The sequence below is a fragment of the Loxodonta africana genome, chromosome 18 (genome assembly GCF_030014295.1).
Source record: "Loxodonta africana isolate mLoxAfr1 chromosome 18, mLoxAfr1.hap2, whole genome shotgun sequence".
NCBI classification, from domain to species: Eukaryota; Metazoa; Chordata; class Mammalia; order Proboscidea; family Elephantidae; genus Loxodonta; species Loxodonta africana.
Window position 1 is genome coordinate 32,224,585 of NC_087359.1, and position 116,584 is coordinate 32,341,168.

At 38.1% G+C, this 116,584-nt stretch overlaps 1 protein-coding gene across 5 annotated transcripts; it reads left to right on the forward strand.

Annotated features, from left to right (window-relative positions):
* Window positions 1–3,359: 3,359 nt before the first annotated feature.
* Window positions 3,360–114,935, forward strand: GPATCH8 (G-patch domain containing 8). 5 transcript variants are annotated; one of them, XM_064271033.1, is made up of 9 exons: window positions 38,533–38,613; window positions 44,889–44,906; window positions 47,095–47,167; window positions 69,555–69,599; window positions 71,612–71,679; window positions 72,352–72,438; window positions 92,082–92,225; window positions 105,561–105,691; window positions 108,689–114,935. In XM_064271033.1, exons 5-9 carry the CDS (start codon window positions 71,653–71,655, stop codon window positions 112,560–112,562), a joined length of 4,263 nt encoding a protein of 1,420 aa, XP_064127103.1. In that variant the 5' UTR covers window positions 38,533–38,613; window positions 44,889–44,906; window positions 47,095–47,167; window positions 69,555–69,599; window positions 71,612–71,652; the 3' UTR covers window positions 112,563–114,935. The 5 variants fall into 5 exon arrangements, with proteins under 5 accessions (XP_010592817.2, XP_064127105.1, XP_064127103.1 ...); XM_010594515.3 differs by lacking the exons at window positions 44,889–44,906; window positions 69,555–69,599 and adding an exon at window positions 3,360–3,532 and having other exon boundaries at window positions 38,539–38,613; XM_064271032.1 differs by lacking the exon at window positions 69,555–69,599.
* Window positions 114,936–116,584: the final 1,649 nt, after the last annotated feature.

A 116,584-nucleotide genomic window follows, 5' to 3' on the forward strand; every position in this document is an offset into this window, starting at 1 on the left:
TTCCAAATATTTTTTCTTTTTTGGCATCCTATCCTTGTTCCCTACTACGATCTCTATCTCTGTGGATATTGATTATAACTCTCTTGATGTTTCTTTCTGTTCCTTTCATCATCTCTGTTGTTGGTAGGTGCCACTGAATCAATTTCGACTCTCAGTGACGCTATGTGACAGGGTAGAACTGCCCTATAGGATTTTCTGGGCTGTAATTTTTATGAGAGCAGATTGCCAGGTCTTTCTCCCTGGATGGATTCCACCTGCCAACCTTTTGGTTGGCAGCCAAGTGCTTAACCATTGAGCAACCAGGGCTCCTTCATTATCTCTGGTGCCTCTGAATTCCTTTTTGCTGTTTTCGTGTGTGTTTTGAGGGAGGGTATCTATGTCTTTCCTGTTACAGATTTCCCCTCAAATGTCTGGTAATCCTTGGCTATCCATTTATACTTAAGAAACGCATTGCCATCAAGTCGATTCCGACTCACAGAGACTCTACAGGACAGAGTAGAACTGCCCCACAGGGTTTCCAAGGAGCAGCTGGTGGATTTGAACTCCTGAACTTTTGATTTAAAGCTGAGTTTTTAACCACTGTGTCACCAGGGCTCTTTAATACTTAAGAGTGAGGCATTAAAAAGCTGAGTCAAAGCTCTGTGTAGATGGGGCTTGCTGTATTATGGGCTTCTTTTTATGGTATTTGGGCAGGAACTGACATTTTTGTTGACAAATCTCCTCCTTCCCATTGTTGGTGCTTGTACATTTTTTTTTTTTTTCTCCCTAAACAAGTCAGTTTCCCCAGGGAGAGATTCCCTTGGTCTCTCGCTGGAATGCTGGCTTTTACTGTATCCTCCTGTTTTCAGCTTGGCACCCCCTACCTCAGAACCCAGTCTTCTTGGTTCCACCTTTCTAGAGGGTAACCTCCAGCTTGCTCCCCTAGAGAAGGAATGGAATTTAGGGTCTAATTGCTCTTAAACTGCCTTGTAACCAACCAATCCTCCTGTTTTCAGCCTCATCCACACTCTCACCTTAAGAGTTACCTAGCAATGACTCCAATTCCCAAGATTTTCTGGTGTTCTTCACGAAAATCAGCTTGTTTCCTGGCTTCCCCTACTCCAGGACTGTCTCTACTCTCTCAAAGCCATTTCCACTTATCTATGCTCTCTACCTTCTAAAATTTTGTTGACATCTCTTGTCTGTTGTTGTCCCCCTCCTGCTCTCTTTGTCCATGTGAGTTTATACCCTTCTCATCCCTTTGTCATTTTAGTGGGGTTTGGAGAGAAAGAAGTAAATTTATGATGTGTACCTACGTGATTCAATCTGCTACTTAACCCTCAAGTCACTTTACGAAGTATGAATTCAATGTGTTCTGCCTCCGCTTAGATGGGGATGTCTTTTCACTGCTTAGAGCTGTTTCATAATTGGCCTGGGGGTCAGGTAGGACAGACGGTAACAAAGGAATAGAAGATCAAAGGAATAGAAGATAACCACACTTCCTCCAAACAATTACATTCCATTTTATTTTCTCAGGGCCAGGGTAAGGGCTGCTTTTCCATTGTGTGATTTCTGTGCTGTTGCTATTTTCAAAAACAGTCCCAGGTTCTGCTCAGTGCGACTCTTCTCAGCCAAACGAGAGACCAGAGGTGGGAGAGTAGAAAGGCGCCTCATTTGGTTGTATAAAGAAAGGAGACAGTTAGGGCTGCTGCCAAGACTGCTCAGGGAGGGCAAGGGGGAAGGTTACTTTTAAGGGGTTTACAAGTAGGAAGTTCATGCAAGTTACATCAGCAACTCTTAATCATACTACACAGGCATCATGTGTTCAGAAAATGGTTAAACTCTACCCAGAGGCGGGGAAGTTACTATGTATGAGGTCCAAAAGGTTATCCTGAATATCAGCATGGCGCCTAAATTGGTTTCTGCCAATTTTCTCCAGTTTGGGGGAAGCAGTTAAGGAGAGGGGAACCAGGATTTAAATGTAAAGCTGGCGGGAGGAGGCTTGTCAAGCAAAGGAACCAGGATTCTAATGTAAAGCTATGGGTGTGCCAAGCAAGCTGCTTGAAAAGGTGGAATTTTCTGCAGCCTGGGGACCACTGTCTTAGTCATTGGACTGCTACCCTAAAGGATGGCAGTTCGAATGCACCCAGAGGTGCCTCAGAAGTAAGACCTGGCAATCTGCTTCTGAAAGGTCACAGCCTTGAAAAACCCAATGGAGCAGTTCTATTCTGCACATGGAATTGACTCAAAGGTACTACTACCACCAACAGCTCTTTTCAAAAGCAGTGAAGTCCTGCCACACCTGTGTGTTTTATGTACTTTAGCTAAGGGTACTAGAGGGCTGGGTGGGATCCTCAGGAAGGTCAAAGGATTGATAAGTCTGATTTATGACCCACACAGTCAGTGCAGAGCTGGAGGGTTTAAAAAAAAAAAAAAAAAACCAACCCAAGCCAGCTGCCCTTGAGTCATTCAACTCACAGGAATCCTACAGGACAGAGTAGAACCCCATAGGGTTTCCAAGGAGTGGCTGGTGGATTCAAACTGCTGAGCTTTTGGTTAGCAGCCAAGCTCTTAAGCTTTTCACCACCAGGTCTGGAGAATACAGATTACCAAACTCAATTTCTTTATTTTAGAAAATGGAAACAGGCCTAGAGAGCTTTAGCTGAATTGGATCAACTGTTCAGACCTCTGAGAAATAATACTTCTTTCAAACGATTGCTTGTAAATGCCAAACTCTTTCCATTCATAAGGCTTTTTGGTCTAATATTCCTTCTGCCTCAAGACCTTACAAGGCTGCAGGCCCCCTTCCGCTTCTCAGGTCAAAGGCCATTTCAGAGGTCATCCTTCTCATCATGGCACCCAGTTTTTTTTTAAATATACTTATTAATAGCTGAAGTTGTGTAACTGTCAGTTATCTGACTTCCCCCATGGAACGTAAGCCCTTTGAGAGAAGGCATCTTTTCTGGTTAGTTCACCGTTTGTCCTCAGGGCAAACCAGGATTTGAAACAAAGTAGAACGGCTCTAAAGCCCGTGCTTTCCGCCGCACTATATTACATTGTTATTTGATTAATTAAGTAGACGATGGACCTCCGCATACACAGGGAGCCAGGAGGGTAAGAAAAGGGCTGTAAACCGTCAAGTGAGCAGCTGGAAAAACAGCCCGACTCATCCCCACCGTGTCTCCTCTGACCTTTCCCTCCGGAAGCGCTAAGCGCCCCCGGGCGCGAGTCCGCACGCGTAGCCGCTGGGGTTGCTCCGGGCAGCGCGCTGAGCGGTGACGCGAGGGAAGGTTCCGCCTCCGAGGCTGGAAGGCGCCTGCGCCGGCGGGGTTTCCGTCAGGACGCGCGTTCTGGCTCACTCCCTCCTTCCCTCCCTCCCTCGCCTGCGCGCGTCCGGTGGGCGTCGGAGGAGGCGGGGAACGGGGGAGGGAAAGTAGAGGGGGCGGGTGTCGCGGTAGGGAAGGAGCGAACCGGAGAGCGTCGTTCTGAGAGGAGTGAAGGCGGCAAGATGGCGGACCGCTTCTCCCGCTTCAACGAGGACCGAGACTTTCAGGTAAACACCGGCGCAGCCGAGGACCCGGGGAAGGCGCCGGCCGAGTCTGGAACCTTCTTCATCCTTGGCTCCCAGATCTGTTTCCTTCCAGGCTCTGCTTCGGCTTCCGAACCCGCTAGCCCTCCTCCCACCTCCGTTTTCTCAAGGGGCCTCCCAGCTTGAGGCGAGGCCGCATCTTCTCCCACCCGCATTCTCTGACTTTAACTCAGGCCGCTGGATCTGCGGCTTCGACCTGTTTGGGCTTCGGCTGTCGGAACCCCAGCCTGGGGGCAGTGGGGGACGTGCGCCCTGCGGGGCGGCCGGGCCTGTGGAGGTGCAGGGCTGACTCCCAGGGGGAAAGAGGGTTGCGCTGGGAGGATGGGGCGAGAGTTGCTGAGGCCAGGGCTTCGGAACCCCTGGATTTCGCTCATTCGAATCTTCTTGGGGCCCTTCTCCCGTCTCCCCTCACTATAATAATCCTTTTCATTGCCCATTTTTCCATTTCTTCGCCTGCAAAAAGGGTGCCTTAGTTATCAGACGCGTTCTTGGTTAATCAGACATTGAGATTTCACTGGCCATGAATGTTGCTGTTGTTAGGCCGTTCATTGGTCTTGGACAGCAGTTTAAGTTATAGGACTGTGGTCGATGTAAGCTCAGTCAGTCCCAAATCCTACCTAGAAAGATTTGGGGGGACGTAATGACAAATGGGCTTTCTGAGCATGTGAAAACTAGTGCCAAAAACTCGATTTTTTTTCTCCAGTTGCAGATGTTGGTGTGGAAAAATGGCAAGCATTATTGGGGAAAAACTAAGGCCAGTTTAGAATAACTTGTCCTCTGACTGTTTAAAATACCTTACTGTCGAGTATTGTTAGTGTGGAAATCTCCGAAACTAAGAAAGATTTAGTAGAGGTTGACTGTTTCTAGGGTAAAATACATTCTGAGTGTCAAAGAAACCACTGCATTACTACCGCATACCCTGGCAACAGCAATTTGGGTCAGGGGATGAACATCAGAACTCAAGTTTTTTATCCCGCTGCGGATCTTCCTTAAAGCAACATGAGAACTACTCTAAATGTGGTTCAGAAGGCCGTTTGAAGGATTTGAATTCCCTGAGGTGAATGGATTAGTAAACAGGTAAAGCTGTTTAGCAGTTTTAAACGGACTCTGTTAACAGTCTAGTACATAAAAGGGTTGCGAGAAGTTTTGCAGCGGTAAGAAGGGGGGGCGGCTGTTGAAAAGCCCTGTGATCATGCGCCTGCTGTACAGCTGCAGTACACAATACAGGATCTCAAGGTGTTTTAAGGATATGATACAGGCCCAGGGAAGTTGGAAACAGTTTATATGGGCCATTTGATTTCTGAAGACGATTACTTCTTTACAAACACCATAAAACATGAATAGGCTGCAAAGTATGTGGACTTCATTGGTAATTTTTAAAGAGACAAATCGATAACACCCTGAAATACTTTTTAGACGTGAGAATTTCAAGGTGACCTGATAAAGCTGAAAATAGATAAGTATGGACAATTTTTAGAGGAAAAATGGCTCTCAACCACAGAATTACAACAGACTTAAAAAAAAGAACCCAGAGTTTGCAGGGGCTTGAAAGAAGGTTTTGAAAACCATGGGTAGCAGAGTGTGAATGCTGTCACTTGAAAAAATTGAGGCTGGCCTCTAGTTTTTCAATACCTAGTTTCTAAGAAGGATGATCCTCTGCTGTTTTAGTTGGGTTTATGTAAAATCTCCTTTTGGTTGCTTGGTAGTCCTTTGAAGATACTACATGTATTTTAAGCTTATTTCCTGCTTTTATGTTGAAATAACCAACTCCTGTATTGGGTCAGGAGCCCTGGTGGCGCAGTGGTTAAGCGCTTCGGCTGCTAACCAAAAGGTCAGCAGTTTGAATCCACCAGCTGCTCCTTGGAAACCCTCTGGGGCAGTTCTACTGTGTCCTATAGGGTCACTATGAGTTGGAAAGGACTCGACAGCAAGGGGTTTGGTTTTTTCGGTTTGTATTGGGTCAACCAGGGAAATGTTTTTTTTTTTTATTTAGATGTCCTAGCGTTTTGGTTTAATAGGCTATTGGGAGTGGAAATCTTTTAGACAGTTAGGAGATGTTAAAATTTTTGTAAACTATTGTGCTAACATTTCTCAAGAGAATTCATTTAAAAATACATAAAGTAGCATTTTCTCTGTTTTAATAAAAGGAAAACAGATTGACTTTCATGAAGAATGTCCTTTGATTTAAAGTTCTTGGGGAGGAGAATGTAATGTAATAGAACACCCTTGTGTATGGCGTATCTGAAACATTTTTCAAGTTCAGGTTATTTGAAATTAAATCTAGATTATAGCCTACCCCCCCAGAAAAGAAAAACTGTGGCCTCCTTTTCAGGTTTTTAAGTGATAAATGAGGCGAAGTCACTGAATATTGTGGCTACTTAGTGATAATAGGCTTGAAAAATACTTAGTAGGTTTTCAGACACAGTATATAGGTCCTGTTCTTTAAACATCTTCTGATAGCACTGGAAATTTCCTTGTGCCATCTTCTCTGGAAAGTTCTAAATGACTTACTGTTTTATTTGCCTTTATTTTGGCAAGATAATTTAGAATTGTAAAATTTCACTCTTTGGCAATTTACCATCAAGTGTAAAATGTTGGTGAGTTTGTTGTCTCTTGTATGGAGTCAGAGAGATGGGCTTATGGATTTTGTGGCACTAATTTCAAAGGTGTTTCGTATAATATAGCAAGAAATGGAAGCATTTACGAATAGAGAGAGTAGTTATAAGGGCATACATTTTTTAAAATTTTTGTTTTTTAATAATAAACAGGCATCATTTTACAGGCTTTACATATATCATCTCATAATTTTCGGAATAACCTCGAGAGATAGGTACTATTATCACTCTAGTTTTCAAAAGAGGCAGCTGAGACACAGAGAGTTAAGTAACTAGGCCAAGTACACACATCTGGCAAAAGGCAGAGCCTGGATTCAGACCTGGGATTTTTGACTGCTGAACCATTAAGCTACACAGTCTCTGTTGGCAATTATGTATTTTATATAACTGTAATTGAGTCATCAAATGTGGAGGATAAATTTATAGGTCGCAAAGAGTAAGTGAGCTTTAGAGAGGTGATAAAATTACAGTTGTTACTCTATTCTGTTTTGTTCAGGTACGTTTCTTCTTGGTCTCCCAAGGGTTCTAAGGAGGCTGTTGATAGTGATACACTGTGTCATAGAGGATGTATTGTTTACCTTTGTTTTATTTTAAACATAATTTTGTTTAGCCTTTTTAAATGGTATTCTTTGGAAATCTTTGTGATCTAGGCTGATGTGTTTATTAAAAACAAAAAATGTTTTAAGAGTTTTAACTACTCCTTTAAGAGTCTGACCTCATTTTCAGAATGAGACATGACTTCTGCCTACATTTACTAGATTAAGGCTTACCTATTTAGAGATTGAAATGTCACACAAACTAATGGAAAATAGTAATATAATTTAAGATAAAAGTGCGTTTACACTGTGAATTGTAGGTTCATTAACGGAAGTTTAATTTGTATAGTGCCTTACAGCTATAAGGTATTATTCAGACACGGTGCTTAGCATTTTGGGGTTGCGCAGCTATTAATGGTGATGTAGCTGTGTACTAGTGAGGACATATTCTTCAGTTTGTATACCTGCAGAAGACTGATGATTTAGAGTAGCCTCTCAGTCCTTCTTGATCGGAATATTGCTTTCTTCTTTGTATTAGATTTCTAATTAAAGGAGCTCTGATAATGGTTAAATAAGTGAGAAGAAGGTAGTGAGAGAAACAAGAAATATTATCTTAAAAGTCATAATAAAAATATAAAAATTGCCCAAGAACTTTCTGTAATCTGTATAAGTAATCATAATGGCAAATACCAATAAGCAAGTCATGTATTACTTTTATGTAGTATGTTTGTAGGATTCTTCTTCGTTTTCATGTATGATATCAGGATGTGACCTCAGGAAATTTTAGTTGAAACTATTAAGTGAGGAGCTTTGTAGTTTTAAAATACTTAGATCATGGAAGCATATTAGTGTGTATTCTATGTGGTACTATGTAAAAGAGTTGGCATTCTAGTGCAGGCATGCCAGAGATGACACATGGACAAGTCTTTTAATCGCTGTTGCCTGGGTCTTACTCGCTATCATCTGGAAGAGCTGCCACAAGCTATGAAAATCACTATCAGCTTTGCTTGGGATACTGACATGCAAAATCATCACTACTTCCTTTCTCATGCTGTGATAGGTGGAAAGGATTAGAACCCTTGTTGTACCAATTTCAAAATTGTTGTTAGTTGCTGTCGAGTCAGTTCCAGCTCATGGTGTTCCCGTGTGTGACAGAGTAGAACTGCCCCATAGGGTTTTCTTTTTTCTTGACTTTTACCTTAATGGAAGCAGATCACCAGGTCTTTTCTTCTGCAATACAGCTGGGGGGCTTGAACCACCAACCTTTAGGTTAGCAGTCAAGCTTCAACTGTCTGCACCACTTAGGGACCATAATTTCAAAATACTGATGATTTGACATGATTAGTAGCAAATGCAAATGATATCGTTATTGGTTAGTACATTCTCAGAGGATCAAGAGCGACGAAGTAAGGTCAGCATAAGAGAAGGCTTCCTGCAGGTGATGTGAAGGGTAAAGGGTATATACTTGAGGCAAAAAGCATTTAAAAATGTGGGGAATATCAAGGAATAACATCACAGAGAAAGGCATTTTAATTTGACTTGTGGGAAGAATGGGGTTGGTAAGAATTGTGATCATAGGGCTTCATATAATGGTGTACCTATTTATTTTGTGTTCAAAGGGGGTCTGGAAAACCAAGAAGAAACAGATCTGGGCAAATATACTGCTTTTAGGCTGATTATTTCAGGATTGTTCTAGTGCAGTGAAAATTTTTGTAGAAACAGGTATCCCTGTTGTCTTCTTTCCTTTTCTTTTATACATGCCACACAATTCTCATTAGAGTATACCAGAGGGATTCGTCTATCACATTTTCTCACGTCTTTATAAGTTTTTTATTTTATAAGTTATGTAACTAAAAGTAAAATTTGTGACTTAAAAAGAAAATTAAACAGATATGTAATCAGTTATCCTGATTGTGCCGCTTCACAGCTGAGATACATTTCCATGTGATGGCCTATTGGGTTCATGATAAAGAGAAAAAAAGAACAGTCTGTTTTCCTAATTTGGTCAGGATTACGATTTTCTGAAAAGGTATAGCAGAAGTTCATGAGATCTTAAATTATGCATCTGAAACCTGTATAAACGGTTCATCTTTGTTCTTGTGACTTAATAAGTTTTTAATAATTTATTCATGAAAATTGATTTCAGCTTATGGGTAGATATCCAGTTCTTGAATTCTATAAAAATTTCTTCCTTGAAACAAGTTGGTACTTTTTGCCTCTTCGTCTGGCATTGTCTTTTCGTATTGGCATTGCCATTTAGTATTAAGTGAAAGCTAATTCATGGTAATTACCAAAGGAGTTACAAAGGACCACCACAAATGCTAAAAGAAGTCATTGATTTGATATTTCATTGAATACCAGAAGATGTTGTAATGATTTTCCAGTTATAAAAAGTGAATTGTTCATTTAACTGAAAGTCTAACCAAATGTGCTGAATGCATATTGTATTAGTAAATGAAAAAAGTTTAATATGCCCAGGCTGAAAGAAGGAGTATACTGTATAGTCATGCTTTTACTAAATGATTTCTTTGGGAATTAAATAAGTTGATTTAGTATTTTATACCTAATTTAGGAATGTATGGGAAGAAAAAGTAGCTAAAGTTACTCTGGCATTGTACATAGATGATGATGTTGCTGGGTGCTGTCAAGTCAATTCTAACTCAAAACAAACCGCATGAGACAGAGTAGAACTATCCCAGAAGGTTTCCTTGGCTGTAATCTTTATACAAAAGCACATTGCCAGGTCTTTCTCCCCCAGAGATGCTGGGTGGGTTCAAACTGCCAACCTTTTGGTTAGCAGCCGAGTGCTTAACCATTGTGCCACCAGGGCTCTTTGTTACATATATAGTAGCACATAATGTCTTAGTAAGTTCTGTAGATAAAACTGGAGTCCGTGGCTGGTGCAGATGGTGATTAGCTTGGCTGCTAACCAAAAGGTTGGCATTTCAAGTCTGCTCAGAGGTGCCTCGGAAGAAGGGTCTGGTGATTCACTTCTCAATAATCACCTACTGAAAATCCTTTGGAGCACAGTTTTACTCTGACACACATGGGGTCACCATGTTGTAATCAACTTGATATCAGCTTTTTTTTTTTTTTAATTCTGGGAATGAATAAATGCTAAAAAATGAAAAATATCAGTTCTGAATGTCTGTATTAAATCAACCTGGTTCTTCAGGATTTTTTCCAATGGCCTTTTTAAAGTAGCACCTGCCTCTTGACTTTTTAACTTTTACTGCAATATCTAAGAGTATAGTTGAAAGTTAATTAAAAGTGTTAATTCCAAAGTACTTCTAAACTCCTAGATAATAAACATCCAAATACTTAGATTAACTCAAACCTCACAGTATTACAGAACACCAGTATGCAGCCAGATCTTACGATTTTACCTGTCTTGCCCTGTACAGCTCAATATCATTTAGTGGTAAAAGAGTAATCTCATCCTGAGAGAGAGACCCGATCCATTGCCGTCAAGTCAATTCTGACTCATGGCGACCTTACAGGACAGAGTAGAACTGCCCCATAGGGTTTCCAAGGCTGTAATCTTTGCGGAAGCAGACTTCCACGTGTTCCTCCCTCAGAGGAGCAGGTGGGTTGGAACCGCTAGACCTTTCGCTTAGCAACTGAGCACACTTTAACGACTGTGCCATCAAAAAAAAACAAGGCTCCTTAATTTCATCTGACTAACAATAGTTGTATACTACTTTTAAAGTAATTAGACCTTTAGAGTACTTACTTTGAATGATTGTGACAATTTTAAATAAAAGGAGAATTGCCCCCAAATTTATCATTATCAAAGATGATATAATAAAAGCAGAAAACAGATACTATTAGAGAACCAGTTGCCATTGAGTTATTTCTGACTCATGGCGACCCCGTGTGTGTCACAGTAAAACTGTTCTTCGTAGAGTTTTTAATGGCTGACTTTTCTGAAATAGATCACTAGGCCTTTCTTCCAAGGTACCTCTGTCAGGGCTGGAAACGACAGCCTTTCAGTTAGCAGCCAAGCATGTTAACCATTTGCACCAACCACTTAGGGGTTCTACATGCTATAAATAGTAAGAAAAAGTTGTTAGAGTGCAAACATGGAGTTTCCTGTTATTTGCCTTAATTCTTCTTTTATTGACAATTTTGATGAAAGTAAATCCTGTGTTGTGTGTCACTCAAGCAACCAGAAGGTATCTTTGTAATATTATTGAACTTGATCTTATCTCATGAAGTTCCAAACTGTTATTTGTGGTTATCCTTATTTCTTTTTTGCAGTTACATTGATATGAAATGGCTCCCAGGTATAAGGTTGTAACAGGAAAGTCATTGGTCATTTTTTAAAATATTTGTTTTTGGTGTCAATATATATATACAACCAAATGTACATTCATTCGCAATTTCTACACTAACAGTTCAGTAACGTTGGTTAAACTTCATGTTGTGTCACCATACTATCTCTACCTATATAGTGATCATCTTTTGTGGCTGACATTTTAAGTAATGATTGTTGGAAAAATCAGTAGTTACATCTTATAGTTCATGTAACATTATTTTCCATAGTTAATGAGGACAGAGAAGCTTTATTTTTCATCTTTTTTGAATGCCAAAAAAGCCCCAAACCCATTGTTGTCAAGTTGATTCCGACTCATGGTGACTTTATATGCTGCAAAGTAGAACTGCTCCATAGGGTTTTTTTGGCTGTAATCTTAACAGAAGCAGATCACCAGGTCTTCCGTTCATGGTACTGCTGGGTGTGTTTGAATCTCAAATCTTTAGATTTGTAGTCGAGTGCAAACCGTTTGCGCCACCTAGAGACCTTTTTGAAGGCAATGTTGATCAAAATAAAAAAATTAATTTGATACTCAAGGTTTTGACTATAAAACACTAAAGCAAACCTGTTGCTGCTGAGCCAATTCCAACTCATAGCGACTCTGTAGGACAGTAGAACTGCCCCATGGGGTTTCCAAGACTATAGTCTTTATGGAAGCAGACTGCCACATTTTTCTCCCACAAGTGGTTGGTGGGTTCAAACCGCCAAACCTTTGATTAGCAGACAAGTGCTTAACCACTGTACTACTAGGGTTCCTTGTAGGTCTTGACTATAGAAGATGCTAAAGCTGATGCTGGTGAATTATATCTTTTAGTGTCAGTAATTTCCTTTGTTGTTATGAGTAACATTATGAGATACTGTATTTCAAAAAAAGGGCAAAAGAGGTTGAAAATTTAATTGGTTTAATATTAGAGTATCAACAACGTAAGAGATACTGAGGGGTATATTTACCTTGAGAATAGTTTATAGAATATAGACTCATTTTTGAAAAGATGGCTAAGTAAACCAGTAGTCGAATGGTGATTGTACTAAGGAGTATGTTAAGTATGTGTGTGGGGAGATGGTTAAGAGATGAGTTTTTTTTCCAGGAACTTTTGTTTTAGATGGAGAGATGACAAAAGTAACAGGATAATATTTGTTTACCATATAAGGCCAGGTTAATTATCAGTCAGATTAATAGTATAATCAATAAATGCCCAACTCTATGGAAAAGAGAACTCTTAAGGTGAGATGATTGGGCAGGCCTTTAAACTGAATATTGGAGGATAGGATTGCACCCTTGGAAAGGAAAAAAATAGCAGAATAATCAGTTGTAGACAGTAGCCAAGGCAAAAGTATAGAAGTGGGCATAAGTAGAATTTTTTTTTTTTGGGCAGTGAATAAACTGTGGGGTACAAGGAATAAATGAAAGCTAAGGCTGCAAAGATAAATTTTATTTTAATCCTTAAAGTAGGAATTTACCAGCTATTTAAGGTATTTAAGCAGGAGGATAGATACCAAAGCAATCTTTCTTACAGGAAGATTAATTCAGAGTTGTGTTGTCGTTGTTAGGTGCGGTTGACTCAGTTCCAACACTTAACAACCCTGTGCACAACAGAACGAAACACTGCCCAGTCCTGCGCCATCCTTACAATCCTTACATTTGAGCCCATTGTTGCAGCCACTGTGTCAGTCCACCTTGTTGAGGGTCTTCCTCTTTTTGCTGACCCTGTACTTCACCAAGTATGATGTCCTTCTCCAGGGACTGATCCCTTCTGACCACACGTCCAAAGTTTGTAAGACGCAGTCTTGCCATCCTTGCTTCTAAGGAGCAGTCTGGTTGTACTTCTTCCGAGACAGATTTGTTCGTTCTCTTGGCAGTCCATGGTATATTCAACATTCTTCGCCAGCACCACAATTCAAAGGCGTCAATTCTTCTTTGGTTATCCTTATTCATTGTCCAACTTTCGCATGCATATTATGCGATTGAAAATGCCTTGGCTTGGGTCAGGCACACCTTAGTCTTCAAGGCCACATCTTTGCTCTTCAACACTTTAAAGAGATCCTTTGCAGCAGGTTTGCCCAATGCAATCCATCTTTTGATTTCTTGGCTGCTGCTTCCATGGGTGTTCATTGTGGATCCAAGTAAAATGAAATCCTTGACAACTTCAACCTTTTTTCCGTTTATCATGATGTTTCTTATTGGTCCAGTTGTGAGGATTTTTGTTTTCTTTATGTTGAGGTGTAATCCATACTGAAGGCTGTGGTCTTTGATCTTCATTAGTAAGTGCAAGTCCTCTTCACTTTCACAAGCAAGATTGTGTTACCTGTATAATGAGGTTAATTAGTCTTCCTCGAATCCTGATGGCCTGTTCTTCTTCATATAGTCCACCTTCTTGTATTATTTGCTCAGCACACAGATTGAATAGGTATGGTGAAAGGATACAATCCTGACGCATACCTTTCCTGACTTTAAACCACTCAATATTCCCTTGTTCTGTCTGAACAACTGCTTCTTGATCTATGTAAAGTTTCCTCATGAGCACAATTAACTGTTCTAGAATTCCCATTCTTCGCAATGTTGTCCATAATTTGTTACGATCTGCATAGTCGAAAGCCTTTGCTCAGTTAATAAAGCAGAGGTAAACATCTTTCTGGTATTCTCTGCTTTCAGCCAGGATCCATCTGACATCACCAGTGACATACCTGGTTCCACGTCCTCTTCTGAATCCAGCCTGAATTTCTGGCAGTTCCCTGTCGATACACTGTTGCAGCCGATTTTGAATGATGCTCAGCAAAATTTTGCTTGCGTGTGATATTCACGATATTTTTCTATAATTTCCGCATTCGGTTAGATCACCTTTCTTGGGAGTAGGCATAAATATGGATCTCTTCCAGTCAGTTGGCCAGGAAGCTGTCTTCCTTATTTCTTGGTATAGATGAGTGAGCACTTCAGCACTGCATCCATTTGTTGAAACATCTCAAATAATATTCCGTCAATTCCTGGAGCCTTGTTTTTCACCAGTGCCCTCAGTACAGCTTGGGCTTCTTCCATCAGTACCATCGGTTCCTGATCATATGCTACCTCTTGAAATGGTTGAATGTTGACTAATTGTTTTTGGTATAATGACTGTGTATTCCTTCCATCTTCTTTTGATGCTTCCTGTGCCATTTAATGTTTTCCCCGTAGAATCCTTCACTATTGCAACTTGAGGCTTGAATTTTTTCTTCAGTTCTTTAAGCTTCAGAAATGCCAAGCATGTTGTTCCCTTTTGGTTTTCTATTTCCAGCTCTTTGCACATGTCATTGTAATACTTTATTTTGTCTTCTCTAGCCGCCCTTTGAAATCTTCTGTTCAGTTCTTTTACTTTGTCATTTCTTTCTTTTGCTTTAGCTGCTCAACATTGGAGAGCAAGTTTCAGAGCCTCCTCTGACATCCGTCTTGGTCTTTTGTTTCTTTCCTGTCTTTTCAGTGACCTCTTGCTTTCTTCATGTATGATGTCCTTGATGTCATTCCACAGCTTATCTGGTCTTTGGTCATTAGTGTTCAACGCATCAAATCTATTCTTGAGATGGTCTCTAAATTCAGATGGGATATACTCAAGATCATATTTTGGCTCTTGTGGACTTGCTCTGGTTTTCTGCAGTTGCAGCTTGAACTTGCATATGAGCAATTGATGGCCTGTTCCACAGTTGGCCCCTGGCCTTGTTCCAACTGAGCTTTTCCGTGGTCTCTTTCCTCACTTGTCAGTTTGATTCCTGTTTATTCCATCTGGTGAGGTCCATGTGTATAGTTGCCGTTTATGTTGGTGAAGAAAGATACTTGCAATGAAGAAGTCGTTGGTTTTGCAAGATTCTATCATTCAGTCTCCAGCATTGTTTCTGTCACTAAGGCCATATTTTCCAACTACTGATCCTTCTTTGTTTCCAGCTTTTGCATTCCAGTCACCAGTAATTATCAATGCATCCTGCTTGCATGTTCGATTAATTTCAGACTGCAGAAGCTGGTAAAGGTCTTCAGTTTCTTCATCTTTTGCCTTAGTGGTTGGTGGGTAAATTTGAGTAATAGTCGTATGAACTGGTCTTCCGTAAGTGTATGGATATTATCCTATCACTGACAGTGTTTTATTTCAGGATGGATCTTGAAATGTTTTTTTTTGACCATGAATGCGGCACCATTTCCTTTCAAGTTGTCATTCCTGGCATAGCAGACTATATGGTTGTCCAATTCAGAATGGCCAGTACGAGTCCATTTCAGCTCACTAATGCCTAGGATATTAATGTTTATGCGTTACATTTTATTTTTGATGATTTCAAATTTTCCTAGATTCATGCTTTGTACATTCCAGGTTCTGATTATTAATGGATGTTTGCAGCTCTTTTTTCTCATTTTGAGTTGAATCCATCCATATCGTTAAGGTCGACTCTGCTTTGAGGAGGCAGCTCTTCCCCAGTTGTCTTTTGAGTGCCTTCCAACCTGGGAGGCTCATCTTCAGGCACTACATCAGACAGCGTTCCGCTGCTATTCGTAAGATTTTCACTGCCTAATTCTTTTCAGAAGCAGATTGCTGGGCCCGACTTCCTAGTCTGTCTTAATCCGGAAGCTCAGCTGAAACCTGTCCTCCGTGGGTGACTCTGCTGGTATCTGAATACTGGTGGCATAGCTTCCAGCATCACAGCAACACACAAGCCCCCAGAGTACCACAAACTGACAGACACTTGGGGAAGTTTTGTTAGGTGTGCTGTATCCATATAGTTGAAGCTCTGGTAATCAGTCTCCATTAACCAGAATTAATGTGAGTAGGGGCAAGGGGGTCCTGGTGGCACAGTGGTTAAAATGTTCAGTTGTTAAGCAAAAGGTCAGCAGTTAAAACCCACCAGCCTCTTGGTGGAAAAAGGTGTGGCAGCCTGCTTCTGTAAAGATTACAGCCTTGGAAACCCTATGGGGCACTTCTTCTCTGTCCTGTAGGGTCTCTGTGAGTCGGAGTTGACTCCGTGATGGTGGGTTTTGTTTTGTTTTGTTTTGGTAGGGGCAAGGGAGTAGAGGTTGTATACAAGAGTGATTATAATGATGGAAAAGTGAGGATTCGGGGGAAAGAGGAGATGAGAGACATTGAATAGTTGGTAAGATTGTAGGTTCTGATGGGGTTTAAGAATTATTGGAGTGAGAGTACTGGAGGGAATGAGCTAGAAAGATAGGTGGTGATTGGAAAGCACAGTGTTTGAATTTGAGATTATGGAAGGGTTGAGATTATTTAACAGTAATGTCCGTGAGAGTGAATGGCTAAGGTATGATGGAGGACAAGACCATTGTAGGAAAAGAAGTCAAGGAACCTAAGGTACCAGGATGTCGTAAGATCCATCTAACATGGATATGAGAATGGTAATTCTGCATAGTTATATGCTGTCATAGTTTAATAAACCAAAAAACCAAACCCGTTGCTGTCAAGTCGATTTGACTCATAGTGAACCTATGGGATGGAATAGAATTGCCCCATAAAGTTTCCAAGGAGCGCCTGGTGGATTTCAACTGCTGACGTTTTGGTTAGCAGCCATAACTCTTAACCACTGTGCAACCAGGGTTTCCAATAAATACCCTTATATACATTTTTTAAAGGCTTTTAAAAAAAATTATATTTTAGGTGAAGGTTTATAGAGCAAACAACTTTCTCATTGAACAATTAATATACATATTATTTTGTGACATTGGTTGCCAACCCCCCTACATATCAACACTCTTCCCTTCTCGACCTTGGATTCCCCTTTACCAGCCTTCCTGTCCCCTCCTGTCTTCTCATCCTTGTGCCTGGGCTGGTATGCCCATTTAGTCTCTTTTTATTTTATGGACCTGTCTAATCTTTAGCTGAAGGGTGAACCTCAGGAGTGACTTCATTACTGAGCTATAAGGGTGTCCAGGGGCTGTACTCTGGGGGTTTCTCCAGTCTCTGTCAAACCAGTAAGTCTGTTTTTTTTTTTTTTGTAAGTCAGAATTTTGTTCTACATTTTTCTCCAGCTCTGTCCAAAATCGTCTATTGCGATGCCTGTCACAGCAGTCTGTAGTAGTAGGGCACCATCTACTTGTGCTGGACTCAGTCTGGTGGAGGCTGTGGTACTTGTGGCCCATTAGTCCTTTGGCCTAATCTTTCCCTTGTGTGTTTGGTTTTCTTCATTCTCTCTTGCTCCAGGTGGGATGAGACCAGTGGAGTATCTTAGATGGCCACTCACGAGCTTTTAAGACCCCAGTGAGTACTCACCAAAGTAGAATGTAGAACGTTTTCTTCTTAAACTATGGTATGCCAGTTGAGGTAGATGTTCCCAGACCTCTTCGTGTCAGATTCTTGAAGTAACTTGGTGGAGCAAATAAAGCAGGTACTAACCCTGTTTTGTAGATGAAGAGAGGAGTGAGGCCCAGATAAATTAAGTGTTTTGTCTAGTTCAGAGCTGGGTTTTGAACTTTAACCCGATTCTTTTGTTGTGTTTTTTCACTGTGGTATATAGTTTGGCCTCTTATCAAGAAAATGAACCTGTTGCCATCAAGTTGATTCCGACTCATAGCCACCTTATAGGACAGGGTAGAACTGCCCCATATGGTTTCCAGAGAGCAGCTGGTAGATTCAAACTGCTGACCTTTTGGTTAGCAGCCAGACTCTTAACCACTGTGCCACCAGGGCTTTTCAAGGAGATGACTGTGGGTGCTATCTACAGTATGCAAAGCATTGTTTTTCTTTAATACATGGTAGAGCACCCCCCACCCCAACCCCGGGGCCTATACGTTTATTGGCTGCGAATTTGCAGACCCTGAACTATCCTGTGAATACTTTTTAGTTATGAAAATGAATGAAGAGAACTATATGTACTGACATAGAAAAAAGCCTTTCATAAAAATGGCAAATTTCAGAACGGTATTATGATAACGATCTTATTTTTATATATGTTTATAGATGTATTAAAAAGTTTTTGGAAGGTTGTACTTCTAATTTTTTTTTATAGTGCTTTAAGGGAAAGTTTCTTTTCCCTGCTTTTTCTGTTTTGATTTCTACTTTTATGGCCTTATGGTCAGAGAAGATGCTTTGTAGTATTTAGATGTTTTGGATTCTGCTAAGGCTTGCTTTATGACCTAATATTTGGTCTATTCTAGAGAATGTTCCATGTGTATTGGAAAAGAAAGTATACTTGACTGCTGTTGGGTGGAGTGTTCTGTATATGTCTATGAAGTCAAGTTGGTTGATTGTGACATTTGTATCTTCCGTGTCTTTATTGAGCTTCTTTCTGGATGTTCTGTCCTTCACCAAAAGTGGTGTGTTGAAGTCTCCTACTATGATTGTGGCACTGTTTATTTCAGTTTTCCGTGCCGTTAGAGTTTGTTTTAACCATCTTGCAGCCGTGTCATTGGGTGCATAAATATTTAATATGGTTCTATCCTCCAGGTATATTGTCCCTTTAATCATTATATTGTATCCTTCCTTATCCTTTGTGGTGGATTTAACTCTAAAGTCTTATTTTGTCAGAAATTACATGTTGCCACTCCTCTTTTTTGATTATTTGCTTGATATATTTTTTTCCATTTTTTTTTTTTCTAAAGTGTGTCTCTTGTAGGCAGCATATAGATGGATCACGTTTTTTTAATCCATCCTGCCACTCCCTGTTTCTTTACTGGCGTATTTAGTCCATTTACATTCAGCGTAATCTTGGATAGATATGAGTTCAGTGCTTTCATTTTGATGTCTTTTTTTGTGTGTTATTGACAGTTTCTATTTCCCACCTAATTTTTTGTGCTGAGTAGCTTATCTTTATATATTGTCTTTTCCTCTTATTTGTCATAGTTGATTTTGTTTCTGCTGAGTCTCTATTTTTTTCTTGTATTTTATTTTGATGAGTAAGATTGTTAGTCTCCTTTGTAGTTACCTTAATATTTACTCCTATTTATCTAAGTTTAAACCTAACATATATTTCTTTATATTGCCTTGTCTTCCTCTCCATATGGAAGATGTGTGACTGCATTTCTTAGTCCCTCTTTATTGTTTTAATGTTGTCCTCTTTTACAGAATGACATCGCTGTTGCCCTGTTTTGAGTTTTTTTTAATCTTGATTTATTTTTGTGATGTCCCTATCTGGGTTGACATCTGATTACTCTGTCTAGTGTTCTAGTCTTAGGTTGATATCTGATATTATTGATTTTCTAACCCGAGAACTCCCTTTAGTATTTAGTATTTCTTTAGAATTCCCAAAACTTCTTTTCATCTGGAAATGTCCTCATTTCACCTTCATATTTGAGAGACACTTTTGCTGGATATACGATTCTTGGCTGGCAGTTTTTTTCCTTCAGCCTTCCCCCACTGCCTTGTTGCCTGCGTGGTTTCTGCTGAGTAGTCCAAGTTTATTCTTGACTCTCCTTTGTAGGTGACTTTTTGTTTATCCTTAACTGCGCTTAAAATTCTGTATTTTTGGTTTTGGCAAGTTTGTTTATAATATGTCTTGGTGACTTTCTTTTAAAATCTGCCTTATGTGGAGTTTGATGAGCATCTCGGATAGATATCGTTTCATCTTTCACGATATCAGGGAAGTTTTCTGCCAGCAGTCTTCAACAATTCTCTCTGTATTTTCTGCTATCCCCCCGTGTTCTGGTACTCCAATCACTCGTAGGTTATTTCTCTTGATAGAGTCCCACATGATTCTTACGGTTTCTTCATTTTTAAAAATTCTTTTATCTGATTTTTCTTCAAGTATATTGGTGGCAAGTGCTTTACCTTCAAGATTACCAATTCTGCCCTTGGCTTCCTTGATTCTGCTCCTCTCACTTTCTGTTGAGTTGTCTAATTCTGTAATTTTGTTGTTAATCTCCTGAATTTCTGATTGCTGTCTCTCTATGGATTCTTGCAGCTTATTAAATTTTTCATTAGGTACTTGAATAACCTTTTTAATTTCTTCAACTGCGTTATCTGTGTGTTCCTTGGCTTGTTCTGCGTATTGCCTGATCTCCTTCCTGATGTCTTGAAACGTTCTGTACATTAATCTTTTGTATTCTGCGTCCGGTAATTCCAGGAAGGCACCTTCATCCAGAAGATCCTTGATTCTTTGTTTAAAGAGCTTGTTGAAGTGATTGTGTCCCCTGCTTTATGTGATTTGATATTGACTGTTGTCTCTGAGCCATCTATAAGTTATTGTATTTATTTTTTATTTGCTTACTGTATCCTAGCGTCTTGCTTTGTTTTGTTTTGATATGCTCAGATAGGTTGCTTGAGTGAGCTAGCTTGATTATTTTCATCTTTGAAGCTCCAGCGTCCTGTCAGCATATGGCTAGAGCTGTTACCAGGAGCCTACGAGTCCGTCCATTCACTTTTCTTGTTTGGATTCAGCTCAGGTGTCCAGGTAGTTGGTCATCAAGTGTGTGGTACAGGCTCTGTACTACAGTCTTGGGGGGCAGGGGTGATTGGTGTAGGTACCGGTATCTGATTGCAGCAGGGGGTCACACTCTGAACAAGGCAGGGATCTGACAACAATCCCCTGAGTATCTGTGAGGAAAGCTCGTCCCTTGTTCCCTAGAGCGTACAGGTGAGTGGGTTTTGCAGATGGACCTTGGGCACTCAGTGCTTTTGGTTGTAAGGACTGGGAGGTACCAGTTATCCTTGGACCCCAGTCACGGGTGGCTGGGTGACCAGTCCTTAGGCCTCTGATATGGGTAGGTGAGGACCCTCTTTAAGAGGCAAAGCGGTGTCACACATCAAACACCCACCTCTCCACCACATAGCTGAAACAGTTGCAGTCTGCCAGCAAAGGTCTATTCTCCTGAAATAGGCCTGCATAGGTCCATGCAAGGGGGAAAGGTATTCAAAGTCCATGGACCATTTATGCCTGTCCTGAGCTCCCCAGGTTAGTGGAGCTAACAGATTATTTTTTCCCCAATTGTGAATTTATTCCTTCTCCAAGGTGGGGAGAATGGCTTGGGGTGCGCAGCAGGACCTATCTCAGGCCCAGGGAAATCGACAGCCACTGAAGCCAGCTTTGGGACGGGGGGGGCGGAGGGAGGGCAGTAAAATATATGCAAGTATTTAGCTTTTGCCAAGAGTGCTGTTTTTCTCTGGTTCTGGAGGTGTGAGTAGGCTGTGTGGCTGGATGTTTCTCCCTGAGGAAACTGCAGCCTAATGCTACCACCAGCCCGCGGCAGCTGCTCCTGGGAATGGTGCCTCAGGGCTCCTGGCTATACAGGCCCAGCAGTTCCTCTCTGCTTCTGAACCATGTCTCTCTCCCCCTGCTGCTCAGTTCATTTTCTGATTTTGCCTTTGATGTTCAGGGCTTCTAGCTTGTGATAAATGTAATGTTTTCACTGTTTTTTTCAGACCTTTGTTGTAAGAGGGTTCACCGGAAACGTCTGACTACTCCGCCATCTTTGCCCCACCCCCCTGTACTTCTAATTTTTAAAATAATATTTTATTGTATTTTTGTGACAGTTTACATAGCAAATTAGGTTCTTGTTTAACAGTTTCTGTACATATTGTTCGAAAGGAGCCCTGGTGGCACAGTGGTTAAAGTGCTCATTGACCCAAAAGATTGGTGGTTCAAACCCACTAGCCACTTCGTGGGAGAAAGATGTGGCAGTTTGCTTCCGTAAAGACTTTCAGCCTTGGAAACCGTATAGTTCTGCCCTCTCCTATAGGGTTGTTATGAGTTGGAATTGACGGGACGGCAGTGGATGGGTATACCTATTGTTCAGTGAAACTGCTTACATTTTTCACAGTGTGTCAGCATTCTCATTATTTTCATTCTGGTTGTTTTGTTTCCTATGTGGTAGAGTTTGCAGGTTTTCTACCTGTTAAACTTTTAGAAAATACGTGGTATTCTTGTTATTAAAAAGGGTACTTTTGTTTCAGAAACATCTCATTGTCATAAGCTTAATTATATATGAATAGATTATGATTTTTTCTGAGACTAATTATTGAATGTGTTGGTTGTTTGATTTCTTGTTGGTCATTTCACTGTATGTAGGCCTCCCATACAATCCCATCCTATTTCTTAAACATATATAGAGTGCGTATTTGTTAGCTTGGTATTGTGAAAGGATAAGAAAAGGAGGCAAAATCAATTCATTTTGTTTATTTGTTAAGTAAAAGAATAGGTGGGAAAGGAGAATGGTACTACTACTGGATGTCATCAAGTTCTGAACCAAACCAAATGCAGTGCTGTCGAGTCAATTCCGACTCAGAGTGACCCTATAGGACAGAGTAGAACTGCCCCATTGACTTTCCAAGGAGCACCTGGCAGATTCGAACTGCTCACCCTTATGGTTAGCAGCCTCAGCACTTAACCACTACACCACCAGGGTTTCCAGTCTTCAAGGTAGGGTACTATAAATTTATTCTTTTTGTTTTTTAAAAATAATTTTTATTGTGCTTTAAGTGAAAGTTTACAAATCAAGCCAGTCTCTCACACAATAACCCATAGACACATTGCTACGCACTCCCAGTTACTCTCCCCCTAATGAGACAGCCTGCTGTCTCCCTCCACTCTCTCTTTTCATGTCCATTTCGCCAGCTTGTAACCCCCTCCACCCTCTCATCTCCCCTCCAGGCAGGAGATGCCAACATAGTCTCAAGTGTCCACCTGATCCAAGAAGCTCACTCTTCACCAGAATCCCTCTCCAATCCATTGTCCAGTCCAATCCATGTCTGAAGAGTTGGCTTCGGGAATGGTTCCTGTCCTGGGGCAACAGAAGGTCTGGGGGCTGTGACCACTGGGGTCCTTCCAGTCTCATTCAGGCCATTAAGTCTGGTCATATGAGAATTTGGGGTCTGCATCCCACTGTTCTCCTGCTCCCTCAGGGGTTCTCTGTTGTGTTCCCTGTCAGGGCAGTCATTGGTTGTAGCCAGGCACCATCTAGTTCTTCTGGTCTCAGGATGACGTGGTCTCTGGTTCATGTGGCCCTTTCTGTCTCGGGTTCGTAATTGCCTTGTGTCCTTGGTGTTCCTCATTCTCCTTTGGTCCAGGTGGGTTGAGACCACTTGATGCATCTTAGATGGCTGCTTGCTACCCACTCTTCAAAGTGGGATGCAGAATGTTTTCTTAATAGATTTTATTATGCCAGTTGACTTAGATGCCCCCGAAACCATGGTCCTCAGACCTGTGCCCCTGCTATGCTGCCCTTCAAAGCATTCAGTTTATTCAGGAAACTTCTTTGTTTTTGGTTTAGTCCAGTTATGCTGACCTCCCCTGTATTGTGTGCTGCCTTTTTCTTCACCTAAAGTAATTCTTATCTATTATCTAATTAGTGAATGCCCCTCTCCCACCCTCCCTCCCTCCCCCCTCTTGGATACACAAAAGAATGTTTTCTTTCAGTTTAAACTATTTCTCAAGTTCTTATAATAGTGGTCTTATACAATATTTGTCCTTTTGCAACTGACTAATATAAGTTTATTCTTGACAATTACATCAACCATTGACTCCTGTGATGTCTCTCATGGTACTGTTATCTACTGCATGTTACATTCTAGGCCCCATGCCAAGATATTTTAGAGATATTTACTTAATCCAAGTAACCCTGTAAACCAGCTGGTGGTATCCCCCATTTAATAGTTGAGAAAATTTGAGGCTCAGAGAAATTGAGGCCACACAGTTAGCAAATAAAACTCAGATTTGAGCTTTGATCTCACTTAAGATGTGAGAATGGTTCTTGATAGCCTCAAGTATAAGATCCAGACTCATTAACTTGGCTTATAAGATTCTTAACCATCTGGTGCCATTGTAGCAGCTGTATGTTATTTTCTTTTCCCTTCATTTCCCTGCCATGCTGCAGTTTCTGTTGTTACTGGAACATGTCAGGTTCTTCCATTATTCTTATTTTTGCATATGCTCTTACTTGTCTGGAGTGAGCTTCTTCCTATCAAATTCCTACTCATTCTTTAAGATGCAGTTTGATGTCACCTCAGACGTCTTCCTTAGGCTGAGTTAGTTGCTTTGTTTTTAGCACCCCCATATCACTTTGGTCGTGTCTCAGTAATAGCACATAATTGTTACTGTTGTTAGTTGCTTTCAAATCAGCTCTGACTCATGGCAACCTGCGCGTAACAGAATGAAATGTTGCCTGGTTCTGCACCATCTTCATAATCATTGATATGTTTGAGTGCATTGTTGGAGCTGTTGTGTCAGTCCGTCTCATTAGGGATTTCCCTTGTTTTCGTTGGCCTTTGTTATGGATTGAATTGTGTTCCCCAAAATGTTTGTAAACTTGGCTCGGCCATGATTCCCAGTATTATGTGATTGTCCACCATTTTGTCATCTGATGTGATTTTCCTATGTGTTGTAAATCCTACCTCTATGTTGTTAATGAGGCAGGATTCAACCTGCAAGATTAGATTGTATCTTGAGTCAATCTTTTTTGAGATATAAAAGAGAGAAGCAGAGACACAGAGGGACCTTCTATCATCAAGAAAGAAGAGCTCGGAGCAAGTGCATCCTTTGGATCCAGGGTCCCTGTTCTAAGAAGCTCCTAGACCAGGGGAAGATTGATGACAAGGACCTTCCCCCAGAGTGGATAGAGAGAGACGCCTTCCCCTGGAGCTGGTGCCCTGAGTTCAGACTTCTAGCCTCCTAGACTATGAGATAATAAATTTCTCTTTGTTAAAGCCACCCACTTGTGGTATTTCTGTTACAGCAGCACTAGATAATGAAGACAGCCCTCTACATTGCCAAACACAATGTCCTTTTCTAGCACTTGGTCTTTCTTGAATGACGTGTTCAAAGTAGGCAGGTCAAAGTCTCAAGTCTTCACTTCTAAGGAACATTCTGGTTGTATTTCTTCTAAGACTGATTTTTTTTTTTTTTGGCAGTTCATGGTATGTTCAGTATTCTTCACCAACACTACAGTTTGGAAATATCAATTCTTCTATATTCCTTTTTCATTTTCCAACTTTTGCATGCATATGAGGTGATTGAGAAGACCATGGCTTGGGTCAGATGCACATTGGTCATTCAAGTGACATCTTTGCTTTTTATTTTCGTAACGTGGTTTAGGTGAAAGTTTACAGAGCCAAATTAGTTTCTCACTCAAAAATTTGTACACAAGTTGTTTCATGACATTGGTTGTAACCTCCACAATGTGTCAGGACTTCCCATTTTGTCTAGTTTTCCTGTCCCTTCTGCCTTCTCATTTTTTTGTTTTTTGGGCAGATGTTGACCCTTGGTCTTTTATACTTGATTGATCTAAGAAGTACTTTCCTCACATGTGTTATTGTTTGTTTTTATGGACCTGCCTAATCTTTGTCTGAAAGGTCAACTTCAGGAGTGGCTTCAGTTCTGAGTTAGAAGGGTGTCCGGGAATCATAGTCTCATCTTTGCTTTTTAAACTCTTTAAGTAGCCTTTGGGAGCAGATTTTCCCAATGCAGTATGTCATTTGATTTCTTGACTGCAGCTTCCATGGAAATTGATTGTTGATGCAAATAGAATGAAATTGTTGACGACTTCAGTTTCTTCTTCATTTACCATGATGATGTTTATTGGTCCAGTTGTGAGGGTTTTTTTTTTTCTTCTTCTTCATGTTTAGGTGTAATGTATACTGAAGGCTATAGAATTTGTATCTTTATCAGTAAATGCTTCAAACAGCTTTTGTTTTCAGCAAGCAAAGTTGTGTCATCTGCACATCACAGGTTTTTAATGAGTCTTCCTTCAATCCTGATCCTGTGTTCTTTACATAGTCTGGCTTTTCCAATTACTTGTTCAGCATACAAATCGAATAAGATGAAAGGATACACCCTGCCACATAAACCTTTTTGAATTTGAACCATGTGGTATCCTCCTGGGCGGAATTGTGCTTGACTGTTAACCTAAAGGTTGGTGGTTTGAACCCGCCCAGTGGTGTCATGAAAGAAAGGCCTGGTGATCTGCTTCTGTAGGGTTACAGCCCAGAAGACCCTTTGGAGCAGTTTTGCTTTGTAACACTTGGGGTCGCCTTGAGTTGGAATCGACTTGACAGCGGCAGCGGGTTTTGGGTATCCCTTTGTTCTGTTCGAATGGCTGCCTCTTGATCCATGTACAGGCTGTGCATGAGCACAATTAAGTGTTCCAAAGTTCCCATTCTTTGCAGTGTTGTCCATAATTTGGTATGATCCACACAGTTGAAGGCTTTCATGTAGTTCATAAAACACAGGTAATCATCTTTCTGGTATTTTCTGCTTTTGGCCGAAAGCCATCTGATAACAGCAATGATATCCCTCGTTCCATGTCCTCATCTGATTCTAGCTTGATGTACATCTCTGTCAGTGTACAGCTGCAGTCATTTTTGAGTTCAGCATAATTTTGGTAGCATTTTAATGATATTTGATGATTTCTGTGTTCCATTTGATCACCTTTCCTTGGAATCAGCATCTCTTTGAAATAGGAATCTCTTCTAGTCAGTTGGCCAGTAGCTGTTACTAGTAATAATTGTAGCTAACAGAGCAGAGTGCTTAGGCATTTTGTTATGCACTATTACTGCAGATAATCTTAAAATGGAGGTTCTGTTATTATCCCCATTTTACAAATGAAAAATTTACCCAAGGTCACACAGCTAACAAGTTGAAGAGCCAGTTTTCAGACAGTTCAGTCCAGTCTCAGCCATTAGCTCTGCCTCTCCTATTGTATTCTTCCTCCTTATAATTTGTCTTATCTCATTGGATTTAAAACTTCTTGAATGCAGGGTCTATCCTGTTTTATTCATTTTTCTGGTATTGAGTCAGGGACTGGCACCTAGAAGTTGCTCAGATGTTTGAATTAATGATTAAATTAATGCAGATGTGTAGAAAAGAAAGGCTTAGTAGGGTTGGAAGAGAATGTCCAGGCTTGAAGACTCACTTTCCTGCTGTGCTGTGGATTATCTAGATTGAATTATAAATTTCTGTAATATCTAATAAAGCCAATTGGAAGATATTTGATGAATGAAGGTTGTGTTGTAGATAGTTATAATCTCGCTTTATTATTGTAGCAATTTATTTTTTAGTTTTAAGTTTCTTTTTGTGTGACACATTGGACTTACACTTGGTTATTGATATATATTATTATTGCATATGCATATCTGTGTACTAGTATCACATTTTTGTTAAAATGTCTGAATAGACAGATCTACCATACTAGCCAACGGTAAAAGAAATAACATATCGTTACTCTGGAAATTCTTTTTTTTTTTTCCCTTGTGCTTTAAGTGAAAGTTTACAAATTAAGTCAGTCTCTTATACAAAAACTTATACACACCTTGCTATGTACTCCTAGCTGCTCTCCCCCTAACGAGACAGCACACTCCTCTCCACACTGGGGGAGTTCTTCCCTATATTATCTCGCTACCTTTCTGAATGCCCTAAGAAGCGTTTGCTGTATTTTGCATGCATTTCTGAAAAAAAGTTTTATTTCCCATGCGGTTTTTAAAAGCTGTTGGTTTTTCAGTGTAGTGATTTTTTTTTTTAAACCAGTCTTTTCTTGCCCTAGTCAAATTATCCAGAAAATCTGATATGTCAAACAGGTGTGCATGTATTTTTAGACAGCGTGTGATATGCTCATAACCTTGACCTAGTGTAGTGTTTTTTCGAGTTCTTGTTATTTGCTGAGATTGCTAGCCAATTATGTTTCCTATCAATTTACATAGAATGAAACTTATTTAATAAATATATTCCTTTGGGTTATTGCCTGGTTTCAGCAGTGCTTTAAAATAAATTTACTACTTTGAACCTCTTAAAGCCTCCCAACCTGTGCAGCAATACCGTAGTGTGAGCATCCAGACTTCACAGCTTGGGAAACAGGCAGAGAAAGAGGTTTGGTAAATTGCCCAAGGTTATACAGCTAGCAAATGGTAGAGTGGTAATTTAATTTCTGGTTCTCCGACTTCAGAGAGCTTTAGTTTTTACAGTAATAGACTGAAAATCATTGTAAATCAAACTGTCTAATTACGGAAACTACAGTGAAGGATCGAGGTTTATGAGGAATTAACCACAATAGTGTTTCTGTCCTTTCTAAATTGAAATAAATTTTGATTAAGTAATATTAATGAAGTAACATCAGTAATCCCCCAGAAAGTCCATTTCTTTTTGGAATGGGTTTCTCATCCTGGCACATTTCCTTTTTAAATTCCATTGCTTAGGCTAATACTAGAATTAGTTCAATTAGAGTGTGTAGGAGAGAGGGGAATAGAGATAAAGTCAGGTATTTATTTGATGTCAGAGGAGGACTAGCTATGTTCATAGATGGAATATAAAGCTATCCAATATGGTTCTATCTGCTAAGCATATCATTTTTTTGTTCATGACAGGTGAAATCTGCATGATTATGTTTTGAATTTGGTAACTTCAAATTATAAACAAGTATGTTACTTGAGTGGTGGAGTAGTACTTCGATTACTATATCTACTCAGTGGCATTAGTCTCTAAGGGAATAATGGTACATAGTGTACAAAAGATAAATTTTGGTTGGGGAGATTTGGAGCAGGGAGAGAACAGCAGTGTCTAGCATATGGAGCTTATAACCAGAGTCAAGTGCTAAAAGGTAAAGCTAACCAACATAAATGTGGTACAGTCTACTGTCAGAGATAAAACTACTTTAAACTTGGCCCAGTCCTAGTCTAAATGAGAAAAATCGGACAGGAATTAAAATGCTCTGGGTAGTCTACATGTTAATAATTTATTTGACTATTCATCAGAAACTTCAGCTCCACCAACTTTGACTATGAACTATATTTTTCTTTTTTTTAGAAATCACGTTAAATTTTAATAGTCATAGGAAAAGGGAGGAAAATAAGGCCAGCTTCTTAGGAGTCTTAGTGTTGGGTTTTGCTACTTAAGATTATGGGCTATTGGTTGTGATTTTTGAAAAAGTTGTCCTGATAATCCCCTCTTCTCCAGTACTAATTTCTCCCTGCTAATTACCATGTAGTTAATCACGGGAAAGCATACAGCTGTGGGACTGTGTGGATGCCAACATCACCACCGGTTAGCAAATAACAGGATTCTACTTCTGTGGATAAATTTAGGGCAACCCCTGTCTGTTTATACTTAAATAATCACCATGGCTCAATTCGTAATAGAGAAGTTGCCATATTTGTTCTCTGTTTGGAAGCAGAATCCTTGACCTGTTAGGGACCAGAGCTACTGTATATATATTTTAATGACGTGCAACTCAGCCAGGTTCTGTTCTTTTGTAAGTAGACCTGCCACAAAGTGAAGCTTTTTTTTTGGGAGGCGGGGGAGAGGGCAATTGAAGGAAAGTCACCTGGGTGTGTGTGCATTTTTAAATCTTGTAACATTTTTTTTTTTTTAAGTGAAATTGCTTCCAGTCTGATCCTTCTGAACTTTGATTTCTGATCAGCATAAACGAATAGCTATATTTCAGCTCTGAAAGCAGGTAGTATTTAGAAAGGAAGAGTAGATTTAGACGCAAGAATAAATGTTCCAAGCGCTCATCATTAAAACTAAAGTTTAAGAATGCTCTAACATAGGGTCTGTGAATTTTTACTAGAATGTATGTTTTAGTCTATGCCTTTTGTCCTAGCATAATTACTGATAAAACCCAAAAACCAAACCCATTGCTGTCAAGTTGATTCTAACTCGTAGCTACCCAATAGGACACAGTAGAACGTTCCATAGGGTTTCCAAGGAGTGGCTGGTGGGTTCGAACTAGTGACCTTTTGGTTAGCAGCCGAGCTCTTAACCACTGTGTCACCAGGGCTCCATAATATTACTAATAGTACTCCCCTTTACTCTATCAAAAGTGCCCTAGTTTGAATGATACATAACCTAAAGAGATGTGAGAGATCTAAGTGAGGGTTTTTTTTGAAAGCGGGGTAAAAAAATAAATAAATAAATAAATTTTTATTTTAACTGCAAAAAATACTTCTCTTCAAGTCCTGTTGAGGCTCTCGGATCATCAGAATGAGTTAAATATTGTTTTCTTGGTGGGGGGGGCAAGAAATTATTTATTATCATCATCCTCATTATGATAATAGGCTTTGAAAATCATATTTTTATAGTAACATTCAGAAGGTACAGAGTGAAAAGTAAACCACTTAGTAACCTTCTCAGAAACAACCTTTTATATGTAGGTTCTTTCATAGATGGTGTTAGTAGCCAGTGACTCGTGGCAACCCCACGTACTGTATTTTACATATACATTCTTCATCCTGCCTCCTCAAAGGGTACCACGCAAGCTCATTTTTCAGCACTTTGATCTTTTTTCTCTTAAGAATATGTTTTGGAGATTAGTCTATAACTAGGTGTTTTTTGTTTTTATTTTAAACTAATTTTAGACTTCTAGAATAAAATAGTACAGAGAATGCTGGTATACCACTCACCCGGCTTCCCCTGGTAGAACAATTGTAATACCGTGATCAAAACCAGGAAATTAACATTGGTATAAAACTGTAAACTAAACTACAGACCTTTTTTGAATTTTACTAGCTTTTCTGTTCCAGAATCCCATCCAAGATTCCACATGGATTGCATTTAGTTATTTTTCCTTTGTCTCCTCCAGTCTGTAACAGTTCCTCAGTCTTTCCTTGTCTTTTATGATAATTTAATATTAATTTATAACTGTCATTAATTTTAGTCTGATTTAATAAATATTTCAGTTTATCATAAGTCAGTTTATCATAAGTGCTTTATATATACTTGGCAGCATAGTGGGACCCTGTGTCTAATGTTTATATTTGTTTGCTATTTTAAAACAAGCACTTTGACTTGTACTTTTTTATTTGTAACATCGTTACATACACTTATCATTTACTTGCAGTAAGAGCCTGCAGTTCAGAGCATGGCTCTGACATTTAACATTGTTCCCATAGGGAAAAAAAGATTTGTTTTAGAATGATCTGATTTCCACAGATGCCTTGTGCCAAACCTGCTTCTTTTGGATAAAAGAAAGAGGCAGAGTTTTGTATATCTTCCTTGATTACCTTAATGGTCAACAAATATACCCATTCTTACCTCCTCTTTCTTGGAGAAAGGAGTTTTCTAATCTTTAAGGCAGTTCTCTCCAGATCTACACTGCTTTTAATCTTCTCTAACAACTTTCCCATTTGTTTTCCTTGTCCTCCCTGTTTTTGAAATCCCAATATACAGTTTAAAAAGCAGATCTTACCATAACACTGTACTGTCTGCTAGCTGCACATAGATCAGAGTAAATCCCATGGCCTTCATAGCCGTACCACTTCCTCAGTAGGTTGTCTCTCCCAGTCCTCATTATCCACCCTTCACCCCCCTCCCCCACCCAGCTAAGAATCCAGTTCACCACTTTGAAGTCTTGCCTGACACTCCTAGTCTGTGCTCCTCCAGCTTTGTATTTATACCTCTGTTATGGCATTTATCATATTGAAATTCTGTGTTTACCTGTCTCCTTAAGTCCAGGCACTCCTTCTTCATCTGTATGCCCTGTGCCAGAACAGTTCTATTAGATGGCAGAAAATTAATAAATGTTGTGTTGGGTTAAAAGAAAACATCTTTTTATGTAAATAAAAAGAAGAGATCGGTTCATACATAACTTTTTTTTTTTTAATAAGTTAACCATTGTAAAGAGTCAGTACTTCCACGTCCTTGCCTCTGCCCCCAATTTTTTCCAGTCTGCTTAAGGTGATTTGCACTGTTTGAATTAAGCCCCTTAAGGATTTTTTTTTTTTTTTTTTTTGTAAAATGCTTTTCTCCAGACATTTCGTTAGATGGAACTTATAGGTAGAACTTTAATCTTAGACCTAGATATGTCACCTAGTTCAACAGCTTCATGTCACGGATGAGAAAACTTCGTGCTAGCTATGTCATTAACTTTTTAGAGCATTATTGACCCCCTTATTAAAATGTGTTATTAAAAACCAGTGGTACAAATTTAAAAGTGGCTATTATTACAAGTTCACACTACATCGTAACAAAGTAAAAAGTGAAAGTCCTCCTTTCGCTGTGTCTTTCTTAGAGGTAACCATTGTTCTCAATTTTGTAGTAATGTTTAAAAATTAATATGCTGTTTAGAAGAATTAAAATATTTTAATTGTGTTTAAGGGAAAGTTTACACAGCAAGTTAAGTTCCCATTTAACAATTTCTATGCAAATTTTTCAGTAATATTGGTACTTTTTTTTTAGTGTGCCGTCATTCTCATTCATTCCATTCTGGTATTTCCAGTACTTTAGTTTCCCTGCCCCCTTACCTTTTCATCTTTGCTTTAGAGTATTTTTTTGCCATTTGGTCTCATATAAATGATTTTTTTTTTTAATTAATTTTGTTGAGAATATACACAGCAAAACGTAAATTCAGTAGTTTCTACATGTACAGATCAATAGCATCGATTATATTCTTTTGAGTTGTGCAGCCATATTCACTCTCCTTTTCTGACTTGCTCCTCCACCACTAACAAACTCACTGCCCCCTAAGGTTCCTATCTGATTTTTCTAGTTGCTGATGTCGATGTGATCCCATATAGTGGACAAAAGAGTTGCTGTTAACAGTTTGATCCCATATAGTGGAAGAAATGCTTTTAAAGTATTGAATATGGGTTTATTGTAATCATTAGCTTTTCTTTCCTTGTTTCTTTCTGCCTTTCTCTCTCTCCCTCTCTCCCTCCTTTTTTTCTGTTTACATTTACTTGATTCCCATGTCCTTGTGATGAGGTTACATTTATTTTAGTAAAAACAAGCCCACTATCCTCGAGTAGGTGAAAATTTTTTAAAGGATAAGTTTTAAAACTGATTTCTTTTTACATTTTTCAAATGTTGGTTTATTTATTAGGGTGAACCAAAGAGATACCCATGTAAATGTTAAGAATTAATCTCTTTATTCACTAAATTAGTTATGGTTATTTATAGAATATTTCTTTACCAGTAAAGTCAGCTGCCATCACTGAAATCAGCAGATATTTAATATTTTTTAAAAAATTGAACTTTAGGTGTTTGTCAGACATTTTTCCTTAGGAATATATACTGCTTAGTTAAACATTGGTTTTTTCGTCTTAAGCTCCAATGCTAATTTTCAATAATAGAAAAATATTTTGTAATTCTACTACCCTAATACAGCTTTTGTCACGTTTGCAGAATGCTGATGGGTTCTTGTTTAGATAAAATAGTCTTGTACAGTTGCAATCAGTGAACTACTTTTTTGGTGTCCCCCCTCCTTTAACTTATGATTAACATATTTCTATATAATTTTTAAAAACTTTCATGATGACTCCCTGGTAGTTCCATTAATAAAGCAGTATTAAACTATTGGACATTTGTTTCCAATTTTTATTTTTTAGTGTTAAAGAAATGCTCAGGGATTACTGTCTGCATTTTATTTATTATTATTTTTTCTTTTTTATTGTGCTCTAAGTGAAAGTTTACAATCAAGCCAGTTTCTCATACAAAAACCCACACACACACATTGTTATGTGACCCTAGTTGTCTCCCTACGGTGTGACAGCATACTTCTTCTCTGTTTACATTTTAAATTTGTAATAGTTACAGAAAATGTGATACTGCTCTCACTTTTATTCTGCCTTTCCCCCCTAGAGAAGTAGAAAAGTAGCGTAACAGAAGGAGCATGAACTTTGAAGTTCTAGAGGCTTGGCTTTGGAATTTGGGCTTCTTCAATTACTGTTTAAGTAACTTTGAGCAAATTTCTTAACACTCTCTGAGTTCTACATCTGAAAATGGGAACAGTGAGTGATACCTACCTGTTGCTGGGTCATTGAAGGGATTAATTAAGATAGTGTCTGTATAGTACCTTTGATAAAATGCCTGAATATCTATTTGCTCTCGAAAGGTAGCTGTTACAAATATACGGTCGAGCAATATCACAGGAGTAAACTGGTAATATTGAGCTCATCTCATTTTAAAACAACCCCTAATTTAGACTGAAAACGTTTGCTTATATATATATATATATATATATATATATAGATTTCATTGAAGAAATCATTGGGTTAAAAAAATTTAATTTCTCAATCCAGATGGTTTGATGTTTTTCACTTTTTTTTCATATCTCAACTGATTAATTTTAAAAAACAGTAATTTACTACAGTTGGGATTACAGTATGGTGATTGGTAGATGCTCTTTTTTTTATAGTCATCTAAGCAGGACAAGGGTGACTCTAGTGTCTATTATTGAGAAGACTGGCAAGAAAATGAGCTGTAGTTTGTGACCTGTTATGGCTAAAATATATATATATATATATATAATGCTTCAAATAACCTAGTAGAAATCATGATCTCCTTTTTGTATGTATCTTTGAGCTTTTAAAAGAAAACTTCTTTTTAGATTGTGCTTTAAGTGAAAGTTTACAGTTCAAGTTAGTTTGTCATAAAAAAATTCATACACACATTTTATGTGACCCTAGTTGCTCTCCCTATAATGTGACAGCACACTCCTCTTTTCCACTCCGGATTTCTCACTTCCATTCAGCGAGCTCCTGTCCCTTTCTTTCTGCCTTCTCATCTCGTCTCTGGACAGGAGCTACCCAGTTAGTCTCATGTATCTTCTTGAGCTAAGAAGCACGCTGTTGATGAGTGTCATTTATAATGTCTTATAGTCCAGCCTAATCTTTGAATAGTTGGCTTCAGGAATAGTTTTCAAAGCTATATGTATTTTTGAATAAACACCATTTAAAATGAAGTTTTGATGAAATAGTTTATAGTTTTAAAATAAATTCATTAAGTATGAAATTCAATAGGAAAAAAGATAAGCAGTTAAAAATAGGGTTTCCATTTCACCTCTCAAGTACCCAGTTCTCTTCTCCAAAGTTAACCTGTAGTACCAACTTCTTATGTTCCGTGTATGCTTTTTTGTTTGTTTTACTTTTATTCTTTTAGTTATTATACAGTAACAGTGGCTTCTTTTTCGGTGTATAGTTCTATGAATTTTAACACGTGTGTAGATTTGTGTAACTACCACCACAATCAACTTAACAGAACAGGATTTAAAATTTTTTTAATGTTTATATTTTTTAAGGGGGAGGTGGTACAAATATCACCATTTCTCCCATTTTTTCATTTTAAAAAAGTATTAAGATATAGTAAAATCCATCCTGGTTAATGTATGGTTCTTTGAGTTTTGACAGAATGCTTACTAGCACAGCCACCATCACAATCAGTATATAGCCCCCTAGCAACCACTGATCTGTTTTCTTCTATGTTTTGCTTTTTCCAGAATGTCATGTGATGAAATCATATAATATGTAGCCTTTCGATTATGACTTCTTTGACTTAGCAGAATTCATTTGAGATTGATTTTGAGTTGTTGCTTGTATTCGTAGGCTGAGTAGTGTCCCATTGTATAGGTGTACCAATTCTTTAAAATTCATTCCTCAGTTGAGGGACATTTAGGACTTTCCAGTGCACAAATATAACTGTTGTGAACATTCACAGTCAGATTTTTGTGTGAACATAAGTTTTTCCTTCCACTTGGGTAAATACCTAGGAAGAGGATTGTTGGTTTGTATGGTAAGTGTATGCTTAGCTTTACAAGAAGCTGCCAAACTATTTTCCAAAGTGGCTGTACCACTTTGCTTCCTACCAACAATTTATGAGAGTTCCTGTTGCTCTGCAGTTTCACCAGCACTTGGTATTGTAAGTTGTTTGTTTTTTAAACCTATTCTAATAGACGTGTAGTGGTATCTCTTTGTGGTTTTACTTGCATTTCCCTAATGACTGTGATGTTGAACATCTTTTCATGTACTTATTTCCCATGTGTATGTCTTCAGGAGTCCCCAGGTGGTGCAAACAGTTAAGCACTGGACTACTCACCAAAAGGTCGATGGTTCGAATCCATCCAGAAGCACCTTTGAAGACAGGCCTGGCAGCCTGCTTCTGAAGGGTCTTGGCCTCAAGAGCCCTATGGAGCAGTTCTACTCTGTGCACATGGGGTCGCCGCGAGTCAGAATCGACTTGGTGGCAACTAGCAACAACAACATGTCTTTGGTGAAGTGTTTGTTCACGTTTTGTCTACTTTAAAAATTGAGCTGTTTTCTCGTTGTGTTTTGAGAGTTCTTTATATATTCTGGATATAAGTCCTTTATCAGATATGAGATTTATAAATATTTTCTTCTAGCCCAGTTTATCAGTATTTTCTTTTATGGATTGTGCTTTTGGTGTTGTATCTAAGAAACCTTTGTCTAACCTGAGGTCACAAATACTTTATACTGTATATTCTTGTAGAAGTTTTATAGTTTAGGTTTTACATTTGGATCTGTGATTCATTTAAGCTAATTTTTTATTATGGTGCCAGGTTCTTTTTTTTTTTGCATATAGATACCTAGTTCCACCATCATTTATTAAAAAGACTCTTTCTATTGAATTGTCTTTGTTGAAAACCAGTTATCGTAAATATGTCTTTTTCTAGACTCAAGCTATGTATTGTGTTTGATCCAGATTGATTAAAAAACTTAAATAGCCAGTGTTGTTTAGAAATTTGTTGAGTTTCATTTGAAAACTGGTGTTTGCTGACAGTAGTTTGTAATATATGCAGTGTTGTTAGTTGCCATCAAGTCGGTTCCGACTCACAGCAACCCCAAGTGTAGAGTAGAACTGTGCTACACAGGGTTTTCAAGGTTGTAACCTTTCTGAAGCAGGTTGCCAGGCCTGTCTTCCGAGGTGCCTCTGAGTGGGTTTGAACTGCCAGCCTTTTGGTTGGTAGTCCAGTGCTTAACCATTTGCGCCACTCAGGGACTCTTATTAACCTATGGTATGATTTTTTAAAATGATTTTTCAGTCTACAGATTAAAAGGAGATTTTGCTAATGATTCAATTATATTTTGGAAAAACTTGAGTTATTTTTACAGAATAGCTCAATTTTGCCTCAGGACAACCCCATGTGTGTCAGAGTAGACCTGTGCTATGTAGGGTTTTCGTTTCTTGTTTTTCCGAAGTATATCACCAGGCTTTCCTTCCAGCGTTCCTCTCGGTGGATTGAACTGCCAGCCTTTCAATTAGCAGACAAGTGCATTAACCATTTGCACCACCCAGGGACTTCAAGGGAGCAGAGATAACTTCCTGGAGTACCTATTCCCAAATCTTATCCTATTTTTAAGTTTTGATTTTTTGTCTTTGGAAAACCTATTCCTGTCCCCATTATTCCTTTCTTCTTTTGGGTAAATTTTGCCACACAATTTTATTTTTTTACTATGGTAAAATACACATAACAAAATTTATCATTTTCAAGTATGTAGTTCATGGCATTAAGTACATTCAGTGTTGTGTAACCATAACCACTGTCTAGTTCCAAAACTGTTAATACCGCCACACGATTGTAGCGCTTAATTGTTCTCTGATGTTTCGTGTGTATTTGCCACCTTATTAAGTGGTAGAGTTATAAGAGTTAAACAACGCTCAGTTCTTGTCCTTAAAGACTTCAGAGTCTGGTGAGGGAAACAAGTAACCTAATATTTATGATAAGCCCCAAACCCATTGCCATCGAGTCGATTCTGGCTCGTAGCCACCCCATAGGACAGAGTAGAACTGCTAATAAGGTTTCCAAGGCTCTATGTATTCTATACAGGAGCAGATTGCCACATCTTTCTCCTGCGGAGCCCCTAGTGTAGGTGTGAACCGCAGACCTTTTGGTTAGCAGTGCATTGCCTAACCACTGTGCCACCGGGGCTCCTTAATATTTATGATACAATGTAGCAGATTATATTAGAGCTTCCTATCAGTGAAGTTTTATTTACTCAACTAGAATTTTAATTATGCTTTGAAGAGCAAAGTAACTTTTTGTTAGGTTAATATTCGAGTTATCATTCCACATGGTTAATTGAGGTTTTTAGTCTTTTGACTTAGGTGTGTTTAGGGCTCATAAGTCCCCATCCCCTGTATTTTGTAACAAGAGGGGAACCAGAAAATTGATATTCTGATTTAAAGGCAAATTATGAGCTCTTCCTTCCTATTGGAGCAGAGAGATCAGAGAAAAATGATCATTAGAAAGAACTTGTCAGTTATCCACACCTACTGTCACTTGAACTGTTTTGACTTATTCTAGTCACTGTAACAGCTAGCTTGATTATTGTCAAATGTGGCATTATAAAGGCATGTTTATCTCTCCTGGCAGATCATTTGGGAAACTGTGTTAAGAGATTGTTTTTGAGTTCCTTTAAACCTGGAAGGTAGCAGTTGATTTAAAGTTGAATGTTTTAGCAGTTTTAATCAAAAGCAGTAAGTTATTAGCATTGAACGGTATGATAATACAGATTTTACTTTCAGTCTTCTGTTAGTATGACTTATTTTCTTTAGCATTAAAAATCCAATACTAGATTGTTATTAAAAGCAAAACATAGCATGGATCTATGTTTTTAGGGTTCTTCAGTCTTCCTAATATAGTTGGTATAAGAAAGAGTTGATGTTTAGTGTGTTTTAGTTAGTAATTTTGATGCCTGTTAGGGGAAGAAGAGTTCGAATTACTACGGCTAGACTCCTAGTATGTTATTTTTATAGATTTCAACATATCTCAATTTGTTGCCCTGTTTTGGTTACCTACTAGAAAGGAATGTAAAATTAAAAATAACCCCTAGTTTAGGTGTTAATAATTTTGGCAGGTATTGCTTTTGAAAAATAACTGTAGTCTTCTTTTTTCAGGGTAATCACTTTGATCAGTATGAAGAAGGACACTTGGAAATTGAACAAGCGTCACTTGATAAACCTATAGAATCGGTAAGATGATCAGTGCTTAATTTTGGGTCATAGCCAGTTAGTTAGGTAGTGTTCGTGTGACACTTGATGTGAGTGAAGTTAAACTTACTAATAACCAATAGAAGAGTTTAAAACTTTTTACTTGCATGCCCTACAGTAATCTAATAGAGTTTGGGATGTAGTATAATATTTAATATGTTGGGAAATTAGTCAAAAAAAAATCTAAAAACAAATAAGAATTTTGACAGAAAAATATCATTTTGGCCCATACTAATATTCTATTAAAGATAGCAAGTTAAAGTTTATAGTGTTTCTGTAAATTGAATAAAGGAGTAAAATGTATTTTGATCCTTTAATAGCTTCACTTTTCCTGGAAAATGCAGTTGTGTGTGAAATGCTGCATTAGAAACAGTTAAGGATCAGTACATTTTATTTACCACACGGTTTCTGTGGCTTAAGAGATGCCTGGCGTTTGTCAAAAGCCGATTTCTGTATCTTTTCACACAGCTTAGTTTTGAAGATTAATAATGCCAATAAATGGAACAAGGAGATTTATTTTCCCCTTTCTTAAAAAAAAAAAAAAAAACTTAAATTATTTTTTCAACTTTATTTTCATTAAAAAAACCTATTCTTAAATTACAGTCTATTGTTAAATTGTCTAAACTTGTCAGTATGTCAGCATTTAATATTTGTGCTTAAGTATACATACTTAATAAGAATTTTAGTGAGCTATTGGTAAGATTTGAGTGAAAAAAGTAAATCAAAGAGGGAATCTTAATTTTTATAGTTGTCAGGGCAAGCTCCTGCCCCCTGTAAGAAATAGTAGCTTCTCCTCTTCCCTCAGGAAAGTAAGAAGGCAATTTAGAGAGTACAGATATTTTAATCTTAGCTTTTATTTTCAAAACTGTAATGTGGTAAAGGATCAACATATATTTGTGTTCCTAATTAGGTTGGTGTTGTGTGTGTTTGTGTGTGTGTTTAGATGTTTACAGATATTTACACAACTTGGGGTGTTCGACATTTTTCTTCCACAGCAGTTGGCCCATATTAGCTAAGCAGCCATGATCTGGTTTGTATTGCACGGTCTGCCTTTTTTTAATTTCTTCTCTAGGGTTTCTTTCTCCCCCACCTCCCCTTCTTATTTCTGTTCTTCTGGTCCAGTGAACACTGCATATAGTACTTTCTGTCTCAATGTGCTGGCATGGTGCTAGACTTAGGCATGGCAGTAATTGATGACGCATGTGATAATGCTGCAGAGGGAGAATTCACATCTGATGCACTGAAAGCCCAGTCATAAGGATGAAATGCCAAGCCCACCTTGCTAAATTAAAAATCATTGAAATTTGTGCCTTGTTCCGTATCATTTTGGGAATTAGTGTAAGGTGGAATTTTATAATGTAACCTGCAGGCTAGATTAGTATTTTGCACTTCAAAAATAACTTAATTTTTCCATTTTAATTTAAATGTTTCTTTGGGTCAAAGTTTAAGAACAGATCTGTCAGAAGCAAGTCCCCAGTACCGTATTTTACGTGGTATATGGTTTGTTAATATTCTTACAGAAGCTGTAATTTTGGGGGTGCTTTGACTTGACAGCAGCAGGAAATCTAATTAGAGTAAATTTACAACCTAGTGTTTCTTATTACTATTCTCAACAAAGATTTTAGGGAACCACTAAATTAAATTATTTTTAACATTTCCTAAGCCTTCTTTGAGGACCTCTGGTGGTACAGTGGTTAAAGTACTCAACTGCAAACCAAAAGGTTGGTGGTTTAAGGCCAGCAGCCACTTTGCAGGAGAAAGATGTGGCAGTCTGCTTCTGTAAAAATTTACAGCTTTGGAAACCCTATGGGGCAGTTCTCCCCTGTCCTGTAGGGTTCCTGTGAGTTGGAATTGACTTCGAGGGCAGTGGGTTAAACCTGCCTTGAGGGCTATACTTTTAAAGGTTTCTGAAGAATTCATTCCTGTGTCGGGTGAGGCTAATGGTGTTTCACCTCTCACACTTGTTTTATAGAAAGTTGAGGATTTTTCTAGCACATGTTGTAAATTCCAGCATGTGTCAAAGTGAGAAAACTATCAGAAGACAGTCTGACTAATTATTGATGAGTAACTTCAGTGAGTAGGAGTGGAATTATTATGCCTTATTTATTAAATAGAATTATCTTTTCCATTTAAGATATCAAATAGTATAGTACTTAACCAAAAAAACAAACCCGTTGCCGTCCAGTAAATTCCAACTCATAGTGACCCTATAGGACAGAGTAGAACTGCCCCCATAGAGTTTCCAAGAAGCACCTTGTGGATTCGAATTGCCGGCCTTTTGGTTAGCAGCCATAGCTCTTAACCACTGCGCCACCAGGGTTTCCAGTATAGTACTTAGGCAGAATTTTTTTTTTGTAGATTAGTATATGTCCAGAGATACACATTATATTAATTTATACTTCTAATGGAAATTTACTCCCGAGACACATAAATACATGCATTATGTGAGATACGGTAGTTCAGGTATAACAGCAGGAGCTTCATAGCCTACTTTTTATTAGATAGAAGTGGGGCATACAAGATAGGTGGGATCTTAATTTCTGCTACCACATCATTTGGGAATCAAATTTAAAGTGTTTAAAGAAACTCATAATATGATTGGCACCAAAGTAGGTAGTGTTTCCTCCCTCCTTCCCTTAAACATAGTAAATCTCCTATCACCTAAGAAATTCCTACCAGATGATAGTATATATTGAGTTATATGGCTGGCTGGCTATATTGAACTGTCTTGTTCTTAGAGGGAAATGGTGTGGCTTTTTCTATGCTGAATTAAAATCTTTCTCTGCAGCAATATCTATTGAGAGGTGCTGACTGTTTTGCTACAGCATGCAACTCAAAAGTGGCTGGAAATACGCAGCTTTGGGAGTCTACAGATCATTGCAGGAGCTAAAGGTCTAGTCATTTTTTTTTTTTAACAAAGGTAATCTGCAGCAGCTGGTAACCGTGGAAGTCTCTGCACAGGTTTGTGCCAAGAATATGCCTGTGTGAAGGGTTATTGTGAGTATAGGATTAAGGTCTTTTTGTTTTGTAATAGGGTAAATCTAATGCAAACTGGCAAGATGGGAAGTGAGCTACAGACATGCAATACTGCATTTTGCTTTTAGTGAACTTTTAAAACCTAGATTTGTTAGTGAGATGATAAAAGTGTTTCAGTTTAAATAGGCAAATGTCGAAAACACATCAAAATCCAGCATTTGCAAAGAATTTCATAAATTTTATTATAAAGTCTTATTTCTCCCTCTTTATTTTAACCAATCAAATGGCTTTCAATGAAATTTCTTACACATTTCTAAGAAAATTATGTAAGAATTGCCAGATAATTATCCAAATTTAAAGTAGAAAGTAGTAGTATTTGACTCTATTATTACAAATGATGTTTCTGGAATTTGAATTTTAAAAGTTGTTATTGCTTCAAGTTTTTTAGGGCTCAGCCATTGTAACAGTCATTATAATTATTTCCTTCAAATACTTAAAGATAGAGAACAAATCAAACTTGATCTGAAGCGATAACCCAGTCTATAGTTCCAAGAATTGGTTAGTATGATTTAGAATGTATTATCTTTTAGAACCTTTATTATAGAAAGAAGATGAGAAATTAAATGGGAGAATTCTTTTAAGCTGTACAGAAGGCAAAATGCTAGCATCATAGGCTTAAAATATGTTGTCATTGTTGTAGATGGAAGTAAAACTACCCATTAGCCCATTAGTTGGTCTTTGCTCTGCCTGACTAATTAAATTCTGTCTTAACAGTTGTCAGGTTTTAGAAATTAATGTAAGTTTTCAAACTTCAGTTCCTGATGTTTAGTTTGCTCATCTAGAGATTTAGAAGTATATGTATAATTGGGTTTTGTCATGTTGCATATCTGTTTAGATCTGTGGACTCCACTAGTTCCAAACTGTAACTCTATAAGACTGCTGATTTGACATTTAGCAGTGACCATATGTGGACTGCACTATAAATACTGTGCTTCTTGAAGCTGAATGGTGTAGCATTACTATATGGCTTTTCTCTCCAGTCTTCATTGTGTCATCTGTAGTGAGCTAGAGATTTTTTTGTTTTGGGAATTTTTACAACTTGTTGTTTGCATGGGTTCACCTATTAGCACTTGATTCTTGCTTATAGATTATTTAATACACAATCAGCAAAGCTTACAATCCACTCAAGAGACCCACCATTTTTGTCACTGTTGAAAATGAGCTAAATGGCATAAATTGAATGTGGCTGTCAACTAAAAGAAAATTGAGCATGGAGTTAATATTCATCCAGTCACTAACACACCTGTAGTGTAGTTTCCTCTTGAGATGTGACATTCTATTTCCTACTATAGAAACTTGGAATCAGCTATATACAATAAAGTAAATTTTTGTGTTTTGGCAGGCTACCATTACACAGATTGGTGGTGCTGTTGCCAAAATCATCGTTATGTGGTGGTATATAGCTTCTTGGAGCAGAGAGACATTCCTAGGAAACTTTTCTGCTTGGTAGTTAATTAATAAAAATGTTGAGGAATGACTGAAACAATGAATAATGACATGTTTTTTATTAATGATGCTGTGTTTTCAGCATATTGGTAGTTGTTAATAACACATTTGTTGTTTTCAAAGATCTTCCCATTTAAAAATTATATCCCTTTTTTTTAATTCATATACTGTCTTACACATATAATAGAGGAGAACAAAGGATAAGAGTGTAGCATTTTAATTTAGAAATAGAAAAAAAGGTAAAGGAGAACTGAGGCTTAAGTGAAAAAAATTTGGGTTTTCAGCTCAGCTTCACAGTTTAACCAGAATTAGAAGAACTTCATGTCCAACCAAGGATGCCGCCACACTGCTACTATTTGGGGCTTTTGAGCACAGAGAGTAACAAATAGGTGGTTTGTGGGAACTCTTTATGAATTATGTAGAAAACCAGGTTTTTGCCTACCAGCGTTCAGTTGTTTTATTGGTCTAAAATTAGGATTTTCTTGCCATTCTTCCATGTGCATTGAAATTATAAACAGCCTACCACTGTCATGTCTTTTTGGTAGTCGTAAACCAGGCTGTGTTAGAAAAGAAGAAAATGTTCTTTTATGTATTTTTGGTTCTATGAGATTATGATTAAACCCCAAACTAAACATTTTATTTAAAAACAACTGAAAGATTTTCTAGTCATTGTAGGGTCACTGTGAGTCAGAGTCGACTCCAAGGCAACGGTTTTGGTTTTTGTTTTGGATTATTATGACTAAAATAGTAACTACTTAATCTTTTACTATTTTAGGTAAATGTAGTGCTCATGGCCCTCATCTGTTTGGACTAGAGATTAGTTAAGTTTACTGTTGTAAATATCATCCATGGGAATAATTGGCAAAATCACAACCCTAAACAGAGAAACTAGATTAGTAGTTATTTTCCCAGGCTGGTGGTTGAGTCCTTTGTTTTTTCACAGTGATTTCAGTGAACCTTTGAACTTTTCAGTGAGAGACACATCTGCTTTGTTCTACGCTGTTATAAGGTGTTTTGGTGTGCCTTCCTTGTGTTATCCATCATTCTTAAGCCTATTTGGATTTTCGAGTAGTGTTTATGAAATGTTTTCTTCTCTCATGGTAGAAAAGGGGACCATACTGAACACTAGCCCTTTCAGCAGAGTCACAGAGCTGCCTTTTTCCCTCAAAAAGCAGGTAGTCTGGAATGATAGAAAGGCCCAGTTTTTCCGTATTAGTCATTCACTCTAATCTATGAGGTTAGAGATTGTCATGAGAGAAGGAGGTTCTGGGAGATATGTCTATTGTTTCTTCTGCCTTTGTTGTAATCAGAAGGACTAAGAGTGGCATGTTAATAATTTTAATATAGCCTCCAATGTTTTATTCCCTAATCATATTTGGGAAGGTAGATTTAATTAAAGAACAATTTTCACCTAAAGTTTTAGAGAGAAGTCGCACTGCCGTTTTTTATCAGTAGCTTTTCTTTGAGAAGGTGACGGTTATCCTCTTGAGTGGTTTGGTAAAAGTGGTGCTAATGTGTATAACTTGAAATTTCCCTTTTGTCCTTCCTCTCTCCCTGTAACATCTGCTTTTCCTTCACTGTTGTCGGTCACAACGCGCTGCTCTTGACTCTCTCCGCTGCTCCCGACTCGTGGATTTACCTACGCTTTCACTCTCTGTAATAAATACATTACTTGCAAGCAGTGAATTGAAAACAAGACAAAAAATAAAATAAAACGACCATTAGTGATTGGACAGTTTCTTACTTTGTGTTACATTTAACTGTTCTTTTGACAGCCCAGTTTTTAAAGCCAGGTTCGTATGGAAATGCTTTCACTCCACTTGCACTGCTTTTGGAAATAGCATACTGCTTCATCTGTCTGTTTATTTTAGTGCATTCATAATATAACACAGTCAGCATAATGTCTCATCTCTACTTAAGCAAAGATTGAGTTTTGTTAAATAAAAAAAGGAAAAGAAGCAACAATTTTTGTCAGCATTGTTTAGTACCCGAAATCTTTGTGCTAAGTATAGTTACAACCTTAGCCTATGAAAAGATTAAACATTAATCGAAATCAGCCACATAATCTTAGAGTTGTTCTGCTGTCCTTGTCCTTTCTGGGGTTACTCAGTTGTAGGAATTATGTTACGAAAGAAGAATTTTATATACAGGTAAGTTTGTTTTCATAGTAGTAAAACAAGAACCTCTTTACCTTTTCATTTTCTGCTAGTATTTCTTATGTTAAGACTTTTAATATTTTTTGATAATGAAATTATTTATAAATAGACAATACTAATTAAGGGGATACTTTTCCTGGCATTTCAGTTGAGAAGGGAGAAAGGTAGAAGGAGGGGTAGCAGTGTTAGATTTAAGTTTTTGTGATGTCTAATGTGGAAGTCATCTCCTGGGATTACACATGACATAGAGTTTTCTAGTAGTTCTTTTTCCTAGCAAAAGTAATTTCTAGAGACTTTTTGAAGACCATCATGCTTTTGTAAATATGTATATTTAAAACAATAGTATCTTTTGTTTTAGAAACAGGTTTTAATTGGCATTTGCCTGTAGGTTTTGTTTTTTAAAAAGTATCTTGAGTTTTTTACACCTGATCAGTGAGATAGCTACTCAGTCCAGTTTTCCAGTTCCCATGCTATCAGAAATTTGTAGAAGGAAGTTGTCTTTTTTTTTTAAACAGAGCACTGAGGAGACTTAATCTCTTAACTTCCTGTCAGAAAAGATTAACAGTAAAGTAATTGTTTTATTTCTTCTGTGACTCCAAAGAACATTTTATCATTGAATTATAGAACTTAGAAGTAATGTTTATGGATGTTTGTTTTTAATTAAAAGATTTGGGATTTTGTTAATTTTATAAATTAATTTCAGGAAATAGAGGTTATTTTCAAATGGTGATACCAGATTAATACTATAAATTCCGTTTTTATGCATAAAGAACACTTTGTGCTTATGATTTTTAGAAGTTTCCCATTGGTCGAGTAGCATAATTTTATTCGATACAGTCAGTGGTTATTTTAGCTTTGTCTTGCGACTGCATACTAACTGTAAAGATCAAAGAATTGGACAAAGGCCTGCAGAGATTTCTGAGACCTTGACCCCTTACACAAAAGCTGACATTTACTTGTTGTTTCTGATGTCTTTTCATGCAATTTACATTGAAATACCTTGTCCAGTGTTTTCCTAGGAAGATGAGACATTATGTATGTTGGTTTTTTTCCCCTACATGCACTAATGGTTCTTTACTGTTAACTTACTGCTAGGCCTGTTTCATTCTAACATTTTAGCAATTTTGTTAGATTACATGTTGAAATGCATCACTCAGTCTGTGCTTGAGCTCATTTTATTTTTCTGTTTAATCAATTTAATTTCTTGTTTTACTAACCTCACTGTTTTTTCAGTTTAATATTGGCTGCATGCTAGTTAAATATTTATATATATATATATATATACATTAAAAAAAAAAAAAACCAATCAAGTCTAGCCTGGATTTTGCTCTGATTGTGTTTTCATTTCTAGTGGTGGGGCAGTCTTACACTTATAACTTTGTATCATGAAAGCCTGACACATCAGCAAAAAACTAAACACAATACAGATTTTCTTTAAAAAGAAATCTTGAAGTGGTGCTTGTCTAGGTGGTGGATATGATTGTACCTTGATTTTATGCTTTTTAATGTTAGTTTTAAACTTCATAAATGTATTCCTCCCTTTCCCTTTCCCCTTTTTTCTCCTTTTTAGTGTCATGTACAAAAGTTGCCCAGCACACCATCAGAAAGGACCCTTCCCCCGTATGTTCTTCCCATATAAAATACTAGCTAGCATTTCTTTTTACATAATGTCCCTTCTGTTGGGCACATTTACCCTATTATTAGCACTTTTTTGCATGCATATATGTAGAATTATCTCTTGCTCATCACCTGTTTAAATGTCACTAGGAAGGGAAGAATATATTATTGGAATATTTTTGGTTTGTCTCTCTGTTCTGTCTGTCAGGATAATATTGGACACCGCTTACTCCAGAAACATGGGTGGAAGCTGGGCCAGGGATTGGGAAAATCTCTTCAGGGTAAGTTTTTTAAAATTTATGGAAAAAAAAAAGAAAAAGAAAACAATTTGATGCAGATCTTGTGCCTGATTGTGCTTGTTGTCTTTTTAAAAAAGTGTTCGGGTTTTTCCCCCTCTGCTTCCCCGTGCCCCCTCTAGAATAGTCTATTTTTCCTGTGACTGTATTTAGCAGATCACTCCATGTTTGCTGATAATTTGCAAGAGAAGCTGCTTTGTCATTAAAACTTTCAGGTCAGACTTGTGTGTGGCTCAACCTTGTCAATTTTTTTTTGGTAGGGGTGATGGGTGGATGGAGTAAAAGGAATACATGGTATCAGAGTGTGCTTTCTTTGTGTCACTTAGTGACTTTGTATTGTGGTCTTCTGTATTATAAAGAGAACTGTTCAACAGCAGAGTTTAAATTTTATCCTCCCAAATTTTCCCTGATGCGTGTGATTGTCCTGGCTGTTTTGCTGTGTAATCAGAAGCCATGTAGTGGTGGAGAGAAAAATTGACCCACATGAAACTTAAAATGGGAGCAGAGGTTTCCAAGGGTGCAGAGGGAAGCCATTTCTCAGGTTCAGATCAGGTTCTGGAAAATGGATGATGTAAAATTTCCATTGCACTTATTTTTCCCTTTAACTGTACTAATCATTTGGGTAAAAAAAAATAATAATATTTCTGCGTCAGAGTTCTTGCTAGTTGGAAACGAGCCAACTCTATTTACTTTTTAGCTCTCAGATTTAAGAACTACCGTTTGTTCTTAGCAGATGTGAATACTACCTCAGAAATGATGGGAATCATTGTGCTTTTACATCTTGTCTTGGAAGGGCTCATTGTATAAAGGGCTCTTTGGAGGCAGAGGTGTTAACTAATTTTTTGAATTTTGGAAAAAAGGATTTCTGCAGTTTTAATGTGGAAGCATGTAATGAATTCAAGTGTGTTTGTGAAGGGAACTAGAGGGCAGAGCATGAAATAGGACATTTCAGCCATTATAACTTCTGCTTTTTAAATTCTGCTTCTACAAATTCTGTTCAGTGATAACACGTAGGAAATGCTTACTAAATATATTTTGAATGACTAATACTAAGCATCAACCTGTTCTTTTGGGAGAGATACAAAGATTTGATTACCATAAAACCTGTTTCCAAGTGTTATAAGAACTCATTGTGAACAATACAAGGAATACTCTATGATTAAGACAATTTGTATGGCATAGACCACAGATTTTTAAGAGCCCGGAAGAGATAATCAGGAATGAAGTAAAAAAGGATTCTTGATAGAATTTGTCTAGTGATTTGCATACTTGTGTTAGGTTGAATTGAATGGAGGTGATTACTGAGACAAACGTCCCAAGATGGAATTTGATTTTCCCTGCCTATTTGAAATAGTTCTTTCTATATAGGGATACCCAGGAGCATTGTTACTTTCCTTGGTCAGGCACACAGGGAGTAGAATTTTAGGATATTTCATAGTGGCTAGAAAATCTGTTTGAATCCCAGAATTTTTTATTGTAAGCATCAGAGATCAGAGACTTTAAAGTACAATTAGAGCCTGCAGTATTTTTTTTTTTTTTAAAGAAAGGAGATATAAATCGATACCTGCCTATCTTTGGATGAGACACAATTTTTTATTTTGTTTTCATTTCATTTTTAAGTACACTTTAGAACTTTTGTTCTCTTTTAAACTTTGAGCTCCTTGAAAAGCGGAATTAGATTTTATTCATATTTTACCTCCATCTCCTCCCATGGTAATAGGCATATAATAAGCACTCAGTAACTCATAAATCTATTATTCATTTAAAATAAAAGGGAAATCTCAAAGCTATCTGCTTTGAATGGTATGTACAGTATCTTTACCCTTCAAAAAGAATGGAACCTTATTCTGAGGCCAGCATTGAGAGCTGAGTTTAATAGTCTCATAAATGGCTCTTTATCTTCTAGCATGAGATTCAACAGTATGCAGGCATTGTGCTGATTTTTTTCACATGCTTTTCCTTTTTGTAATACCCACATATTTGACCTAGAATATAACCACATTTATGGTATATTGAGGCAGTTTATGACAGATTGTTCACTGTACTGAACTTTTGCCGTAAATAATCACTGAAGAAAGCCCTTGTTTCTCTAGTGAAAATAATAATGCCTCCTCAATATTGTATGTATTTATCACTGCATGTAATTTCTAGGCGCATGGCCTCTAAGGGTTCTTTGCATTTATTAGTTTACTGTCAACTTTCTGTTCCTCTTTTTATTTGAATTTAGAACTCTGAGTAACATGTAGCGTACCACTAAAATTTAGACCTAATCTCTTTGGGCTTTTTAAAAAAAAAAAAAAAGGTTTAAAGATTATTTTGACCCATGCAAGGTTTTTACAAACAGTGCCAGACCTTGGGGCTAGTGTGCAGGTATCTCAAATCATTGGAGAGATTCCATGCTGTCTCTGGAACAAAGTTATATATGGCAGGATAGAAAATTGTACTTTGTAAGCTGGGTCTGATTTTATATTTGAATTTTCTTATTATTCACCTTTTCTCCTATCGTATTTACCAAAATATTTCAAAAGTTAAAAAAATACTATTATTCTATGTAGCAGATAAGCTATTGTTAAGATTAAAAAATAAAAGACCTGTTGACAAGATGCTAGAAGGAAACAACACAAAGAAAGACCTGTTACAAGAAATATTATGGACAGTTGCTTGTTGTAGAAGCAAGAGATGTGTTTAATTTGGAATGAAGCGACAGTGAATTATAATTATATTTTGTGGCAGTTGGACTGGATTCAGTTCTGGAGATTGTTATATGACCTTCTGGCAGCTTTGAAAAGTAAGGGAATAATATAGCTCAGAATCTTTATTTTGCTATGAGATATGTTTAGTCAGTAGGTACAGCCCACAGTGGTGTCTAAACTTCCTTTGCTACATAGTGTAAGAGATGTTTGATGATTTGGCTGGCTCTTTGGTCTCAAACAAAAGTTCAGTCCCTGGGAAATACGAATCAAGTCAGGTATTTCATATCTCACCCTGTCTAAAAGGTTCAATCGACAACAGGCAGCCAACAAATATTTTCTGAACTGCTAATAATATATTCTAGTCATGCAGACCATACAAAATAGCATAAGACATGGACAAAGTAGATAAGGCATCGTTTCTGCTCTTCAGGTTTACTTTCTACTCCTCTAAGTCTTGCTTTTTTAACTACTATAGACCTTTGAAGGTTTTTTGAGACTAGGGACCATGTTTTATACTTGTATGTATTCCTTCTGTACTTTGAATAAAGTATGTGATTAGTCATAATATTTAATTGGCAAATTGTTTAGTCTTCTTCAGGATAGAAATTCTCATTTATTTTTATGTAAAAGTACTTGGTGCAGGGTATGAAGGCAGTAAGTATGTTAACAGCATTTGGAAACATAAGATCTGGGCTTGAGTCAGGCGCTGCCATTTCATTTAAGCAAAGGGACAAGTTACCATCACTAAAATATTCTCAGCAATTAATAGGAATTAAAATATTTGCTCATTTTCTCACAGTGTGGTTATGAGGATATGAAGTAAATGTAAGTGAAGTCACTTTATAAAACCTGTAAGATGCTATATAAATACTTAACATTAATAACATCTCTATTGTATAGTGCGAGAGCCGTAGTGGAGCAGTAGTTAAGAGCTCTGCTGCTAACCAAAAGGTTGGCAGTTCGAATCCACCAGCTGCCCCTTGGAAACCCAATGGGGCAGTTCTACTCTGTCCTGTAGGGCCGCTTTGAGTTGGAATCCACTTGATGGCAATGGGTTATTGTATAGTGCATATTTAGTTATTTTAATTGTATAAGAGATAATCCACTTTTAGATCTTAATCAGAAACAAACTTCATAAAAATCATAAGTAGGGAAGCCCCCATCTTTCTGCTACTCAGTCTTCCAAAATTAACAACAGTAGTAACTGATACGCTTAATATATGTTTGGTATCTGGCTCCAGGACCTGTGCTTTTAATGCTATATGCTTTTTAGGATCCCTAAACCCCTAATATTGGTGCTATATCACTTATTCTGAGCTTGGCAGTCACCTCTACTTGTGAGCCTAACTTAAAACATCTAAAAAGAGATTCCAGTCATTCAACAGTGCTATTGGGACAACTGGGTAGCAACCCAGAAAGAAACATAAAGTTGGATCCCCACTGTTACACCTTGCCCCAAATATATTCTAAATGAATCAAAGATTTAAGTATAAAAAATGAATCATAAAATTATTAGAATAAATAATGGGAGGATTATTTTTAATACTCTTGGAATGCGGAAAACCTTTCTAAATTTAACTCAAACCCCAGAAGCCATTAAATAAAGGATAACTTTGGTTACATTTCATCATAAATAAAATGGAAACAACAAATAACAAACTGGGGAGAATATCTCATAGACAAAGAACACATTCCTTTCATGTATTTATCAATATGAAAAAGACCTAAATAGAAAAAGGTGAAATGATGTGAACACAGTTTACAGAAAAGTGATGCAGATGGCCTTTAAACATATGAAACATATTCTCAAACCATCTCATAATAAGAGATTGGCATATTAAACCACAACGAGATACCACTTTTCACTTTTTGCATTGGAAAAGGTAAAATAATTAACCTGGCTAGAATATGGGAAAAAAGGCATCACACCATAAATAACCAGACCATTTACAGTTGAGACAGTTCCGACTGATGGTGACCTCGTATGTGTCAAAGTAGAGCTGTGCTCCACTATGTTTTCAGTGGCTGATTTTTCGGAAGTAGATCTCTGGGTCTTTCTTCTGAGGTGCCTTTGGGTAGACCTGAACATCCAACCTTCCGGGCAGCCAAGCTTATTAACCATTTGCAACCATTTGCACCAAACAGGGACTCCACTTACATCATAAAAGGTGAGAATATAAATTGGTAACGCCACGACAGGGAACAATTTGTATGTATTACTTAAAGGTCAAAATGCATATACCGTGGATCCAGCAATTCTCCTTCTGTGTATTTGCCCTGCACTTGTTCATGAAAAGCATAAAATAATGTATGATTGGAATTATTCATTATAGCACTGTTTATAATAATAAAAAATTGGAAAAAGCCTACTATATTTCATTAATTCTTTGCCTTTTTTCATATTTTAATAAATATAAAATCAAGTGCGACTTCTCAGTGGCATTATAGTTAAAATTGACAGTCCCTCCCTCCACTTTCTTAGTGGCAATAAAGTAATAGTGTGTTTTATGGTTCATGACATTTTAGATGTGAATAAATAAATATTAAAGTGGTATAAAGAAAAACCATGTGGCCTTAAAAGGATTGAGGTAGTTTAGTACGTACTCACTATTTGTGGAACAATTTCTAAGATACACTAAGCGAAAAAGCAACGTGCAAAACAGTTTATATGGTAAACTATGATTTGTATTAAGTAACATACATGTGTGTATGTGTGTGTGTGTGTATACAGTAAAACCTGTGAAACCTGGAACCTGTGTAAGGGAAGAAACTTGTTGGAGAAGGAAAACTCAAACATTTTCCACTATGTAGAACGCGATAGAAAAGTGGTGACTGCATCCTGTCAGAAGCAGAAAACTTGTGAGACCTGGAAAAACAAGGCAGTCCTCTTTGAGTTCTGGCTCTTACACGTTTCACCGTTCATATACCTCTTGCTTAAAATCAGTACTTTGTTCCTGAAAAATCATAATATTCTGTGTGAAAACTCTACCTCAGAGCATATTTCAAATGAGTTACATGTCAACCCTAGCCCCTAGCCAATTTCCAAAACATAATTGAAACACAGAAAACTGCCTATTTATAAATTAAAATAAATTGTTAGGCAGCAAAATGCTGAAACATTTCTCCTTGATTACCCATTGATAAATATACTTGTTAACAAACACTTTCTGTGTAGTAACATATACATTCTTTGTTGATACTGCTTTGATAGCTGTTCCAAAGATCTGCTAGTTTAATCTGGAATGTGTCTCCAGACTTCTCACACATCTTTTTCTTTAAAATGTTGCATAAAAGTTTTGAGATTGAAACGTAAATATTTTGCTTTATAAAAACATTGGCTGAAAAATGTTACGTCAGACATTCCTTATAGTTTGGGCATTAAACTGATGCAGTCTACTGTGAAAACATTAAAAGGGTATGCCTCTATATTTATGTTTGTATTTGCTTGGCTATGCAGAGAAAAATCTTTGTAAAGACTCTATGAAAGGAAACTGAGTTACTTTTTACTATATACTTTTAAAATTTGGTATCATGTGCTTGCATTGCTATTCAAAAATATAGAAAACAATTGTTTTTAAAAAGTAAATTCAGAGTAGACAGAGGCAAGGCAGAGCAGGGTTCGGAGTGTTTCTTTGGTTTTATGTATGTTCCCCCCCACCCCCCACCCCCCACCCCCCCACCCCCTTTCTAGTTTCAATTAGGAAATAAATGGTGAATGTAGTAGGGTAAAGTTTTTATTAGATAAGCCCCAATTATATTTATACTGCATTTTATTACTGAACGAAAATCAAACTTGAATAGACTAGAAATATGTAGTTAAAATTTATACTTTATTGTTAAAATACAATGTTGGATTTTAAAACTTCACTAATTTCTTAAGAAAAATCACTGTTTGAGAAAAAATAGCTTTCCCTTGATATTAAACTATTGTGGTGTTGAGTTGATTCTGACTCATGATGACCCCATGTGTTAGAGAGTAGGACTGCTTCATAGGGTTTTCTTGGCTGTAATCTTTACAGAAGCAGATCGCCAGGCCCTTCTTCCACAGTACTGTTGGGTGGGTTCAGACAGCCAACCTTTTGGTTAGTAGTTGAGCACAAACTATTCGCACCACCCAGAGACCCTTCCTTAATATTACAGTGACATAAATACATTTTCTGAATAGGGACCTCACAAAAGCTAAGTTGTTGTCCTTCTACTTTAATTTCCCTTCAAAGTTTATGTTTTCCTTTGGGAACAGGAAATAATGCTTAATGAGTACATATTATTTGCCAGATATTGATCTAGAATCTAGATGTTTTGCATTGACCCATTTAATAAGATACAGGTATTAGTTACTGAGTCTCTGCTGTTCAAAGCCTGACTTTGAAGTCAGTGTTTCTACCTTTATACATCTTCCCTTCTTAGAAAAAGCAGATACTGAAAATAGGAGTGGGTTGGGGAAGACAGCAGACTTATAGGGCCCCAAATCACAAAGCAAGGTATGGATTGTCAGAAAGACTTAGTTAATACACAGAGCTGGTCTAGCTGAAGGACTTTGTAGTTGTAATGGACCCTATTCCCAGCTAATAGGCCTTGGAGTCTTTATGCAGTTGCCCAAAGCAAGCCTAATTTTAGTAAGTCGTGTATCAGACTTAATACAAAACTGGTTCTTTTGCGCCTTTGACCTTCTTAGTGGAATTTAGTTAATATAAATGAAAAAAATGAAGCCCAGATAGTAAATAAAATAAGTCAGAATTTTGGCAGTCGACATTAAGAGGTCTAATTTTTAGGGCTAAAGTAGAAAGGGGAAGAGATTTTGAGGGGAGGGAAGAATGGTGAGTTCAGTTGCTGTACAAAGACTATTTGTTTCTCAGCACAGAGATCATCACATTGCAAGGATACATCAGAAGACATCAAGTATATTTTAAGTTCATGGCAAAATCTGCCAGGTCTTTCTCCTGTGGAGCCACTGAGTGGGTTCAACCTGCCAACCTTTTGGTTAGCAGCTGAATGCTTAACTCTTTGTGCCCGCAGAGCTCCTTTTATTAAGATTACAACCAAGAAAACCCTATGGAGCAGTTCTACTCTGTAACACATGGGGTTGCCATGAGTTAGAATTGACTCAGTGGCAGCTAGTAACAACAAAAAGCATTTAGCATATATTATCTCATTCAGTTCCTCTAAGAAGTCTGTGAGGTAAATATCGTTATTCCCATTTTTCAGAAGAAACTGAGGCTTAGAGAAGGTTTGTAAGTTGTCCAAGGATAAACAAGTAAACTATGTAATCAGGATTCACTTCTTGGTATTTCTGGCTCCAAAACCCATGCTTTTAAATACCACACTGAATATGGATGGCTTTAATGCTGCTCTAAGAATTTGAAACTTCATTTTGTAAGCCAAAGACAATTTTTGAGCAGAGGTGAGGCAAAGGCTTTCATAGCAAGACGAGACATTAAAGATAATTTAATCTAAAGGTCATTTTAGAGATGAAGAAATTTAGGTTTAGGGTTCCAAAATGTGTTAGTGATATTGCTGAAACCAGAACTACGGTTCTCTGATTCGCAATCTTTTGCTCTTTTATAATACCAGCCAGATACTTGTAGTGGAAGTACAAATACTAGTTTGCTCAAAGTATATTTGAAGGTTGTCTGGGTATGAGTTGATAAGGGCTTGGAATAGAGTGATAGCAGTGGAAATGAAAAGGAAGGTAAAGATATGAATGATGGTGAAAGTACGGTGTACACTCAGTTCATGCAAGTGTGTGACTAGGAAGCCGTTGTTCACTGGGTTTAGTGTTAATCCCTTGTAGTAATAATTGGTAGCATTTATTATTAAGAGTTTACCGAGTGCTTGCACGTGGACCATCTAATTTAAAAAAAAAAAAAATTTTTTTTTTTTTTGGAGATAGATATGATTCTCATTTTACAGGTGAGGAAATTGATGTTCTGAGCAATAATTTGTCCAAGGTCTAGCAAATAAGTGGTAGAATCATGGTGCTGAAACCTGTGCTTTTCATCAGTATGCCATAATGTGCCTGAACTGTGGGCGTGGCTCCCTTCTGTCTCCTGGAGAAATAGAATTATAGTGAGAAATACAAGTCCTACAGAATTGAAATAGTAGATATTCCGGCCAAAGTTAAATGGAGATAGGTCTGAATGTGACATTTTTGTCTCAGAACACTTGAAGAAGTCATATATATTATTTGTGATTAATATAAATTTGTGTAAATTCACTAGGAACTTGAGGCTAGATTGAGTAATAATAACCCTGGCCAAATTTTTAAGGATGGTAGTTGGTCTCCAGGGAAAAAGGAAATATTGTAATTCATTTTACGCTGTAATTTCCTGTCTGATCTCTTCTTGCATTTTATATTCCTCTCCTGTGACATTTTTAATGTTATATCTTGCATAATCTGTGTCTATTTATGTGTCGTCTTTACCCTCATTAGACTATAAGATCTTAAGAGAAAGTAATTGCTGTGCATTTACATGTTCTCTATTGCTGCTTTTCAAATATTTTTTATTCAGTGTACATTTATTGAATCCTTATTGTGCCAGGTCTGTACGAAGTCTTAAAAGTTCAAGGATAAGAAATTGCCTCTGCCCTCCAAGGCTCATGTCTAATAGGGAGACAAATATAACGAATAAATGTATTGTGGTATAATGATTATCATAACTGTGAAGTTATAGGTATTGTGAGGATTTAATAGAGAATTGAACAACTTAATTTAGGATTTCAATTAACTTCTCAAATGATTTAACAAGTGAAAAATCTCAGGTTGTGAAAATAAGGAAGCAAGCGACTATCACATCTGCCTAGTATATACATAGAGCACAGATGTCTTGGTTAGCGGAATCTCGTCATTCTTTTTTTTTTTTTTGTAATATTTTGTTGTTTTAGGTGAAAGTTTATACAACAAGTTAGGTTTCCAGTTAACAATTTTTATACAAATTGTTTCATGACATTGTTTATAATTTTCATAATGTGTCAGCATTCTCATTTATTTCCATTCCGTTTGGTCTGTTTTCGTTGATCTAGCTTCTCTCCCCTCCTTTCCTTCTTATCTTTGCTTTTGGGTAAATGTTGACCATTTGATCTTATATAGTTAGTTGTTTAAGGGAGCACTTTACCCATGGGTGTAATAAGCTGATCTATTATTTGGCTGAAAGGTGATCTCTAGAAATAGCTTCAGTTCCAAGTTCAAAGGGTGTCTTAGGATAGTAGTCTCAGGGTTCCTCTAGTCTCTACCGGTCCAGTAGCTCTGGCCTTTTTTAGGAATTTGGATTGTGTACTACGTTTTTCTCCCATTCTTTCTGGACCTTCTATTGTGTCCCTGGTCAGAACAGTCACTAGTGGGAGCTGGGCACCATCTAGTTCTTCTGGCCTCAGTTTAGAAGAGGCTGTGTGGTTCTTGTGTGGTTGTATGGGCTGTTAGTCCTGTGGGCTAGTTTCTTCTTTGGGAATCTCTTCATTCTTCAGTGAGCAGAACTGGTATTTTAAAGTAGGACCAGATGTAAAAATGATAAGAACACAAAGTAAAAAGTATGTTTTGTAAGAAATCTATTATATTAAGAAAAAAGCTAAAAAAAAAAAAATTTTTTTTCATTAAAAAATTACTACCAAAATTTGAGACTTACACATTTAGAAGAGGGAAGAAAATGCTATATTTTATGTATAACTGTGGTTAATTAAATTACTTTTAAATCCAGTCTTTCCTCAATCTTCCAAAGCTGTCCTGTGAGGTAGATAGCTACCAAATGAGTTACAGATAAATTCCAGTGCAGGCCCAGGGGAAGAGAGCAAAGAACATAGGCTTTGGAGTAGGAATTGCAAACTCAAGATGCCTGTAGGGTCCAGGAGGTAACAAACGGTTGAAGCTGACTGAGATAATACGAAGTGGTGTGAGCTCTGGCCGTGTCCAGAGAGGAATAACTGCCACTCATCTGTTGACTGTTGGCCATGTAGGAATGTAGTCTCAGTGTTGCCGGATTCTGAATTTTTTTAAAAAAGGAAGCGAGAAATCCAGGTTTTTCTGCAAAATTTCCTAACTGATAAATGTTGGCTCAAAATCTAAAGTAGTATGGGATAAAAATATACACAAATTTGATGCACAGGTTACCGGTTTGTGACCTGATCTGGAATTTGACCTGGGTTTAAATCCCATCTCTGCAACTAGTTAGCATTGTGACCTTGGTCTGTACCGTCAGTATGTATTTTAAAAAGATTTGAGGGTTGATTTGGAATTAAACATGATAGCATATATGTTTTATGCACCTGTATATTACCTTATTTTCCTCTCGAATATGTAGAATAGGAGATATTGCACTTAAGAGCTTGAGATTGTTTTAGTCAAGCCTCTAAGGCTGGGAGTTATGTTCATGGCACAGTTCTTCAGACCTCTACTCCAGTGCGTTTTCCAGTAGACTTATGGTTCTCAAACTTTAGTGAGCAACAGAATCACCTTGGATGCAGATCCAGGGTGGAGTTCAGGAAGTTGTATTTTTAGCAAGCCCCCTCAGATAATGTTCTGATGCAAGTGTAATGGACCGCAGCTGGGAAAACATCGCTTTAGACTGTATAAATAAAATAGGCTTCTAAGAAAATTACCTTAGTGTAGCAAAGTAGGCTACATAGCTCTTCCTCATCCAAAATGTATTAGTGATTTTTGGTCTGAAGTAGTATAATGCTGTTTATTTTTATTCATAGTCTGATCCTTAGCCTGACTTAATGTTATTTCCTGTCTTGTTACTTACAGACTTCTTGCCCTGAATTAATTTGCGTGAAACTCTTATGTGTTGTTGTTGTTGTTAGGTGCCGTTGAGTCAGTTCTGACTCATAGCAACTCTCTGTCCAGCAGAACAAAACACTGCCTGGTCCTGTACCATCCTCACAATCGTTGCTGTGTTTGAGCTCATTGTTGCAGCTACTGTCAGTCCATCTCACTGAAGGTCTTTCTCTTTTTCACAGACCCTCTACTTTACTAAGCATGATGTCCTTCTCCAGGGACTGGTCCCTCCTGATAACATGTCTAAAGTACACATCCAAATCCTTATGTAGCATGCTTATTTAGGCAAGAAAGTGGAGCGTCGAAGAATCTTTTTAAGCAATATAGAGCATTTAGTGATAGTGGTGTTTTTATAAGAATAGTCTAATCTGGTGGAAATAGTTGAAAATGTAAAAATTCACTAATTAACCAGTGTCCAGTAAACAAGACAAAAAATGCTTTCAAAGTTTATAGAGTCATAGAATTACTAGAGCTGGAAAAGAAAATCCCCAGGAACCTAAGACCTCTGTGCTCTTAAAGGAAATAAGTGATTCATGAGTAATTTTCATATACTTGACTTTCTGAACTTTTAGATTCTACATGGACTTCATCTATTACAAATTTGATATACTGTGGATTAATACCTTTTGCCACCTAGTATGTGAAAACAAAAAAATATGTGCTGTTGTCTCCCAAGTGAGGTGATAGTGAAATAGCAAGCATTTTAGTAATGCTTTATTCTATTTTGCTTAGACTAATTTTCTTAGGTGACCTGTACTGCACATTTAATTTGGAGGAGGAAAACAAACAAACAAAAAAAACCCTTTGCTCTCAAGTTGATTCTGACTCATAACGACTCTATCGAATAGAGTAAAACTGCCCCATAGGGTTTCCAAGGCGCAGCTGGTGGATTCATACTGCTGACCTTTTGGTTAGCAGCCAAGCTCTTAACCAGTGTACCACCAGGGCTCCTAATTTGGAGAAAGTCTTGCTAAATTATGCTTCTCTGAATTCATTCTTCTGGCTTGTACCTAATATTTGTGTACTGTTGCTTTTCAAACTCGTGGTCACTCATTTTGTTAATGGAATGATATCTGAGAATGACTGTTAGGTTATATTTTGATTTTCGATCCTGGATAATAATTTTTCTTTATCTGTAAGTAAACAAATGAACAAGATCGAAGCCTGTTGCCATCAAGTCTGTTCCAACTCATAGCAACCCTATGGAGCTGCCCCACAGGGTTTCCAAGGCAGTAATCTTTACAGAAGCAGACCGCCACATCTTTTTCCCCCAGAGCAGCTGGTGGGTTTGAACCACCATACTTTCGGTTAGCAGCTGAGTGCTTAACCACTGCCGTTTAATTACCACCAGATTGTATGTAAAACATTAGAATATATCACAGTTCCTGTATTGGAATATCTTTCATTTTAAGCTGTTTTTCAAAAATGTCAAATTAGGGGGGGAAAAAAAGGAAGACTTTTTTATTTTCTGAAGACTTGAGGAAGTGACTGAGTTAGAGCTTAACAGCATTCTATCTAGTGATTTATAGTTTACAAAGCATCTTCCATTTTTTATCTCTTTGGCCAGTCTTGAAAGTGAGGAAAGCTGCTCAGTTTTGCAGGGGAGGATACTGAGACTCAGACTCTGTCACACAAGTGTTTAGATATATCTCTTATTGGAGAATTGAGATTTTGCAGCCCAGCTTTTTTTAGGGACTACTTAGAAAAAATATGGGAAGAATAAAGATGAAATGGGGGTGCTGTGGACAGTACAGGAGGAGCAGTTTAAGGGAAGCTGAAGTTACAGAGTGGGCTACAGAGTGGTCCTGGAATAGTAAAAAAATTCTCAGTGCAGTTAAGGAAAACATATCCAGTAGCTAGAGAATACAACTCCGTGAAGGAAGGCATTGTTTTATTACAGTACTGCAGGACTGACCCCCATCTACTTAACTCCCCTATTTTCTACTCACATATTTTCCACTCTTCAGACTTCAGAGTTTAAGTGAACCTTAGAGACCATTAACCCCTTCGTGCCCAGCTGCACATACAGCAACCGGGAACTTTTTCAGCCCCTGGGGTTTATTGGGAAGCTGTTGTACTGCTGACAGTACGTGCTGCAGCAAGGCAAGGGCCTTTATGACTGTTTGAAACTGAAGAATCTGGTGTGTGCTGCAGATTACTGTTTTTACAGGGTATTAGGTGTCTGAATTTTGGTAGGAAAAATAGAAATTTGAAATTTTTTGTTACACATATATACCAATAGACCCAGTGGGGACTCTGGGGTATAATTAACGGTACTTTGTATATACCACTAAAAACTTAGGGTAGACTTGTGGGAGGCAGCAAAGAAAAAAAAAAAAAAAAAACACGTACAAAAAACCAAGGGGGAAAAAAAAACACGTGCTACCTACCCAAAATTCAGACACACACAGTGATTCAGCGTGCTTCCATTAATGAAAACACATGGTATCAACAATAAATTCAAAGCAGAAAATAATCGGATCACCAAAGGGTTACGTCTGACTCCTGTGTTTTTAAATAATGAACCTAACCCAGGTAATAAGCCACATGTCCAATTTGTGTAGTTCAGATGCCCTGAGTTCCAGGTCGCTACTGTTTACAAAAGCACATTCTTTTGGAACTCTTTAATTAAAAGTTATCCACTTTAAAAATAATAATAATAAAAAGTACATCCATATAGATTGGAGTTCAAAAGTAATTTTGGTCCACCTACATGTGCATAGGAGTGTACTAGATACTTGAGTTCAGACAATTACTTTTTGCTAGGAGCTGCTTTTTAAAAAGAGGAAAAAAGGTTTTCAGAATTTCTAATAGACCACTTGCCCTAAACTAATTCCCTGGAAAACAACATTATTATGAGGGCTAAATTGAGGTTTTTCAGCCCTGAGATCAGTTACAACAACTTTCTAACTTAGATTTTTTTTTTTTAATTGTCAATATTTTCCTAAGCCTGAGTTCTTACTCCAGTAATTTTTTCTTAAACATTTATGCTGCTTCCCTGTAACCGCTAATTAGTGATGACAGAAAACTAATTGAACAAGCTTCTAATGAACAGAAATACAAAACTCAAAACCATTTTAGGAGGTAGCATATGCGATAAAAAACCGATGGTATTTAAGGAAGAAGTCCAAACTGCACTGAAGACATTGGTGAAAAACAAGGCTCCAGGAGTTGAAAGGATTAAGATGTTTCAACAAACAGATGCAGCGCTGGAGGTGCTCATTTGTCTATGCAAAGAAATTTGGAAGACTGCTACCTGGCCAACCGACTGGAAGAGATCCATATTTGTGCCCATTCCAGAAAAGGGTTATTGTTGTTGTTAGGTGCCGTCGAGTTGGTTCCAACTCATAGCGACCCTACGCACAACAGAACGAAACGCTGCCCAGTCCTGAGCCATCCTTACGATTGTTGTTATGCTTGAGCTCATTGTTGCAGCCACTGTGTCGGTCCACCTCGTTGAGGGTCTTCCTCTTTTCCACTGACCCTATACTCTGCCAAGCATGATGTCCTTCTCCAGGGACTGATCCCTCCTGACAACACGTCAAAAGTATGTAAGACGCAGTCTCGCCATCCGTGCTTCTAAGGAGCATTCTGGTTGTACTTCTTCCAAGACAGATTTGTTTGTTCTTTTGGCAGTCCATGGTATATTCAATATTCTTCGCCAACACCACAATTCAGAGGTGTCAGTTCTTCTTCGGTCTTCCTTATTCATTGTCCAGCTTTCACATGCATATGATGGAATTGAAAATACCATGGCTTGGGTCACGCACACCTTAATCTTCAAGGCGACATCTTTGCTCTTCAACACTTTGAAGAGGTCCTTTGCAGCAGATTTACCCAATGCAATGAGTCTTTTGATTTCTTGACTCCTGCTTCCATGGGTCTTGATTGTGGATCCAAGTAAAATGAAATCGTTGACAACTTCAATCTTTTCTCCGTTTATCATGATGTTTCTTATTGGTCCAGTTGTGAGAATTTTTTGTTTTCTTTATGTTGAGGTGCAATCCATACTGAAGGCTGTAGTCTTTGATCTTCATTAGTAAGTGCTTCAAGTCCTCTTCACTTTCAGCAAGTAAGGTTGTGTCGTCTGCATAACGCAGGTTGTTAAATGAATCTTCCTCCAATCCTCATGCCCCGCTCTTCTTCATATAGTCCAGCTTTTCGTATTATTTGCTCAGCATACAGATTGAATAGGTATGGTGAAAGAATACAACCCTGACGCACACCTTTCCTGACTTTAAACCAATCAGTATCCCTTTGTTCTGTCCGAACAACTGCCTCTTGATCTATGTAAAGGTTCCTCATGAGTAGAATTAAGTGTCTTGGAATTCCCATTCTTCCAATGCTATCCATAATTTGTTATGATCCACACAGTCAAATGCCTTTGCATAGTCAGTAAAGCACAGGTAAACATCCTTCTGGTATTCTCTGCTTTCAGCCAGGATCCATCTGACATCAGCAATGATATCCCTGGTTCCACATCCTCTTCTGAAACCGGCCTGAATTTCTGGCAGTTCCCTGTTGATATACTGCTGCAGCCGTTTTTGAATGATCTTCAGCAAAATTTTGCTTGCGTGTGATATTAATGATATTGTTCTATAATTTCCGCATTCGGTTAGATCACCTGTCTTGGGAGTAGGCATAAATATGGATCTCTTTTTTTTTCCAGTCAGTTGGCCAGGAAGCTGTCTTCCATATTTCTTGGCATAGACGAGTGAGCACCTCCACGTGTCTGTCAGTTTGTCGTTCTTTGGGGGCTTGCGTGTTGCTGTAATGCTGGAAGCTGTGCCACCGGTATTCAGATACCAGGAGGGTCACACATGGAGGACAGGTTTCAGCTGAGCTTCCAGACTAAGACAGACTAGGAAGAAGGACCTGGCAGTCTACTTCTGAAAAGCATTAGCCAGTGAAAACCTTATGAATAGCAGCAGAACATTGTCTGATAATAGTGCTGGAAGATGAGCCCCCCAGGTTGGAAGGCACTCAAAAGATGACTGGGAAAGAGCTGCCTCCTCAAAGTAGAGTCGACCTTAATGACGTGGATGGAGTAGAGCTTTCGGGACCTTTATTCACTAATGTGGCATGACCCAAAATGAGAAGAAACAGCTGCAGACATCTGTTAATAATAGGAACCTGGAATGTATGAAATATGAATCTAGAAAAATTGGAAATCGTAAAAAATGAAATGAAACGCATAAACATCGATTGCCTAGGCATTAGTGAGCTGAAATGGACTGGTATTGGCCATTTTGAGTCGGACAGTCATATAGTCTGCTATGCTGGGAATGACAGCTTGAAAAGGAATGGTGTTGCATTCATGGTCAAAAAGAACATTTCAAGATCTATCCTGAAGTACAGTGCTGTTAGTGATAGGATGTTATCCATATGCCTACAAGGAAGACCAGTTAATATGACTATTATTCAGATATACTCACCAACCACTGGGGCCAAAGATGAAGAAATAGAAGATTTTTATCAGCTGCTGCAGTCTGAAAGAGAAGGGTTATCCAAGAGAATGTGGAAATCATCAAACATTATCATTAATATCACACGCAAGTAAAACTTTGCTGAAGATAATTCAAAACTGGTTGTGACATTACGTTGATGGGGACCTGCCAGAAATTCAAGCCAGATTCAGAAAAGGATATGGAACGAGGGCTATCATTGCTGATGTCAGATGGATCTTGGCTGAAAGCAGAAAAGGATGTTTACTTGTGTTTTATTGACTGTGCAAAGGCATTAGATTGTTTGGATCATAACAAATTATGGATAAAATTGTGAAGAATGGGAGTTCTGGAACACTTAATTGTACTCATGAGGAACCTGTACATAGACCAAGAGGCATTCATTTGAACAGAGCAAGGGGATACTGCGTGGTTTAAAATCAGGGAAGGTGTGTGTCCAGGTTGTATCCTTTCACCTTATTTATTATTCAGTCTGTATGCTGAGCATATAATCTGAGAAGCTGGACTATGTAAAGAAGAATGCTGCATCAGTGTTGGAGGAAGGCTCATTAACAGCTTGGGATATGCAGATGACACAACCTTGCTTGCTGAACGTGAAGAGGACTTGAAGCCCTTACAGATGAAGATCAAAGACTACAACCTTCAGTATAGATTACAGCTCAGCATAAAGAAAACAAAAATCCTTAATAACTGGGCCAAGATTGATGTTGTCAAGGGTTTCATTTTACCTGGATCCACAATCAAGACCCATGGAAGCAGCATTCAAGAAATCAAATGATGCATTGCATTAGGAAAATCTGCAAAAGACCTGTGTAAGGTGTTCAAAAGCAAAAATGTCATTTTGAGGACCAAGGTGCGTCTGACCCAAGCTTGATGTTTTCAGTCACCCTATATGCATGCAAAAGTTGGGCAGTGAACAAGGAGGACCAGAGAAGAATTGATTGATGCCTTTGAATTATGATGTTGGTTATTGAATGCACCATGGACTTCCAGAAGAGCCAGTAAATTTGTGTGGGAAGAAGTACAGCCAGAATGCTGCTTGGAAGCGAAAATGGCGAGAGTTCGTCTCACATACTTAAGACATGTTATGAGGAGGGTTCTGGAGAAAAGGACATCATGCTTGGTAAAGTAGAGGGTCAGTGAAAGAGAGGAAGACCCTCAAAGAGATGGGTTGACACAGTGGCTGCAGCAGTGGCCTGAAGCGTTAACAATGTGAAGATGGTGCAGGATGAGGCAGTTTCATCCTGTTGTGCATAGGGTCGGTATGAGCTGGAACTGAGACAACACCTAGCAGCAACAACAGCATAACAGCTTGCATACGTTTTGAGATATGGACCTGTATGTTCTACTTGGTAAAATAATTTCTTGATTATAAGAGAGTTAAATTATTAGAATCTTACGGTGTTAGCGAAAAGCACCATGATGACTAAATATTTATATTTGAGAAGGTTTGAGATGCCGTATAAACATATTCATTCTTTGACTCAACAAATACTTTTTAATTAAATGCTGTTCGGTGCCAGATACTGTGTCTCAGATATCCAGGATACAAACTAAATAAAACTCAGGACTCAAAAGTGTTGCCCAACTTTTTTTTTAAACTAAGGACCTTTTATTGGGTTTTTTTCCCCAAGCCCCATGTTTTGGATTATTTTACCCCAAAATTGTATTAAATTAGTTTTCCCATTTGAAAAATACATTTGTCTTATGTTAGCATTGTGGTTTGAATGTGATAGCCTTTAGCACATCAGTATAATTTTTGCTGAAATAGTCTTAAGTGAAAGTATGATTTCTTTTAGGGTTTTTTTTTTTTTAATTGGAAATAACTCACGAATTCACTTTATTACCTCTCGTAAGGGCTTGAGGATCTCATATCATCCCTGGATGAAGTAATCCTTTCTATGATTAATATTCTGATTCCATAACAGTTTGACTAAAGCCTTTTTGCCCATCTTTGCCCCTGTTTATTAATATATTAGGTTATGTTGATTAAAATAGAACTATTTTATCCTAGGAAGCCAGCTTTGATACTCTGGAAAGTTAGAAGGATGGAGTTTCTTTTAGGTCACAGCAAACATCTATTCCCGTTAGAAGACAACCATATTTGAAAATCAAATAAATCTAATTATTGCATCGGTCACTAAACAGGCCATGGTAAGAATAAATTATAGTTCGTTTGTGTAGTACTGGATAACTTGGAGTTTGTTTTGAGTAAGGTTTTTTTTTTTTAATCTTATAAACTCTGTAGGGAATAATAAATACGCTTAATATTTCTAGGTAGTGTTTCCTGACTGGTGGCATATGTTACATTATTATAGTTACTAAGAAAAATATCTAAATGATACTGAAAGTAATCATAATTTTCATGCCACTGAAGACTGTCATTTTCAGGGGATATCTGTAAAAGTGAAGCTTTACTTTGGAAATAGATGTACCTTTTTTTATACAATAAGTGTTTCTGAGATGTTGTAATGTAGTCACTGTTTTAATAAATAAAATTATATTTAAATGAACTAACATGGTTTATTTTAGAGTCCTGTTTTAATACTTCTGTAAATCAGTGAATAGTCACCTTCCTAATTTATCATTCTTGATTTTCACATATGTATTTGAGTTGCTTAAAGCAAGAAATAAATTTAAGTATATCAGATTCTTTGCCTTTGTCAGTTTAATGGCCTTTTGAAAGTGGATTTTGTGGCTTTTTGATGGTTTTGACATTGCTGCTTTACTAGAGTCAGTCTTTAAATACAGCTTTAGGCATTTTAAAACTTCTTAAACTGTTTTTGAGTTGACTCCACAAATAACTCTGTTTTTATACTCCCTTATGCTCGAAGTTCAGATTGGTAAGATTTTATTATTTTGCCTACTTACAGGTAATTTATTAGGTATAGGACCTTGTTTTACTCACTGCTCTATGTCCAGTGCCTGGAATAGTGCCTAGTATGTAGTAGGAACTCAATAAGTATTGGTAATAAGTATTTGTTATTGAATGACGCACTGTAAGGAGAAAGACTAGTTGCTGTTGAGGTGATTGTGACTCGTGGTGACCCTGTGTATGTCAGCGTAGAACTTTGCCCCATAGAGTTTTCAGTGGCTGATTTTTTGGATCACCAGACCATTCTTCTGAGGCACCTCTGGTTAGACTCAAACCTCTAATCTTTCAGTTAGCAGCTGTTCGCACTATCTAGAGACTCCAAGGGGAAAGGCAGCAGAGATAAATTGTAGTGTTCTTAAATCTGTTGACAATCTAACTAGTGTTTTATTCACTTTGGAAGCTTATTCTTAAATTTCTAATTTATTTCTATAGAGAAGTCATGTGTCTCATGTTTCTGAAGTGTGGTTGATTACTAGATTATGTTATTGTTACCAGTCGTTGTTAGCTGTCATCAGGCCAGCCCCTGACTGTTGGTAACCTCATACGCAGTGGGATCAGACTGTTATGATCCATAGGGTTTTCGCTGGCTAATTTTTCTGAAGTAGATTGACAGGCTTTCCTTTCTAGTCTTAGTCTGGAAGCTCCATTGAAACCCGTTTAGTACCAGAGTAACACGCAGGTCTCCACTGACAGATGGGTAGTAGCCATGCTTGAGGTGCATTGGCTGCAATCAGACCCAGGTCTCTCCTATGGAAGCCAAGAATTCTACCCCCGAACCACTGCTGCCCTACCAGATATGGTTGGCCTTTAATGTTTTCTTCCCAATTGTTCTATTAATAGAGTTTATCTCTTTAAAAATAGTGTTTCTCCCCCCACCGCCCCCCAAAAAGTATTTCTCTTCAATCCAGGTTTTTGAGCCAGTTCTGTTGCTTGGTGTATCCTTACTGCTTCAAAATCAAAACCAATTTATGAGGGGTTGCCCTTAGAAAAGGGTGGCTGTAGGTCATCAGTAGGTGACCAAATAATGATGATCAGTGGGTCATCATTATTTGGCCTTATTCTTCCTTCGGTTATGATAAGTCATAATGCTTTCACATTTTAGCAAGAGCTGCATATATGAGCATTATGACACTTTTTTTATTGTAGAAATAAAACTTTTAAAATATAGAAACTATAATTCCATTTGGTTAGCGAAATATCATTTAAAGCTTTGATTTAGAAACTGTGGATATCAGTTTTTTTTCCCCCATAACATGAATTTGTTAGTATTGGCACAGTCTAGATTTGGTATGTGTTTTCTTTCCCTTTCCAGTTGGCCAGATTATAGTCATATTGTCCTCAGATCTTAAGCTGAGGAAGACACTTTCTTCTAAGGAGAGTATTTAGTATTCTGGTTGAAGTTGCCTCCTTTGGAGTAAAAAAAAAAAATACTCCTCATAATTTCATGGATTCTAAAATAATATTTGTTCACTTTAAAAGACACCAAGAAATAGGGAACCTAGATGTAGTTCATTTCATTTTATTTTAAAAAGATACCGAGTTTGTAGAAAATATCATATTGGCAAACATTCTTTTACGACCTACCTTTTGAAAAATTATCACTGTGAGTTGTTATTTAGGTGTCCCAAGTGTGGGCTTTTATGACAGGATTTATCACTGGTAGCAAATGAGTAAATCGAGAGGAATTTATTTTATCCTGTAGCCTCTTCCTGTATGTGTTGGTCAGTGTCTTTTTCCCACTGGGATTTTTTTCCTTGTTCTGGAGCCTTTTTAATTATGGAAAGAAATTACTCCTTGGCCTGGGCAGTAATGTCACCTTCAGAGTACTTTGAAAGCCTGGCTGTGTATTTCCTCTGAGTTGCCTCTGAGTGGACTAACTGTAAAGTCAGCCTTTTTGATACTACTTTCCCCGGACTTCCTGGTCTCCAAAGGTTGGCTTTGTTGTATGCAGAAAGAAAGATGTTGGCAGGCTTGGGAAGACTGTTCATCAAAAGGAAACAAAATGCAAAGGAAAGCCACTTAAAGAGTTACATTTATTCATAACAGAACTCAAATGCACCTGAGTTTTCCACACACTGAAGATCTAAGGTTATTTTCTTGGCCTCTTGTTATATTTTGGGGGGAGGTCTTCAGGACTCCACCCTCCCTGTCTGCATTATCCTCATAGAGTTCTTTTATAAAGCAAATCACTTGATCAATGTCCAATTGATCTGAGTCTTTGATGTAATTTCTTTAAGGAAAAGTCCCACCTTGGGCCCCAATACCGATTTACCAAAATGAGAGATTGGAAGCTCCAGCTGGTTTTCTCACTCTAAACTGGCAGCTTCCCTCTCCCTAAGTATTGAAGAGGAGGAGGTTCATGTTCTCAAGTAGCAGTACAAAAATCTCACACCCTAGTCCTACCGGCATGGAAACAGCTGCCACAGCACAAAATGTTCTTTCTCTGTCCCCAGCTGAAATTGGGGGAGGGACAAAGCCTAATTGTTACTTTACCCCATCCTGTCTGCCTGCTAGAAGGCCTATTTCCTACCCTAATGGTTTCTGCCTAACAAATGGTGTTTCTTTTTTACAGCATTATGATCCTGGACTTGTTGTGGTGATGGTAAACTTAGCAGTGGTAATTTTTTATTTTCAGACTGAATTACTCCTTTTGTCATCAGTGCACCAATATGTTAGGCTTACTTTCTCTGTTGTAGCCTTCATCCTTCTGCTTGGTCTTTTTCATTTTCCTTTCCTTTCCTTATGCAACTTGTCTGATCCTTGTTCATTAAAGGGTAATGTTAAGAAGGGATGTATCTGTTTGTGTTAGAACTGCCAAAAAAAATCGTTAAAATATTAAATTCTAATACTGTCAAAACTTGATTTCCCCACAATGTAATGGGCACTAGCACTTGCTACTGCAATTTATAAATAAAACAAACTTTGACTGCCTTAGAAGGCAAAAGTACTAATGCAGAGTTTATAAACAGGGGTTTACAGAGGTAATGAATTTGTACCAAAATTTTCTCTCGATTCTTGCAAAGCAAATTCCAGTAGACCAAAAAGGATACCTAAAAAAAAAAAAGTAAACTCCTCTGACATTTATTTTCAGTCACTTCATTGGACCATTTGTTTTTACCAGTAAATCCCTGATTGAGACGTTATGAAAGTGATATTGCACCTAGGAAGTCATTTTTATAACCTGTCTTTAATTTGGTCCTTTTGCTAAAGATTGCAGTCACTGCTTATTTATTATACCATTGGGCCTAAGGTAGTAATGCATTTTTGTTCCTTTAACTGGCAGTCTTTGATAGTACCTAAAAGAAGGCTGTATTCTAGAACTTTTTTTTTTTTTTGCTGGCATGAGATGCTTTATTTAAAGATAATTGTTTCTAATTATATCCCTATTTGTTTAAAAGCAGTAATGGGATATTTGTAATAAGAGGAACTCCTGGATTTCTCATTACTTTTTAAGACAAAAATTAATCTCATAAATAAAGAGCAACTGAATACAAGTGGTTGCCTTTCATTTTGAAAGCAGTTTCTTTTTTCCCCCAGGATCAGTCCCAGTCACAATCATAGTACTTTTTAAAAAAAATAAATAAATTTTTTTTTTTTTTTTTGTGGGTAATGCTTCAGATTTAGCCAGGCAAAACTCACAGCCCAAAGGTATAATATATATGTTTATATAACAAAACAAAACAAAAAACAGTTGTTTACACCAGCCTGAGTGAAATGATGAGGGAAGTAAACATTGTGTTTTTTCACTAAAGGTGTACAACGGATAAGGTAAGTCCTTTTCTCAGTGGGCTTACATCACAATAAACTGCGCAAGTTGTGATGTAAAACAGCTGTGGTAGTAAAGTGCTTGTCTGCCCCATTTTGCTTTGTTTGGCTGGTTATGAGTGGATTAAATATACATTAAAAAAATTCTCCAGCATAGATTGATTAGTTTAAAGTCAATTTTCTTCGCAACTAGTCCTTTTCACAGCTTACCGATTGCCATTTGCCAGTGTTAAATCCACTCTGGGAAATGGGACCTCAGAGCACTAGTTTATAAAAAAATAAAAATGTCCTTTGTCCCTAAAAGCAACTGACTGTTGCTTTTTGTTTAAATTTTTCACAGCCTCATTTAAATGTAAACCATCTTTTGAAAACAAACAAAAATATTAAATATACTGAGTTGGAATTACAGTTTTCTTGCATCATATTTGAAAATGTACTTTTTTGATTTAAGCATATCAGTTGATATATTTATTACCAGTTAAAAAATGTGTATGGCAGGGTGTCAGTAGGCAGTAAGAATGAAGCGATTCACAATGGGAGGTTATTTTGGGATCTTTTGAAAAAGCTTTTACTTTTAAACCTCCTAGTGTCGTTGCTTGGAATGCTTTGCGTTTCTTATTAATTTAATTTTGTCATAGTAAAATGGAAGTATCCCAACTAGAAGGTCAGCCAAGGGGGTTAGCTGAGTTTAAACCAGAAGAAGTAGGTTTGAGTGTAAGCTGTGAGAATGGCTTGTGTTTGGTTCACTGTAGCTTTCTGGTCTCTGCACTCCAAGGCAAGATCTCTAACCACCCAAACCCAATATGTAAAGTAAGCTGTTGGCTTGTCTTTGTGTCTTACCTTGATTATATGTTCCTGTTACAGGGAGAACAGATCCTATCCCTATCGTTGTCAAGTATGATGTCATGGGCATGGGTCGCATGGAAATGGAGGTAAATTAATCTTATTAGCTCACTTGTTTTATGGGATTCAAAATCAATATTAATTCCAAATTCAGATGCCAATGCAAGAATACACTTAGTAGATGGAATTATAGTTTTAGTATTTTTGTTTCAACAATTTTGAAGTACTATTTTACATTCTCATTTAGTGCTTATCTTTGAGGCAAGTGGATAAAAAATAATGGCCCTGCTTTAAGTGAGGCATAAAGAAGTTGAGTGGTTTGCCCAGGGTTATGCAGCAAGGCAAAATCAAACTTAGATTCAGACCCTGATGCTCATTTCGGTAGGCAGTGTTGTTCAGCTCTTAAAATATTTGCTGTGATAAAAGCTTTGCCCTTCTAGAGCCATGTACAATGGCCACCTATGATACCTGCTTTTCATTACCTAAAATATTTTTCCCATTTACTCCTAATCCTTTACCATTGAACTTTGAAGTCTTTTATTTATCAGCAAATGTGTCTTTTGGGAGCCACCAACATGAAAGGATTAATGAGCTATTTTTGCATGCTGTTTTCTCTGTGGGGTGACAGTAAAGCAAGAGGTAGCTGAGCAAAATAGAAAGTTTTTGTTTCCAAGCAATACTGTAGTTGTGCAGATGACTTCTTCATAGCTAATTCTGGCATACTTCAGGAATTAAGACTAATTATATCTATTTTCCTTAAGCTCGATTATGCTGAAGATGCTACCGAACGGCGCCGTGTCCTAGAGGTAGAAAAAGAAGATACGGAAGAGCTGAGACAAAAGTACAAGGTACCTAAATGAAGCCATTCTTACGGGTAGGGTGCTCACACTGAAGGATAGTCATTTTTGGTCAGTAGTATCTCTGTTGACGACAACATTGTTTTGACATTTGGTAGAAATTAGATCTCAGATATCTGTTGCTTTCCCATATATTGCCTCTGTAAAAACTATAGAGATAATAATACCTACCTTGTAAGTATGTTGGGAGAAAAAAACTTTTTATTTTTTGTAAGTATATTGGGAGGATTTCAGTAGTTAGTATTTGAAAACACAATACGTGCCACACATAGGTAGTCAATAAGTAGTAGCAGTGAAAAGTGTTACTTAAGAGTCCTTTGAAAGCTTGATACCTATTGATAAGACTTTGCTTTTTATTTTACTTTTTAATTAATGGGTGAAGTATTTTAAGAATAACAAAATAATTGAAAACTTTTTGTTCATCGTTAATTAAACTCAGTTCTAAAGCAGAAGTTCATTTTATCACATGGAAGAGCCAAGTTGAATTTTTTTTTTTGAAGGAGGTAGCTATAGAAAGCTCTGGGCCTTCAGATGTGTTACAAATTAGCTTTCAAAAAGCCTGATTAGGGAACATGCCTTTTGAGGCATTTTAAGGGCACCCAGTCTCTACCACAAAATAAATGAATTTGAAGATAAAAACTGGTTTAGTTAAGGCTGTCATATAGAAACTGATTTTAGTCTTGATACTTAACAGTGGGAAGAGAAAAAAGGGATTTATTTATAAGAATCTTTTCTACCATAACAAGGAGGAGAAGAAATGAAGCCATAGCCTATCAGTTAAATGTGAGCGTTTAAGGTCTATAAGGCACCTTGTAAAGCCTCACAACTACTTTTATCTGCCTATAAATTTAGCTTAATGTCTTGAATTGCCTAAATTGGTGAGACAGAGGGAAAGGAGTAATGTACCAACCTGGGGCCATAAGAATCAAGTTTTTTTTAGTCCTGGAAAGCAAGGATCTATTATTTTCTTCATTTGTTAAGGTATATAAGTCAGGCATAAATTAAGACAACTATCCAAGGACTTAGGTGGTTTGGACATGTTATGAGGAAGGACCAATCCCTAGAGAAGTACATCATGCTTGGTAAAGTAGAGGGTCAGCAAAAAAGAGGAAGACCCTCAAAGAGATGAATTGACACAGTGGCTGCAGCAGTGGGCTCAGGCATAACAATTGTGAGGATGGGGCAGGACCAGGCCGTGTTTCATTCTGTTGTACGTAGGGTTACTATGAGTCGGAACTGACTTGATGACACCTAACAACTGCATCGAAGGACTTGAAGATATTTGCTTTTGTTTTGAAGTTTTATTACTGTCTATATCACTTTTAAGTGTTTATAGATAACTGCAGAGGGAGTGAAAATCTAGAGTTGAAATTAACTATTTTAAGATTCTAGATGATGGTGAGTCCAGAAATTGGTGTTTCTCCTACCTCATTGTTATATACCAAGCAGTGATGCGAAGGAACTGTAGGAGGTAGCAGCTATGAGGTGCAATTTATTTCTTTAATACAATTGGCAGCCTAGATGCCCTTCTCTTTCCTCTTCCATATTGTATTGATGACTATCTGAGCCTTGCTGTAGCTTTTGTGGAATTTTTTTTCTACAAGTAAATATACTGAATTTGAAAAGTATACTAAGTATGGTACCTTCAATTACACAAAGTCTCTTACTGAAGCATAGTTATTTTATTGCTTAAACAAGGCTATTATGTGATTGCCAACTGTGGCAGCATTATGAACCGTGTGTTCATTAGATCTCAGAGCTTATTTTAGGTTATTCAGCAACTTGATACAGTCACCTCAGGTTCTAGTATCAAATATCCTTCCTTTGTTACTACTGAACCAAGGCGTTTGCAAAAATATTTGGTTTAGCCACAAGATGCATTTTACCTCTTTTATAGGCATGGGTTTGTTGGAAAGGGTATGTTTCCTAATGGCGAAATTGAGTTTTTTCATTTTTTTTTTCCCCCATAACATCATCATTTTTAGTGATTAGCTTAGATTCAGGTGACAAAGTATATGAATTTTGCAATCAAGATTTTTAAAGGTTTATAATGGAAAATCTTTAAACCATAAAAAAACTTTTGAACCAGTCGTACCGAGAGTAACTAAAGATGTAAGTTAAAAGGAAAAAAAAAAGCAAACTTCTTAAAAGCATCTAAGGGTGGGCAAGATAGTGAGGAGTTAGGCTAAAATCTAAATTGAGCAGTGAAATCATTTTTTCCTGAGGGTGTGGCATTTGCCAAACCTGGAAAAAAGTACAGAGCCCTCTCTCAGTGTGGAGAATTAATAGATACTCCTTATAAAGCTGGAACACCAAAGAGCTATGGGCTTAATGTAAAGATAAACCATAAGCTAACCTGCCTCACCTCTGCTTTCCTATAGAAGGAAAGTTATTGGCCCTGAGCAGAGCAAGGGGCACAGACCATTCCTGAGAGATGCCAGCCCTCACTTTAGATTTGATATTTCAGAAAACCTCAAGATGTGAATTTAGTTAAAAGTTACCCTAGACAGATGTTTTCGCAGGCACCTAAAAGAAACAAATGCAGGTCTTCTCTGGAGGAATAGTCCTTCATCCTAGGCAATATATGTGTGTTTGTGTATGTATGTGTGTGTGTGTATGTATATATATATGTGTGTGTGTATATATACACACACATATACCTAAGAAAGTATCTAATAGAACTTACATAGATGAAGAAAAGATGAGTCAACAACTTAGTAAGCAGGTTTAAGAGATGAATCAACAAGCTTTAGAAAGAATTGGGAAATTGAAAAAAGAAGTCAGAAGAAATTATATAGAATGCAGCACAGAGAAACAAAAACGGAATTGTAAAAGGAAGTTAAGAGACATGGATTATAGAGTAAGAAGTTCTAACATAAAGACTGGAATTCCAGAAGAAAGGGAAATAATGGGACAAAAGCAGTGTTTGGAGAGGTAATGGCTAGGAATTTTTCAGCACTTATGAAAAACACCAAAATTCAGATTCAAGAAGCCCAAAGAATCCCAAGCAGGATAAATAAAAAGAAATGCATATCTATACACAGCCTTTTAAAACTTCAGGGCACTAAAGTCAAAGAAGATCTAGTGAAAAGATTTTCTTCAAAAGAGGAATAGACTAATTGCTGACTTTTCAACACCTGTTTTCTGGGAGATGGTGGAATGATACTGGCAGAGAAGGTACTTGCTAACCTAGAGTTATATACCAGTTGAAATGTGTTTCAAGAATGAGAGTGAAATAAAGGTATTTTCAGATAAAAGGTATGAGAATTCACTGAATTTGGTGAGACCCTCGCTAGAGAGAATGAGAAGGAATATTCTTCAGAAGGAAAGTGATCCTAGGAATAATGTTTGAGATACAAGAAGGAACGATGACTAGAAAATGATAATTAATTAGGTAAACTTAAAATAAGAATTCTATAAAAAATAATTTCTTGTGGTATTAAAAAAAATAGAATTACAACAACTTTTAAAAGTTTCAAAATGAGTAAATGGAGTTAACTTTTTTCTTTTTTGGTTTTTCACCATCTTTATTGTTTATATCAGTACTTTAAATAGGATCAATGAGAGATCCTTTACAGTGTATGCGTGCAAACTTTGTTTCCAATGTAAAAAAAAATTTTTGTGTATGTGTGTGAAAATGTACACAATGAAATACACACCCATTCAAATAATTCTACGTGTGCAAATCAATGACACTGGTTACGTTCTTCACATTGTGTCCACATTCTCACTATCTGTATTCCTGTTTTTTCACCATCATTAATTTTGTTCTCTGTGCCCTTTAAAGTTCTCATCTGTTATTTAGCGTTACCGTTGTCAGTTTGAGCTTACATAGATAATTCTTCAAAGAGAGCAGTGTTCAAGGCCGACATTCTTTATTGAGTTAAACTGTTGTTAGGACCCCTGGTGAGGCAGTGGTTAAACACTCGGCTGCCAGCTGAAAGGTTGACATTTCAAACCCATCAGCTACTCCACGGGAGAAAGATATGACAGACTGCTTCCATAAAGATTTATAGCCTTGGAAATCCTATGAGGCAGTTCTGTTCTGTCCTATCAGGTAGCTGTTAGTCGAAATTTGACTTGACGTCAGTGGTTTTTTTGGGGGGTGCGGGGGAGGACAGGGTTATTTAGTTTAAAAATGACTTCATGGGAGAATTTGGGTTCAAGGTTTAAAGATTATTTCAGGATAGTAGATTCAGGGGTTTCTCTAGTCTCAGTGGATCTAGCAAGTCTGGTTTCCATAAGAATTTGACATTCTCTTCCACATTTTTCTTTTCGATCAGTGTCCATTTATTGGGTCCTGATCAAAATGTTCAGTAATGGTAACCAGGTAACCAACCTTTACTTCTGGTCTCACAGCAAAAGAGGTAGTGTAGTTCATGAACGTAATTAGACCTGTAGTTTATTTTTCCTTCTTCAGTTTCTGGGTTGGAGTTACTTTTCTAAGGTATTTATTTGTCTAGGAGGAGAATAACAGTATTAAATTAAGACTTTGAGAAGATACGTAAGCATGTAGTTATTTTAGGTACCCATTAAAAGAATAGAAACTTTCAAATTAATAGAGGGAAATCTTGAAATGAGAAAAAATAATTATCTGAGAAGAGAAATGAGAGAAAAGGAAATGTGTTGTACCTGGGATAACTAAAAGTATAAAATAAGATGGTAGATAAAATATTAACCCAAATATAGCAGTACAGGTATCCTCCACTTTTTAAAAGTTTGCTTTATACCACTTCATTTTTATGAACGACCTACATTAATACCTGTTTTCACTAACTGAAAGAAATCCGAAGAGGATTTTCATTTGTACAAGAAAAGGTGATAAGCAGAAATAGCATCCAGCGTTTGTTTTACAGTGAGGCTTTAAAGAGGCAGCGTGCACCCAGAGCAGCGACATAGCCAAGCTTCTTCCCCGGGAACTACACTCAGCGTCAAGCCACCATAGCTTTGAAATGTGTCTGTGAGCATCTGTGCTTTATCTTGATTTTTTTTGTGCATCTGTTAGCGAAATGTGTCCTAAGGTGTCAGAAAAGCCTGAGATAGTTCATAAGGGTTTTATGTGTTTATTGCGTATGATTTGGTAGGTTATTTTTTGGGTCTGGGAACGCTCAAGATTTTTTCCCATATGAATTAATGGTAATTGCTTCTTCAGTTTACACTGTTCTAGCTTATGAAAGGTTTCATAGGAATGCTCTGCTTTTGAATAGCAGGGGAAACTTGTAATTATATTAAATAAGAATAGGCTATCTCAGTGGTTCCCAACTTATCTGCATATTAGAATCATCTAGAGAGGTTTTTAAAATTCCAAAGCCTAGGCCATATTCCTAACCAGTTAAATCACTAACCCACCCAGAGGTGGGATACAGACATAACTGTTTTTTGAAGTTGTGCTGGTGATTCTTGTGTGCAGATAAGTTTGGAAACCACTGAACTAAATAAATGCTCCAGTAAAAGAACGAAGATGGTTCGACTGAACTTGAAAAAAATAAAATGTACCTATATGCTGTTGACCAGAGATGTACGTAAAATGTAAGTTTACAGAGAAGCTGAAATGAAAGGGATAGAAAAATACATACCAGGCAAATCTAAACAAAGCTGGTTGTAGCTGTTATTGTCAGCTAAAATAGACGTTAGAGCATATACTATTACTAGAGTTCACTGGCAAGAGAAACACTATTTGTACGTATCTAGTGATACTGCCTCATATATAAAGGGAAAACTGACAGAACTACAAGGAGAAATATTATATCTACCATCAAAGTTGGAGATTTTAACATACCTTTCTGAGTAATTGATAGAAGCAGAGAAAAACATTTTTTCTCTTAGTTTTGAAGATTTTATACTTCCTCAGATTCCTCCTATTTCTCTTTCTGTTTCTATGCAGTCTTCTTTGTTTTTGCCTGAACTTTAGATGCTAGAGTTCCTCTGGTTCATATCTGGTCCTTTTTTTCTGTATACACTGTCCCTGAGCACTGGAATGCTCGTGCCATATGTTCCCTCATCTTTCACGTGATTGGCTTTTTATCCTTTAGGTCTTAGTTTAAATATTATCCCATTAGAGACCTTCCTTAATTGCCCAATTTAAATAGATCCCCTTACTCTCTCTTATTTTCTTGCAACACCTGCTTCTGTAATTTGTAAATATAAATTTTTGTTTGTTCACTTGTTTATAGTCTGACTACTCTGTTAGACAGAAAGGGCCATGAGGAGGACTGTGTATGTTTTGTCTGCCAGTATATATTCTTCATCCAGCACAGCACCTGACACATAAGTACTCCATAAATATTAGTTTCAAGAATAAATTCTTTGAAATAATGGGAAAAGCCAGATTTATTTGGTGCACTGTTTAAAATACAAATATTTTAAAGAATACATTTTTAATATTTTTCAACTAAAAGTTATACTGTCAAGTAAATAATAAATAAATGAAATAGCTGAGTAATTTACAGCCCCATAATATTATGCATTATATTTTGGGGCCTCGTTTTCCCTCCCAAATTTCTTATTTGAACTCTTTGAGGTAGGTAGGGCAGAAATTATTGATCCTCATTTTATTGATCAAAACATTTACCCTGACACATTGTCAGTCATGAATTGTACTACGTTTCTTAAGTCCTAAACGTGCTCTTATTTATCTTGCCACAACCTTTTTTCCTTCTTGCTCTCACTCCCTTATTCCACTACATTTGTTCTTTACCTTCAGATGGTTTTGTAACCTCGGCTTTTGTCAGTGAACTACTCCTTAATTTGTACTTATTTTCCTCTCTTGAAACACAGATTCATTTTTTTACCTCTCTCAGCACTTTGATCCCAACTCTTTTGCCACCTATTTCTTCTCGTATTTAGTCATCAAAAGTCTATTCCCAGTCAGTACAAATACTTGCATTCTTCATTTCTACATCCTTTCTGTAAGTATAGTGTGGGACCGGTGCAAACCTCATTTGGCCCTTAGACATTCCAAGTAATCCTTTTGTATGTCATCTTCCTCTTAGTTCCCTCAGCTGTCATTTTCAAACATTGACTCTCAGGCCTTCATTTTGCCTCAACTGCCCTTGTCCTACCTCCATTTTCCCTTACTCCTCCTAGAAAACTTAAAGAAGATATAGACCATCAGGTAGGATTTCTTTAATCTGCCTATAATACGCTCCATTAAACTTGGGTCCATCTTCTCCCATCCTTAAATATTTCTCTCTTGTATCAGCATCTGTCACGCTATAATCCCTGCCTACATCTGAATTCTAGGTCCTAGCCCTCCCTGTCTTACTGGGGACCTCACACCTCTTTCCCATGTTGGCAAACTCTCTTTACTCATTCTTTTCCTCTCACCAGTAAACATGTTTAAACATTTGTTGGGGGAAAACCCTAAAAGTAAAAAAAAACACTCACTTGAGTCTATCCTCCCATGGAAGCAGAAGCCAAGAAATCAGACGATGTATTGCATTGGGCAAATCTGCTGCAAAAGACCTTTTTAAGTTTTAAAAAGCAAAGATGTCACTTTGATTACTGAGATGCACGTGACCCAAGCCATGGTCTTTTCAATTGCCTCATGCAAGTGAAAGCTGGACAATGAAAAAGAAAGACGAATCAATGCATTTGAGTTGTGATGTTGGCAAAGAATATTAAGTATACCATGGACTGCCAGAAGAACAGACAAATTAATCTTAGAAGAAATACAACAGGCTGGCAAGACTTCAGCTCACTACTTTGGACATGTCATGTGAAAGACTAATTACTAGACAAGTACATCATGTTTGGTAAAGTAGAGGGTCAGCGAAAACGAGAAACCCTCATGTAGACACTCACACATATATATATACATACACATATCCATATCCCTTATATTTGAAAGATACATATAAAATCAACCCTTGGCTAATACTTTCTTTCCTTACATATCTTGTGATATTGTACCATTGTCTTCTGGAATTGACTATGGAAGAAATCAAAGGCTAGCCTGATTTTCCCCCCTTAAAAGAGACCTGATTGTTTTGCCTAGGTGCTTTATGATATTTATGAGATAAAACCAGCTTGGATATTGATACATTATCTTTTCACACGTTGCTGGATTTAGATAACTAATATTTTATTTAGGATCTGAATCTGTGTTATGAGTGAGAGTGGACCACTTTCCTACCTTGTGATGTTCTTGCCATGTTTTGTTGCCAGGGTTCTACTAGTCTCATAAAATGAGTTGGGGGTTATTTCTTCCCCTTCTTAACCGTATTATAATCTGGGCAAATTTGGAATTATTTCTTCTTGAAGGCCTTTAAAATTGCTTGGGCATAGTGTTTTCTTTGTTAAACCAAAACCAAACCAATCCCAGCGCTGTCGAGTCAATTCTGACTCATAGTGACCCTTTAGGACAGAGTAGAACTGCCCCAAGTTTCCAAGGAGTGCCTGGTGGATTTGAACTGCTGACCCTTTGGTTCTCAGCCATAGCACTTAACCACTACACCACTAGGGTTTCCATTAGGCGTTTTTAAAATCTGTTTGCTTGACCTCAGGTACGTGGAATTGGATTAATCATAGTCTTTGGCTTATGAATTACCATCGTCATCAGTTTATAAATTTGTAAACCTACTGGCATAAAATTGTGCATATTAGCCTTTTATCTTTTAATTGTTGTACCATCCTAACCCTGTTCTTATTTCTAAAAGTTTTTTTGTCTTCCTTCTCTTGATTAGTTTTGCCAGAGATTTGTCAGTTTTGTTAGTGTTTTCGAAGAACCAACTTTTGATTTTGTTGAACCTCTCTTTTTAATGTTTTTTCCTCATTAATTCCTGCTCTTTACTGTTTGTTTTCTCTACATTTTCTGGTGTCTAAAGTTATGTGCTTAGCACGTTAATTTTCAGTTTTTCTTTTTTTTCTAGTGTAATCACTTTAAATCTGTTTTCCCCTTTTATTATCACTTAAGCTACATCTTACAAGTTGAGATGTGTCATATTTTTCGTACTGAGTTTCCAATAATTTCCAGTTGATTATGATTTCTTCTTCAACCAGAGTTAGTGTTGCTTAATTTCCAAATATGTGCCTTGTTCCCCCCCTCCCAGTTATTACTGATTTCTAATTTGTAGTGTGGACAGAGAATAATGGCAGTCATTTGAAATGTGTTCAGGCTTGCTGTAATGTGATCAGTTTTCTTAATGTTCTGTATTTACTTGAAGAGAATATATACTCCATTTGTTGAGTTCTCTTTTGTGCATATTCCATTTGGTCAAGCGTGTTAATTGAATTTTTTGAATCAGCTATATCCTTACCAGATTTTTCTTTGTCTGCTTAAACTATCAATTACTGAGATCTCCTACTGAGAGGTATATATAATCTCCTTATGTATTTTGAAGTTACATGAAACTTTACAATTGTTATATCTTCTTAGTGGCTTGGATTTATTATTGTGAAATGACTTTTTTGCCTTAAAGAGTTTCTTTTGTCTGATACTGAAGTTTCCTGTCTCAGCTTTATTTTGGTTAGTGTATTTCCTGGTATATCTTTTTCTATACTTTTAGTAATTTTTTGTGCTTATGCTTTGGAAATCTTATAATCAACATTTAATTGGATGGTGGTGTGTGGGTTTTTTTTTTCTTAACCAGTCTTCCAACACCACCCCCCCAATCTCTTAATTAGAATATTTAGTCTAAGTATAGTTAATGTCATTTCTGACATTTGGATTTAAATCTGCATCTTATTTTGTCCTGCCTAATTTTTCTGTTTATTTCTGTACCTTTTGCATTAATTTTTTTATTACTCTTTTTTTCTTTTCCTTCTCCATTAAACTGGGAATAATATACTCTATTATTTTGGTAATTACTCTAGAAACAGTGTATGTACCTAACTCATTAAATTCTAAATTAACCAATATCTTTACCTTCCTCACAGACAGTATAACATCTTGGAATATTTTAACTCCATTTCAGCTCCCTCCTGTCTTGCGTGTTATTTTGTCACAAATTTTAATTCTATCTTGGTTTTTATTTAACTCTGGAAGATACCGTTTTTTATGGTTAGTGTTTATTTAGATTTGGAAAATTTGCCCTTCCAAAAAAGAGGTTGTAAGACTGGATTAAAAAATTACACACAATTCAATTAAATGTTGGTTGTAAGAAATTCAGATGCCCAAGATCTCTTGGGCATATCATTGGGAATTATTGTCATTCTCCCTAAAGTACTTCCTTTGAAGTTTCTTTTAGGAAAGGTCTCCTGGTAGCAAACTTTTTTATCTGAAAACTTATCTATTTTTACTTTTGTTCTTAAAGATAATTTTGCTACATGTACAATTTTTTTTTAATTTTTATTGTGCTTTTCATGCAAGTTTAGAAATCAAGTCAGTCTCTTACTACATACTCCCAGTTGCTCTCCTGCTGATGAGACACCCCACTCCCTCCCTCCACTCTCTCTTCTCATGTCCATTCCACCAGCTTCTAACCCCCTCTACCCTCTCATCTCCCTTCCAGACAGGAGATGCCAACATAGTATCAGGTGTCCACCTGATCCAGGAAGCTCACTCCTCACCATCCCATTGTCTTGTCCAGTCCCTGTCTGAAGAGTTGGCATTTGGGAATGGTTCCTGTCCTGGGCCAACAGAAGGTCTGGGGGCCGTGACAGCCAGGGTCCTTCTAGTCTCAGTCAGACTATTAAGTCTGATCTTTTTATAAGACTTTGGGGTCTGCATCCCACTGCTTTCCTGCTCCATCGGGATTCTGTGTTGTGCTCCCTGTCAGGGCAGTCATTGGTCGTAGCCGGGCACCATCTCCGTGTAAAGTTTCTGATTGATGGTGGTTTATTCTGTCTGAGCCCATTCAAGATTCTGTTACATTCTAATATAATCAATTCCAATGTATTCTGACTTCTTCGTTATTGCAACAGTCACTTGAAGATTGTCCTTTTTTTTTTTGGTATTGTGCAGTTCATTGTGGTGGTTTCTAGGCATAGATTTCTTTCTACCCTGCCTGAGAGTCATTAGACTTCCAGAATCTGTGATTTGGTATATTTCACCAATTCTATAATCTTGTCTTTGAGTGTTGCTTCTGCCCCATTCTTTCTTTCTGGAGCCCTGTTTAGGCTTGTGTTAGATCTTCTCATTCTTTATCACCTCTTAACCTCTCCTATTTTCCATTTCCCTCTCTTTCTCTCCTGCCCTCCTGTCTGTACCATCTGCTGCATTCTGGATATTTCTTCAGATGTGTTATAATTCAATATTCAGCTTTAGTAATCTGCCATTAAATCCCGCCGTTAAGTTTTTTACTCTCTTGCCCTTTATTCATATTTTGAATGCATTTTCTTTCTTTAAACATATTAAATAAGCTTTTTTTAATACTGTGTATCTGAGCTGACAATTCAATATTTTAATTTTTAACGGGTCTGAGTCTGCTTTTTTTTTTTTTTTCATTTTTCCCCTGTGAACTCATGCCATAGTATCTAGTTTCCCAGTTGGGTTTGTGATATTTTGACTATGACCTCATCTTTCTTGGAGCTTTGTGTAGGAATTGTTTGAGGTCTGAGCTGCTCTAGAGTAGATTGAATCTGCTTCTTCCTGGGGGCATTGTCTTCTTGAGAGCACTTTAAACCACTGTGTATCATTTACTCTTAAAATGCCCTTGATTATTTTATGCTCCACTGAAAAGGGAAAAAAAAAAAAAAGAAAAACTCTGCCAATTAAGTGTTAATTAATTTTTGGAAAATTCTCAGCCATTATGTTTTGAAATATTTCTTCTGCCCGATTTTCTGTCTCCTATTGGGACTCCAATTCATGTATATTAAACTGTTTGATAGTGTCCCATGGATCTTAGATACTGTGTTTTATTTTTTTCCCTTTTTCTTTCACTTTCATTTTTAATAATTTCCATTGACTTACCCTCAAATTGGCTGAATCTTTTTTCTACTGTTTCTCGTCTGCTGATAAACTCACTTAAAGAATTCTTCATCTCTGATATTGTATTTTTCCCTTCTCCCTGGGTGATTTCATCCATCCCTGTGACTTTAGAGGAGCCCTGGTGGCTCAGTGGTTAAGAGCTTGGCCGCTAACCAAAAGGTCAGCAGTTAAATCCACTAACTGCTCCATGGAACCCTATGGGGCAGTTCGGCTCTGTCTTATAGGGTCACGATGAGTCAAAATTGACTTGACAGCAGTGGGTTTTTGTGAGTTTAGAATCATCTATATACTGACATGGAGCCCTGGTGGTACAGTGGTTAAGAACTTGGCTGCTAACCAAAAGGTTGACAGTTTGAATCCACCAGCCGCTCCTTGGAGACCCTGTGGCGCAGTTCCGCTCTTTCCTGTAGGGTCGCTATGAGTTGGAATTGACTTGATGGCAACAGGTTTGGTTTTTTTTTTTTTTTAATATATATACTGATACAATGGACGGACACAGTGACTGCAACAGTGGGCTCAAGCATAACAACAGTTGCAAGGATGGCGCAGGACTGGGCAGTATTTCGTTCTGTGATTGGGAACCAACTCAATGGCACCTAAAAACAACAATATATGCTGACAACTCCCAAACCTCTCTCTCTTGGTAACTCCAGATTTGAACATTCTAGTGGCTGTCACTATTGGATGTGTATCAAGTGCCATGAACTTCAGAAGCCCCAAATTGAACTTATCCTATCCTGGCCATCTGTTCTTACTGCTTTATATCTTCTACAACTAATCAGTAACCAGTTATTTAAGCTACCTGTTAAATATCTCTTGAAAACATTCCTTCGTTCTCATTTTTTAAATTATGAAGTATCTGAAATGTATGCAAAAGTACCTGAAATAATACAATAACTATCCATGTACTCATAATCTAAATCTAACAAATTTTGCCATATTTCCCATGTATTGCATCATGTACCTTTGAAGTGTCTGTTTTCACTCTCATATCTCATCCACTTTACAATCTGAATCATCTTTTAAAACACAAATTTAATTGCACAGCACCCCTTCTTCAAATTTTTCAGTGCTATGCCCTCAACACCCACTTTAATTTGGGATCCAAGCCACTTTTATAAATAGGGTGGCTTTTCATCTTACTCAACTGGGTCAGTCCTAGTTGATGTCTGTTGTCCCAGTGTGGTTATTAATAATATCTCTTTCACTATTAAAAGTATCCTGGTTTGGATGATAAATTATATGGTCGCCCTACATACAAGGCCCTTTATGATCTTCTTCTCTGCGTATCTTTCTTACCTGTCAGTATTTTTCCGCATACAACCTGCCCGTCTTCCTTCATTGTCTCCTTATGTCACATTCTTTTGGGCTACCTTGCATGAAACTCCCTGCCCCCAATTAAAAGTTGGCAAACCTTCAAGATAAATATTCAGTTCAAACCCCATCTCCTCTAAAAAGTTAACCTGGCCCATCCTGCATGATTTAGTTAGTAATTCAATAATTTCAAAGTTGTTGTTGTTGTTAGGTGTTGTCTAATCGGTTCCGACCCATAGCAACCCCGTGCACAACAGAACGAAACACTGCCTGGTCCTGTGCTATCCTTACAATCGTTGTTATACTTGAGCCCATTGTTGCAGCCACTGTGTCACTCCACCTCGTTGAGAGTCTTCCTCTTTTCCCCTGACCCTGTACTTTACCAAGCATGATGTCCTTCTCCAGGACTGATCCCTCCTGACAACATGTTGTAGAGGTGTTAAATTTTCTTGTAGATTTTAGAGATTAGACCCTTGTCTGATTTGTAATAGATAAGAATTTTTTCCCAGTTTGAGGTTCTCTTTTTACTCTTTTGGTGAAGTCTTTGGATGAGCATAAGTGTTTAATTTTTAGAAAATCCCAGCTATCTAGCTTATCTTCTGGAGTTTGTATGTTGTTCGTTGTAGTCTGTATCTTACCAATGCCATGTATTAGGGCCTCTAGCGTTGATCTTATTTTTTCTTCTGTGATCTTCATAGTTTTTGGCTTTAGGTCTTTGATCCATTTTGAATTAGTTTTTGTATATGGTGTGAGGTATGGGTCTTGTTTCATTTTTTTGCAGATGGACATCCAGTTTTGCCAGCAGCATTTGTTAAAAAGACTGTCTTTTCCCCATTTGATAGACTTTGGACTCTTGTCGAAGATCAGGTGACCATAGGTGGATGAATTTACATTCGGGTTTTCAATTCTGTTCCATTGATCAATGTATCTGTTGTTGTACCTGAGTACCAGGCTGTTTTGACTACCATAGCTGTATAGTAGGTTCTGAGGTCAGGAAGTGCAAGTCCTCCTTCTTTATTCTTCTTCTTCAGTGGTGCTTTATTTATCTGGGGCTTCTTCTCTTTCCATATAAAGTTAATGATAAGTTTTTCCATCTCTTTGAAGAATGTTGTTGGTATTTGGATTGGGATTGCATTGTATTTGTAAATTGCTTTGGGTAGAATTGTCATTTTCATAGTGTTGAGCCTACCTATCCATGATTATGGTATGTTTTTCCATTTATGTAGATCTCTTTTGGTTTCTTGCAGTAGGGTTTTGTAGTTTTCTTTGTGTAAGTCCTTTACGTCCCTGGTTAGGTTTGTTGCTAAGTGTTTTACTTTTTTAGGGGCTATTATAAATGGTATTGTTTCCATGATTTCCTTTTCATTGTTCTCTTTATTGGTGTATAGGATTCCAAGTGATTTTTGTATTCCAAGTGTTTACCTTGTATCCTGTGACTCTGCTGAATCTGTTAGTTCTAGTAGTTTTCTCGTGGAGTCTTTTGGGTTTTCTCTGTATAGTATCGTATCATCTGCAAATAGGGACAGTTTAACTTCTTCATTACCAATTTGAATGCCCTTTATTTCTCTTTTTTTCTTGCCTTATTGCTCTAGCTGGGACTTCCAGCACAACGTTAAATAGGAGTGGTGATAAAGGGCATCCTTGTCTTGTTCCTGTTCTCAAGGGGAATATTTTCAGCCTCTCTCTGTTAAGAACGATGTTGGCTGTTGATTTTGCATAGATGCCCTTTATCATGTTGAGAAATTCCCCTTCTATACCTATTTTATTGAGGGTTTTTATCAGGAATGGGTGTTGGACTTAGTTGAATGCCTTTTCTACATCACTTGAGATGATCATGTGATTCTTTTCTTTCCTTTTATTTATGTTGTGATTTACATTGATTGATTTTCTAATGTTGAACCATCCTTGCATACTTGGTGTGAATCCTACTTGGTCGTGGTGTATTATTTTTTTGATATGATGCTGAGTTCTCTGGGCTAGAATTTTGTTGATAATTTTTCCACCTGTATTCATGAGAGATATTGGTCTGTAATTTTCTTTGTTTTGTGGTGTCTTTGCCTGGTTTTGGGATCAAGGTTATGCTGGCTTCATAGAATGAATTAGCAGTATTGCTTCCTTTTCTGTGTTCTAAAATAGTTCGAGTAGCACTGGCATAAGCTCTTCTCTGAATGTTTGGTAGGATTCTCCAGTGAAGCGAACTCGGCCAGGGCTTTTTTTTGTTGGGAGCTTTTTTTTATTACCTTTTTGATCTTTTCTCTTGTTATGGGTCTCTTCAGATTTTCAGCATCATTTTGTGTTAGTTTGGGTCGGTGGTGTGTTTCTAGAAATTTGTCCATTTCTTCTGGGTTTTCAAATTTGTTGGAGTATAGTTTTTCATAATACTCTGTTATGATCCTTTTTATTTCAGTTGGGTCTGTTGTAATGTCCCCATTTCATTTCTTATTTGGGTTATTTGCGTCCTCTCGTGTTTTTCTTTTGTAAGTTTGGCCAGTGGTTTGTCAATTTTGTTGATCCTTTCAAAGAACCAACTTCTGGTTTTGTTGATTCTATTCTTTTTCTATTCTCTATTTTATTTATTTCTGCTCTGATCTTTATTATTTCCTTTCTTCTTGTGGCTGTGGGCTTCTTTTGCTGTTCACTTCCTAGAAGGACTTTTCTATCAGTCAGAGTTATCAGTCACAGAGCCCTCTAGACATTTTAAGCAAGAAAGTTTATTTATTAGGTAGCACGCAGTCCCTGGGAGTACCGAAAAGTTAAGCTTAGAGACCGCATAGCCAGGAACAGTTCTCAGATCACACCATGGGGCTGAATTAGTGAGGACCCCACTGCAGTCCTTACTGGGCACAGACTGCAGTTTGCACTGCTGATTCCATTTGCCAGAATCACCACCATTGCTAGAAGATGGATTTCACAGGGCACCTGCTTCTTCATAATGCTCACTTTTGAATCAAATCTCATTCAGGTGCATCTGACAGGAGAGGTAGATTAATTCTCTGCACCCTAATTTCAAGGGTGATTGAGAAAGTGAGTTTTCTGGTTTCTGCCATGAGAGAACCACAACTGTTAAGAGTGTCCACAAGTTGCTTGACAGCCATACAACATGAAACTGTCCAGGATACTTACAGAAAATCATTGTGAGGGGTTGAATAGGGCAAAAATTAGTGTGCTGTATACTCGCTTCAATTTTAATAAGTTTATCCAAACTAATTGAATACTGCCATTACAGAAACTCAAGCAAGCTTTTCTTGCTTTCTGATGAGTAGCTCCTGTGAAAGATGGTGGTAGAGAGATAATAGATAGTTGAGCTGATTGGAAAGTGTATCCTACAAATAGGAAACTGAGTAGAAAAAAAGCCAATTTTAGGAGCATTTGAAACAAGACTTACTTTTAGGTCAGTTAGCTAAAAGGAGCTGTTCATTGTACGAGTAATGCATCCACCTTTTTATAAAGGGCTAGTGTGAGTAATTGTTTATCCTTCCTCTCCTTCTCATCTTTCCTTAGCAAATAACTATGCATAACTTCCTTTGAGATATCTTTTATAGCTAGTTTTTAACTGGAACTTCTGATGCAAATTGATCCACCGCTTTGAGTCTGTCCCACAATTTTGAGCCAAAACCTCATTAAGGCCAGTGGATAGCAACCAGCATATCTGTGAGTTGGCTTTCCAGAATTAGGGATGCAGCTTATTTAGAGAACGACCTTATAATACTTACCTCCAGTCTCAAGAAATGCTTTTTGCTTTAAAATCTGAAAAATAGAGTATATTAATATAGTTACTGCTTTCTTTTGGTTAATATTTGCCTGGCATATCTTTTTCTGTCCTCTGATTTTCAACTTTCCAGGCCTTATGTTTTAAAGGTATCTCTTGTAAACAGCATGTAGTTGGAATTTGCTCTTCTGAGTGTTTTAATACTTTTACATTTTTGTGGTTGCTTATAAATCAGGTTTTATTATCTTTTTATTTTCCATTTCCAGATTTTTCTGTCTCGTCCTATCTTTTATAAAATTGAAGTTTTCTTAACACCCCCCCCCCCCACACACACACACTATTTCTAATCTCTTAACAATTACCCTAGAAATCTTAATTTAAATTATGCTTACTTTGGAGGCATTCGTGGTTCAGTGGTAGAATTCTTGCTTTCCAGGAGGGAGACCCATATTTGATTCCTACCTCATGCACGTCCACCATCCCTCTGTCAGTGGAGGCTTGCCTATTGCTATGATGCTGAACAGATTTCAGGGGGAGCTTCCAGACTAAGATGGACTAGGAGGAAAGGCCTTACTGTCTACTTCCAAAAATCAGCCAGTGGAAAACCCTATTGATCACATTTGTCCGATCCACAGCCAATCATGTGGATGACACAGGACCAGGCAGCATTTTGTTTTGTTGTGCATGGGTTGCCACAAGTTCGGATCTGATTCACCAGCAGCTAATAACAATGTGCTTAATTGGCATTTTGCTTTTACCCTTTTTTTAACCCTGCAACCTGGTTGTTAACTGACATATTTATCAATTTCATTACTCACCATTTACTTTTAGTATTTCTGACCTTCCTTTTGGCATCATTTTCCTTCTCTAAATTAAACATCCATAGTAAGAAATATGTTTGCTATTGCAGTCATACACACCATTGAAACAAAAGTTTTATAAAATAGTGTTTATTCTTCTTATGTAAAGTACACTGACATTTTCTATTCTTTTTTGCTCTTGTATACCTGTTATAATCTACTAAATCAGTGTCATGATCCATTAATGACCATAATCTATGATATGAAAAAACAGTACTTTAGAAGGTTCTATTTTATGTGTTTATTGGTGATAAACTCTTTTTATCCCAAATGCCTTCATACCAGTTTCTGAAAAATATTCTCACTTGGTTACAATTCCACTTGGCCTGTTTCTTCTCTCAGAACATCAAAGATACTATTCCAGTGTCTTCTAACTTCTGGTGTTGCCTTTGAATTCAGTCTGATTGTAGGTGATCGTTCATTTTTTGAGTAGCTTTATGATTTCATTGTCTTTGGTCCCTAGTAGTTTCACTAGAGGATGTCTAGGTGCATTTTTTTTTTTAATTTAGCGTATATGGTAAACTTTATTATATGGTAAACTTTGTGCTTCCTGGGCCTGTGGAGTCATGTCTTTCATCAGTTTGGGAAAATTCTCAGCCATTATATCTTCAAATATGTTTCCCTCATCTATGTTCTCTGTTCTCTTTTTTTCTGTAATTACAATTAGACATGTTACTGGATATTCTCATTCTATTCTCTGTAGTTTTGAAACTCTTTTTCATATTATCCTGTCTCCTTGTCCCTGTGCAACATTATAAGTAATTTCTTTCCGTCTGTCTTTACTACATTTTTTTTTAATTTGAGATATAATTCACAAACCACAAAGTACCCTCTTAAAGTGTACACTTCCGTAGTTTTTGTATATTCACAAGGTTGTGCATCTATCACCACAGTCTAATTCCAGAACACTTTCATCACCTTGCTACGTCTTTTTCAAGTATTACCTAGTCTGTTTTTTAACTCATCCCCTGGGGTGCTTCTGTTTGTTTGTTTTTGATAATGATGTTTTTCAATACTAAATGTCCAATTTGGCTCTTTCTGTAGTCTGCCTACTTATTTTTATAGTGCTTCTATCTTATTTTTAAACGTTTTATACTGTTTAATATTCTGTAAGAGATTACGCCAGTATCTGAGATTCTTGTGGGCCTACATCCATTTCCACTGACTCTCACTTATGACAGTTTTATTTCCTTTTGTGCGTGGTGACCTTTGATTGTAACTCATATTTGACTGATCTTAACCTAGGAAAATTTTTAGGTCAAAATTGAGGATGCCTTTTGAGAGGATTTGTGGTTCCCTCTACAAAGACCCAGAGATCCTGAGATCTCTCCAGCCCACTTCTAGGTTCTTTTATGTAATGAGGAGTCTCACACTTAGCTCTTCCACCTTGCTCAAACCCCCAGTGTCACCCACATGTCTTCAGGAAAGTCCTTGCCTTTCACTGCTCAGGTTTCAGAGTCAGATCATGGTGGATTTTTTTGTTTTGTTTTTTTTCTCCAGTTGCCCCTTTTGGGATTAAGCTTTCTTCCTTTGGATCCAGCAGTGCAGTAAAAAAAAAAGTTTTTATGGAGTCTTTTTTTTTTTTAAGCCAGTTAGAATGTATCTTGGGAGCAGGGCATGACAGAGTATCTAGTTCACCATACTGCCAAGGGAGAAAGTAAAATTAAACTCTTTGGAACATTTGTGTATTTGAAAACAACTGTTAATACAGCCACACAAATTACCACCCACCAAATTGCCATTTGTGTACTACCCAGCATTTACTGATGCCATTAATTTTATTATCCTTATTTCTCTCTTCAGGTAAGATAGCTTTCTTTGTATAGCATTACTTAAAATTTTACCAGGTTCATTTTTTATTTCTATTTTGTGGTTCTTACAGGATTATGTTGACAAAGAGAAGGCAATTGCAAAAGCCTTGGAAGACCTCAGAGCCAACTTCTACTGTGAACTCTGTGATAAGCAATATCAGAAACATCAGGAATTTGACAACCATATCAACTCCTATGATCATGCGCACAAGCAGGTAAGGAGTAGTTACCTGCTAACAGGGAAACAGATGCTTTATCTGTTGTTATAACTATAGAATTTTATGAGTGTACCCAAAAAAACTAGGTGAATATCATTTCTTTTGTCTACTGGTTTTTATCTGAGGCCATCTGGCATATTTGATTTTTTCAGAGGCAGCAGTTCTGACATAGATCTTCCTCTCCCCGCCCTTCCTTTAATGATTTTAAGTAGAGTGAAGACTTGTGAGTTTCATAAATCTTACATAAAGGTTTTGACTTTGAGTGATTTCTACATTTTTATTTAATTTGGTGATTCACCTTAAAGTCGTTGGGAACTTTGTTTCCCCTTCTTGCCTTTTCTGAACATGCTAAATTTTGAACAGTTACCTCAGATTGTGGTCTTTTCATTTTCCATGTGCTTTATTGGCTACGATTTCCTATCAGTAAGTCGTTTGGTTATTCAGTATGCTTTGAAAGGTAGATAAATATGGAGAAGGAAAATAAAATTAGGAGCTGCCTTAACTTTAACAAAAAACTCTGATGCTGCATGTTGAAGAGCTTGCTGAAGAAATAAATTACACTTTCTTTGCAGTCTTTTTTTTTTAATCAGTTTAGAAAAGAAACTTGCTTGTACCTAATTAATTACTGTATAAAGAAGATGGCAGTAATTCCCCTGGGAAATTATAGAAGGAGGAAATTAATCTTTAGATCTATAGGAGAGTTCTAGATTATTAAAGAGTTTTGAGCTATTTGATCTTGGGTGACTTTAACAGAACTCAGTACGTCTTTGGGGATACAATAGTAGTATTTGTTAAACATCTAAGATTTATGAGCATCGCTGGAATGACACCTCTTAAACTGGACTGTTGAACCAAGATTTTTATTTTAGAACTACTTCTTCATCTTCCAACTAACCATAAGATTTCAGTGCACAGGTAAAACACAAGCTTTGACCAAGTTTTACTCTAAATTGCAAAGGGGTTGTTTGTAAGCTGGTTACGATCTCATACTTTTTTCAGTAATCTCTCACATTTAACCACACTTAACCAATTTAACATTCTTTCATTGATAAGAGTATTGTAAAAACAGCTTGGAGGCAGTGTCTGACCTCTTCTAACTTTGAAAGGGGGAAGGAGAACCAAGACTAACAGCCCAAGGCTGATTCCTGTGAGGCAGAGGTCAGACATGCCTCTCTCTGCTGTTTTACCAGTTCTGACACCAACCGTCTTTCCCACGGCATTGTCTGCTGGGTTCAATAGTTCACTGCAGTGGCCACGCAGAACTCACAAGCTGTACTCACAGTTACGAGGTTTATTAGGGAAGTGACAGTTCAGGTTCAGGAATACTCAGGATATAGTTCTTTCATCAGGACAGCCTTTCCCCAACTCTGCTCACAGCGACACCTCTCCCGGGCCCTTGGCCTCTCCCCGAAGGCACTCAGCTTTCTCACTGTGTGGGCCAGGAAGCCCACCTCACCATCTCCTGCTCCTGGGTCTCTGCTGGGTCTCTCCTGCCACTGCTTCTCACTGTCTCCTCTTCAGCGTTATCACTTGCTCTCACCATTCCCTCAAGGGCAAATTCTGCCTATCCACCTAATTTTTCAGTTGTTCAATCTGTGTAAAATTTAGATTTTCAAGTTACTATTTTCTATGAAATTAACAGTGAAAGCTTACTAAAGACATTTAGCATCCAAGTACATATCCACCTTTGTGGCTCGTGAGAATTTCTTGAATTAAAAAATGTCTTTGATAAATCAAAAGACTCCAGAGGAAACTTCATGCACAAAAAGGACATTTAAGAAGGTTACATTTTTAGTTGATGAGAAATTTTTTGAGTAAGTTTTCAGCTAGAAAGAGAAGCAAGAAAGGTGTAACTCTAGCTTGAAAAATGTATTGAGTTGCTTTTATGGGAAAAATAAATTCTATCAATGCAAAACAGATTAAATCTGAACAAAAGTAAAAACTAATAAAATTTCATATTGACAACAGTAATGTAACAGGTGGCGATGTTTTAGTGATGCTGCTGTCAATCCCGAGTGTAGTAGAAATTGTTACAACTCAGTTCATTTGAATTTGACTGTTTGTTCTTCTGTGGACCTTGTGATAACTCCATTCTCTCCCCTCACCACTTTTCTCTTTGCAGTGGTTCTTAATTTGGGGAGATTTTGCCCCCCAGGGGACATTTGGCAGTGTCTGAAGACAATTTTCTTGTCACAACTGAGGCAGGGTGCTACTAGTGCATAGAAGCCAGAGACACTGCTAAACATCCTGCAGTAGACAGGACAGCCCCACAGCAGTGTGTGTATGTGTGTCAGTCCATACACAGCCCTGAGGCTGAGAAACTCTGCTCTGTTAGAACTACTGAAAACTTCCAGATAACGTGTGACGTTGTGATACCATTTGACCTTTACTTGGTACAAACATACCATCATTTTACGTATCTAGTTTTGTTGTAAACATTTATAAGGTGCTTGTCTAGATGATCCAAAGTATTCATTCATGGCCTACCTGTTAGAATGTATCTGTTATCTGCGGTCTGGGGAAAATCTTTAGCTGGTGTGATTAATAAATGCATGTGAGTTTATTTTATGACCTTAATCAAAAGCTTATCTTAGGTTATTTAAAAAAAAAAAAACAGATGTAGTGTGAGTTTGGTTTTTGTTTTGTTTTTTGTGGAGTGTTCTTTAGTTTATTTGATTGAAATGGAAGCTTTTCCACCTTTCTTCATGCTGCTTTCTTAATGCAAATGGTAGAATCTGGAAATAGAATGTTGTAAGGATATAAATAAACAACAACAAGAAAAAGCGCAGTACTGGATTTTTTTAGTTTAACTCTTCCCTGCACTTAGAATTTATAAGGAACCTTTAATTGACCTTGGTATAGTTAAATAACTCCCAGCAGGAGTTAGGTCCTGTTTTGCATTCTTCTTTGGTGGACATGAGCTTACCATACAAATGGACCTACCATTTTCCAAATTCTTACTCTAAAATCATAAAGACACCCTGTCTTGTCTTCCAGGAAGGCACACAGGATTATTATGAATCTGAAATAATAGGTAAGTACATTCAACCCTGTATTAGTAATCCCTAGTTTGCATCTTCGATCAAATTTTTATAGTAGTGGTAAAGTACTACTATAGGCAGGATCCTGAACATATCTTTACCTTTATTTAGCACAAATAATCTCTTAAAAAGCAGCTATGTAGTCACCCTCATTCATGGAGTTTTTTTTGTTTCAGTGGGGGTGTTATATGCCTTATCGTATTCACTAGGTTTTCTCAAATTTTCTAAGATATTTTGTGAAGAAAGTCGTTAATACAAAAATATTAAGACCCAGCTTAATCTTCAAAGATAAAAACGCTAATGAGATATTTTGGCTCTTTTCAGTTGTTTAATTGTAGTTTAAAATGATAAATTTTAATACATTTTGAACTCTCCAGGGTTAGGCCTTTCTGCTCCTTAAGATACAACCCAAACTATGACTCGTTTTTATGTAAGTTCTGATATGCCTGAATGTTCAAAAAACATTAGTACCCATCTTCCCCTACCTTTGTTGACTTGGTTATAAGTTAAAGTTGAATTTGAAATTAAACGTTTTTCCATCCCTGCTTCCTTGCCTCTTTAATTATATTTCATATCTTTTAAAAAACGTGTCTGCAAATGGATATGACAGTGGAAATTATTTTCTTCAGTTGTTCAAGGGGCCTAAAGTTCAAATTCCAAAGACATTCTCAGAAGTAAATTGTAGTAGCACAATAATAGTCAATGCCTTATTTTATCCAACTCCTATCATATCATTAAATACTGAATTTGCGTTACTGGATAATTTTGATAATTGTATTTAATAATTATTCGATCTTCATTATGTCCGCTGTAGCTTAAACTATTTTCTCCACTCTTATTAAACTAAAGAAAACTTTATTAGTAATTATTAGTCACATGTACTCTTTCACTTTAGTACCAGGCTACTATGTTTATTATAACACTTTTTTTTTCCTTTCCTTTCTTGGTGCCTGTTACCTACTTAAGCTTCTTACCCTCTTCTGTTTGTGCCACTAAGGGGTCCTCCCCACCAGAGATCACAAATTGTTCCACAGATATGTATTGTTTGGCCTTTATGGTGTTAGTTAGTTTTACCCCTTTAATTTCAGTTGGTTCCCTCTTTTTAAAAATTAGGAGACTTCATAGAATTCAGACTTTGGCCTGTCTTGAAAAATTTAAATATCTGACAACATTATGCCTGTATTTCAATATGTGTAACTGTCTGTGGTACCCTGATCCAGTCATCAAAATCTGGCACTCTAAAGCAGCTTCAAGAAACTCCTTTACCTTGTAGAGAGACTACTGTCTTGGTCAGAGGGAAAAATACTTTGACCTCAAATAGCTTCAGTATGAGAACCCCTATAGTTTTTCTGTTTTCTGAAGAGACTGAAGTCTCATTAATACCAAAGTTATGAGATCTGCTTCAGCTGTGAATAAAGGTAGTAGTTTCCTGAGCTCTAAATAGCTGAGCTAAAACAGATAAAGCCTGTAGCAGCCACCACGACTTCTCTGTTCTAAATTGTACGGAATAGAATCTATTACTATATGATTTTAGTTAAGTTTGTCTAAACGATTGCAACTACTTTTTGACAGCATTGCTTCATTGTTAATTGACTGATTAATTCAGTACCCAGTAATTGTATATTACTAAGGAACAGAAATTTGAGAGTTTTCCTCATTACTCAAAAGTGGAACAGGTTCTGAATTGAAGTATTTTCTGAGAAATTACTTGGTAATAGAAGCAGTGGTCATTTTTGGATTTCACAAGGACTTCAGTAACGGTTGGAATGGTAGCTGTCCCTTTGAAATATCACTGTTCACTGATCGGGTTTTTGCCTCTTAAGATTTTTTACATCATTTAATACTCTGTATGCTTGATATATGTGGCAGCAGGACAATAAACATAGCAAAACCAGTTGGACCTCCGGCAAGCCAAATGCAGATTTGAAGAAATGCAGACTGGCTGTCTTGATCAGTGATGCTTTAAGATTCAGTTGGTCGAAAACCTAGACGTAAATAAAAAAGGCAAGATGAAAGAAGACAATTTTAGGACTAAATTAAAAAGAGAATGATGCATCTAAGAAGTTAGACCACCAAGATCAGTGACTCATGAAGATATTCCATAAGTACTTTATCTTTTGGGTGTTTACAGAGTGTTTATCCTTAGAAAACCATAAAGTAATTACTGCAGGGATGTGAAATCAGTTTGGAAACCTTAAAGTAGCTATGAATCCAAAGCTTCATAAATGTTGATTTAAACAGCGGTTTGATTCTGAAAAGATTATCCATTGAGAAGCAAAGCAAGTGTGAAGGGGAAGATGCATCTCAGAACTTGAGTGTGTTGTTTTCTTTTAATAACCTATAGCAGAGATATGAAAATATTAGGTTCAGTGGTACTTTGTAGAATTTGTGGTACTTTGTACCACTGTGGGTGCCGTTTCCCTTGGAGCTGTTTTTGCCAAGTAAGAGAATTGATATCATCTAGCCAGTCCTCCAAAAATTAAGCATATTTTGAGGCTTTTCACCTGGGGACTACCACATTAAATCTTATGTGCTCACCAGCTCTGCTTGTGTTGAGAATAGACTTTTTCTTACACCCATCTGTCACAACCTAGTTAACCTTGCAAAAATCTTCGTCACCTCAAGGAAACTTTTTCTGAATAGGGGTAACCTTAAAGAGCCCCTTGGAAAGCTAGTATTGCAGGTAAACTCTGCGTTCTTTTTATTATGTATGTCTAACTCTGGTTCTTCATCCTGGCACACAATTCCAATGTGAATAAAAATGATTCTGCATAATTTATGTTCTGTAGTTTTCAACCTGCTTTCTGCCACTATACACTTTAATTGCGGATTCATGGAGATTAGATTCTGGAATGAGGCTATGTGTTCTATTGTTGTCTGAAAAGTAAGAGCAACCTAAGTAATGATAAGTTCATGAGTGAAAATGCTGAAAAGAGATCTGAACTGAGAAGTTGCTATTCTGTTTGCTTTGGGCCCAAGCAATTCTTACCAATTATGCTCCTTCAGTTTTTACATAGAGGACAAATCTTTGTCTCCAGACATGATCTGGAGGGCTATGTAGATAACACTTAAAACTCATTATCCACAAAACCACAAGGGGATACCATTTCATACCCACTAGTATGGCTGAAATAGAAAAGACACAGTAACAAGTGTTGGCAAGGATTTGAAGAATTTAGAACCCTCATACATTGATACTGAGATTGTAAAATGGTTCAGCCACTATGGAGAACAGTCTACCAGTTCCCCAAACAGCTAAACATAGAATTACTGTATGACCCAGCATTTCTACTCTTAGGTCTGTACCCCAGAGAATGAAAACATGTGTCCATACAGAAACTCAGACAAGAATGTTCATAGCCGCAGCATTCATAATAGCCAAAAGGTGAAAACAACCCAGTTGTCTATTAGCTGATGAATGGATAAATATAACGTTGTATATCCATATAAAAGACTATAACTGAGCCATAAAAAGGAGTGACATACTGATAAATATTACAGCACGCATGAAACTTGAGTATATTATGCTAAGTGAAAGAAACCAGTCACTATTGTATGATTCCATTTATATGAAAAGTCCGGAATGCACAAATCGACAGAGACAGAAAGTAGATTAGTGGTTTTGGGGGGCTGGGCACAGGTCTGAATGGGGAGTGACTGCTAATGGTTATGAGATTTCTTTTGAAGTAGTGAAAATGTTCTAAAATTAGATAGTGGTGGTGCTTATTCAACTCTGTGAGTATACTGCAAATTGTATGCTTTAAAAGGGGTAAATTTTATGGTATGTGAATAAAGTTATTAAAAATGGTGATGGTGATAAATACATAAATATGTTTATGTATTTATACACACGTATACATACAGACATGTATGTGTGTATTAAAATACCTTAAAGCAGGCACACCAGGTACTATTAAATCTACTTTTAAGGCTTTTTACTGAGTTCCTAAACATAGCAAAGCAGGTATTCCACAGTAATTTTATGACAAATTAATTTGCTCTCCACTTAAATGTATTAATAGTCATTGTGCTGCAAAGTAATTTGGACATAAATGGTAAGCAAGTATTGTCATAAATGACTAATTAATACTACTCTTACCCAGCAAGAATTTATACTTTCTTTTTTCCCTTTCAGTTTTTTCAATATCTATAATCAGCATCAGTGTCTAGTTTTCTCTGTTACTGAATAAGATTAGTTTTTGTTGCTTACTGATATACATGTGCTAACACAAAGAATTTACATCTAATGTCCAGTTACTTTGATTTCCATAACCGTTCAGTCATAATCTTCCTTTCCTTAGTATTTTAATGCTGAGGCTTTGTGTGTTCTCTCCTGGTCTTTTCTCTCTCACCACATGGACATATCCTGGATGGCCTCATTTAGAAGCGTCCATACACTGAAACTTGAGTCAGGGTGACCTGGCCAGGCAACAACTACAGCATGATTACTTCAAATTGAGAGGGGGAGAGGAGACCTGTATTAATGTTATGGCATGAGAGAGAGGCAAGAAGACATAGTGGGGAATGAGGCTGTGGGTCTTAGGGATGCAGAATTGTTGCCATAAGAGGAAAGGAAGTCTTTAAGGTTCCAAGAGGCCAGATTTTACTTAGCCAGAGAAGGAGATGAAGGTGCAAACAACCACCCCTTCTTTACTGGACCCACTTCCCATCTCTATCAGCAAATAGTCCATGGAAGTATGTGTGTGTTCATATTCCCCTTACTAACATTCCTCTCCCAAAAAACTAATTTAAAAACTGAAACCAGTTAGATAAATTTATTGAGCATCTCTTATGTGCCATAGACACTGGGCACACTGGGGTTAGTTTCAAAGCAGAACTAAACCTCAGTCCCTGGTGTAGGGAAGTAGGGTTGCTATCTGGTAAGAGAAAGAAACCATGTATAATCTTTTCACTCTGAAGAGAAAAAATCAGGTTTTCTCTTCAGAGCTTAGTAAATATAAGGTAGGAATTTTAGTGGCAATAAGAAATACTCTTCCTTAAACTTTATTTTCTGATAGTTGAAATTCATTTCATGTGAAACAGTGGTTTTTATTCTTTAAATTTAGATCATAGATTTAAAATGCTTGAGAAAGGTAGTAATCACGTGTTCTAGTAAAGTGTACTCAATGAAATATAAATGCCTAGTATGAAATTTTATTTTGGTAAAGGAGAACAGGGTAGCACCAGAGGATTCCAAAAGATTTTATCAGATTCGGACCTTTGTTTTTAGAGGAAACGTTAGCAGGAACAGTATCATTTTTTGCTCCTGACAGAGCAGTAACTTTCTTAAAACTTCTGTCCATTATAGAAAGAAGCCATGTATCTTGAGGACCATATCAAGGATGATTTTCTACCAAGCCTGATTGTCGTAGTTTTCTTGTTTTAGTAGGCATAACGAGGCAGATGCTTCTGCTTATGAAGTCTGCATTTAAAGAGAAATAGTTGGATGCTGGGTGATCCTTCTCTGCAAATTAAAAGCCTGGTCAGATTTACCAGATTCTCATTTCCCTGGCTTATTTGTTCAGAGTTGGATGATAAGCAGGAGTTTGTCTCTGGAGTAAGACAGTTTTCTGCCAGCACAGTGCTGTATAGCTGTGCTTTAGAATTGGGATGTCATTTATGTGTGAAATGGTCTTTCACCCAAAGAGCTGCAATTATATGAGTGGGTGTCAAGTGCTCAATCAAAAGACCTCTCCTATTTTTTTGGGAAGTTTAGTGGAAATCCCAGCTACCATGTGATTGAGACTTCCTGGGAAAATTTCCTTCTGTCCCAAAAGGTGTACTTTTTTTATCTTGAAACATGCTATTAGTTTTTCAGCAAAACAGGATCTTCACATCCTTTCATTTTGAATTGGGTTCAGTCTAAAAATGTGTTATTTGACTTAAAATTCTGTTAATTAAGCTTTAATAGAGAGGTTTATAATAAAATAAACAAGTTTATGAACAACTCTTTAGAAAGCATTCTTGGTGGTGTTCAGAGATAAAGACATAGAAGCTTTGGAGTCAGTTTAAATGATTGTATCCATTCAGACTGCATCCCAGTTTGGAGTTTCATTTTAGTTTTTGTTAATGGTACGGAATTTGCTCAGTCTTTGACAGGAGTTTTTGGATTGATGACACATCTGCAATTTTTGGTTTCCTTATATGAGCTCTTTTTGAAAGGCAGGTATGTTGCTTTTTTCTCATCTGAAGAAGTCATCTGAAGTTGTGTTCCTCTTTAGAGTGTAAGAAGAAAGTCAAAGTACCAACTCACAGAGAATTGTACACGCACATTCAGTGGCAAATGAGCCAGGCCTAGTAGCCTTTTGGAATAAAATAGGCACTTCGGGAAGCCTGACATCGATGGTTCAGTGAACCCAGGTTCAGTATTCAGCCAGTGCACCTCTGCGCAGCCACCAGCCATCTGTCAGTGGAGGTTTATGTGTTGCTGTGATGCTGAAAAGGTTTCAACAGAGCTTCCTGACCCCGGCAGATTAGGAAGAAAGGCCTGGTGGCCTACTTTTAAAATCAGCCGATGAAAACCCTTTGGATTGTAACATGAGATCTGTAACTGATCATGGGGATGGCACAGGACCAGGCATCATTTTGTTCCATTATACATGGGGTCACCATGAATCAGGGGCCAACTCAATGGTGCTAACAACATTTATAAAAATTAGTTTTTAGATAAGAAGTTGAGATGTTTCTGGTCAGTGCCTTTTTTGCCATTTGGCTCAATTCTGCCCAGAAGTAAGGAGCTTAAAATTAATCAGCTAATTAAGCTTTTTGTTTCTCTTAAGGATGAGCCTTCCTACTAGCTGAGAGTAATAGCTAGAAAGACCGTATTATATCTCAAATAGATATATCCCTAATACCCATCGCCATCGAGTTGATTCTGACTCATAGCGACCCTATAAGACAGAGCAGAACTGCACTATAAGGTTTCCAAGGAGCATCTGGTGGATTCTAACTGTTGACTTTTTGGTTAGCAGCTGAGCTCTTAAACACTGTGACACAAGGACTTCATATCTATCCCTGTTAAACCCATATAGATCAAGTTGATTCCGACTCATAGCGACTCAATAGGACAGAGTAGAACTGCCCCATAGGGTTTCCAAGGCTGTAAATCTTCACAGAAGCAGACTGCCACATCTTTTTCCCCGAGGAGCGTCTGGTAGGTTCAAAACGATCTTTTGGTTAGCAGCCAAGCACTTAACCACTGTACCACCAGGGCCCCTCCATGTCTCTAATAGAGATATGAAAATATTTCATATCAGCTTTTCCTACAAATGGTAGAAATTTTATTTGGGAAAAATCAAGGATCCCGTGTTTATGCCAGTTATTCACCAGGCATTTACCATACGCTTTTTGTAGACTTAATACTACTCCATGCACTTCAGGGTTGATTACAAAGATAAGCCCTAATCCCTACCCCATATGAAGAGGGAGCAGTGTTGGAGCAGTTGTGACTTACTAAGTGCTTTACATTTATTTTGACACCTAATCTTATAAATCCCTTGATAGTCCTGCTTTTCTAATGAGGGAACTGGAACTCAGGTGAAATCACTTGGCTAGTAATTTAATGGATTTGAACCCAGGTATTTCTGACTCTGAAGCTTTACACGTACTGCCTTACTGTAAGGCGGGAATAACTAGTCAGAGACGAAAATATGGTTGGTAGAAGGAGGTATACATACAAAGTGCTGTGGTAGTTCAGAAAAAAGAAAAACCTTATCTTCTCATGAGAGGTCAGTAGAGACTTTGTGAGAGGAATTTAGTTTGACTTTGAGTAGGAAGGAAAGATTTAGAGTTAGGCATCCATTTTAGGTAGAGGAAAAGGTAAACCCTAAAATCCATGTCTTGTTATTTTTATCCGAATGTTTTCATCTGAAAGAGTCCTCAAATATACATCTTGGGTTGGGGAGGATGGGCTTTGCCAAGCCCTGAGCTCTAAGGCATTTAGATTAGAATTCAGGTGTTCCTGGTTCTGCTTTTGAGACCCCAGACGTAACTATAAAGATAGTAAAGGTGGTGTAGGAGTAATAAATACTTTTATTACTGGGCAGAGCTTTCCTGGTGCTGTATAAGGTGTAGTAAACACTCCTGCACCACCTTTACTACAGAGGGGGACTTTAATTTGAATGTTTTATTGACATTTTGTTTTCTTCCTATTGTACCTCTAGACATATACCTGTAGTAGGAATTTGAGGTAGGATATCTTCAGGATGATGTGCACATGGCCCTATCCCTTCAACTTCAAGGCTGCGCAAGTGGCTGCTGAATGATTGGAAAACCTAATCTCTGATTCAAGAGACTCCAGGGTTTGATAAAATGATTGCTCTTTTGGACAGTGTCCTGTAGTTTAGGAAACACCTCCTAAAAGTGATGGAGTATTTATAAGAGCTTAGGAAGAAATGACTGAACGTGGGGAGATTTTCCAGGTTTTTGGGGTGGCTAGAGAGAGGATGGCAGATAGGATAAAAACACACTTTCTATTTAAATCTTGGCTAGAGAGCCTGTTAAGTGTTAAGAGAAGAAAAAACTAGGTTTGTGGCCTAAAATAATCACATGAAAGTCCTAATGGCCCCTTTTCCTCTGCCTCATTCCGCTGGGAAGGAGGAAATTAGGATTCCTATTTACTTACAATACTTTTTAAAATCTTGAAGTGGTTTTATAAAAATCGTAATTCTGGGCAGCCAGCCTCAGTGAAATAGTTTTTCCAGCTGTTAGTTACTTGAACTTCCCCCAAAATAAAGGTAAATGAAAAATCCAAGACTGACCACTTTTAGACAGCAGTGTCCTTTTCTAAAGTTTTGTAACCATTTTTCTGAAAGAAATACAGATATTACCATTTACCTAGTTGGAATTGTAACTGTGTCATTGCATGTGTATGTACACATATGTGTTGTACAGGTGTTTCCCTTCTCCCCAGCACTTTAGAGTTGATGGCTTTGTTCCCGATTGTTCAGTATAATAGTTTGCAGATTCACTAAGAGAGCTTGTGTAGTAATCCTTGCTTTATTTTTTTTCTCTTCCACTCTTGTTTTATTTTTTACTTTTTTTTTTTCTTTGTGATATGACATTTTCAGCTGATGTGTTGAAAGCAAATCCTTCTAATTTGGGAGTCCAGATCACAAGAGTGAGTTTTTCTACTAGTGTCTTTAGCTGTATATCTTTTTTTGTGTGTGTCTTTCCACCCTCCTCCCCTCCCAGTTCAATAAAAATTCAAAACACATTTCATAAATACTAGGTAAGAAATTCCTCTGTCTGTTGAACATCATGCCTTTTCACAAAGCAATGTCTACTTTTTACTGGGTCAGACTCCTTTTCATAAATAAGCTATTGTAAAAGCATAGGCTAATGTGTGTGTGCTGTTCTGTTTGTTTGCTTTCGTATTATTTAATGTGTTGAAAAAATTTAATTCTGTCTTCATTGCAGATAGATCTGTCTGGACTCTGTCACCAGTATGTCATGACGCTGTTTTTTTTGTTTTTGTTGTTTCTTTTGTTTTTGTTTTTAAAGAAAATTATACAGTAGCTTCTGGGAATAAAAAATTCATTCTTTTATCCGAATTTTAAATTAAAAATTCTTTGACTTACCTCTGTTCTCCCTTCTCATTCCCTGGATGTTCTAATCAGGGCCATGAAAGAATGAAAAGCGACACATCTGCTCTCTTAATTTCAGCAGACTGACCGGATGAAAGTGGTCAGACTGGTGAGCTCTGAACATGCTAGCATTGGAAAACCTCTAGGGTTTGTTTAATAGTAACAGGAAAACTCTCCTCATGCTGAAAATAAATAATAGCACCTTTTTATGGTGAAATAAAAGTATACATTCTATTTGTGAGTTCTGATTCAAATAACCTCCCCATGTAAGCTGTACATTGCTTATTAAGATCTTACACCTGGGTAATTTTCTGTACTAGCCTGATCCCTTTCTGTTCTTTTTGGCCTCTGTTAAGATTTATCTTACGCTCTGCTAGTCTAGTTTTGCATCCTGGAAGAGCAGGTGATTAATAGTCCCTTTTCTTCACTCCCAGCGTTCTAAAATGTGCTTGTTGCTTTTGAAGTCATTTTATTTTACCCAATAAGGCAAACGATATGCTGCCCTAATTAGAAATGCAGATGGTCCCAAGTGTTTTGCTTAAAGTAACCAGCCATTGTGTTTTCAGTTACAATGAAGTATAATAATGTGTTCTACGCTAACCCTGTAACCATTGGTTGAGAGTAAATATTCTAAAGGCCTTGCTGTCAGGATCCCAGTGTCACTCTAAATTATCTACCTTCTTTTCCTTTTCTTTCTGTTACCCCAGAGATTGAAAGATCTCAAGCAGAGAGAGTTTGCTCGAAATGTCTCATCAAGATCCCGCAAGGATGAGAAGAAACAGGAAAAAGCCCTTCGACGGCTCCATGAGTTGGCAGAGCAAAGAAAACAAGCTGAATGGTGAGAGGATATTTTCTCAGAGGGGACTTCGTTGTTGTTAATTGCCGTCGATTCTGACTTACAGTGACCGCATGTGTACAGCATATAACTGCTGCAAGGGTTTTCAAGGCTGTGACCTACAGCAGGGACTACAGATAGTTATAATTGTTAATATTTTTAATAGATCCTGCCAAACAAAACATATCTATAGTTGGGTATATAATCTAGTGGTTATAAATATACACTTTTGAGGCCATACACTATTTATTATCTGTGTGACCTTAGTGAAGTTATCTAAGCTTTCTATGGCTCAGTTTTCTTATCTGTAAAGTGTAGATAATAATAACAGTTTGCTTCTTACAGTTGTTATGAGGAGTGAATGAGTTAATATATCTAAAGTGCTTAAGAGTGCCTAGCACGTAAAGATGCTCAGTAAGTGATACAACTATTGTCATTATTGTTATTATTTTCATTCTCCAACGTTTTCTTTTGTAGAAAAGTATGTATCTTACAGCATTCTGTTTTATAGCCAAAAGCACTATGGCACAAATTCAAATGTAACTGCCTTTTAAGTGTTTTACAGTTAGTACACTCAAATACCCTAAAACCTGAAGAATTCCATCCACTTATTTCTCTGCAGGTTTCTGGCCTCTTTTGTGTTCTTTGCAATGTTCTTTCATAGTTCTTTCTTACTGATTGTCAATTTTGGGGTGGTATTTTTGGAATTTATCCCACCTAGAGCTGAATTTCCAAGCAACTAGACTCTGGAGATCCAGCCTTTGAGCATTTGTATGCCTCAGTCTGAAGGACTTACGCCCCTTTGCTTATTTTTACTGTCTGGCCAGGACTAACAGAAAAAACTGGTTACAGTAGAAAGAGAAGCTATGTGACTGTGGCTCTAAGAAATTTATAGCTAATTTGGGATCAGAGTTCCCAAGTTCCTGAACTTAATAGGTTTATTTTGTCTCCTGAGAGTCCTCTTTTGACTTACTTGCCTCTCTCATGTTTTGGAAGAAGAAGGAAGGTAGAGAACAGCTATAGTGTAAGTTTTGAAGCTTTGAAGCAGAATTAACCTATGAACTCTAATACTGAGGTACACTGCCTATGAACTAGCTCTTATTCCTTCTTTGGCAGCTCTTTAAATAGTAAACACATTCTTGGGCGTTTTGCAAGAACACACACACACACACAAAATAAAAAAACAGCTGCTGTCAAGTCAGTTCTGAGTCATGGCGACCTTATGTGTGCAGAGTAGAAAACAATTAAAAAATGAACAAATAGTGAGAGGTACCTGGGGTCTCAAATGCTAGCATCAATTGGTCTCAACCCACCTGGAGCAAAGGAGAATGAAGAACACCAAAGACATGTGATAAAAGCCCAAGGGACACATAAACCAGAGACTCCATCAGCCTGAGACCAGAAGAGCTAGGTGGTGCCTGGCTACCACCAGTCACTGCCCTGGCAGGGAACACAACAAAGAATCCCTGATGGCGCAGGAGAACAGCGGGATGCAGATCTCAAATTCTTATAAAAAGACCAGGCTTAATAGTCAGACTGAGACTAGAGGGACCCTGGAGGTCATGGTCCCTGGATCCTTTGTTAGCCCAAGATTGGAACCATTCCTGAAGCCAACCCTTCAGACAGAGATTGGACTGGACTATAACATAGATAATGATACTGGTAAGGCGTGAGCTTCTTGGCTCAAGTAGACACATGAGACTATGTGGGCAGCTTCTTTCTAGAGGCAAGGTGAGAAGGAAGAAGGGGACAGGAGCTGGTTGAATGAACATGGGGAATACAGGTTGGAGAGGAGGAATATGCTGTCTTATTAGGAGTACATAGTAAGGTGTGTATAACTTTTACACAATGAGAGACTGACTTGATTTGTAAACTTTCGCTTAAAGCACAATAAATTAATTAAAATTAGAAAACAAATAATCACTTGGGAGAATAAAGACGATTTTGATGCATCATCAGATATTTCATTTTTCTAAGAGTATATGCATGACCCCATAGTACTACTGAAGTAACGTGGTGAAGGCTAAGCAGAAGATCAAAATGAATCTCCTTTTTACTCAATTTGAGGTTTTTTTTTTTTTTTTTTAACCATGGGGAAGTTTCTATGGTAGGTATAAGTATCCCTTGCTACCCACATGTGTTTGGTTCCCTTGTTCTAATAACAAGAGTTCAGATAGCAAGGGTTACCACATTATCTGAATATATTTGATACCAGAGTTTAGAACAGTTAGTAGCTAGGGTTCAGATAACAAGTTCTTCATCCAAATGTACATCTGATTCCATTCAATTCTTGAGTTTGGTTTGCAAACTTGTCACAGACTGTGAAAATTTCAGACAAGACAGGAAGTTTAAAACACTGGTATTGAGACTCTTCAGTATCTCTGTTATCACAGCTGAGAAGGTGCTTGGTAGCTTCATGACGGTGGTGCTGAATGCCAAGAAAGTATCAAAAAAACAAAGTAAATGCTTGGGTGCCCATGAGATGGTACAGACTGCCATAGAGTAGTGCAGTGGAAGTCTGTGTGTGTTTAACTCAGAGAATATACACATTTTAAAAATGAATTTTAAAGCACATGGGGGAATTAAATTTTTTTTTTAGCTGAATGAAATACAACATTTGTGCATAGATGTACAGCCATATATTTGATAGCATACTGAATGGTAGGATGCTATAATAAGAAATGAGATTGGAAACAGGACAAGGTAGACTATACAGAGAGGAATGGTGGCATATTTGAATTCTGAGATCAGCCTCACTTTCCGTATTTTAGGCAGCCTAGGAAGAAACAGCAGTAACTGGCTGGCCCCAGAAATTTAGCTTGGCAGATTAACAGTATGAGACTTTGCCTAATCTTCACTGAGGAAGTTCCAATTGGTAGAACAAGGCTAGCGAAGGACCACCTGTGATGAATGTAGAACATTTAAGACATGAGTATTTTATAAGATGTATGAAATGTGCCCCTAAACTTATCTTTTTTTTTTTCCTAAACCATCGTGTAGTGCACCTGGAAGTGGTCCCATGTTCAGACCAACCACCGTGGCTGTAGATGAAGAAGGTGGAGATGATGAAAAGGATGAATCAGCTACAAACAGTGGTGCAAGTGCCACTGCCAGTAGTGGCCTGGGATCTGAACTGTCCACAGATAAAGGAGGCCCTTTCACTGCAGTACAAATCACTAACACCACTGGACTGCCACAGGCTCCTGGGTTAGCGTCCCAGGGCATAAGCTTTGGCATTAAGAATAATCTGGGGACCCCATTGCAAAAATTAGGAGTGTCATTTTCCTTTGCCAAGAAGGTTCCTGTCAAACTCGAATCGATAGCATCAGTTTTCAAGGACCACGCAGAGGAAGGAACTTCTGAAGATGGAACAAAAGCTGATGAGAAGGGTTCTGACCAAGGACTGCAGAAGGTGGGAGACTCTGATAGTAGTGGCAATGTGGATGGTAAAAAAGAGGACGAAGACCCTCAGGATGGAGGGTCGCTTGCCTCAACATTATCTAAGTTAAAAAGAATGAAGCGAGAAGAGGGAGCTGGAGCTACAGAGCCAGAATATTACCACTATATCCCCCCGGCACACTGCAAAGTGAAACCTCATTTCCCCTTCCTACTGTTTATGAGAGCTAGTGAACAAATGGAAGGTGATAATAGTGCACACCCAAAGAATGCCGCAGAGAGCAAAAAAAGCAGTTCTCCCAAGCCTAAAGGCAGTGCCAAGGTGGCAGCAAGTCAAGGAGCAGAAAAGACAGTTAGTGAAGTCTCTGAGCAGCAGAAGGAAAGCAGTATGGCTGAGTCCTCAGAGCCTGGAAGCAAGGCTGAGACAAAGTGGGCCTCAGGAGGGGATGTAAGTGACCAGAGCTTAGAGAGTCAGAAGGCTTTAGAGATCCAAATGTGTGAGTCCAGTACTTCTAAAGAAACCTCTCAGGCCACCCCAGCAGGAAAAGAAGGCCAGGAAGGACCCAAACATCCTACTGGTCCATTCTTCTCAGTTTTAAGCAAAGATGAAAGCACTGCCCTCCAGTGGCCATCAGAACTATTAATTTTCACTAAGGCAGAACCCTCAATTTCGTACAGTTGTAACCCGTTATATTTTGACTTTAAACTTTCAAGGAACAAAGATGCCAGAGCTAAAGGGACAGAAAAACCAAAGGATATAGGAGGCCCCTCAAAGAGCCATCTCCAAGACTTTGATCCTGAAGAGCCAAGTAAAAGCAAGGAGGAGGGAGAGAATGTAGTACATTCCTCAGGAGGCAGGATGGATGCACCTGCTTCAGGATCAGCCTGCAGCAGCCTGAACAAGCAGGAGCCTGGGGGCAACCATGGGTCAGAGACAGAAGACACAGGGAGAAGCCTTCCCAGCAAGAAGGAACGATCTGGGAAGTCTCACCGACACAAAAAGAAAAAGCACAAAAAATCTACCAAACACAAGCGGAAACACAAAGTTGACCTAGAAGAGAAAAGCTCTAAAGGTGAGTCTGGGGAGAAGTCTAAGAAACGCAAGAAACGAAAACGAAAGAAGAACAAGTCGTCAGCTCCAGCAGATTCCGAACGGGGCCCCAAACCAGAACCCCCTGGGAGTGGCAGCCCTGCACCACCAAGAAGACAGCGTCGAGCTCAAGGTGATTCCCAGCGGAGATCCCTTCCAGCTGAAGAAGGGAGCAGTGGCAAGAAGGATGAAAGTGGGGGCGGTAGCAGCTCCCAAGATCACGGTGGGAGGAAACACAAAGGTGAACCTCCAGCTTCATCCTGCCAGCAAAGAGCTGGCGCCAAACGGAGCAGCCGATCCAGCCGTAGGAGTCGACCCAGTAGTGGAGATGAGGACAGTGATGATACCTCATCACGTAGGCAGCACCAGAAGTCTCCATCCCAGTACAGTGAGGAGGAAGAGGAAGACTCGGGCAGTGAGCATTCTCGTAGCCGCTCACGGTCTGGCCGGCGCCATTCCTCACACCGCTCTTCCCGGCGTTCTTACTCAAGTAGCTCAGATGCTTCTTCTGACCAGAGCTGCTATAGTAGACAGCGCAGTTACTCTGATGACAGCTACAGTGACTATAGTGATCGATCACGAAGGCACTCCAAGCGCTCCCACGACTCTGATGACTCAGACTATGCCAGCTCCAAGCGCCGATCCAAACGGCACAAATACTCATCTTCTGATGATGACTATAGCCTCAGTTGCAGCCAGTCCCGCAGCCGGTCTCGGAGCCATTCCAGGGAGCGCTCAAGATCCCGGGGCCGCAGCCACAGCAGCAGTTGTAGTCGCAGCCGGAGCAAGCGGAGAAGCCGCAGCACCACAGCCCACAGCTGGCAGCGGAGCCGGAGCTATAGCCGGGACCGCAGCCGCAGCACCAGGAGCCCTTCCCAGAGATCAGGCTCCAGGAAGGGCTCATGGGGCCACGAGAGCCCTGAAGAGAGGCGTTCTGGTCGTCGGGATTTCATTCGCTCTAAGATCTACCGCTCCCAGTCCCCCCACTATTTCCGTTCCAGCCGAGGAGAAGGTCCTGGGAAGAAAGAAGATAGCAGAGGGGATGATGGTAAAGGGGCAGGTCCACCCTCTCAGAACAGCAGCGCTGGTGCAGGAAGGGGATCAGATGGTGACTGCAGCCCTGAAGACAAGAACTCTGTTACTGCCAAGCTGCTGCTGGAGAAGATCCAGTCAAGGAAAGTGGAGAGGAAACACAGTGTGAGTGAGGAGGTGCTGGCCACCCCAAATAAAGCCGGACTTAAGCTCAAGGATCCCCCACAAGGTTACTTTGGGCCCAAGCTCCCTCCCTCTCTTGGCAGTAAGCCTGTACTTCCACTGATAGGGAAGCTTCCAGCTACCCGGAAGCCCAGTACCAAGAAATGTGAAGAGTCTGGCTTGGAAAGGGGGGAAGAACAAGAACAGTCAGAGACGGAAGAAGGGCCCCCAGGGAGTAGTGATGCCCAATTTGGACATCAGTTCCCCTCAGAGGAAACAGCTGGCCCCTTATCAGACCCACCCCCAGAAGAGCCAAAGTCTGAAGAAGCTGCTGCTGATCACACTGTGGCTCCATTGGGCACTCCAGCGCACTCTGACTGCTACCCTGGGGACCCAGCCATCTCCCATAACTACCTCCCTGACCCCAGTGATGGGGACACCCTAGAGTCCCTGGATAGCAGCAGTCAACCAGGCCCTGTGGAATCCAGCTTGCTGCCTATAGCGCCAGACCTTGAGCACTTCTCCAGTTACGCACCTCCCAGTGGGGAGCCTAGCATTGAGTCAACAGATGGGGCTGAGGATGCCTCATTAGCCCCTCTGGAGAGCCAGCCCATCACCTTTACCCCTGAGGAGATGGAGAAGTACAGCAAGCTCCAGCAGGCCGCCCAGCAACACATCCAGCAGCAGCTTTTGGCCAAGCAAGTAAAGGCCTTCCCAGCCTCAGCTGCCCTGGCCCCAGCCACTCCAGCCCTGCAGCCTATCCACATTCAGCAGCCAGCCACAGCCTCTGCCACCTCCATCACAACCGTCCAGCATGCGATCCTGCAACATCATGCTGCAGCAGCTGCAGCTGCCATTGGCATTCACCCACACCCTCATCCCCAGCCACTTGCCCAAGTGCATCACATTCCCCAGCCCCACCTGACTCCCATTTCCTTGTCCCACCTTACTCACTCAATCATCCCTGGTCACCCTGCCACCTTCCTTGCTAGCCATCCCATCCATATTATTCCTGCCTCAGCCATCCATCCTGGACCGTTCACCTTCCACCCCGTCCCACATGCTGCCCTCTACCCTACTCTGCTTGCTCCACGGCCTGCCGCAGCAGCTGCCACTGCCCTCCACCTTCACCCACTACTTCACCCCATCTTCTCAGGTCAGGACCTGCAGCACCCTCCCAGCCATGGCACATGAGTTGGGGATGGGTGCCCAGGTAGGACCAGGGAAGATGACCCATGAATCTTTCCTTGGGGGTGTTGAGCCGTTAATACCAGCAAGTAGAAGCTGGAGTGGGCAGTGTCTTTTAAAAGCCAAAGAATCGACTTTTGGCTTACAGGGGTGGTTTTAGATTTGAGATTTACTTTGGGTTTACTATCAGGGATTTTTTTCCTTTTCCCCTTTCTGTTTGTTGCTCCCTCTCCTGTGTTTCTAAGCTGGGGAACACCAGTAAGTGCTACCCATCCCTCTGCAGCAACATCTCTAAACTGTCAAGTTTAGATACCCCCTCTTCCCTCTACTTTTTATTCTCTCCTCTTCCCTTCCACAAATTTTAACACATTTTCCTCCCTTCTGGCTGGCGGGTTATCACCAAGCACTTGCCAAGGGCCATCTGATCCTGCCTTCTCAGTGCCACAAGGAAGGTCATGCTGTCCCTCAGGTAGTGAAAACACCACCAGTATGGGCTAGTATGTTTGGCGATTCTTGGTGACCTTATGTTATCCCAGGTGAGGTGGAAAGGGAGTCTGACTTGGAACAATGGAACCAGATGCTGCTGTGGCTGTGATTTGATCCACTTCCCACACAGAGCCACACGTTCGTCACTGTTGTCCTCTTTCCAGAAGAGGCATCTGCATATCCCAGAAAAGAAGATCCTATCATGAATAGAAGCTATGTGCAACATGGAGTCACCCATGTGCTTCCCCAGAGAGGAGCTCATATGTCTGAAGGGTATTTTTTTCTTCTGTCATGTTGATGTTTCCTTCTTAATTTATAGGATTTTTTTTTTTTAATGTAAAAAATTGCACTGAACTCTATGAACGTAAATGCTGCTTTTTGTAGCTCATATAAAAAGGTTCCATATTTGTAGTATACTGCAATAATATTTTTTACATTCAGCTCTTTAAGTGATCCTTGTTCTGGTGGCTTTATGTAAATATGTTTGCCCTAGTTGAATTAAGAAACTTTAAAGGTTATAAAATGAAAACAAAAAATAAAGCATTTGTTTTCTGCTAGATGCACAAATGACTAAGCATGTATATTTTATCAAGCTCATGTATTTTTTTGAAGTGAGGAACTTTAAAAATGTTAAAGCAAAAAAAGGAACACAGTTTAACATTTTTTGCTGAGAAAAAATGTTAAGTAATTTGCAGTAAGTGGTGCTCCCAGCACTGGGATTTTTGAGCTAATGGGCACCAGTCAGCTGGGGGTGTCAGAGGGGTGCTCAGTTCTGACAGTTTCTCTCACATGCTTGGTTGATTCAGAGAAACGGGGCCCCACAGAGGAGGAGGGGGACATCCAAGAGCTTTCTTCTCTGGAAGCAGTGAGATATTCAGAGTGATTGGTGGGGGAGGGGGTCCCCTCGGTTTCCTGGACCCCTTGTTTCAGGCAGTCCATTTGCCTTTCTAGTACGTAGGCCCCTCTAACAATTTTTTTTTTTTTTTAATGTGCCTTTTGGGTTGACTAGAAACTGAAGCATAAGTAGACAGAGGATGATAGATTTGGGACCGTTTTCTTCCTCCTTTTGTTGGGATGTAAGCACATTTGCAGACACTTCAAATTTTTTTGCTTCATAGTTTCCTTGCCTTCTGCTCAGCTTAGTTTAAACAGTAAAGGTTCCTTTTTTTCTCCCTTGACAATGACCAGAGGAATTACCACCTCAGTCTCCCTACTAGCTCTTTTGCCTTTCCCTCAGGCTATCAGCCCTAATTAACACACTGAACCAAAGGTGCTTGCATTGCAGGTCCCATTCCTTTGGTGTAGTTAGTTCCTTCTTTGGCATTTCCCTAACCATTCCTGAGGCTACAATTGATTGAGTGGTCACCTGAGAGGAAAACCAAACCCTGCTTATCTGGGCCAAGGCTCGGTGTTCCTGGCTTTCCTCTCGAATTCCCAAAAGAAGTAGCGTTTTGAGTTTGAGAAGTAAGTGCTGGGCAAAGGAGGTTCTTGATTGTCCCCTACCTGTTAAGTGCTCATCATCTGATTCAGAAGCATTATTTTTTGGATGACTAGCATTAGAAAAAATGAAATGGTCTGTTTCAAGTGACAGGACTCATTTTTCTTTGTTTTCAGCCCATGTAAATATTTAAATAATACAGTATTAACATTTCCGTGCTGCTTCCCTTCAGCTTGTAGATCGAGCCATGTTCTGGCCTCTCTGCCTTCCTGGAGGCAGTTTTCTTTAACTTCCAGAATAGTGGTTTTAAAACTTAAAAAAAAGAAGGAAAAACAAAATGACCTTACTTACAAGCGTAACAGACTGTATTTAACTTTATCACATATGATAGAGATATATATGCTGTAAAATGAGGGAAAGAACTTTCTAATAAACCAATGATTTGTGGAAACTTAGCAGAGTCTGTCGTGATCGTTCCCTGTTCACTCAAGTCGGGAAAAGATGGAGTTGTGGATTGTAAGTAACATCCTGTTTAAAGTGACCAAGCAGTAGACTCTTGTGAACCAGTTGTTTGTGATATTTGAAACTGTGCCTCTCAAAGCTTGGACTGCCCACTTCAAAGGCAAAAGATGGCTGTGGGCAGAAGTAATAGGAGTTGTGTTTCTCTCAGTGTTAGGTAAGTGTCTCTTTCTGCTCCCTCTTTCCCCGTAAGAACTTCTGTTTCTTCCCTTTTTCTTAAATATATAATCTATGTATGGCATGTAGGTGCTCATTAAAAGGATTTGGAATTTCTGGCTTTGATTTTTAGGATTTTGGATGGACTTAAGGCCAGTGGGATTACAAGATTGATCTACCTAGTCTTTGCCCTCCAGGTGGAGTTCTGTATACCAGGCTTGGCTTCCTCTCCTCAGCCCTTTAATGTCACTGCAGTCAATACTTGAGAGCCTCTGCTTAGTATAAGGAAATACATCCCAACTGTTACTGAGCCGATAAAAGCTCCTACTTTTCTGTATCAAAAATCACAAGAGGCAGGGAAGTTTAGCATGGAAAACTAACCACAGATTTGTCGTAATAGTTTCCCCTCTCCTCAACCTTTCAGGAAAGAAGACTGGTGTTCATTTCTTTCCTAGTGTCTTTGATAAAGCTATGCTCTGTCCACCAAGGAGAAGCTCTTAAAACCCTGGGTTGGGTGCTCAGATCTGACTGTTTCCTAAAATGGCAAAGATCCCTGCCCAGAAGGAATGGATGTTAGAAAATATAAAAAGTGAGTTTCTGAGAGCGGGCAAGCGTCCTTGTTCTGATAAGGGTTCCACTTGCCTCCCAGCCACCTGAGCTTGAATCGTGAAATTACTCCATCTTCTGTACCCCCCATGACTAATTCAGGCGTAGTCAGCCACTTCCGTTCTTATTTGCAAGAGATACTCTTATTAACTCATGTTGGAATTACTGCAGCATCTTCCGGGCTGGCCTCCCTGACTCTAGGAACTAATAGCCTGCCCCATGTAAGTTTACTCGCTTTTTAGAATCTGAGTTCAATTAATTTTGTATTCACTGCTTCTGGTAAAATTGTAAACTCTGAGAGGACGGAAACTGATTCTTACACTTTTTCTTATCCCTTAGGATGTCTTACGTAGAATTGAGCACATGTAAACATTTTGATTGTATGTTCAAGAAGACAGGAGTAAAGTAAGATACCACAAACCATGGATCATGCACGAGGATTCAGTAAGGGAACATTTGAAGATAAGAGATTTTTCTCGAGCCTCCACATCACCTGGCTCAGAGCCAGGCACATAGTAGAAGCTCAGTAATTTGTTGACTAAAATAAAACCTTAATAGAATTCAAATTCAGTGAGGGATTCTTGGACTCAGTCTGATGGGATGAGAAAGTGGGACCAACGTGTCAGCACTTCTCTGCCAACTATCAGAAGGGAGATCAACCCAGCTCTGACTCCATAAAAATACCTGTAAGAACTAAACAACTCTCCCTACCCAAATCTGATCACCGTATGTATTTTCAACTCTAGTTAATGATGCCACTGTCTGGCCAGACACCAAAGCTAGTAGCTACCTTGGATCCCTCCCTACACATCCAGTTACTGAT

Excerpts from the sequence above, each read along its gene's own strand:
- GPATCH8 (XM_010594515.3), top strand. The coding sequence starts at position 3,488 with ATGGCGGACCGCTTCTCCCGCTTCAACGAGGACCGAGACTTTCAG. Across the intron at positions 71,680-72,351 it reads TGGGTCGCATGGAAATGGAG|CTCGATTATGCTGAAGATGC; the intron begins GTAAATTAATCT and ends ATTTTCCTTAAG. Across the intron at positions 72,439-92,081 it reads AGCTGAGACAAAAGTACAAG|GATTATGTTGACAAAGAGAA; the intron begins GTACCTAAATGA and ends TGGTTCTTACAG.